General features: G+C 37.5%; 4 protein-coding genes and 1 long non-coding RNA gene across 10 annotated transcripts; 2 read left to right on the forward strand and 3 right to left on the reverse strand.

Moving 5' to 3' along the window:
• Positions 1-6940: 6940 nt before the first annotated feature.
• C8H15orf48 (chromosome 8 C15orf48 homolog) lies at positions 6941-10859 on the reverse strand. Its single transcript, XM_065688729.1, has 5 exons — positions 10719-10859; positions 10570-10630; positions 10182-10270; positions 9374-9434; positions 6941-8695 (listed from the first exon to the last, which is right to left on the reverse strand). Exons 1-5 carry the CDS (start codon positions 10784-10786, stop codon positions 8627-8629), a joined length of 348 nt encoding a protein of 115 aa, XP_065544801.1. The 5' UTR covers positions 10787-10859; the 3' UTR covers positions 6941-8626.
• Positions 10860-11963: 1104 nt separating this feature from the next.
• On the reverse strand, positions 11964-21407 carry AFG2B (AFG2 AAA ATPase homolog B). 3 transcript variants are annotated; one of them, XM_065688457.1, is made up of 8 exons: positions 20193-21407; positions 18786-18971; positions 17311-17469; positions 15738-15947; positions 15116-15343; positions 14372-14506; positions 13585-13710; positions 11964-12899 (listed from the first exon to the last, which is right to left on the reverse strand). In XM_065688457.1, exons 1-8 carry the CDS (start codon positions 21267-21269, stop codon positions 12747-12749), a joined length of 2274 nt encoding a protein of 757 aa, XP_065544529.1. In that variant the 5' UTR covers positions 21270-21407; the 3' UTR covers positions 11964-12746. The 3 variants fall into 3 exon arrangements, with proteins under 3 accessions (XP_065544529.1, XP_065544530.1, XP_065544531.1); XM_065688458.1 differs by lacking the exon at positions 18786-18971; XM_065688459.1 differs by lacking the exons at positions 11964-12899; positions 13585-13710 and having other exon boundaries at positions 14403-14502.
• Positions 21408-21570: 163 nt separating this feature from the next.
• On the forward strand, positions 21571-52256 carry LOC136018848 (uncharacterized). Its single transcript, XR_010614611.1, has 7 exons — positions 21571-21824; positions 23120-23203; positions 29989-30056; positions 42378-42455; positions 47571-47670; positions 50056-50128; positions 52208-52256. It is a non-coding gene; the product is annotated as an uncharacterized LOC136018848 (long non-coding RNA).
• A 10318-nt stretch (positions 52257-62574) lies between these two features.
• LOC136018981 (uncharacterized) lies at positions 62575-83265 on the forward strand. The gene is made up of 5 exons (XM_065688696.1): positions 62575-62630; positions 63490-63600; positions 65308-65438; positions 79585-79808; positions 82724-83265. The coding sequence occupies exons 1-5, from the start codon at positions 62575-62577 to the stop codon at positions 82919-82921; spliced, it is 720 nt and encodes a 239-aa protein (XP_065544768.1). The 3' UTR covers positions 82922-83265.
• A 32644-nt stretch (positions 83266-115909) lies between these two features.
• Positions 115910-124852, reverse strand: DTWD1 (DTW domain containing 1). Of its 4 annotated transcripts, XM_065688229.1 has the most exons (6): positions 124774-124850; positions 124285-124422; positions 122197-122583; positions 121001-121144; positions 119524-119791; positions 115910-116831 (listed from the first exon to the last, which is right to left on the reverse strand). In XM_065688229.1, the coding sequence occupies exons 3-6, from the start codon at positions 122470-122472 to the stop codon at positions 116602-116604; spliced, it is 918 nt and encodes a 305-aa protein (XP_065544301.1). In that variant the 5' UTR covers positions 122473-122583; positions 124285-124422; positions 124774-124850; the 3' UTR covers positions 115910-116601. The 4 variants fall into 4 exon arrangements, with proteins under 4 accessions (XP_065544301.1, XP_065544302.1, XP_065544303.1 ...); XM_065688230.1 differs by lacking the exon at positions 124285-124422 and having other exon boundaries at positions 124774-124852; XM_065688231.1 differs by lacking the exon at positions 124774-124850 and having other exon boundaries at positions 122326-122583; positions 124285-124750.
• Positions 124853-132383: the final 7531 nt, after the last annotated feature.

Below are 132383 nucleotides of genomic sequence, written 5' to 3' on the forward strand. Positions count from 1 at the left end.
ACAACCTGCTTGGACTTGCCATGGAACAAAGGCCAAGTCATATAACAAAAAATTTAGAAGAAAGTAACTCTCTGCATATCAAAAGTTAAAGGGCCATGTGTAGTAAGCTGTAAATGAAGATATGTTTTAGATACACTCACTTGTGGATAGCTATGCAGGACATCACATTGTGTTCGATCTTGTAAAGCAGTAGATTGTTCCACACAGGCTTACTACATTTGAAGTTGTTCTGGGTGAAGGACTGACAAAAGAGGTAGTCTCTATTTTTAGCTGTCAGAGCTAGAAAGAAGCAGCTCACAGATGAGGAGTAATAACAAAATTAAATCTTACTAAGATGCCCACCAACTGCTATGGCTAAATAAGGGAATTCATACTGCAGTATTACTATTTTTTTTCTTTAAGAGTTCATACTTTCCTGACAACACAAGGTGTGTTTGTGTACAAAAAAGAAGGAGGGAAGCAAACAGATAAAACCATGTCGCATGGGTACTGCAGATAGCAACTGAGAAAGATCAGACTCCAAGATGTGACCATGAAGCCAACTACAGAGCATACTAATATTTCTGGACCAAATTGTGGTGGTCACAAAGGAAGTCAATACCAGTTTTATTTACAGACTTTTGTACAGTTCAACTAGGATGTCTGACGACTGGTTTCACAATAATTTTACTCTTAAGCAAGGTATGTTTTACCCACCTTGCCTATGCCACACACATTCCCTGCTGATGTTAAGGGAAAAAAAAGCCAACCAATTAAACAGCAAACAGCCCCACCACAAACAAAAAAAGAAAAAAAAAAGATTGGAGCATTGCCCCATCTCCCTTCTTTGTTGGGTTGCCATATTTTCTTTTATCTGTTCAGTGAAGAAGGAAAATGTCCAGGAGGTAAAAAGAGGTATGGTACATCTGGGGTACAGGCAAACACACTGCGAGGATTTCTAAAAACAGATAGGAAGGTCAAACACTTTGGTTCTCTATCAAGTGAATCCAACTATAACTTCAGTGGCAATTTTGTTTATTTAAAGCACATATCTGCAGAGGATGGATACCTTTGTCCTTTACACCTATCAAGAAGTGATACACTCAGCACGTACCTCAAACAGAAACTTCCATGTATTACCCTGCTTTGCATGTTACAAAAGCTTCCTTTTTGAACTAATACACATACAGGAACTTGAGCAAAGACGTGCCTGATTCCTGAATGCTTGCATTTCTCTCAAGAGAAAGAATTCTCAAAAACCATGTACTAGTACATACCACTAGTATGTAGTGGTACACAACCACTGCAAGTTTTATTACATTAATTCCATGCCTCCATGAAATCAGTATAAAAACATTCCCATAACTTCAGACTCATTTTCTTTTACATCTACTTTGTATTACATATAACATTAAAATTATAGCTAAGTTTGGCAATGAGGCTATGAACAGAACTGCAGGGTCATTATGACTAGGATCTTGCTGTATATTTCTGCTTTTGGGAACAAGTCCTTAAGCCAAATTCTGTCTTCTGACCATAGCATGTTTCATTCAAAGCACTTTGCGGGAGCAAAAATAAACACAGCAAAGGCAGCATAAAGCTCATGTATTTAATACTGCTAACAGCATTGGCAGCATAAAGCTAACAGTCAAAAAATATTCTGGCTTTACTGAATTATAAAAGAAGTCATATGGCAAGAGAGAGAGATGCTTCATTAAGTGAAACATTAGCTTTAATAGAAAAAATAGCTCTCTCTTTGTTTTGATGTAGTGAATTAGTGACTTATTACAAGTAGATGACTCCACTTTTCTTTGGCAAACTGATAAGATTTTTCTGTTACTACCAGGAACTATAACTAATCTGGATTTTCTGCATTCACTTCCTTGTTTGTGCAGCAGCATGAAATCTCATAAAGGATGGTGCTAATTAGTTACCTGCCTAGTGCAAATACATTTATTTCAATTAAAGAAATTACACACAACAGGAAATCAAGAGTGAAAAAGTTTTGCTGAAGCTGAAAGCTTAAACATATTTATTTACACTTAAGAAGTTTTTCAAACTTGTGTGGCTTTCTGACCTCTCAACTCATCTGTTTGCATGCATCGGTACCCCATTTGCCCTCTATATATCATACATGTATCACTGCTGAAATAAACTGCATCTGTTAATGCATCACATTCACTCCACATAAATTAGGCAATTAAAAATCCACATATTCTACAAGGCTGAAGCAGGAAGACAAAGCAGCCTAGCTTTTCACAGACACTGTGCTGTTAACAATCCATGTAACTATCTAGCAGGGCTGAGGTGCACATCCCTCGCTTACACCTCATAACGCACATCAGTCCTTTGTGAAGATGAAACATAGCTCTGTGTAAAAGGCCAATGAGCCCACAAGTCACTAGCAGTGCACATCTGGTCTACCAGAACAGACTGGTATTTGGCATGAGAATACAGAAGAGTAAAATGATAGAAACAGCTTGAACCAGTGTTCCAGAGAACAGCTGTAACCATGAAGGGGGATGGCAGACACCTCTGCTTTGTGAATGCATCACCTATATATTCCTTTAGACAATGCTGCCTGGATTGCTACAGAACCCTGCCTGGTCCCAACAGTCTGTTTTTGGTGCTGTATCTCACCGACTTTTCCTCCCAAGGCCTTAAATCCTCAATTTGCCACTGTCTGGTAACAACAGTGTCTGTGCAGAATTCCCACTCACTTCACCAAGGAATTCTGCTTTAAAATCAATTGCTGTGATGAAGTCACAAGCTTAAGACCTATGATCTCCTGCCCCTCCTTCAGCAACACTGGGGTCAGTGAAGTCGGCAAGTCTGCCTGAATGAGGGCTAAGTCAGTTTGAGCCTTAAAGAAATTAAATTTTCCAATTCACTCAAAAAGAAAGATAAAACACACAGATGAAAAAGCTTTTTCACAGCCACTGCCTGGACTGCCACTATCACAGACTGCAAGGTTACAGGAATCACAGAGATTTTCAGTGTTTAGGATTAAAAACTGCCAGGCCACTTCAAACTTGGAGTTACAAAACATGAACAAGTTATTTTGCCATGTTCTGGTAAGGAAACAACCAGATGAATCAACTTTCAGTAACAGAACAGACCTTACTGAAAACATGATGTATTTTGAAAGAAGTGGGTAAAGAACAGTATCCCCTAATATTATTATCATTGACATGACCTTTATTTTTCTGCAGTAGTATAATTAAGCCATAGCTTTCAGTGGAATGGACCCTGTTAACAATTCTTAAGAAAAACTGCAAATGTTTTTATGCAAGTCTGTTGAAAGCCAATGCATGCTTATCTAGATAACCTGAATTTCTATTTAATATTTGTCAAAATTGAAAGACAATTCTTAAGCATTTACTGTTATCTATGAATATACTGAAAACCTACAGACTTCTGCTTTAAGAGTTCACAGCCTTACTACACAACCTTACTGTTATTAGTAAGGCTCCTCTTTCAATAAAAGACAGCACTATGGTGCATTTATTACAGTATCGTCAGCATAAAAAAAGCAAAGCAGAACAGGGGAGAGGGAGAAAGAAGGAAACATTACAAGCAGGACCCTCTTTGCTTAACTCTGAATTTACATCACCAGCCTAACTTTATTCTGATCTACCCACTTTACATATTTAACTTTCTAGAACACAGTGCAGGTGTGCTAAGAAATAACAGTAGAAATAAATTAGGCCAAGAAAATTTTAAGGTTTGCTGATGTGTTAGTTTAAGTGGGCAAGACACAAAGAGATACTTGGCAAGAACAGATGTGTCAGCAAATGAAAGAAGGAAGGAGTGTCAGTAGAAAACAGGGAGAAGGGTGAGAGAGATGGAAAGCAAGTAATACCAGAAGCTAGTATAGTCCTGATCAGATGTTTCAAGTTGAAGAGTGTGATTTTTCTGCTGCCTGACAGCTGGTAAAACTGGAAGTACATTTATCTGAAGTTTAACAGACATGCACAAACACTTCTTAAACCTTACAGAAACAAAGTCACAAAGATGACTAGCTTTACCTGAGAAGCGTTGCATCACGAAGTTCGTATTCGTGCACAACGCCGTGTTATCCATGGTCAGAGCTTGACCAAGAACAGCTGAATGGTGCTGTCACCAGGATGGTTTCTCACCCACCAAGCCCAGCTCCAAGGCACAGCACCACACATGTAAGATGCACCACAGCCCACAGCACCCATGCAATGCACTGGGACAAGCCTTTCAAGTCTTAGATGCAGAGAAAACCAAAACCAAACCAAACCAAACCTTCTGTGCACACTCCCATTACCAGCTGATGAGGGTTTTTCAAAATTAATGCTCTAGACTGGCAACATCAGCCAATATATGGCCTATATCCTGACATCCAAATTATTTGTAGGGCTCACCTTTCCCATACAGCTCCACAACAACTAAAGCTATGCCATCCCTGACACCTGAGCTACAGTTCCCTTACAACTCCCTCATTTGCCACACAGACAGATCCTCACCGGGCACGCTGCTGATCTAGGCAGCACACCGCCACAGAAAGGGAGCTCAGCTCCCCCTGCCACACACCTGGAAACAGGACCCTGACACAAAACCCGGAGTGGGAGGCGTGCTTTGCTCGTACCTGATCTCTTGGTGAGAGACCTCCTCCCCGCTGCAGCGACCAGCGCTGCTGCCGGCTCGCAGGCTTCAGGCGGATCCCACGGGAGCCCTCGCAGCAATGCCCGCGGGGCTGGCTCGCCCCCCTCGGCTGCCGGGACGTGCAGGAACCGCCTCACCGCGCTCCTCTGCGGCGGCCCGGGGGGAAATGGAACCTTGCGCCAAAGCAAGCCCCCTCCTGCCCCGCGGCGGCCCGGCCGCCTCGCGCTCCCTCCCCGCCGCGGTGAGGCTCGGGGCGCTGACGGGACCGGGGCGCCCATCCCGCCCTTTTCACTCATCATGGCTCAATTTGCCACAGGCCCCGGCCTGCCCGTCCTGTATGAGGGGCCCTGGGGAGCCCTGCAGGGCAGCTCTGGGCAGAATGCACAGGTAACAAGGTTATCTAAAAGTAAAAGCTAATTACACCCCAATACTTCGGTCATTAAGTCAAGGTACAGCATAAATAGGTTTGGTAAAGCCTCCATGAAGTGTGTGGTAAAGGTGTGTGATCCTCAATCAGGGTGAGGCCCATAGGAGACTGGCTGTGTGGACTGCATGTCCACTCACTGTGGATGTCCTCTGCAGGGTGCAGTTAGCGGTAGTGGGTGTTTTACTATTGGCAATAGCTTTCAGCAAACACTCTGCCCACTCTCTATTCACATCAGGACCTGAAGGCCAGCAGTTAGTCCATCTGTAGTGCCCGGAGTTCGCTTCATTGCTAACACCTTTTTATTTCCATTTTAGTCACAGCTTTAGGTGATCTCGTTACCTTGTGTGCTCCCTGTATGGCAGGGATGTGCTGTACAGCAAGGACTATGGACAGAGAACTAAAACTGTTGAATAGCATGGCCATGTTTGTTTAATCTGAAAGCTTTTCTGGGAGATGTCCAACACCAAATATTGGTCAGATGCAATGAATCATTCCCATTACTTGTGTTTGTTTTCTACAGCTAGTCCTAAGACAACAACCCTCTGCACTGAGACAGATGACAACCACAGGATGAACAATTTCCTTTAATGACTGCATCAGGCCCCTCTGTAAGTTACTATTTTCAACAGAAACCACACGCCCCAATGAAATAACTAGTCAGTTGAGTACTATACTAATAGCAACCTGCAGCAGCAAAATGCAGTGGGTAGGGGGCATCAGACAGAAAAATGCTGACACCAGGGCTATTGTACGTAAAGAAAACCAAATGGGAAACAACACAGCTCTTGGCTAACTGTGACAACACAAGTTCTGTGGTTCAGGCCTTTAAGTACTATTTTAAGAACAAAAAAAAAAAGTTATTTATTAATAATTACATGTATACTGCAGAAAGCAACCTTCTGTTCTTCCAGAAAGCTGTTTACAAGTATACTGCTTTAATGCAATTGGCTTTTGAAAAGCATGACCATAGATTCTAATGATATATTTCTAATGGCAATTAGAATCACTCAACAAACACTTCTAATGGTTTCTAATCTATATTTGACAAATGTAACAAGCCAGTAAGCACTTTAGCTTTGTAATTCATATAAAGTTGGAAGTTGTATAGTTCCATGGAAAAGTACTAAAGAGGGTGCGCAAAGATAGTGATTGTTTAAAAACCAAAACAAAATGAAGAACAAAATGGAGCAGGAGGGAAAATAGAACAGTTTGGAGAGAAGTAAAAAAGTTGTTAAACAATTTCAGCGGCCTCTAAATTGTCCATGGAATAAAAAGTCAGGGGTTGGAGTAACACATGACATGGAAATCTTATTGTTCTCATAAAAGCTCATAAAATTCAGCCAGTTAAGTCTTTAATGTCTTAACTGATGTTAGTAGAATAAGGAAATAATTTGTATATTGCTTTATAGTTTTATGTTGAATAGTTGAGGGAGGAGATACAGTAATTGCTCTTAGCTTGCTCTACTTAAAAAACACTCATTTATGCAGGAGCAAGATTATTTGCAGGAGTCCAAGAACAAATAAAATTGTCCCGAGAACAATTCATTTGTTCAGCATTTTATAATCCTTTTGAAGAGCATGAAAATATTTTGATTTCTCACATTATGTGAAAACTCTCCCCACAAATCTATACTAACAAAAAAAGCAACTAGTAACACAAAACATTCCACTACCTTAGGACAGATGAGGGAAGCAACACCCATAACCCATAGCAATCATGCTGCTTAATGCTGTAATGGAGGACACCACTGAAAAGTACTTGAGTAAAAAAAAACCCAAAAAACAAAAAACCAAAAAACAAACAAACAAAAAAAGGCAAAAAAACACCCTCAAACCCTAACACACTTATTTCCCTAATGCTGACAGATACTTGGTCACAGTACATACAGACCATACAAGTAGTTTACTGAAGAACAAGCTATTTTAATTCATTAATCAATTCAGAACACACTTTTTGTTTTGATACAATCCAACAGAAATACAGAATAACTTACAGAAAATACTTAAAAATATTTCTATTAAAATACTTGAACTTGTATTCTTCTGAGCCCTGGATTCCTGTGGTTATATGCTGTCCAATCATCTTGTAATATCATTCCTTAAAACGAAAGCTATGAATGTATTCGGAAGTCTTGTAGTTCCTCTTACTCTAAAGCATAAGACACTGCTGAGTCATCCTTACTTGATATTTACGCTGCATCTGCACACAAGTATGGGATAACTTTTTTTTTTCCTCAGCATCAATAAATCTTAAGTAAACTTAAAGCTCCTGAAGTCAAACCACCTTAAAATTCAGGAGACAGCTTTACTAAGCTAAGTTGTCTACGCTGCACCAGAGTAACCTAAAGCACTTCCTTATTACTCACAGGGACTTTTTCCAGTTAGCAGTTGTTTCACTTTTGCTTTCTTCCCCACAGAAAGGAACATGCATTCTGAACACCTGTTGTTAAAGAAACTGTAGTATATTGTGAAACTGCTTGGAAGGGGACACATACAGAAAATATCCACAAAAGGACTGTTGTACCATTGGATATATGTATTGCCTCATTAATGTACTGGGGGTCTGCCCCATGACATTCCTACCCTGGCCAACCCCTAAGAAAACACAGAGTCTTAAAGCAGAACTGGCTCTTCACAGAGCCATTCCTAACTTAATCTGTTATTTTCTCTTTGTTAAAGCAGATGTCCCCAATAGCATATATCTAGAAATGCTTAAAAGTATTGTTAATGGTGCAGCTCATTTAAGCTTCCACATGAAACACCTTGCACAAGAAGAATTAACATTATGTAATTAATTTTGGATAATGCTCATTTCCAAACTCTAGTAACTTTTTCTAAATTGAAACATGAACAGTATTTAAATACAACAGAAATTACCTCATTTCCAGTTCCCTTTTACTCATGCTTAATTCTGATGTTCTAATCCTATAATCTCAAATACACCATAAATAACCTACTGGACTCCTCAATGAATTAAGATGAGTGCATGTATAAGTTTTAATATTAGCAGTCAAACATCAGTTTTGACTTTAACAGTCATCACATCTAACACAGAAAACAAACGCTAATATACTTTATGACCACATACGTTGCCATACAAAGACATCCTCTGGCTATGATGACTATTTGGTCAGTATAAAGCATTGAAATACAGCATAGAGTGGGAGCAGATCAGGAATCCCAATTTAGAAGGGCTTTTGGGTAATCTCCATTTATCAAATTTTCATGGAATGTTGTAAAGATGTAATTTTAAAATATATTTAAAATATATACAACATTAATGTTTTTGAGAAAACCAATATTCCACACAAAGTGTGAAGGCTTTTCCAGCTATAATTAACATCTGAATAGTCAACATTTGACATCAATGCCCACAGAAAATCAATTATTTGAGACAGATTTTTGGACTGCATGTTGCATGCCAGCTTCTAAAGAGATATGGAACTCCTCATCCAGATTCCAAAAAAATGTGGGGAGCCCCTAAAAATGTAGCAGAAGCATTTCCGCACACTGATTTCAGTAGTCAAGTTTGTGCAGAAGTGGTTCCACTAGATTCATAGGGTACCTTTTTGAGGCAACAGAAACTTGTTACTTCGTAAGCTTTTTGACACTTTCCAGCTCTTCTATAGGTTTCCATTTCTGACGGACTGTTAATAGCTGCAAGAAATTAACAGGAAAATATCAGTGAAATTAGCAAAATCCCCTCATATCATGCATCAACTTATCCACAAAGGATTTCTAGTAGCTTTACATTTTCACTTCAGAAGCAAACAAAAATGGCAGCTAATGACCTATTTAATAATCTGTTGAACAAAATCACTTGGATATTAAATAACTGATAATTAAAACAGTTTTATTTTTCTTTTTCCTAGATGCTATTCTAAAATAAGATTTTTTCCTTCAGGCTGCAGTACTCAAAACATTCTTAGGCAATTTTGTAATTCAGTAACAAGGCATTAATGATCATTTCCTCTATATTCTGAATTTCCATTGTTATCAATGGAATTGAGTAAATGGATATTGCAGGGAGCAGGTGCAGGATATGAACCAGAAGTACACCATAAATTCATGATCAGACCTAGAATGTAACAGCTTTATCCCCTTTATTAAGTAATACAGGGAAGATAATTTATGTGAAGTAATAAATTAAGCAGTTAGTGCTACTTTTAAATAGACACACATCAGCTTAGCATTTGTATTGTTCTTCAGGTTTTCTAATTATTTTTTTTAATTTTATATATTATTATATTTTGCTAGATTTTCCACATTTAAAAAATACTCATTGTGTTGAAAATGTATGTTATTTGCATTGACTATATTATTTGTACAAATTACCTTCTGAGGCTTGGTAGCATCAACAGTTTCCCATGGTTCTGGATTGCTACTCTTGTTAATGCTTTAAGAGAAGATAAAGCAAAACAGGTATTATGTTTTAGGGTGTAATCTTGCATATATGTTTCCTATAAGAGCTGTCTACTGTCAGTAGAACTCTTAATGTAAGTAAATAGTTCCCTGAAACACAAGTTTACAGCTTTGGGCATTTATATTTTAATATAAATAATGTCTTGCTTTATTTGTGGCTTCCAAATCACCAAACAAGCCAACATTGTTCAAGTAGGTATTATCATAAGGGAAGCAAGCTGAAAAATCAAAACTGAACAAGGACACAAAAGACAAAGGGGATTCTTACCCTGGCAGGCAAAATACCTATTCCTATCACTTTGAATATAGAAGTTCCCAAAAGAGTATAGGAGTTAGCTCCAATTATTAGCCAAGTCATTACAATATTAAATTATTCTAAGTTCATATTGTCAAACATTCTTCATATACAAGCCAACAGCCTGGTTGCAACGTATGTGCATGCCATCCAACTATCCTGATTAGTGGAAATTCTTTATAAGCACATTTAAAAGCTATTACAACTAAAGCAAATAATATAATTATTAAATCTAGTTATGAAATAATTCAGAATATGCTTTAAATTAATGAAATTCTTCAGTATTTACAATCTGCAGTATCTTAATTGTTATTAGGAGTCTGGAACATCCATATGGCACTTTTTTGGTACAAAACATGATGGTCAAACACCTCTGTTGAACAAAAGAAGGTTAGGGTGAACTCCAAGCAGTAAGTTTTTGCTTACATCACATCAGATTTGCAGAATAGGGAATAGATGGAAAAAGAGAATGCCCCAATAGCTGCGAAGGATATTATTCCAGCCAGGGGAATGAGCTGAAAGACACAAAACAGAGACAAAAGTTGAACTAGTGTCCTGCCTATGGAGCCATGAGTAAGGGGAGTGAGGGCTCCAAGCAGTGAGATGGGATTAGCTCTTCAGGTGTGCGAGCTGCACATTACCGCTCACACACTTCAGCTCCAGGGCATGACTCGCAACCCGCGTACCTCCCTTGCCATCCCCAGCTCCTCTATAAACCGCTGATTATTAAATGCCAACCCGTGTGCCTGCTGGAGCCAGCTGCATTCCCCAGCCAAGAGGGTTATCTCAGAACCAACGCCTATGACAAACTTACTTCTGTTTTTGTTTTGATTATGTGGAAGAAGCTCGTTTTCATTATCGCGGCAGCCGCGGACCTGTAACAAACGGCTCTCCGTTACGGCGCCCCGGGACGGGACCCCCTGCCTGCGGTACCCGAGGGAGAAGGCACGACGCCTCCGTTACCTGGCAGGCACACGGGGAGCGGCAGCGCTGCCGAAAGGCTCAACGCTGGCGAGCCCTGCGCTCCGCATTATATACGCGCAGCCCCGCCGCTGAGCGCGGCCCGTACTCCAGGTCACGTAGGCGGGACAACGCCCGCCGCGCAGCACCCCGCAGGCAGGGCGCCCCCCAACGGCCGGAGCGAGCAGCGCCGCCCCGCGGCGTGCCAGTCCTCCACGGGGAACTGCGGAGTGGACTCGTTTTCTCCAGCAGCGCCTCCGCTCCCTGCTGTGGCACTACTGAACTTTGCTTCTCCATTCGTCCTTCATCTTCGTGTTTGTCTCTTTATCCAGGCAGCTGCCTAAAGAACAAGGTATCGAGGCAAAAGCACAGGCAAGGCGCGTTCAGTGGCCAGGAGACTGATGTCCGTTTTCCTGCAAGGGCAGCTCCAGCCAGGCCCAGGCCACAGCCACTCTATTGTGTTACGCAGCTCCTACCTTCCCAGTGCCCCTGGCTGAGAACTCCCACTAGGGGCAGGCTGGAGGTGCGTGGTGCCTGCAGACAACTCCTGTAAACCAGCTTCTCCCTTTCCCTCTTGCCCACTGTAAAGCATTAAAACGAAGGAGAGGTTTCCCTTACTGCATACTCTGGCTGGCTCCCCATAGCAAGAAAGGAACACAGTAGGCACAATTTGTTCCACTGGTCCTTCTAGGCAGTGAGTACAGAAGTTAGGCATGAGCATGCCTGAAAGACAGAAGCTGACAGCAGTTTGCTGTCCTCACAACATTCAGGTCTGTCTATTCTAAAGCAACACTAAAAAAAAACCTTGAAAGCAAACCAGAGAGCTACCTTGAACGTTTTCATACTTTATCTCCAGCATTGCTGTGAAGAAACCTTTGGGTGTCTGGAAAGCTCATTGGCACTGGCCTAATTGTTACCAGCAATAAAGCAGCAGGATGGTCCCGCCTCAGAAAATGGTGATCAAAGCCACCAAGCTGTAGGACAGTCATTTATATCTGAACCCTTTCCTAAGTTACAATGCCTACTCCCCCTTTTGCCCCCCACAGTCACTAACTGCCTTGGAACTTCCTTTTGTGATCCATCTCACTGTAAACTGTCCTGTAGCATGGCGCCCATGTTTTGAGAAGGAAATACTCGTTAATGACTTAAGAACCTCAGCTGAAATAAGCAATTATCTTTGACAGTGGAGTTGTTCACCAACAGTTTCATAGGGAAAAGGAAAAAAGTATTTAAAAGCTTCCTACCTGGTAAGTTAAAATGCATACTTTTATACATACAATGACAATTTCTCTTGATATATCTACTTATTTTAGAAGATGACCTATAAAAATGTATTGACAAAGAATGATTGGGTGAGGAAAAGAATTCTGCAGAAAGAGTTTTAAAGCAAGCTTCCTTCTCTGAAGAATTATAGCTTAATTACAGACTTAGTAACTCAGACTGCTTACTCAATCCAACTGTTAGTATAGAGATCAGTAACTGAGCTAAAATTATTCCTCAAAACCCAGACTCTAAACCTACAACAAGGTATTAAGCACTGACAGCCTTTTCACCATCACTATGTTTTGGAACCTGCTTGTCAGAAAGTAAGTCTGTAGATACGCACATATAAAACACCTGACATTTTCCACAGTGTGGGACTTCTTCCTATTTAACAGTCAGAAAGCTTCTCTCATTCTCCTTTAGGAACTTCACAACATATTTTAAATTCAGTATTATTATGCCAGTGTTTGTACTGAGAACTAGGAAATCTACAGTAGCAGTAAGCTGTTCCACAGTGCTTTATCTAAGAATCTTATTATTTGTTTCTACATGGAAACCTAGCCAAATGAAACAAGATTTTCATTTATTCTCCATTACCAAAATCACTGATTTTTTTTCAAGTGAAATTTTACACACTGAAAACTACAGTACAAAAATAAAGGTACAAAAAAAAAAAAAGTACAGTATTAAAAAGCAGGAAAGATGTAAGCCACTGCAAAATCTTTGTGACGTATTTAAGAACACCTATGCTATATCCTCCTTTTTGTTTCAGGAGGCTAATTTTAAAGTATAGATTTTCTCATAAAATTCCAAGTCTTTCATGTTTAAGGATGGTTTTACAGTCCTCAATGACTTTACAAAATGCTCATGTTTTACAGCAGTCACTTCAAGTCCATTCTCTTGCAGCGCCAACAAAGCAGCCTTTAAAAGAAAAAAAAAGGAACAACTTAAAATGCTTATCATGTTTTAACTGGCAAAGAAATTATTGTAAATAGTCTAAAATATTTTACACCAAACAAAATTTCAGGTAAAGCATCTGAAAGCAGCATCATATAGTTTATGGTTATTGAACAATAGATACAACATCAAATAAAATCACTGCAACTCTTACATTAACTTTGTCTGGATTAGACAATATCTTAGATAACTTAAGTTACCGGATTTTCCTCCCAGTCTTTTGTCTTTTATGCAACTCATCTCAAATACTTACAAGATTTATCTTCTCTTTTTTTTTTTCTCTCTAGCCTTGACAGCATGTACTCATTTCAGTTAAAAATGCTAAAGTTGCTTGCTGTACACAGATTACAATTCATTTAGGTGCAAGTCTGGATTACAAAGGGCCATGTAACACAAAGGGTGGTACAAGTCCTTAACTTCTAGTAAATTATCACAGAAAGCTTTTATTCTTATTTGGCTTTTTTATTTAAAGAATTAGCCCTTATTAGGTTCTTCAGCTTTATTCCTTCTCTTTGTATTTTCATTACAAACTGAAAGAATCCATATATAGATGGCTTGGTAACATCTATGAGCTAGCTCTCTTTTTTCATTGAAAGGTTTACTTTGCAGTTTATGTCAACAGATTCATGCAACCACAAATATTTCTTACCTCCTTGCACAGATTTTCAATATCAGCTCCAGAGAAGAGGTCTGTTAGAACTGCCACGTCTTGTAACGACACATCAGTTTCTAATGGAATTTTTTCTGTGCAGATTTTCAAAATGGAAAGCCTTCCCTGTAGGATGGTGCATTTTATACAACAAAACCAAACAAAGAATTAATTGTTCTCCAAAGCAGTACCAAATTAGAAATTAGAACTAATGAAAATCAAGAAGAGTACCAAAACTACTTAAGTTTTGGTGGAAGAACGAATAAAATGCTATTAATGGAGATAACCATAACCGTAAGAGTATTATCTCACATATTAAAGTCTGCTATTCGTGATTACCCATTACTTCATGAATAACCAATACTTTAGACTAAGGAGTACATATTTGGTCTGCTTTGGCTCAACATGTTTTTGGTGAAGTTCACAAGAAGTAGCTACACTACTTTTGGGGACAGGCCAAAAGAATGATTTGAAGCAAGGACAGACAACTTGTTCTGGTACTTTATAAACTGCAGCTTGATTTTGTAAATACAGAATTCTACCAGATTTTGTCTGTTTTCTGTATGTGACAGTATAGCTACATACACCATGTCAAATATTACTGGTGTTTAAATCATAAATGCGATTATTCCTCTTTAAGATTCTTCATTGTACCTGAAGTTTACTGAATCATCCATCAGTTGTTAAATGTATTTATTACAGGAATATGTCCCCATTTGCTCTTAAGAGTGTGCTGGCAATCAATACCTCTCCATTTAAATCCAAGTATGGCTTTGCAATACATCACCTTCAGATCCGGAGGTGGAATATAGATGACCTTGTCTAGCCTTCCAGGACGCAGTAAGGCATCATCCAACATATCTGGTCTATTAGTTGCAGCAACTACCATGAAATCCTTGTTCAAACTTTCATGAAACTCTAGCTAAGAGATGATATAAACACATTAGTGCAAAACGGTTAAGATAACTAGTATCTTTAGGTAATATCTAACTACTAACGAGGAAACGGGAAGGACAAAAAGATGATATATCTTTACATGCAGTAACTTTCCTTTCAGTATTAGTATTTTATTTTTCTTCAGGTAAAAAACTGCCTTGGTGCGGGCCAGATTAAGTGACAAGGAAGAAATGTATGTTTGGGTTTTGTATAAATTGTGTATGAGAAAGCACTGCAAATAAAGCAGGGGTAAAAGGTAAGTCCAGGAAGGAACCTGTATAATAGTAAAAATAACACAATCTAAAAAATAACCTTACTGTCAAGCAAGAGGATTTTTGTGATAGAAGATGAAGACCAACTAGTAATGCTCTTTAGCCTGTGTATTTTATTCAAAGTCACATTGAAGAACAGTGTATGTAAAAAGTTATCAGTCTATATACAGTATGTTTTAGAAGTTATGACAGAATAAAAGAGTATCTTGCATATTCTTAAGCTTGAAGTTTAAGGTGAAGAAGTGTGAGTGAACAGCTAAAATTTTTGGAACAACTGGACAGCATTTATCATCCTTCCTATACAGAAAAGGGAATATAAATACCTTTCTTTCCTCATCACTTTGTTCTTGACATTGACCCTCAAGCTGCAGTTTGCTTCCTCTTCTTTCTGTGACTTTCAGCCCAATACCATCCAACTCATTGAGAAGAACGGAAAGAACCCGCTCTGAGACACCATGGCTAGTTTTGCAGTGTGACCGAGATCCCAAGATAGAGTCAATCTCATCTAGGAATATTATTGCTGGAGCACTTGCTCTTGCTTGGCGAAACACCTTTTTTAAAAATATTAATAAAGTAAAACATCAGTACATACATTCTGTCAGGTAAGGAGAAAACACCTATTTACACATACTCTGTATTTCACTTAAATTTAAAGATACACTCAAAGATTCACAGGAGCTGTTCTGGCTTACATTTACTATAGGCAAGGTCTTACTTACATTCTTAAATGAACTGAAAACAAAAGGGTAGAAATACATTAAAAGTTTAAAGCTTGTATAATTTTAGGGCTAGATTCTCAGTTTATATACAACTGTATCTGAAAGCTATCTTATTTAATAATCAGATGAGAGCTTTAACTATCATCTTTTCAGTAACAAAATTTAGACAATCACAAAAATCAAGCAAAAAATAACCTTCAGGCCTTATACAAATTAAAAACTGTACCTGAGACAAAATCTTCTCTGAATCTCCAACATAAGGAGAGAAGAGGTCAGCACCACTTACAGAGAGAAAGGAACAGTGACAACTTGTGGCCAGAGCCTTCACCAACGTGGTTTTGGCACACCCCGATGGCCCATAGAGAAGAATACCCTTTGGATGAGACAGGCCCATCCTAGCAAATGCTTGAGGAAATTTCATAGGCCACTCAACACTCTGTCAATACATAAAATGTGATGACATTCTTAGTAACAGAACTAGAATTCATAGGCAATCAATAACACTGCAGAGCATATTATTACCTTCCCTTGGTAGAAACATTAATTTGAAATCAAAGAATACTAGCTTGGTCTTTCTTCCTATAGTGCTCCCTTCTTAAAGTGTCCTCTCAAACAGAACAAAATGCAATTCTTGAGAGATGAGAGACAAAAGTTGTCTCTGGCTACACATTCAGGAATGGCCAAGTTCTCTGGATGCAAGTCAAGTGTTTTTCAGCTACTCAAAACCATGCTTATTTTCCCATGATACTACAGTTGGGAGTGACACCTTGTTAGAAGAGTTCTAACAAACGCTGCAATATCTTAATGAAGTATAAAAATATAAAAAAATGTTTTAAAATAAATGGTCTGGGCAATCCTAAGCACAAATACAGGCTAAGCAGAGAATGGACTGAGAGCAGTCTTGAGGAGGAGCTGGGGGCGTCGGTTGACAAGCAGCTCAACATGAGTGCGTGCTCGCAGCCCAGAAACTGGGTTGCATCAAAAGGAGTGTGACCAGCAGGTGAAGGGAGGTGATTCTCCCTTTCTACTCCACTCTTGTGAGACCTCTCCTGGTTTCCAGTCTCCTGGAGTACTGTGTTCAGCTCTGGGGCCCCCAGCACAAAGAAGGACATGGATCTGCTTGAGCGAGTCCAGAGGAGACCTTGAGATGCTCTGAGAGCTGGAGCACCTCTCCTATGAAAACAGGCTGAGAGAGTTAGACTTGTTCAGCCTGAAGATGAAAAGGCTCCGGGGAGATCTTATAACAGCCTTCCAATACCTAAATGGGGCCTGCAAGGAATCTGGTGAGGGACTTCTTACAAGAGCATGCAGGGATAGGACAAGAGGGAATGGTTTTAAACTAAAAGAGAGATTTAGTTTAGATATTAGGAAGAGGTTGTATATTAGGCCAGGTTGGATAAAGCCCTGGGTGGTATGGTTTAGTGTGAGATGTAACTAGATGATCTTAAAGGTCCTTTCCAACCCTAACTATTCTATGATTCTATATTCTTTACTGTGAGGGTGGTGAGGCACTGGAACAGGTTGCCCAGGGAAGTTATGGCTGCCTCAACCCCAGATGCGTTCAAGGCCAGTTTGGACAGGGCTTTGAGCAACGTCGTTTAGTGCATGGTGTCCCTGCCCATAGCAGGGGACTGGAACTAGATGATATTTAAGGTCCCTTCCAACCCAAATAATTCTGTGATTCTATGAAATACAAAATGTAGTAAAGTAATTTGAAAGAGAATTCATTTCCATCATGTAGCATACAGAACACCTTGGAGGACATGGCTATTAGAAACTAGTTGGATTTGTCTTATTACCTGTTTTAACTTTAATTTCACATCTTCAAGACCACCAATTTGCTCCCAAGTGACAGGTTTACACTCTGTTAGTCCAATTGCACTTCGAAAAGAGGATGGCTGAGTTTTTTTAAAAGCTTCCTGGAAATCTGCCATGTTAATCACGGTTTTCGCTGAATCCTGAAAAAATACAGATAAAGCATATTAACAATATTTTTACACAGTAACTTACAATGCTACATTAGTATGCAAAATACTTCACAAAAAGTCAAATGCAACTAATGAAACAACAAATTCTCACCCTAACAAGCTTAAGCACTGCAGACACAAACCTGTAATACAAAGTAGTCTCTTTAGTGGCAAGTTTTTACACAGGAAAAAAAAATAAGTTAACAGAAATTAATGGTTTAGAAAAAACTACTGTTCCCTGAATTATAGCTCCATTAGACAGTGATCTGCTAAGTCAAGTGGTTGCTAGTTTCAGGGTTACTATATACCTAATCCTAGACTGTCTTGAATACAAACAAAAATGTTCTAACATCCATTTTTACCACAGAAAGTAAGGCATTATCTCAAATAGGCTATAAAATACCATTATGAAACAACAGATGCAGTAACAGAACTAAGAAGCATTTTACAAAAGTGCTTCCAGTTCTCAAGGCAAACAGGCCACCTACTTACTATTTTCATTTGTACATCTACATCTTTTGGGGATAGCAGGCTCAAATTATTTTATTATTTTCAGTATTTGTAAGGCATCTGGAGGAGATGCAACTTTTAGAGATACGATGCTCTCTTTTTTCCTATCCCTGAGTGAAGACAGGGATAGGAAAATTCTCTGTACAGATCCTCTGTAGATTCTCTGACTCTGGTAATTCTGCAAATATCATGTTAAATTTCCACCAAGCCATTCCACATAAAAAACCTACATATCTGTGGTGTATTTCAGTTCTTGTAAGAGTCAGATTAAATAACAAGAGTATTAAGGACTTGATATAGATATGGAATTGAAGAATTGCTAAGAAATTAAATTTTTGCACACTGGGCAGCTGTCTACCTTGTGTCTACAACAATGTTATACCTGGCTCTACAACACAAATGATAACAGATATTATCACTAGCAGTTATATTTATGCGTCAACCTAACTGTAATTTGCAGTTATTATTAAGTAGAACTCTAAGTCACCAACAGCTTCAAAAGACAGCTTTGGTGGACATTATCATTCAGTTTGCCAAAGACTAAAATTTCTGCATAATCCTAAAAAGGTAAGGATAAAAATTTCAGCAAAGCTTTTCAACCAGAAAGGAGAAAGTGGTATTTTCAGGTGACAGCTGAAAGGACCAGCATATTTGCGTTTATAAGACAGCTGGTATTTTCAGTATTTTAATTTGTGAGTTTTTCAACTTGCTGAGCTTTCCAAGTAAGGCCAAGTATTAATGGGGAAAAGCTAGTACAGGTATTAATGACATTCTTCTTGACTAATATGCAACCATACCAAAGAGCTGTGGAACACAGCTTGCATAGCTGCTTCTCTGCAGAGTGCTGTAAGGTCAGCTCCAACATACCCAGTTGTCATTTCTGCCAGTTTAACCAAATCAACATCTGTAGAAATTGGCATATCAGATGTAAGCAACTGCAGGATGGATCTTCTTTGTGTAAGTGTTGGGGTCCCAATAACAACCTAAATCAAATACGGCAAACACATACTTTAAATAGGTATTTTGCTGTATTCCTCTTATTTTCTAGACATAGGCAAGCAGCTTGGTCTCTGCTCTACACTGCTTACTTATGATTTATACATACTTACATTGCAACTAAAAGAGTTTTATAGGAAACATTACCAGCACTATACAAATGACAAATACTTAAAATACTCTTCATTTACACTTATTTTCCGTGTGAACAGTGTTTGCATAAACAGTTCTTCATAAGACACTGTCAGCTGATGCATATCAAGTCCTAATTTAAGGCAATTTTATTGTAAATTGTAACACCGAAATAACTTTCCTTTCAACATAAGAACTGGATTAGATTAAGAAAAAAAAAAATCAATTAGACAAACATTCATACATTAAAACCCTGGTAAAATACCACCATAAAATATGTCTCAAGAACTCAAGAATGAAAATTATACTTGTGAAAGCATTAAAGAACTTCACTAAACCGGATGAGCCAGGAGTGCGAGCAAAACAAACAACACAAGCAAAAGTACTGTGCATTGTGTAACTGCAAGTGTTCTTTCTTCTTTAGAGTATTAGGCTAGAAGTTTTCCAGAGTAGACCAAGCCTCTGTTACTGAAACCTGAATAGACTTTTTGACACAATCATAGAATAGTTAGGGTTGGAAAGGACCTCAAGATCATCCAGTTCCAACCCCCCTGCCATAGGCAGGGACACCTCACACTAAACCATCCCACCCAAGGCTTCATCCAGCCTGGCCTTGAACTCTGCCAGGGATGGAGCACTCGCAACCCCTCTGGGCAACCGATTCCAGTGACACAATGTGTTACTAGTTCTCTGTCATGATAAACTTTAAAGGAGAGACGTACAAATCTTAAATTTTTCTTATTTAAATCCCAGATTAAAGTCTGTAATGCTAAGCATCTGTAAGCAAAAGGAAACCCTCAAGAAGGGGTTCACGACTTCATCAGGAAGAAACATAAAGGCTCCCCTTATCCATTTCCAAGTATTTGGAACTCCCAGCCTCAGTAAAATGTGCTTCCTACCTTACTCAAGCTGCAGTAAACTAAACGAACAGGACCTATCTCAAGCCTGTAGAATTCCACTATGAAATCTGACCAGCAAACATGAAAAAATTTTAAAAATTACTTAATTAACTTGCCCCTGCACAACCTCAAAAAGGAAAAAAGAAAAGGAGCCTATGAATCACAGGGCTTGCTTACCTCTCTGTCAAATCTCCCAGGTCTTCTCAGTGCAGGGTCTAAGGCATTGGGCCTGTTTGTTGCTGCTGTAATGACTATTTTACTCTCACTACCAACACCATCCAGCAGTGTTAGTAACTGAGCAACAATACGATCTTCAGGAGCATTGTTTGACCCTCCTCGCTTTGGGCATAAAGAATCAATTTCATCAATAAACAGGATGGTTGGGCCTTCATATGCCATTTCTCTGGCCTTTTCAAAGACTCTTCGTAAATTCTCTTCACTTTCTCCCGGTCTTGAACCATAGACAGCTAGGCCACTGGTGCACAACAGATACGCACCCAGTTCTTTGGCTACTGCCTTTACCACAAGGGTCTTCCCTACACCCGGGGGCCCTATTAATAGCACCCCATTAGGGACAGAAAGCCCTAGCTTCTTAAACGTCTTTGGAAAGCGGAAAGGCAGATCAATAATTTCTTTCAAAGACTTTCCCACATCATCTAGTCCTGCAACCGAAGTTTCTGCAGTGCCTTCTGATAAATGTCTGTACCATTCATAAGTGATCACCTCCTTAATCTTTACACTTGTCTGGGGGGTTATCAATCCAGCTTCACCCACCGAAGAGTCTACAGACAGTATTTCAATACACACGACAGGATTTTCGAGATTTGGGGCAACAGTAACAACATAATGAAGTGAAACATAAATATTTCTTAGCAGTTCTCTGACTGTCTCCTGCAACACTGCTCTGGGAGTCGACTTTTTCAGAGCAGCACTCTTAAGGACCACTCTCACAGTTGCCTTTGTTAGCCGGCGGTACGCTAGGAGCTGCAGCTGGCCCAAACTCAGCGTAAGACCCGTCACGTCCCTTGCCGTTACACCGGCGGTGCTGCAGGTCAGATCAACCTGCAGGTACCCGTCCACCAAGTCGTGCCTGGGCCACACCGTGCACAAGCAGCAGCCCCTAGGAAGGGAGATCCTCAGCGGGGCGCCGATCCTGGCTCCCAGGAAGGCCAGCGTGGAAGGTCCTACCCTACACCTCTGCGTGCCTTCGTCTCCCGGGTCCAGGAGGAGCAGCTTTAAGGCTGCCCGCTCCATCGAGGGCTGGCACGCTGCTCCCTCCGCGAGCCCGTCCAGCTCCTTTCTCACCCCGCCGCGCGTCGCCGCGGGCCTCACGCTCCGCCAGTACCAGACGGCCGCGACCTCCCTCTCACCCCCACCCGCCGCTCGCCGCTCGCCGCTCACCGCCCGAGCAGAAGCCGGAGCCGAAACCGCTCCCGCGTAAGAACCGCGCCGCACTGACAGGAAGCCACGGCGCAGCCTGCGCATGCGCAGCAGCGGAGCACGCGCACTGCGGGGGAATACGCACGGCGAGGCGGCGCTACCCGTTAGGCTGCCCCCTCCGGCGCTGCGGAGGGCGGTTGTGGTTGAGGGGCTGTGGGGCGGCTGCCCGTGAGGTGAATGCTGTTTGCTAGTGACGGGCTGCCAGCTGCAGGTCTGCTCTCGGCTTCTTATAACCTCTTGCCATAGGCGAAATGATTGACGCCCTCCTCATTGCCACTCCGCTTGTTCTCCGCAGCTGCCCTTGGTGGGGCTCACTTGTCTCCCTTATTTCGCCTCCCTCCTCTTGGGTTGGCCTTTCCCATGTCCCAGGTTAGTGCTTCTCTTGGAGTTGGGCAGCCCCATTTTCACCAGCGTTTGGGGTTGAGTTGTAGGTACCTGTTAAGAAAAATAGTGAGGAGCCGTACAGCTGACTTGAAAAACTGCTGATAGAATTAATTAAGACACATATTTATTCATCAATTGCTAAAAATGTAATAGGGTGCTTTTCTGACAAATGCTTAGAGTTTAAGAAAAATTAATTGTATAACTTTTAGGTCCACCACCTTCTTAAACTGTGCCGTGAGTTGGGTAATACTTTTAATAAAATCCTTCCTGGAGATCAGTCAGCATTATGGGATACAAGAGAAAATTGTGATCTATAAAATTTAGCATATGTGTGGTTCTATCCTAGCAAGTGGCTTTGTTGTAGGTTAAGTTACATATCCTTCCTTTGAGACCACATACATACAAGAGTTGCGATCTCAGGTACATGACACTGGTCAGGTGCAGGTATGTTCACAGAAAACAGAGGGCGGTTTAAAGCGATGGCTACCAACTGTCCAGCTCGCATTTTGAAGGCCCCTGGAAGGGGGGCGTAACAAAATCTTATTGATGGTGTCCTGCTTAATCACATTTCTGACTGAATCAAGGGCTGTACACAAAATATTTTAATATGCCATAGGAACAAAAGCAGGCAGTGGTAAGAGAGGTGGTTCGGCTGAAAAAAAATCAAATTACGAGTAGGAACTCATAAGAAGGGTGTAGGGCTGAGCAGTGTGAAAACCAGAAAGCTGCCTCCTTATGCCTAATTATGTGCAAAAGGCTCTATGTTATATTTCCTTTCAATTCATGGCCAGATTTTCTCCTTTCAGTGTTTGTTTTCTGTTCCTTTTCTCCTGGATAGCTACTTAATGTTTCTTTTCATAGCATGTGTTCATACTGTGCATATATGCAAATGATCATTTGGAATATGCAGACTTACTAAGTATTTAGTATGGGACAGACTAATGTTTGTCCAAAGAAAGTACAGATAAAAGATTATGAGGAGCTTTCATTCCAAGAAGGAGAATGTATTTTCAAGCCAATGTCTTATAAAAACATTCTCTTGTTTTATTTCTTTCCGTCAAAGGTTCTCATAAACACGAGTGCCCTCGAGTACATACTCGATTAAACAAAACACATGCTCTGTTTAAAATGGTAGATCTGTGTTTCAGAGTTCCAGAGTGGAAGTGGTAGACCCTCTGCTTGGTATTAAAGAGTTGTGTTTAGGAAAGAAAAGTATGGAAAAGTGCATATGTGAAACGAGCTCCATGGTTTATGCTGTATATACTTGTTCTTTTTAACAGACTTATTGTAACATCTGGAAAATCTGTTTTATTATGAGAAGGAAAACACCTGCAAGTCTAATCTTGAGTGACAAAGAATTCCAGGTAACAGCTGTTAGAATTATTGATTTCAGTTTCTGTTGATTTTAGTAAGGACAAGTTTAGAGCTTCCTATTAATTTTTTTTTAAAGACAAATGCATGGAAGAGGTGCTTTGTGGTAATTCATTAATTTTTCCAATTTAAAATTTACTTTTATACTGATTTGCATAAATATAATTGGGTAAGTACGGCAACCTATCCAGTTTTCCTTCCTGCCCTCTGTTTATCATCATTATGTAATCCTTGTACTTCTTTATAATGAAAAAAGCATCATTATGGCAAAGATGATGAGCTAAGTTAACTGGCAGTAAATTGTGATTTTGTGCATTGCACAGCCATGCGAATGCTTGTGTCAGTGCAAAGAATGGCTTGAAATGGGTGGTTGGGAGGGGAGGGTCACAGCCAAAAGAGGTCACAGTTCCAGCTTGTGTTGTCGCATTGATTGTGGAAATGCAGGTGATGGTTTAGGGGAAAAACAAGACAAAGCCACCAGCCTGCTTGTCAAGTATCTACCAATAATAATTTTTAAAATATGAATGGGTGCTTGTTTTAGAAAAATATGAAATGGGAATGAAGTAGTAATTCATGATTCACAGTAGTCTTACATAAGAACAGTTGATTTGACAGTGTTGACGTATGCTGCTAATATTTTTGGTTTTATTCTAGTTACCTGTGAGTTACTAAGTGTAAAAGATACATCTAACAATAACACTCTTGGTGTCCAACATAAAAATTACACATCTGAACACATCTCAGTGATTTTTTTAACTTAAACTTCTTTGATTTTTAACTGTAGTATATTGTTGTAATACTGAATATTTTACTTTAGGACAGTGATAGTTCAGTTCTTTTTTGTATAATGAAGTGGGGCCCAAAACCCACTAAAGCGACTTTTTGAAAGTGTGCAGGATTGACTTTTTTGGCGCAAACTGTGGAATCAAGACCTTATTTGTATATTTTAATGGAAAACTTCGCTGAGTGACATTGCTCTGCTTTGGAATGCATAGCTTTTCATAATCATGCTCCTGAATAATTTACAGACCCCAAAATAACAGCAACAAAGTAGCAAAAAGGTATTCCACCAAGAATCTAGTTTAAACTGTCAAAAAAATAAGAATGTTTTAAACAATTTTCTTACTATTCACTAGATGGCAGCTGATCTTCAAGAATGGTTATATTTCTTCTTTCAGATCTGATAATTTGAGGGGAGTAGCCATCAGGCTTTGGATAAATCAAATATTAATTTCTAATATGAAACTGAAAAACCTGCGCAGTGAATGTTCAGATAGTTCTCTGCTTCACTGCTGTTTCATGTTGGGTTAGTTGCTGTTTATTTCTGGGGAAGAATGTTACTTTATTCTTTGCTTTCATATTTAGTGGGCCAGATTAACTTCTTTTTAAGGAGAACGTACAATAATAGTATTCTAAAAATAAAGAATAATATTTCTGTTTTATATATAAATTTTTTTTTGTAGAATAAAATAATGTGAAAAATTCCCAATTGTTGCAATTTACAAAATCAAAACAACAGTCTTGTTACAATAATTCCCTGTATACAAAATGAGGAAGATATTAAGCTGATTATATAAGTTTGACCATAGTATCAGAACGGAAATTTCTATTTTAAATGGACAAATTATCAGTCTTTAGCATAATCCTTTTAATGGTAAATGGATTTGAAAATGTGCTGTGATTGTGAATCAGATAAAGATAGCTTAAAGTGAGTAGATGCCATGTATATCCTTTAAGGCAGAACCTTAGTATTTGTGGAAGTTGTGTGACTAAGTCTAAATGCTGGATTATACGTATGCTAAATATTATACATTTCAGACACCAGGCTCTGTTACAACAGAACTTCATAAATAAATTGTAAAGACGTGCTTAGAAAAGGAGTGGAAAGAACTTTTGTATGTCTGCATGTCTTTATGGGAGGGCCACCCTCAATGTGTTTACTTAATTTTCTAGTGAATATCCAGTCTTGTATCTTTGTACGGAAAAAGTTCCCATTGTAGTTAGCAGGAAATTTGGATGTGTGAGGCATGTGAGGTTAGGCTCTGCATTTCTCAAAGAAGAGTGCGGAAAATCTCTGCTGCCAGAAAGCTATTGTGAAGTTACTGCACCTTTGGTAACATTCTTGCTGCATCTCTGCAGGAAGTTACTGCTGTCACTGAAGAAGCACCAGAAAAAGCAAAGTGTGCTCGCACCTGAAGTCTTCCAGTGAAAGTCAGTTGTGTTTGCGTAGGTTGTCAAGGAAATGATTTTATGCTAAGACAATAACATTTACTTGGGAGAGACTTGGGGCCCCACTGCACATTGCACACTCTTGACAGTTCTTTAGGGTGGTAGCCTTTCCAAGAGAGGAGAAATAAACAGCATCAGGTAATTTAAGAAGACACATTTATCAATTTGTCAGTATTTGTCTTTAGCATCTTTTTATTACTGCTTAGGGATGCTTGGTTATCTGTTTCAACATAATATATATAATCCAGTGGGTCACTAGATCTTATTTTGGATATGGAATAGTGAGATCCTTGTGTGGTATTCAATATAGGAATGAGAGGAGACTCTGGAAAATTACAGAAGGACCATGCAAGACTGAGGGACTTAGCAATAAAATGGCAGATGAAATTCATTATACATAAATGAGGACTGATGCACAAAGAGAAGAGCAATCAGAGGGAAGGGTCCCTTTTATAGCATCAAGATAAATGATTCTCTGAAAATGTCAGCTCAGTGCTTGATGTGCAAAAAACAAATAAAATGTTAGCATTAACTAAAAAAGGAGCAGAAAACGGAACAAAAACCATCTCAGTCCCACTGTGTAAATTTGGGGCTCACCTCTACATTAGATATTTTGGGTACTGAAATCTGTAGTAGAACTGGGACAGGTTCAGAGATAGCAGCAAGAATAATCAAAAGCCTGAAACGGCTTCAGAGCAAGAAATGACTAAAAGTAGACTGTGTCTCCTCAATACAAAAAGAAAACTTTGAGGTGGCTATGGAAGGGATATACGAAGTGGTAATTTGGATGAGAAAGGCCTGTTCTAAGGGTCTATTTCAATGCCAGAACTAGTGATGCTAGTCAGACCTCCCTTCAAAACAAAGAGATAATCCATCACGTGATGAGTACTGCATCTGTAGAACTTCACTGAAGGATGCTGTGAATGTGATAGTGTATGTATGTGTGAGGGAAGACCGGTCACGTGCTTAGAAAAGGACGCTGATCATGAGAGTGCTCAGGATTGAGGATGTCTGTGTGAGAAGAGAGCGCAGAGGGGATTGCTGAAGAGCCACGTTCCCATTGGTGTCAGGAACTTCTGCAAGCTGAAATCGTTGGAAACCAGGACTGTCTGAGAGAGGAAGTGTCCCACACACTTACTCTGTCTGTGACCACTGTTCTCAGTTTTGTCATTTTAAAAGCACATTCTTAAAACATCACTCGTTGTTTTTTAAATGCTGCAGAGTTTGATAAAAATGATTGGTTTCAGGCATACAAAATGTTAGGTACCTGCTTTGTGCTCACATTTTTCCCTCTTAGAAAATCCAGCATAGCAGTTATGCAATTAGTGTAGAGTTTACATAGAATGCTCTTGCAGCTTTCTAGGAATTTTCCCAAATGCATTCAAGGAATTCCCATGTGGTATCTAGGAATTTCCCTTGCCCTTTTAGAGAATTTTAAAGAATTTTCCTTAGGCTTGGTAGGAATTTTCCTATCAAGTTTTCCTTCCTTGCTTTTTAGGGATTTCTGCCAGTGCTTTCTAGGAATGTTCTATTTTCTCTTGTGTTTTCTAGGGATTTTCTGAGTGTATCCTAGGAATTTGCCTGGTGACCTGGCATGTTCCCCATGCCTTCTAGGAATTTTCCAGGTGCATCCCCTCTGTGCTTTCTAGAAAATCTTTTTAGAATAATAATTTCTAGGAATTCTCTCTGTGCTTTGTAGGAACATTCCTACATTCTAGGAATCCATGCAGAATCATCTAAGGATTCTCCTCAATCCATCTGGAACCCTTGCCATGCCTGCTTTGAAGAGCTGGTTGAGCAGGAGCAAAACCTAGAGTACTTGGGTACGAAGCCAGTTGTTCAGTACATCTTTCCCGCCCATTTAGCTTGGAAAATGTTTCACACTGCTTTTTAGACTTTGCTTCCTCCATGCCACAGTTCTATGTTATTTTTTCTCTCTCTTCTTTCTCCTTGTTCAGATAGATAAATTTTCTTTTTTCCTTTTTCAGGTTTTCTGATAGGTCATATTGTTGTCTTCAGAAAAACTCTAGCACTTCTTCACACATTCACGGAGTATTCATGTCAGGCTGATTTTAGAGCAGTATATATGTCACTTAGTCTTAACTTGAAAACTTCAGATTGTGTAATTTACAATTTTTATAAATAGATCAGTAAAAGACATTAATTTGTAAGCAAATATTTGTAATATAGCGATAGCACGAAGACTAAGTACTGAATCAGAAGGCAATTAAATTAATTGAGATTTAGTTGTACGTGAAACACCTGTGTTACCCTAGCTAGCATCACCTGCACTCAGAGTACTTGCTTTGATGAATCCACTAGTCAGTAAACCTTTGGCTCCTGATAATTGTTTTTTATAATCGGGTTCCATGCTGTAAGGAAAACAATGTTTTGTCCTATTTGAAGTATTTTTATGAAAGTTCTTCTTCTTTGGAGACAGTAGAATTAGATAAATGCATTAGCAATGAATCCAATTGTGTTGGCATGGGAAACAATCTGCTTAATTAGGAAGGGAAGCTCAGTGGTTAATGGTGTTAAAAAGACTTAGGTGGGTTTAGTTTTGTTTATTTCTGTTTCTTTTGTTTTTGTTCCTAAAACCTGTCATGGCTCAGAATGCACTGACGGGCCTTAATAACCCTGAGGAGGCTCACCTGGGGCCTCCATCCACACCTCTGCCCGTAAGAGTGGCACTCTATTTAACATCAGGCCTGGGCATTTACTCAGTGATGACTTCTGTTTTACTGTAAGTGTGTATTTCTTCAGAGCTAGTTGTGGTATAGCTATGGATCTTGTTGTATGGGACTGATTTTCTGGCTTGCCTGTGGATGTGGACTCTTAGCTGTTTTTCCTGGGCTTGAGTTTATTGGGTTCTCTGGGCTTAGGGTTGTGAGCTGTGCTTTGCCAGCCTTGATACCAAGTTTGGCTACTGATGAGGAAAGTATAATTGATCTGTTTAGAATCAGTGAGCTGTTGGATTGGCTTTAGCTAATCATAGTATATGAGAGCCTCAATGTGTATCTTCCTCCTCATCCCTCCTCCCCCCCTTTTTTTCTGTTTTTATTTATTCCTTTTTCTAATAGCTCAGCTCTTTTCAGCATGTTGAATAGGTGAATAACAGTTCTGTTTTGTGGTGATGTGTGAAGTTTAAAAGTATAACAAAAAAAATTAAGTTTCTTACAGAAGAGTATTTAATTCAAAATTCTATCTCAGAAGTGAGAAATCTTCCAGAGGAGGGCCACAAATATGGCCATATGGATAGAGTACCTCTCCTATAAAGACAAGTAGAGAGAGCTGGGCTTGTTTAGCCTGGAGAAGAGAAGGCTCCAGGGAGACCTTAGAGCAGCCCTCAAGTATGTAGAGGGGTTAGTGGAGTTTCTCTTCCAACATGTCAGAGGGACTTTTTACAAGGGCATGTGGTAACAGGTAGGGGGGAATGGCTTTAACCTGAAAGAGGCTAGATTTAGATTAGGTGTTACGAAGAAATTCTTTACTGCAGGGGTGATGAGACATTGGCACAGGTTGCCCAGAGAAGCTGTGGCTGCCTCATTCCTGGTAGTGTTCAAGGCCAAATTGGACAGGGCTTGGAGCAACCTGCTCTAGTGGAAAGTGTCCCTGCCTGTGGGAGGGGGTTGGAACTGAATGAGCTTTAAGGTCCCTTCCAACCCAAACCATTCTGTGAATGTTTGAACTGTAATAGTAACAGTGAGCTCTTTCAATATTTTGGCTGCATACTTGGGGAAAGGTAGCCTCTTCAATACTACTTACGTATTATTTTTGTAGTATTTGTCAGAGAAACAACTTTGGACAGAAAAGGAGTGGTAGTTTCTGCTTGAAAGTAATTGGTATAACTTAGAGAATGGGATGCAGAATATTTTATTCAATTTTTTTAAATAAGGAAAAAGACGCTCTAAACAATGCTTGTTATTAAAGGTTGTTATTACTATTTTTGGAGATGCACTCAAACTTGTATGCTTTTCCTAATGTACAATGTCCTTACAAAGCATTTTGATATTGTCATAGCAATTCTTTAGTGTTTTATTTATGCTTTTATACAAAAGTTTAGGAAAAGTACAAGAAACAAAGCATTAATGTAAAAATTATTTTCTTGGAAGGGAGTGTTACTGTGTGAGGGGCATAATCCCTGAATAGAACTGTTCTTTACAGATTCTTTATTTGAAATACTTTATTATGCTTTTGGCCTGTACAAGTTCTGGTACTGGGGCAAGTTCTGTGCTTGTGTGTAACCGTGTTTTTTAGCTTTTGAATCTGACTGCAAGCGAAGTTCTAAGAAATTGTTTCTGCTACACTTTTAAGTTATCTGTTGCCAAATAGTTAATTTATAATAAATTTTAGCAACATCAGAGCATCAATTTAATAATATTAAAGTGATGATTACATGTCCCAACAACATAGGTCAGTTTCACTTATAGTTTCTTGTGTCTGAAGTGTTTTTAAGAATATATTTCATTGTCTGGAATTCTGAAACAGAAAGGTGCTCTACTCCATTGCTCAGTAAATTTTCTAAAGTGTCTGTTTTTTACTTTTGCAGGTTGTCAGGGTCTCCTTCTGTGAAAACTAACTTGATGCAATAATACTTTATAGAGAAGAAATTTTTAGGTAAGCTCCTTCTCATGAGTGATTTCCGTAAAGTGATCGAATACTGTGTCTCCTTTTTTAATTACTTGATGGTTAAGTTAAACTTATTGCTGATATATATTTGCATTAAAAATGGTTAAGATGGTTTCTTTTATAAAACAATATGCTAGCTGAAAATGCTAACATGGACAGTTTAATGATCACTGTATCACAAAAATGTACTGCTGGAAAAATAGTTATTCTCGCATTGCCTGGAAATTTAGCTAAAATTACTTCCTTCATTCTTGTCTTGGTGGTTCGTACAGGAACATATTAAAACATAGGTTAGGATGGTCCTAAACTGAATAGGATTAAGCAGAACTTTCTTTGTATGCTTTCCACTTTGCTTATAAAAGGAGGGTAAGGTTTCTAGGAGCGGTAATACTGTGATTTAGTTTCATACATTTATTTTTTTTTTGTATTAAGTATGCTTTGTCACAAGCATGGCTAGTTAAAGGTAGTGAAATTAATGCACAGCTTGCAGTAGCCTATTGTAGAAGGAATTGAAAATTTGAATTTGCCAAGATGGCATTGCTGCTGTGTATACTTGTCATGGAAATGAGGCCACAGTTGCTCACCCCAGGAAGCGAATTAAGCAGGTTGCTTAGAAATAAAGTAACTACCCCTCCAAAAGGAAAACTAAACCCAAAGAAAACAACAAAAACCCCAAATCCAACCTGGCAGGCTAATGTGGGAGGTATATGAGCATCTTTAACTTCCTTCAACAGCTGAGGTCTTGTCATTGCCCAAGAAATGTTGATCACGTTGGAAAATCTGACTTCAACTTAGTACTAGTAATTTGATACAGCTATACCACATGCAGTGTAAATCTTGAATTCCCTTAAACTATTGTGTTCTGAACGGAGTACAATGTATTTGGTTTTTTTCTGCTATACCAGTTGTCTTTCAGGCATCAAATACACTACAGTATTAATAGAAGTCGTCTGTCTTCCTTAAGAGGAACAAATAACTTTCAAAGTAGAAAGCGACCAAGACAACAAAGAAAGGTCAGGAATCTTGGAATAAGTAGTATAAAGAAGGAAAGATAGTATGAGGGGAAAAAGGAGTTCTTTGAACAAAAACCTGCAAATTTGTCCTTAGTGATGCATTTACGGGAGCATGAATGATTCTACAGATATTACTGGGTTGGCATATATCAGGAAAATTGTGTATGTTTTATCCACATTTAAGAACATTGTGCTTTAGCTGGAGAAAAAGCTGCTGTTAGGAGCAATTGTCTTTGAGTAGTATAATAGTTTTACTCTTTGCCTTTGGGAAGAGTCTTATGCCTTCAGCATTCCCCTTTGCTAAAACAAAGATCTCAGAACATAGTCATGGCTAAATATCAACATTTTTTCCCTTGTCATCATCCTTTAAAATTAGGTTAATTATCCTAGGTTTGTTTGAGTTTTCACTTCTGTGTCTGTATTTTTCAAGCTGCTTTATTTCCATTTACTGCTGTTTCAAAATTTTTAATGCTCTGAAATGAGTTGAGTCACCTTTCCTACTTCCCATTCCAACCTTTGGTTACTGAGCTTACTGATGTGAGCCAGTTACAACTTAGAGAGGACTTGGGAATGATTCCAGCATTGTCAGAAGGGTTCCATAGCTCAGAAATTAGTACAATGCAAAATATTTCAAAGAATTAGATACTCTTAAAACACACTGACTTAACTGCCAGCACTTGAATGTCATCCAAGTTCTGTAATGAAAGAAGACCATAGGAAGAGTTTTCAATGGCTGACTTCACTTGGCTTCTGCTAGGCCTGACTATGGAAGTTGGGAGATCTATTGTTTTTAATTTTTTTTTTTTTTAAAAAAACAAGATGAGGTTCAAGATTCACACAAAAATAAGTCATATTTCCAGATTTCTGGGTGACAGTTGAGTAGATTGTGCCTGAATGGGAAGTGGTTAAATTATTGCTCATGCTGCTCCATCTTCAATGTCTTTGCTTCATTTGTAGTTTTAGTACTTGCATCCAGCTCTGTAGGTGAAGGTATATTTACATTTCCTTGAGGAAAGTGTTTGCTTTTTTGCTTTCAAGTTAGATGCCAAATAGCGGTGGTATTCATCTTTGCATTTGCTTTTCTTACTGAAGCTGTTGGAATCTCTGCTGGATGTGTTTCCTTAGTGTTTCATGTGGGCATTATTGCTGCTCCATCACAATATACTTGATGTAAATGTTTTAAAGCTTGAATAATGGCAGATGCCAAAATAATAAATTTTACTTAATTCAACTACTGTGAGCTTATATGAAGTGGTTCATTATGGTGATGATTCCCAGGTATTCACTGAGATGCATAGACCCATTATTGTCCAAATACCAGAAATGGCTTCAAGTGTAAGATACCAAACTGAATAACCCAAACATCAGGATATTCTGCCTGTAGTTTTGAGTTGATCCAAAACAAGACATAACTTGAAAAATCCAGCCTCAGATCTTGATGTCTAAAGTTAGGATTTGAATACTCCTATGAAGTCACAACATTGTTGTCTTGTCTAATAGGATTCCTCTTTTTCAAAAATAAATCAACATTCTCAATAGTTATAAACTTGGTATGTTTTTGCTTGTTTGGGCTCCAAGGGGCTGAATCTGTGTCTGGGATACAATCTACAAAGCATGTTAAACTGAAAATTGAAAATTGTGGTTTATAACTTTCCTACTGTTTAATGTACCACTCTGGGGACATGCTGCAGTATGTTCAAATAGTTGTATAGTCTCCCTGGGTGAGACTTGAGAAAGTACTGTTTTATGTGTTGTTCAAACAGTGCTGCAGAAAATGGTGAACCAGGTGAAGTGGTGTCTGTATACTGCACTTCTAAAAGTTGATTTAAATTGTCAGTATCTTGATGAAAATTGGTCATGTTTGGTTTCTCAGGGTGGGTACTACATTTGTCTTTAATGTAATTCTGTTTTGATGAAAGCATCTATTGTTTGCTGTACCGATTCTTTCTTTATAGTCTTCAGGGATTTGACAATAGAATTTTTTGAAATATCATTACATCTAGCAAAAGTCAGCTAGTTTACACAAGCTTGGTTGCTTAGAAGCAGTCTGATATCAGTATTTGTTTGAAAAAAGGATAGAACTGTAATTAAGTGGCGAGCTGGCAGTACCTGAGGAATAAAATTCCCAGTTTTCTTTGTTAGAATTTTCCTGTGCAAACTGAGAGGGCTGGGCAGATACTTCCTTAAACACAGTCATAAATAAAAAGTCCAGGTGCACTGGTCTGTTTTTCAAAATACAGCAATTAGCTAGACATCACTTGTGGCTAGAGCTGCATATTGCTTAGATGCACTTTTTTACTCACAAATAAGTTTTTCTTTCCTGAATGCAGGAGTCTGTCGTTTAGAAGTTGGTGTTCATGCCGCCTACAATGAGTATATAAGGGACAGAACTTTTAGATATTCTGGAGGCCACACAAGGAATTCTTACTACTTAATAATATCCTTCAAGAAACTTGGCCAGCCCTGTCTAATAGCAATCATTTGATTTTATGAGCAGCCTACTCTTGTCTTGATTTTAGGGTAGGAGCAGGTACTTAAGTGTCTTACTGTAACCTTAAACAGAAAGGTAGCAGTGGATGGGCCTTGGACAAATCTAGTCCAGTCTAACCTAGGTTCAGCCTAGGTTTCATTCCTTTCATAGTGAGTTAATGTCATTATAGTATTGTGAATACAATGGTACCTTTTTCCTTTAAAATGGCATTCTCTTATCTGTGTCCATAGTGCTGTAGTTCTGTCAGCTTTAAGTATATAGTACAATGTACAGAATGCAGTAAACAAAGCACCTTGTTTATTTCCATTATTATTATTATACTGTTGCTTTAAAACAGTATCTAGAGCATGAAATAGACCTTTCAAACTTAAAATAGTGGTATTACATATAATTATTGTAACATCTTCTGTAATATTCTTGGTTATTATTGAATTTCTAGATGTTGCATCAGTAGTAGATGTAACCAAATGCTTACGTGCATCATTTAGCAATGGCTAATACTCTTTAGAAGAGTACCAAGTCTGCAGGTTCTTAGTACACGGGTATGTTGCTTAAAATCAGTTCCCTGTGCTTTTAGCTAGTGCTGTGGATGCTGAATTGAATTTCTTGCCTACCAAATACTTGGAAACAGATGTTTAGGTTTGTAAATCAACATTATCACTACATTTGGAATAACCTGAAATCTGCATGTGTGTTTTTCTCTGGCCTTAGAGAGAGTAAATGTGAACTTGCAGACATTTCAAAGAAGTAAGGAGTTACTACCTGCATTAATGTTTTAGAGATGTTAATGACTGTAAAGGATCAACTATGCAATTACCTGGAGTTTAAATCAGCTTTAAGGTGTTACTGAGGCCACCCTGTTCTTTTGTAAGTACTGCAGCAGTGTTGTATTTTGAGAAATTGCTGCCAGAATCTCTTTTTTCCGAACAAAGAAGTGTTCCTTTTGTCTGGTAACTTTCCTGATGGAAGAATTACAAACGCATCCTGTCTGTAATGAGATTAACTTAGTGCTATGATGCAGAGATCATAATTAGACTTTGATCTTAAGTTAAATAGCTTATTTTTTTTTAAGTAACTAAGCAACATTCTACTGATAATACCAGTTTTGAGATCTTACCTTGTACTTTAAAGGTGCTTTAGGGAGTTGCCTAACTATAGCTGTACAGAAAATGGTTTGATTCAGATAACTACGTTGTTCTGAAGTTTCAGCTTAATCGCAGAGTGGTTTTGGTTAGAAGGGACCTTGAGGATCATCTAGTTCCAACCCCCCCTCTCATGTGTAGAGACCCTTCCACTAGACCAGGTTGCTCAAAGCCCCGTCCAACCTGGCCTTGAACACAGTCAAGGATGAGGCAGCCACAGCTCCTCTGGGCTCTGGCAGGTGAAACCTCTGCCAATGTTTCACCACCCTCACAGTGCAGAATTTCTTCCTAATGTCTAATCTAAATCTGCCCTCTTTCAGCTTAGAGCTATTGCCCTTTTCCTGTCACTGTATGTATTATATAACCACTATGTATTGAAGTAAGAATAGACTTAGGAGAACTGAAAATGGAAAGGCTGGAAGTATTTGCAATAGGCATACTTTTTTCCTCAGATGTTTAGGTCTCTAACTTCTTATGCAGTTAATACTCCCATTGAAGTAAAGGTTGGCAGTGATAATGGGGACAGCCTGTGGTTTGGTTAGCACCCCCCAAAAACCCCAAACAGCAGAGAAGGGGGCTGATTTTTGTATTTCAACCTATCAAGCTAACATAATCAGTTTACGCCTGTCTTTTTACATCGCCCAAATTGCTGTTGCAACAAAAGCATCGTGAACATCAGTAGCCTGAAGGAAATGTTGCCTTTCCAGAATCTCTCCCAAAGGGGGTTCCTGTCAAATATAGTTTTGATAGTAATTGAAAATGATGATTAAAGTTTGTGTAAGATTAAAGTGCATAATTAAAAAGTAATAAAGCCACTTGTCAAGTAGAATCTTGCTAATGGTAAACAGCTGTTTGTTATTGTGGTGAACTATGGTCTCTGAAGCAACATCAGTGAAATAATTAACCTATTGAGGTTAGTGGAGCTGCATTCAGTCCGGTAGATCTGATTATGACTTAAAATATTCTTGTTGAATTTGGTTAGCAGAGTATGAATTTATTCCTTTCTGGGATGCAGTTAGTTAAAACTTGTAGTTCTTCATTTCATGAAGGTGTAGCATTAAAAGTAGAACTATTAAAATTGTCAAAGCATTAATAAAATATTATCTTTGCTATCCATACCTGTTCTTAAATACAACAGGTTCTTTACTTAGGAAATTCTTGGCAATCTCTGCCTTTCAAAGAAAGACTCTACATCTAAATCTAAAAGGAATCTTCTCCCCCATCACTGCAGGGAATTCTACAAAATTGGAGCTTCTGAGATAAATAACCGCTACATTAAACTTAGCATTCAGGAGAACCAGTTTAGAGTCCAGAGTGATAATCTGGTGAAGCAAGTTGGTATAACCACACATGACTGAGAACACTGTTAATAATTTTTAGTCAAGATGTCCATAAGGAATCCTTAAAGCATGTTAGCTCATGTAAATAATGACTAGAAAGTTATACTCATAAGACATAAGTGATTGAAAAGATTGAATGACTGTTGATTAAATGGATCTGAGGATTAGGTGTTTTCTAAGATCAGTTCTTTTACTCTAAATGTTCTAAGATCTGGTCTTGAACAAATCTTTTCATAAAACTAAAGATTCTGTTCCATTCTTTCAGGAAATGAAAGATCTCAGTAGAACCACTTTTCCTTAAGACATAAAATGGATGTGCTTTACCCACTAAATGCTTTGCTTCTTCACTTTTTTTTCAAAGCTGTTTGAAGTTGTGATACTAGTATTGTGATTTTTGTTTTCACTTGAAAAAGCCAGAGATCAGTGCCATACCTCTTCAAAGTTCTAAATTCACTTCATTGAATTCCGAAGCTTGTACAAATCTGTTGTAAGAATGCCTGTCCGAAGTACATGCCTATGTTTTACTACTTCACAGGTTTAGTATAGAGTGAGTCTCCTAGCTTTAAATTCCCTTATAATTCTTAATGATTGGTTGAAAAAAATACACCTCTGAAACGGAACATATTTTAGTAATTGAAACAATTTTTGATGTTCTTTGTATTATGCATTGCATTATGTGAGGCTAATGTAAAACAGATCTTTACTCACGTCATTTTCTATAAAAATATCTTACAATGGAAATTAGAAAGCAGTGTTAAAAAATGCCAACTATAGTTGAATTCTAGAAATGACAAAGGAAAGACATCCTTGTGAAAATGCTTGGCCAAATAGCATGATTTAGCAGCTAAGAGCCAGACACGTTCAAGCCTTCTGAACCAAGAGTACATAGATTCCAGAGCATTAACCTTGGGGATGTGCTGGTGCCTCACCAGGGAAGTGTAACATGTTCAGGGTTTCTGTGTCTCATTTCCTGTTCACAATGACAGCTTGGATGATCCTTTTGTACCTTGTAACAGATACTTTTGCAAGAATTGGAAAAGAACAAATCTGAGATCAACTTTGTTTGTCTTCATATGCACTGTAAAAGGATCTGTGAATAACTTGGGTTTTTTATTTTTGTAGCTTAATCTTGAAAGAACTTTATCCTCCCTACTGTAATTACATTTTTACAATAATGTGTAATAGAATAGTATGATAAGTGAAAGGTACATTCTAAAAGGATATGGAAAGTTGTTTTATTCTTGGGTATCTCACCTCTTCTTACAAATCAGAATTTGTAGCTGTTGTAGCAGTTAAGCTAAAGTTATCTTTTAAAAAGTTAAACAGAATTCAAATGATCCACAGAGTGTGCCTTTTTGTGTGGGCAAGTGAACCTGTGTGGCTTGTGCTACGCTTGACAATTCTTTCAGCATACTTGCACTGCACCTGCCTTGCAATGACATCTGCTGGGAAAAGCAGGAAGGCTTTGTTGTAATTACAGCAGTTTGGAATGAGAGTTAATCTCAGTTAAAGAGTGTAAGTATCCTTTTTTCCAAGCATGTGCATTTCCTCATGCAAAACCCTGGTGCTGCTGCGAAGACGTAGGTAGTACAGAGCATCCCAATACTTAAAAAATGAAGCTCAAATAAGTTAGAAATGCAGTTGTTTCTTTCTTAGCTACAGCCAGAGATATTATTGAAATATAAAGGAACAATTACAAAATACCCATAATATTGAACTTAACGACTTAAAATATTTTAGCTGTCATACTGATGCATGCTGTGAAAAATACTGATTTCTTTCTTCCAGTTTTACAGCTGATACAACTCCTTTTTTTTTCTGAAATGTATTTTTATTGTATTTTTCGTTCTGAACAAAATTTTATGTGTGTTTTGTATCTGTCAGTTAATACAGTAGATTTAAACAAATGAAGATAAATATTTGTGTTCTGCATATATAGGTATTCAAAGGTAGTTTAAAGATGACTGATTCTTTCTGGTATGCAGGAGTACTTTTGCCAAGTTGACACTGGAAAGATTTGAGAAGTAGGGAAAAATGTTGGTGATGTAGAGAAGAAACTGCATTTTCTTATAGGAGAATTTCAGAAGTGAAAAACGGCATGTTTGGTAGTCAGGCAATGCATGGAGATGGAGGCGGGACAAGAAGTTACGGGTGTTCCCTGTCCTAAAGTAGCCAAATGAAATGAAAGTGGTATTATAAATGTATAAAAAGAATACTTTAAAAATGAGGTGTCATGGAAGATAATACTTTTTTCAATAATGTTATGAAGTAACATTATGAAAATACTTTGAACATGCATTCTGTTACTCAAGGATATCAGAACTTTGCAGATTTTTAAAATCAGCTAATGAGAGATGAGCAGTGTATTTATGGGTGGTAACTAAGAGCTGTAGGTTTGGATTATTCAGTAGCTCAGGGCAGCCGTGTGCTAGTTGAGTGATATAACCACATTTTGAGAGCTTCACTTGGGCTGCTGGAGGCCTCATGTGGGTGAGGAAACACCAATTGGCCATGTTTGCGTTTTGTGATTGTAATGGAGCTTTCTGGATAAACAGATAAATCATTTGTTCCTTTTTTTAAGAAATGTTTGAAACATAGAAGATGTAGTGTAAACAAACTCAAACTAGTTTGAATCTTAGACAAAATATGTACAAGTAGCAGGCTGGCTGTGGCAGATAGAGCTTAGTAGGGTGCATGCAATTAAACCCAGAAACAGTTACCTTCTCTGTTTGTATCCTTGTGGGCAGTGTAGATGCACAGGAATTCCATGAGAAACATTTTTGTCTCCAAAGCCACAACTTAATTGAAAAGTTTATTGTTCATTATAGAAATTCAGCTATTACAGCTACCTAAACAGGGCGCTCAGTGCCTACTGCATAAACATTATATTGGCTCAGAAGACACTAATGCGGTGTACTTGATACAAAACTAAAATAAGCTCTCTCTCTCAACTGCGGTGCTATCAGAGTGCTACACAGTCATTAATGTATTTATCTCACATTATGTGGCTCACCGTCAGCTTTGTGTGACTAACGTGATTGCTTCAATGCAAAACGTAAGTACTTGAATTAAATACAATGTAGACTTCCCTTGGAACCTTTCAATGTACATAGAATCATAGAATAGTTAGGGTTGGAAAGGACCTAGAGATCATCTAGTTCCAACTCCCCTGCCATAGGCAGGGACACCTCATACTAAACCATCCTACCCAAGGCTTCATCCAACCTGGCCTTGAGCACTGCCAGTGATGGAGCACTCACAACCTCCCTGGGCAACCCATTCCAGTGTCTCAACACCCCAACAGGAAAGAACTTCTTCCTTATATCCAATCTAAACTTCCCCTGTTTGAGTTTTAACCCGTTACCCCTTGTCCTGTCACTACAGTCCCTGATGAAGAGTCCCTCCCCAGCATCCCTATAGGCCCCCTTCAGGTACTGGAAGGCTGCTATGAGGTCTCCCTGCAGCCTTCTCTTCTCCAGGCTGAACAGCCCCAACTTCCTCAGCCTGTCTTCATATGGGAGGTGCTCCAGTCCCCTGATCATCCTCGTGGCCCTCCTCTGGACTTGTTCCAGCAGTTCCATGTCCTTTTTATGTTGAGGACACCAGAACTGCACACAATACTCCAGGTGAGGTCTCACAAGAGCAGAGTAGAGGGGCAGGATCACCTCCTTCGACCTGCTGGTCACGCTGCTTTTGATGCATCCCAGGATACGGTTGGCTTTCTGGGCTGCGAGCGCACACTGCTGGCCCACGTTCATTTTCTCATCGACCAGCACCCCCAAGTCCTTCTCTGCAGGGCCGCTCTGAATCTCTACATGGTGGGGTGCCATGGGTAAGTGGAAGCAGCAGCATTGTTTTTCATGCAGGAGGCAGGAAAAATATACACGTTGGAATACTCAAGTTGGTTATGTCTTTGGTATCCATGGAGAGGCTGTTTAAGTGTCACTAAATAACTGCAAATAACAAACATAATGAAAGAACTTGTTTTCTGAGCTGACAGCCCCAAGGCTAGATTCTGAAAGAATCCTGCAGTATTGCTGATCTCCTCACTGTTGTCAAGTTTCCAGTTCAAGGCTTTGCTTGATGTCACTATCTAATAACCGTGAGCAAACACTATTTTTGAATTATGTCAAAGACAAACTTTCTGATACCACATACAAATTGTGGGGAATATCAGCCCTTGATTATGAAGGGAGACGTTTGAATGAAAAAGCAGTACATTAATTTTCTTTGTATGGTTTATTTAAAGAAGACATCCGATTTAAAAAGCTAGGTTGCTTTCCAGTTTGTTGATGTGTAACAGTCACGTAGAAAATTTGACAAAAATAGACCACTTTGTATGGGGGGAAAAAGCTTGTATTAGCAAATGGTTTCTCAAAAATAAATTATGGGTACCGGCTTCAAGAAAGACTTAAAAATGTAATGGCTGTTTGATGTTGGGCTGAGACTATTTTTTTTATACAGCATAGGTATCAACAATGTGTGTTAGAAATGGTAAGAAGGAGCATACTGTAGCCAAAGAGTTCAAACCCAGGAATATAAGACAAGGTTCTTCAAACTTTTACTTGGAGCAGTATATATATTCAGAAAATTGGCTTATAGCCTGAATAGTTGCAGGATTCAGCCCTTTAACCTGTAACTGGGCTGCTTGACCCATGGAAAAATGCTTCTGAGAAATGTCAAAATGTTTTTAAGTGATAGCAGCAAACTCTTGGGCTAAAACTTGATAATCATCTGGTTAATTTCCTGTGTATTTAAACCAAGCTAGGTGAAAATGCATAGAAATTCTTCTTGAAATATGTAACTTTTACAGGATGAAATTGTGTTCCACTTAAGAAAAAGGTAGCTGCTGCTAATGTCAAGACTTCCTATTTTTTCTTATGTAGTGCTATGCTAAGAAAATACTATCCCAAGCTGTTTGTAGCTTCTTATTGTAGCTCATCGTCTTGATTATGACATCTCATCATATGTAGAAATCCATGCAGTAGAGGTACTTTAACTCAGGCATTTCAGTGTGCTCTAAAGGAGGAATTCTTAGAAGCTGCTCAGCAGGCTTCTTGAAAGATAACATGTCATGGGTCCTTTTTCAACTGTCCTTGATTCCTGGTGGCTTGTGTGTGATAATGAGTATTTGTGCTCTCTGAAAGATCTAAAAGTAAACAAAAGCACTGATATTAGCTGTCATGCTTGTGTATTTATATATACATTTTTAAATAGAGGAAATGAAAACCCATGGGATTATAGCCCTCCACATTATGTATTATTAAGTTCATAGTCAGCAAACCATTTATTCTTTAGGTTGGATACAAAAATAAAATAACACATCCCATCTTACGTGATACCTAAGGAGCCCGTGCATAAACAAACCCTGGAACTTGTGCTTTTGTCTTGCTGTGTTTTAAGTGAAATGATGTATCCAAAGATAATTCATGGAAGTCTTAAATGTATACTGGTGAGTAGAATTTGAAACTGCTTTTTAGATGACCCAGTTGCTGAAGCAGACTAAAATTTGGCCTCTTAGTTACATGATAGTATCTGTTGTACGGCCAAAGCAGATGGACTGCTTGATGCTCAGCATCTTTTTTTCCCTGTCCTCTCTGATGTCTTGCCCTTAATCTTGCAACACTTGTACACCACATGGACTGGACAAGGCATCCATCAATGCAGTCAGTTATAGGCAGATAAGTAAGATCAATTTTTTTGCTTATAAACAGATGCTTGGAGTTCTCATTAAAATCTTCTCTTAAAATGTCTTTGCACAGTACACCATATTAAAATCATACTGCTGTTATTACTGACATATGTAAGTCCACACACAGCGTGATAATGAAAAGCACTCCAGTCACTTGAATTTATGCTGTCATAATTACAATTATCCTTTGCATCACACAAGTGAAATTTGAATAAATAGGATCCTTACTGAGAAGAACATTATAGACAGTTTCTATTCTTGTATTTTCTTTCTGTGAGTGTTCCTTAAACATCTCTAACATATTTGGCCAAAATGGCAACATATTTGCTTTTTCATTAGCAACAGATTCTGTTATTAAATAGTTTGAAAACTGGATAATACAGAGCTTAGATCCACTGTCCTTTTATAGTAAACGATGTGGGTAGTTCTCAATCTTCAAAAGCAATTCTATATGTGAATATATTTGAATATCTGCTTATATGCATTAAAACTGTAAGTGCATCTGCCCAGGCATTCAAGATCCCATTCATTTGGAGTTCTCTTTTCACATTCTTATAATGAGGCTGTACTCCTGATGCCAGTTATTCTCCTTGGCTGGGACTTTCCTGATAAGTTTTTCTTTCAAACACAGAAATGTAGTGTTAAGAAGCTGATGGGTCTTCAATCAGTCTGTAATCTCTTAAGATGCTCAGCTCATCTCTAGAACAAGGTATGTTTCCAGTTGTGAAGACAGTTAAAATGTATTTTTAGATTTTGTCTTAATTCTGTTAACACGGTTGCTATGTAAACAGAAGCAGAACTTCGTAATTTGATTTCATATCTGTTAAAAAATACTGTAGTTTTTGTTATTGTCCTACAAAACTTAAACATTAGAAAACTGAGGCATTGACAAGTGTTTTATAATGGAAAATGACCATGTAGCAGTGGCCTTCGTATCCAGCAAAGATGATAGAATGTAGGGCCCTGAAACTTTCTCGGTATAAGCAAGAGTCATTGCACAGACCCAATTAGCTGTTACAATTGAGCAGGTAAGACCTTAACTTCTACCCAAACCTTATATCTGCAGTAGTTCACTTCTCTTCAGTTGAAGAGATTACATTTTATTTTATGACAAAAGATTCAGTTTATATTGGCTCTTGACTCTTTTACGCAACAGGATACAAAAAACCTCCTTTAAAAGTGAGCGTTGTGGATTTGATGCTGAGTAGTTTGTCATTCATAGCTCAGTCATTGGAGGGACCCCCTTTCTTGTAAGTGTTCACAGTGAGAGAAGAAATTCATCTATTTCTTTGGACTTCCCCCTCTGAAAGACATCCAGTCTTTGCTGATGGAAGGGTACTATTTGGAGGTATACATGTCTTTCACATCTAGTGTGAGCAAATTTTAGTCTATCTATGCACAATGTTATTGGACATGGTCACTTATGTGGTATGGATATAAAGTTGCTGATGATCATATGTGGATTACTTTTGTTTCTCATCATCAGTTTGGTATCTATCCCAGGTTTATGATCTTTTTTGTTCAGGCTTTTTCCTCTTGTGAGGAATGAGTTAACATGTCTGTATGTTTGAAAGCTGAACTGTTGCTTGGCTGTTACAATGACCAGAGATTCTTACAGGAGTTATCTAAGTTGTCCTGTCTGGATTTTGAACCAGTTTATACTTGGCAGTGTGTTGCTATTGCCCTGCTAGTGAAGGTGTCTGATTCAGAAAGACAGAGCCAATGCAGAATTGCTGATGTTTTACACTGCTAGCTCTTCAGTGTCTCAGCAAACACCGTGTGTAATGCCAAGAAGATAACTAATCATGGGCATATGTAAGTAGTGGCTCAGTTTAGAATCATCGGATCATAGAATAGTTAGGGTTGGAGATGACGTTAAGGTCATCTAGTTCCAACCCCCCTGTCATGGGCAGGGACATCTCCCACTAAACCATGTTGCCCAAGGCTCTGTCCAACCTGGCCTTGAACACCGCCAGGGATGGAGCACAATTAAAATGCAAAATGTTGATTTTTGGCTTCACAGAAAGGGGATAAAGCTGATTTTCAGGATTCTGTTTCTCAGTCATCTTTGATTTTAACTCAAGATAGTTTAGAGAGTTTTAGTTTTACAATTACCTAGAAAAATTACTAAACATTGGTGAAACTTTGTTCTCTCCTTGGAGAACTAAGATACTTTTTGAGGTTATCGATTTCAGTTCATTTGGACATAATATTTCATATGAAATGTCTAGAATTAGTATGAGAGTCGTGTGCTGCAGGACTGTTCTGACAATCAGGCACCCTCAACACTAATGGTCTTAGTCTTTGCTTAATTTAATGATTGACTCAAAATCTATAAGACTATAATCTTATCTGATCAGAATACAACCAAGTAAATAAAGTTGTGTCACTGGTAATACCGAAGAAAACCTGTGTGCATTTTTTGCAGCTGAAGAGCCTGCTGGACGTCATGTGCATTTGCATCATAATGGCAGAGATACACAGAAATAGTTTTGTATTTGGAAAAGTGGTTCAGCAGTTTCTGTTCATGTTGAGGATTTACCTAAAATAATTCTGACAATGTGGGTGTTATTTCTTGGATGCCAGTCGTAGTCCATGTGTACAACCATTTAAGGATAAAAGTGGAACTTAGTAATTACAGGAGTCCTTCAAGGTTGTTACGTGTGTATGCTTCACTTTTTGTCCTTCCAGAGTCTTTCAGAATCTTTCTCAAATGTTTTTGCTTGGAAATTTTGCTTTGGAGACAGACCTGAGGTGATGCCTGGTTCGCTTCATCCAAATATGCTCAACATGGGGAAAGAATTCACCTAACTAACTGGGCATAGCATGTCTGTGAGAACCCCTGACTGGAGCAAGTGGTTCTGTTGTCATGACCTAAGTTTTTCTGTTGGGTAGAGTTCTTTGGTATTGTTGGTTTGTATTTTTGTGTGCGTTTCTTAATGCGTTTCGAACCCCTGAGAAACACTTTCAAATGAAGCAGATAATTTAGTATGGAAGTATTGCTTATGTGTTTTTTGGTGGACTGGACTAGAAACTGAATCCAGAGACGTATATTAAAACAGTTGTTGAAACAACAGTATATTGTGTCTATTTTTTTCTGTATGTAAATGGCAGAGGTGGATCCTACAAAAAAAGGTATTATGCCAAAAGGAAGGAAAGGCCATAGAAAAAATGCTGCTGTATTTACTTTCAGAATTTTGCACTGCAGGCTACCTGCGGAGGTTTAATATAGTTCAGATAAACAGATATAGTAGCAAATGCTTATTTTGACAGAGCAATTTTTCAGTGATGGATGTCACTTGTGGTGCATGTTGGCAATGTCTGGCATCATTGTGATACTTGAGGATCATCTCTGATCTGCAGGATCATCTCTACTGCACAGCTAACTTCCTGCTGACTATTTTTCCCAGTGTTTGCCTCACAGTGGAATATACAGTAGCTTAATAATAACTGTGGTTATTTTTCTTACAAACATCTTTTGTCAACCTCACAACATATCCATAAACAAAATCATTTTACAGGGTTATGAGCTTCTTGAGTTCTTTTCAGTGTTCACAGTAGCTTCCTTTGGGTTTGCCTAACAACCTTCATACTGGGGGCATATGTTGACTGAAGGGCTACTCTGATCTTTTTTTTCCTGTGTGTTTCTGTACTTTAGAAAACTTTAAACTACAAGTATTAAAAAAAAATAGGATTTTTTGTCATGGTTTTCTCTGTTTAGGAAACCTAAGATATAAAAGGTTTTTATTATGTTATAGCTTGTGAACAGATTTGCTAGCATTAAACTTTCTTTTTTTTTTCCTTGTTAAAATTAGCTTGTTTAACAACCATAGCATACTGAAAATTGTCACCTTTTATCACTTCAGATAAAAGCTTCTCTCCAAAAGAGAAGTATTGCTGACAGTTGCAAGTATATTTTTGTAATTACCTCCTATAGCTCTTTTGAGATGCTGAGTAATTTTATTTTACTATTATTTTCTCTTAAAACACAAATACTCAAAATACATGGCTCACTTTTCTGACTACAAAAGTATGCTCAAAAAAGAAAAGCTGAAGTAATGCCCTGTTGATCTCAAAGACAGAAACCTTGTAGAATGCCTGTTAAAGCGTATCTGGTATTAGAGAAATGATGGAAGGTGAGAGGGATTCAGTCTGGAAATGATTACTGAGCTGGCAAAGCTCAAACTGTGTTTTGAAGTATTATATTCCACTGCTATTTTTTAATTCCTCTGGATATTTTTTGTCTCAAAAATGACCATTTGCAGACCTTTTTAATGTTGCACTGTTGGCACTTGGTGCATGCAGAATAGGTTCTCTTGTACTAATACCATGTGCCAGTACTTCCCTGACTTGTCTTGTTTCAAACTAAATGGTTCAAGTTGTCCAGCTGCCTTTAAGTATTCCTGTTCTGCAAAAACCATTAAATTCCTTGCTTTTGCATTACTAGGACTGGAATGCCTGGTTACACCAGGCCTGTTTTGACTGGCATTTACATAGCACAGCATTTAATTTGACACAAGTTTTTTTGCATGGGTTGGAGTTTATTGCCCCATTTTTTCCCTATATGATTGTAGGGAAGGTTATGGCTTGGGGAAAGACAGAATCATTGTACAAATCTGCTTAGTACACAGGATGAAGTGTAAGGGGCAGATCTCCAGCTGAGGATCTGCTCATAGGAATATTGATGACATACAGACAACTTTGCTGATATTTTTGGATTCTCTTTGATCCAAATTCTTAGCTCATGAGACATCAACACTTATTTTTCATTTTCACGTCAACTGTTATGTTTTCACTCCAGCTCCCTGACAGCTTTAGACTGTCTGCTCATGATATAGGAGGAATGAAAAGAACAGCTTTATCATGAACAGAATATCGCTGGTACTGTCTCCTACTGCTTTTCCTGTTTCTTTTGGAATGGAGGACCTATTTTAATGGTTTGTAGGAGGCTGATGAGCCCCGGATAGCTTTGGGGAATTTTTAAAAACCACAGAAAATATGGCTTGTTGTGGAAAACTAGGATAAAACTGTTTTGTCTTAGGAAAGCGATGCTTTCTCGTGTGAATTTGGATCCTGCTCTCTTGCTATATTCGAGTAGGTTTGTTCAAAGCAATTGCAGGACTTCCATTTAGTATAGACCCAGATAAAGTTCAAGATGCAGTTCTAATTTTTTTACCTGAAAAGTTACTGTGCGTTCTTTTTGCTTTCTGGCCGTTTAGATACTGGAATGTTACATAAGCAATCATGAAGCTGAATTTTGCTTATTGCTACTTTTTAGTAGAATCTTGGCTGGAATGAACAGTAATGTCATTTGGTCTATAAACAGATGAAAGATTTAAGAATTGGGCTGCTGCATATATTTAATGTATACACAGCTATTTAAAAGTTATAAAACTGCTGGAATACATCAGGTGTTTGTTATAGAACTTTCAAGTTTAACTTACATAAACATATTCTCTATGTCCTGTGGACAGAAGTGCTTATAGTTGTGATTCTCTTCCATTTAGGAATGGAGCAGAATGACAAGAGTCTTGTGGATATAGTTACTATTCCAGGATTATAGCTACAAAGCAGTCGAAATATTATATGGTGCCAAATCAAGAACTTTGCCAAACTAATAAAGGAAAAAATTATTAGTTTTACTATGAACAAAAGTCTTTAATAATCATCGATCCCAGTGTTTAGATAGATTTCTAAAGGCTTCAGACTTCCTCCTTCTGTGCATGTGTAGCACATTTATGTATTTTTTAGTGTTTTAAAGGAACATAGTTTAAAATGGTACTTACTGAAAACCAGTATGCTTAGAAAGATTTTTGTTTTTCAGTGGGAGGAGGTGCAAAGATGCATTTGAAGCTTTGAAAATCATGCCAGATGATGGAAATGGAACTTCAGATTCTGTGAGGCGTATTTCTGCATAGCACAGGGTGGGTAAGCTAACCAGCCTGTGCAGGTCATCCCACTAATGTAACTTTACTGCTTCTAAATATGGGTCAGCGCATTAGTAGTTAAGATACGTCTATTTGGCACTGTACTGTACTGTCCCTTACCAAAAGTAATGGATGGCTTGTGTTGAGCTATGAATGTCTTATTCAAGAGCCTATTAATTTCCTGTGTGGAAAAAACCTCAAAGTATTTGCTGTTTCACATGTAGGAATACTGATTTTCTGTTTATTTAAACTGCTGTGTCTGACTCTAAAGCATCCACATAGACTAAGAATAGTGGTGAAGTGCTTTCCAGGCAGACTCTTCTGTGGAATTTTGTGTTATGAAGGGAAAAGAAGATGTTATGAAATAGGTTTCATAATAAACTTCAGACTTTGACTTTTTAGTGTTGAAGCTGCATATTGACTAACAGTTTCTGTAGTAAAAATAATTAATATATAAATATCTGCTTGGTGCCTGCCTTGCAGTTCTTTACTCATCCCTGCCAAACTCATTGAAAATATTAGGTGACTTCTGCAAAAGTGTGTGTAGATAAGAAGGAGCACAGAAATAGTGGTTCAGGCAACTGTGTATACATAATGTGCCTGAGTCCAGGCTTGCTTACTTCCAAATGAATATTTACAGCTTAAAAAAAAAGACTGCTTCCAATAATGCTAGGCACTTAACTTTGTCAGCTAAAGATACTAAAATATGGGAAGTACTATAGAATACTGTAATGAAGCATATTGTTAATGTTGGGTTTAGATATGCTTTGATATGTGAACTTATTTTGAAACAGATCATAGAATCATAGAATGGTTGGGTTGGAAAGGACCTTAACATCATCTACTTCCAAACCCCTGCCATGGGTACGGATGCTGCGTATTAGACCATGTTGCCCAAGGCTCTCTTCAAACCTGGACTTGAACACTGTCAGGGATGGAGCACTTGCCCCTTCCTTGGGCAACCTGTTCCAGTGCCTCACCACCCTCAAGCCACTGTAGTTTATTTTATACAACAGAGTTTATTGTATGTTTTTAATGTTATGATGTTATTTACTGAATGGCCAGACTGGTCTACTAGTACCTGGTTTTTGAAAAGTCTTTGGCTAGATTATTTAGAAATCCAAAGATAGGCTTTGTGAATAAGAATGATATGTTACTGTTTGCAAATCATATTCATGTGAAGCCAGACACTTTTCTTGGCTTAAGAGCTATATTTCTTGAGTAATAAAATAATTTCAATACCGGATATGGAACCACAACTTTGACTTCTCACTCCATTTCATAGCCTGTCAGAGATACCTGTTGCTAGCAACTAGATGGGGGTTTTAATAGTGCTTATTGGTTCCTTTTGAATGTTACCTAGCAGGTTTCAATGTGACTTGTTACTTTCAAGAAAGGCAGTCAGCAGTTCAGGATGTCTTCAGCCTGATGAACTGGGACAGGATTGTGCTTTATTTTTATCCTGAGCACAACCTGGTAGCCAAGCTTTTGTTGGGACTAATATTCTTTAATTGTTGATATCATACATACTAGATTAACGATAGATTGTCTAGGCGGTGTCACTTAGATATGAGTGAACTATGAAATACAGCATTTGTTTCGGGTATAAAACTGAAGACTGTGGATCTAGGATTCCATTTAGATTGCTAGTAAAGATAAAAACTTCCATCTTGATCAACTTCTATTTTGACCTAAGCTTTGGTCTGCACATTATCTGGAGAAATAATACTGAAGATAATTACATTTAATACAACAGTTTTCTTTAAAGATTATCCAAATGCATTAGTACACCTGTAAAACTAAATAAAATTAAGCTAAAGATGCTGCAACTAATGTACATTTCCCCACTTAAGATAAAGTACAGAAGACAGTAGAAATGGAAAAATAGTGTGTTCTGCCTGTAAATGAAAATGCTGCTATTGAACTCTTTCCAGAACAACATGTACTTGGATCAGTATTAAAGTATTAAATATTGTGTGTGTCTAAGCCAAATGACCTAGCACATTGATAATGCAGAGCATATTTCACAGTTACACAAATGCCTAAACTGTTTTTTCGGTCTATAAAACAAGTAAATTGGGATTTAAGCTAAAAGCAAAACAAACCTGTCTGCCTTAAATATTTTCGTTCTGAAATTGACTCCAGTAGCTCAGTACTGTTATATTACTGCTATTGAGAAGCACTCTGTTAACTCTTAATTATTTCAGTAAACAAGGTATGTGACATGTTCCTCTACTGGGCATTAAAGAACCCCTCAAAGCTGCATTATTACACCTACTATGCCTTTGGGAAGAATGTTAATAGGCTTACATTTTATTTCAGTTCTTGAAGTTAAAGTAATACTTATCAATGAATAGGTCTTTTTTTCCTTCATTATAACAGATGCCAATATAGAAGATCATTGCACATGCTGGCAACAGGAAATATTTTTCAAGGAAGTGAAAGAGCCTATTCTGTAATTTCTGCTTTCATTTATCTACATCTTTCACATTGCTTTGCTTGTTTTTATTTCCTTTGTCTGTCAGCCACTAGTTTTGCTCTGTACTCATGCATGCAGTAGTTTGTCAAAGACTGGTTTTGTCTATATGAATCACTGTGGAATCTTATTGGAAAAGTTAGGGACTTATGCCACCAATAAAAGAAAAAAAAAATTCATACCTGCCTTTTAAAGAAGGTTTGTTAATAAATGAGCACCCTGTCAACTTTAGTTAATAATCTTAGGCATAAATTTTGTGTTTTAATGCTAGGGTTCTTATACTACTGAAAGTTTAAATAATTATCTGTAACTTGAAACTTTATTAATTGTAAATGTTGTATATAGCTTACAGAACAAAAAATGGGTGAATATAAGAGTGTGTGCAGATATACATTAAATAGGTTAAAAAGACTGAATGTCTGCTTGCAGACCTCAGAAGAAATAGGAAACAAACCCTCCAGCTTTTGTTGTAGAGTCCCTTTGCATTTTGAAATATGACTGAAGCTCTGTCAATGTGTGATTGTTATACTTTAGCATCAAAGTTAAGGCAATATTTTTGTTCATCCTTTGTCCTCTTTTCTGTTGTATTATCTCCTAGTATTTTGTACAGGAAAAAGTGAAAACAAGACATCTTTAACTTGTAGGTAGGTGTAAAGTTTAGGAATGTCCCAAAGGTCTAGGTTACAGCCTTATGTTTGTTATACGTTGTATGTCTTCTCAAAACTGTTTTCTGGAATGTTTGGAGACCTTTCATGGTAACAATATTTATCAAAGTAATATTTATTACTCAAATTTGAAATGTTTTTAACTCTAGAGAAACTATTGCTTAATCATAAAACTGACCCTAGGCACTTGATACTTTGCCAATTTTTTCACAGAAGATTTGACACTTCTGGTATGTTCCAGACAACACAGTACTAATTTTAAATTAAAAACCAATTTTAAATATATGGAATGCATTATACTACCGTCCTCTGTAGTATAACTGAAAAATTATATCTCATAGAATCATAGAATAGTTGGGGTTGGAAGGGACCTTAAGATCATCTCACGTTGCATGATAAATATTTTATCGATTTTATGTGTAAATGATATGTATTTTGTTTGGGTAGGATCAAAACTTTTAGTCAGGAGATATCTGGATTGAAAGAACCATTGAATGCTCATACTGGTCTGTTACAGAAACTCAAGATGCCATGAATGTTTACATTACACATTCATACATGCCATGACCCTTAATATTAAAACCAGTCTAGCTGTGTTGGTACACCACTTCACCTCATGAACTTAGTTGTAATGAAAATCAAGTTTGCATTGAGTAGAGAATTGCTGTTTTAATACTCAGAGTGTTTAAGCAAGTTCTGCATGCACTGCTCTGTGGGATATTGATGCTTTCTAAATTTTTTTGAATAGCTTGGTTTGTTCTCGGAGGCCAGAGAATTCCTATCCTCCAGAGAACGCCTATTGTTCGGTTCTAACTTTAAAATGCTCCTAGTTCCATTTATGGCTTTTGCACCACTACTTTTTACACATTTTACATACATTTTGATAGATTATACATTTATAGTTTTTGCACCATGGGAAGTATTTGCTGGGCCCTCCTACAGTCTTCTCCAGATTGTCACAGGAGAACAGTGTGGCATACATGAGTTTTAAACTTCATTTGATGGATTATGGTAATGCATTACATGTTAATTATAAATATAAGGAGTTGATTTGACTCATCTACGCGAGTTAAAAAAAATATTTTACATGGTCATGAATACTTGGTAGCAAATACCGTCTTTCTAAGTGCTGTTGTTTCATTGTTTGGCATGCTTGTAGCTTGAATGAAACATCGTTTTCTTGTGTTTTAGTCCAAGTTTGATGTTAATGAGGCTGAATTTTGGGGGATGTCATGTCCTTTCTTGGAATATAGAAAAGGGTTTTTTAAGGCTCTGTTTATGCATTACATGGTGCTTATTTCTAAACTCATGCATGACTTCCCAAACAAGTTTTGTGGGAAGAATATTAAATTATTAGTCCCAAAACCATTTAACTTTGTTTCTTTGTTTTCAGGACTTACTAGGCACAGAGGATATGCTGGACAGCACAGAGGGTCTTTTTGTAATGGTATATTTACAAGCTTTTAATAAGGATGAAAATGAGCTTTATCTTGAATAAATCTCTTTCTTTGCCTACAAAAAGGGTCGTTCCGCCTAAGTAACTTACACAATTGTGAAATTCATGCAGATACTTTGAACACTGGGACAGATTTTTATATACACTGGGGCTCATGTATTTAGTTTCTCATTAGTATTTTATGGGCATTACAATTTTTCCAAGTAAGTATCTTTTGGCCTTGTTTCTGAATGAAAGTACAGTATATGTCATTTTGCGTTTAATACAGTGTTGCCTAGCAGTCTGATTTTTGACTGCTGCTGTGATCTGTTTTATGTAACTTATGGCAAGTTTACATATTTTCATGACTGTTAATACTAAATTTTATACTTGCAAAGGGTTTACAAGTCTTTTACAAGAACACATCCAACACCATGTAGTCATTTTGACAACTTGCCATGAAATCGAAAAGGAGAAAAATGAAATAACTTGTTCTTTTAGTACTTAATTCTCCTGATAGCAGCAGGACTGGAAGTGTATTTTTGTTTATCTTAATTTAAAACGGTTCATAAAAACCGAAAAACTGAAATTGAAGACTTCAAGCACAAATCCTTACTTTTAAAAAGGAAACCATAGGGTAGCCAAATTCAAGTGTTGATTTTAGCAAGGAGTTAGTTATAAATCTGACTACCCTGCATTGTCCCTTCCCTATTATCATCAGTTACTCTGGTGTTTTATGGTATTTTAAGTGACATGGGTGAGACTGGACAAACTATACATTGTGTTAATGTCATGTTCCATAACCTGCAACAGTTCATTGTTAGTACTTTGCTCTCCTATGATAAAGCTTAGCTTATGTAGAATGTCTTTAGGACTATAAATCAATAAAATAATTTAAAATAGTGAATAGCCTAGAGTAAAACAAGGTATGTTAGTCTCATAATACTTAAGAGGAACAGGGATGAAATTCAGGACTTTTACCTTGTAGTCAGCCTGAGGTAGCTGTGAGCAGACTCCATTATGTTTATTCTACTATACTTTAGTATCTTCTAGAGTTAAGATCTTAAATTATTTCTTTTCATATAATGCTGATGAATAAAATCTCAGACAAACAAAACAAGCACGGTATAACAGATTTATTTCTGTATATCAAATGGCAGTGTTGCTGAGGAGTCAGCTGCTTGGTCAACAACAGCTCCATGAAATGTTTAAAGACTTTTGGGTTTATTTGCTGTAATTTGCTAGTTTAAATTGAAACGTGAGAGAAATAGTGACAACAAGTTGAGCAGCACAGGCAAATAGCTAAATGATAGTTAAGGCAAGTAGATAAAAGCAGTATATTAATGTTACTCAACTCCAGTTTGTCTCCTTGCATTACTTTTTATGGTTGAAAAAAAAAAAAAAAGGAGATTCTTTCAAAGGGTTCTTCAGTGCACACAGGTAAAGCACCATCTCTGATTGTAGTTATCCAGAGAATTTTGTTGGTTGTGAAGAGGTGGAGTTTTTAAAGATAGGGACATTACAGGCCAATTTGGCCAGTCAGTGCAGATGTCTAAAATGGAATGGTGTAGATAAGAGCTGAAAGCCAAAGCTCTTAAGCTTGTCCTTTGTATTCAGATTTGACTGTGATAAATGTGGGATACATAGACAGCATGAATCAAATAGCTTAAATAATGAATTAAACTTAATTGGGTCATCTTCTTCATTTTTCTGAAATATTTACTTATGAATGGGTTAGTTCATGTGAATTATGTGTATAGTAATCTAAATATCAGCCTAGAGAAACTTTTATGATCAGCTTTAAAATGCTGAAAATAGTAATGAACAAAATAAGTAACCAGTGATGTACATATAATGCAAAGCGTATTGCTTATGATAGAGGATTTTTGTCTAAGTGAAAACAAGATCTGCCAAGAAAATAAATATTTGTGTGATATATTGCAGCCTGATGGGAGATATTAAATGACATATCTAGTAACAATTTTAATTTGAAAGAACTTATTTCTATCAAAATGAAATACATGCTGTTTGGGCGGGTGAAACCAAATGTGCTTTAGATCGTGTAACAGGCAATTACTGCACATTGCTAAACTTTGTAGCTTAATGCAATCTTATGTTAACCAGTGTAGTTCAGTTTTGACATTTTATATTGCACTTCACTGTTAACCTTCAGGGTATGTGAATTAAGGGGAAATGCTTTAATTTGGAACCAGTGACCAAACTTGGGGTATCTCTATATATGTGGGTGGCCTGTGATTTCACTCTCAGGTTCTGTTCCTGCAAGTTGTAGGTTGCCATCTTTGTTGTCACTGTAGAGGAATTGATTCCAGTTGGCTGCTACAAGTGTTTGCTTTTGTCTTGCATCACATGATGACCAAGATGCTCTTAATGGAATCTCTAGAACATCTTTCCATCTGCTGCACAGTACTGCATGTTTGCTGGTTTTTCCAAATTTGAGCATTGCCTAATTAGGACCATGGAAAAAATTAAACAAAAGTTTAGGGGAGAAAAAGTAATGGGACAGCTGAAAAGAATCACTGGCATTCCAATATACTCTTTAAATAAACACAAGCTGTGTTCCATGGTTAAACTTGCACTGTACTTGTCTTGAGCCTCAGTTTTCTGTCTGCGGTATACCGCCTTTAGCCAGAGGATCACTTCTATCTTTGCCAAAACATTTAGAGAAATAGTGTTCTATCATAATGCCACTGAAAATGTAGCCTGGCTTTATAGGTCAAGAAAATTAGGTGCTCAATAATAGGCAGAATAATAAAGTGGGTTTCTTTTTTTTTTTTTTTTCAGTTCTCCCCTCCTATTTTCTTGAAAATCTGAATATTTCACAATGAAAAAGTTTTAGGAAAATTTGATAGCAAGAACAGGTTTATTTTATTGTTTATAGCTTGAGCGATGTTTCTCTATAGGGGAAAAACAATTGTCAGGTGAATCTGGAACCTGAGCTCTGAAGACCAGTAAGATATGTTCCTTGCAATGTGTAATCTTCGTTTAAAAGCAAAGATACAGATCTTATTTGCTCTTTTTCTGTTTATTAGTCTTACTATCTGTGGACTTGGAGTTCTGTGTTTGTGGTGCATAAGGCTGCCTTACTTCTCAGAGCCAACCAATGCAAGGTTGAATACCAAGGAGGTATTCACATGAGTCAAACTTGGCACCTGATGTAATCAGCTAAAGCAAAGCTAGGAAGCCTCCTCAGTTTCCGCCTTAAGTCAGTGGAAATAGATTCTAAGATCCTTTTACAGGTGGTTCAGAGAAGTCTTGTGTCTGCTGGCTTCTCTTCAATGGCTGCAATTGGAGCTTAGAGAAGCTGCCTGACAAATTCAGGTGCTTAAAGTTTTAATGAATATTTCTTTTTCTTTTGTCTCATAGATGCTCAGCTTGTATGTTTATGAGCTCCCAACAGCATTAATATTAAAAATTGACTAATAGGTAATTTGATAACTACTTTTTATGAGCTTTTAAGATAACATAACAAAATTAATTACTGCAGAATAGTACACGAAGTATCAAGGCTTTTGTTCTGTGGGCACAATTTCTGGCTGAGCTATTTCACTAAATTCTAGTTGGTTATAAATCTTTATATCACTTAAGGCTCTGCTCTTCTTTTGCTCTTGTCAGTGATGCTGCGTGCTCATCTCCCAGCACAGAATATGAACATTGCTTTTGCCGATTATTAATGTACTCACTGTTTTATTCCATTATTTAAAACAATGTTGAAAACACTATTAAGACAAAACCTACAGATATAAGCAGCATGTACTGTGGTGCTGCTTGTCTTTGAAGTAGTCGGACTGCTTTGTGTTTCTACTCCAACAAGTTTAGATGTTCTGTCTTGGTTTTGTATCATCAAAGTCAACTGAAGGTAGGCTTTTATAAGCAGCTAAATATACTGACACAAAATTCAGGTGGACCATTTCAGTTCCTTTATTCATCTGGTTTGTTTTAGTTAAAAATAATGAAAAATTTGTATAATAACACCACTTGCGGAATGAGTAGTTTCATTGCTGTTGCTATAGCTCTTAACTATTGGCATAGTTTTCATTCCATCTAAGTGTTTCCCTTTTTTGGACTTCAGTCACCATTGATTTCAGAAGGTATTTTGGAAAAGTTGTTACATATGTAAGGGTCCAATTTTTATTGAAAATTCCTGTAGATAAACATATGTTTTTTTAAAATAAATAAATAAATAAATTAAAAACCCCAAAACCCCAACAAACTCATCCTTTCCATTGTGTTAATATATTATGGAGAAATGTTTAAGAACACTGTTTAATACATATTCATTAGCCTATAAAGATTTTCATTTACCTGCCACTTCGGCCTGTCTTTCTAGAGCTTTTGCTCTTGCTTTCTCTGATTTTTGAGCTTGATAGCAAAAGACTATTCCAAGGAAACAAGTGACAGTGATTCAAAAAACTGTCTAATCTCTGTCAAGAGGAAAAAAGGAAGAGGAATATAGGAAAAATTGGGTGGAAATACCCAAGAAAGAGGAAGAAAAGATGACTCCTGAAAGCGCAGGATTTGTAAAGAAACTAAGTCTGAGCCTTGTTATTTGATTTGAAAACGAACTATGTTTAAGGTAAGATTTAGTTCTTGGATTTGAGATTTTGGAAGGCTGAGGGTCATGCAAAGATTTGCTGTGAAATTATAGCCTAAAATATTGGTAACTTTGTGGACTGAGAAAGCTGGATCTGTAATGGAAACAGGACTTAAAGTTTCACTCCATGTTACGCATCCTTTTTCATACATAAAAATACACTTGGACTATTTCTGTGTAATGGCTATTTTTTATTGGTACGTACAATAAAACTGTAATTAGACCTGGGAGATCAAACAACCCTTTAAAAAAACACACACAAAAGCCCCAACAAAGATTACAGTTTTTAATTCTTGTATTTTTTCAGTTATTACTCCAGATGATCAGATAAAGCTTTATTGTAAAGGGGCAGATACAGTTGTATTTCAACAACTTCATCTGGCCAGTGGAGTATTCATGTCTTTTGGCATTTAACTGTCTTGGTGCAAGGACTTCTACTTGAGATACTAACTCAGGAGCTCCTTTTAATAGTCAACATATTCAGCTTAAATTAGAGGCTTAAAATTACTTAGTTTGAATATTCTTGGTGTAAATATAAACATAAATTTCCTAATTGGGAATAGAATGTTTTCTTGCTGTGAAGTTAGGTAAATGTTCGAAGTATTATGTGTCCCCAGAGCTTTAGGTAAATGTTCTAAGTATTATGTGTCCCCAGAGCTGATTAAGGAACTATATCCACTTAAATAATATGGGTTCTCAGGTCTTATGCTAGTATTTTAAGCGCTTAAAATATTTACTTTGTGCACGTAATCCCTATCTCAGAACTCCTAGCTTGAAATCAGTACAAGTGTATGAATGTGAATAGAAATTACCCAGTTACTTTAAAAAGTATGCACTCTGTGCGTGACTTCAGGCGTCTCTTCTAAGGTAACTTAAAGGAAAACTGAATAAAATTCTCCTTGCTTTCTCAAAGGATTCATGGTGTCTGTAAGTGTCCATGCGTAATACAAACCATTCGATGACTTTTAAAATGTCTGTGACATTACTAAACCATCATAACATATACTTAATATGGGTTACAAATGTAACTATTGTTTTCCTTTCTGTAATAGAGCTTTCTTGGTTTTCTCTTAATCTTTTCCAGAAGGCCAACATGTTTTATATGAAAGCAAAGCTGGAATCATAAGCATCTGATCTCTTTTACAGTACCTTAGATGCTAAAACCTTGAGTTTCTATACTTTGTAAGGTTAAGAGGGGGCTGTATGTGTGTGTGGCCAGGGTATAGCTGCCATCTAGATAAGGGAAAAACAGTGATGTGGTTGAAACTACAGTGTACTGTAAAGCCTGCACATGCTGCATTAGATGGTGATGGCTGTCAAGACTTGTCCCTTTAACCTCTGTCCACTTGCACCTGTGTCTGTCAGTCTCCTTTTCCTTTCTCTGTGTCTTCAGCTTTCCCTTTCTCCCACTTTTTCCCCCTACACTCCTACAAATGTTTTCCCAAGCAGGTATGGTTTTCCCTCAATAGTTCATGTATTCAGTTAAGAACTTTTCTTACATTGCAGTCCATCAATTTTGATGTTTACTTTTTTTTTCCCTTGTAATACCTTATACCAGAATATAGGGAATGATCAAGCTACATTGTTGTTGGTAAACCATATAACAGCTTGTTTTGTTGACATGTGTTTTAGGTGAAAAACATTTCCTGACATATTCTTGCACTTAACAATGAAACCATTCATGATCTTTGCACTTCAAAGGCATTTACAGAAATTGAGTTATAAATACTGCAGTATACTTTGCTTAATAAAAATGTCTTGTGCAGAAGAGTACAGTAAAAGTACAAGTTTTGAATCCCGTCCCATGCATAGTAATATCGATATTTAAGAATTAACATACCAGTGAACTTTTGAGTACAGTGGAAAGCCTTAGGACTTTCCCCAGTTCACTTTCAATGAGGATGGGTCTTTAGAATATCAGCGTGAAGGATGAAAACAATAGTCACATTTGTTTCTTAGTATATTTGGAAGTCTTGCAATTTGACATTAAAGTATATGTATCTATGTGTACTAGCCAACATTTACGTAATTATATCCTTATTTTCCTAAGTGTTAACTAAAGCTCAAAATGATCTTATTGCAAGGAAAACATAATTCACTTGGCTGTGAAGCAGTAATGTGGAATTGTTTTATATTGCAGGTTGTTCTGTCCTTACAAACATGTAATAAAATTTCTTGCAGTTCTAATACTTATGAATTTGGGCATCAGACTTATTTTGATGGCTTGATGAGATCTATATTGGAGTTCATCCTTTTCACTTACCTTCTAGTACCAGTTTCCTGGCTTTTTACAAGGATTATATAGTGATGACAAGGGGGAATGGCTTTAAGCTGAAAGAGGGGTAGATATTAAGAAAAAATCTTCGCTATGAGGGTTGTGAGACACATGAACAGGTTGCCCAGAGGAGTTCTGGGTGCCCCACCCTGACAGCATTGAAGGCCAGGCTGGGGCTTTGAGCAATCTCCTCTAGTGGAAGGTGTCCATGCCCGTGGCGGGGGGTTGGAACTGGAGCTTTAAGGTCCCTTCCAACCCAAACCATTCTGGGGGCTTCTGTCCTGGGAGCTTCTAGGATTACAGTCCTTTTCTTTATATAATATAGAGACCTGAATGCTAGTGATGTGTTTTACTTTGCCAAGTAACATGATGCAGTTTAGCAAATGATATATAAGAGAATTCAAAATTATTAGTTATCAATGCTACCATCAGATATTTTAATCCACTTGAATCGTACTACTTCTCTAAAGTTATGTCTAAACATACAAGTGAGCCTAACTTGCATTTCATTCCCCTTTGAAATTAACAACTTTCAAATAAAAATTGAAAGGGGGGAAAAAAAAGGCAAGATTCATCTGCACTAAATTTAAGAGCTGAATTAATAAACCCAGATTTCATCCTAGTTATTTCAGAAGAATAATTTAGGCAACTTTTATTACTGAAACTTAAAATGTTTAGAATAATTGAGGAGGGAGAGACTTTCTGGTGAATGAGTGGACAAATGACTTATGAGAAGGGTCTTACTACTTCCCTTCCCTATGTCATTTGCTGTGAAGCTTTTAGTAACGTCTGTGATAATTTCCACTCTTAGAGTTGCCACAAAGACTTTTTAATCACTGAAAGATCCATTTCATACCTATTATTAGTGAATGTATATCTTCCTTGGATGTGAAATCACTTAAATTCTGCTACAATATTCTCTTATTCAAGACTATGGATATATGTGAAAATTTTAAAAAGTAGTTTCTTCCTTTAGCTAATAACTTTTGTGCCACGTTTGTGTATCAAGGCATGCCTAACTTTTCACCTTCATACACAGAGGTCAGTTTATTTTCCTTTTAGCACCTTGTCGCTGCCTTTGCAGTGATTTTGAAGTGGGATCCACTTGCTACCTTTAGTCACACATTCATCCAGCAGGTGTCCTTCAAAGAGCAGAAGTTGGCCTTTCCCTGGGCAGCACTTAACCCTGGTCCTGGGCTCCAGTGCATGGTAGTCAGATTGCTGTCTAGTTTACCATATGGCATCATCATGCCTTGCAAATACATGCTAAATACTGTTTTTCAATGAAAAGTTTACAAGTTTCCTGCAAAAACCTGGATACAGTGGGAAAAGAAAAAAGCTCACCTCTGCTCATCAACATTTGTTTTAGGGTTCCTTGACTATTGCTGCTACTATCATTACTTCTGGCCCTGTTGACTGCTGCTATTACTGTTGATACTGCCTACTTTTATACAACCTTATTCTTTGAAGTGTTAACTAAGCAACCTTTTAAGAAACATACATAAAGTTTTGGAGTAAAGCATCAAGACATGATCTATGAAGTTTGGATCTACGTTGTGTTGTGGCTGGTTTTAGAATTTGGATATGCTGAGACTAGTTTCCTTTAAGTCTATGTTATAAAATTTAAGAATAAGCTAAGTAATTTCTAAAATAAAATAATAGATAGCTGTAACAATGTATTAATTATTCCAATACTAAAAGGCAAAGAAGAGAAAATAACAGGTATCAATTTCCTTTATTGAAGATCTCCCTTTCTGAGATATATAAGCAGTCTTACATGGGCCTTACTGCCATAATAGTCTAGAACTACTTGTTTGTGGAGTAGGTCAGTTAGCAGATACTGTGACAAAAATTCTTAAGTGTTATGCCATAGGAGTAAGACACTTAGAAAAAACTCAGCATATGCATAGGGAGTATTTTATATCTGTAACAGTGTCCCATCCAAGGAGGGCTAATTTGCAGCTGCGTTAGCATGGTTTTTTAGAACCACTTAACCTCTTTCCTTGCTGTTGATTGAATGAAAATTTCCTTTGGGGAAAAAGGAATCCAGTAGTGTCAGAAGGATGACAAATAAGCTCATGTAACTCGGCGCTTGTTCTGTTGTCCTTATTTCAACTTATATTGTTTTCCTTTGATATTCTATTTCTACTTGGAGCATTACAGTATATTCATACAGCAAACATCCTGGCAATGAGATTAACATTCAGTTCTAATAAATTTCTACTGAACATTATCTCAGCTCCAACTGAAACTTACATGAAACATTTACAAAGCAAAAACAGCGAAGAGATTCCAAGCAAAAATACGAAAATAAAAACTAAATTCAAAGTTAAAGGCGAATCATGTGTAGACAGACTCTCTTGTGACACTTCTAAGTCATTGTCAGGTGGTGGCCACATTCCTTTCTTAATCTCTTTTCTGGTTTTTTTTTTCCTTTAAACAAAGCAGAATACCTATAAGAGCTTTATGATTCTCAGCTACTCCATGGGACGAAGTGCAAAAGTCCAACCAGGTCTTAGTTTGGGACAAGTGTGTCACTAGTAGTTAATTAACCCCTTAGTAGTTAATGGTTATGGCCTGTTAAGTATGTTTATTACATTTTGCCCTTTCATTCCCACTCCAATTATATGTGTTCTGTTCCAGGAAATTCGGGTTTAGAGCGTTTGGAAAATAATTAGTATTCTGCATAGCTTTTCAAAATAAATTTTACAAAAGGGGGTCTTGTAGTCAGTGTTTCACACAATCTTATCCATCCTTAATTAAAATATCCTATTGCTGCTATCAAGTGCTTGTGTGGGAGTAGCAGCAGCACAGGACCAATGCCAATTAACTTGAAATACAAGTAGACAGATGTAGTGCAACTATTTTTTTCCCCATTTTGCTTAAAAGCACAACCTGAGCTGAAAATAATTACTACATCAAATTCATGTCATTAAGTTACCTCCAGTGGATTGTTTAAGTGTCAGCATTTTACAGGAATGCCGGAACAATTTGCTTTGATTAGAGAATCTGGTTCCTGTCATAAGGAAAGCTGTGTTCCTTTCATGTACTTCAGGCTTGAACTCTTGACCAAAAATTGAAGGTTTCTTATTTACTAATCTAATAGGGTTTCAAGCTTGCTTCATGAAGCTGTAGCTGCATTAGAAGGTAGTTAGCAGTTCTAGTCTCCACCTGTTTGTCTCGCAGTGTGACTCTGCAATACATGCTTCCCTCTTATTTCACTGCCGTATCCTGTGACTTGCTGCGCTCCAAAACTTCTGAGATCCCGACTTCTTCCTTTTAGAAGATTTTTTCATATTTTAACGTCACAATTTTCACAGTAAATTAAATGCTGTGATATATATATTCAGATGCTACAGTATTTATGTTCCTGGCCTCATTCCATATCTGGCTAGCTGCAGTATTAAATATAAACCCAAAAGAGAACCTTCTGAGGGTATGGCTGAACATTATGCAATGATAATTGCAAAAGTTAACAACGGATGTTCTTCCAAGTAATGAACCAGAGAAACACACATTCCTGTACTAAATGCCTGTTGAGATGATAGTTCAATTTAGTAAGTCCTTTTGTTTACTCCTTAATCTTCACAGTGTCAGCTGGAAAGCTGAATGTTTTTCTCGAGTAGCCAGTTTAGTGAGTTGGTTTCTTTTTAGCATTTTGTAGGTAAAAGTGAAATCAAACAATTGTGCAAGAAAATCTGTTTTATAATTGTGTGTGTTGAGATTATATATGCTATATATGTGTATATGCATATAAGAGGACGATTTATGATGATGAATAGGAATGAGGTTTTCTGCTAAATGCTTCAGTTGCTTAAAATTCCTTTGAATTTGCTACAAAAGAAGATACCCTACTTAAGTGCAAGGAATGACCAACATCATGTTGCCCTAAAATAGTTACAAAACTAGCTGATTTACCAGCAGTTTTTAGGCTCTTGCTGTTGAGGCTGATTTGGAGAATATTCTTGGAACTTCTCTGTATGTGTAAAACTGTGACTTGCTCTTGAGTCACTTTACAAAAAACATGAGTTTCAGAGTTGATTAGGAAACACAGGAAGGCAGTCACGTTGGCAGTAGGAGCTGGAGCTAATGACATCAGCATGATCAAAAGTAACGGGTAATTTAGTTTGAAATGTAAATAAAAATGATGGCTTATTAATGAATTTGTGTTTATAGCAGGCCCATTACTTAGACCTTTTTTATTTGAAGGATTGCTTTTCCTTTTATGGAAAAAATAAAAAGTCAGATCAACCCTTATGCCATTATTTGGTACTTGAAAGTAACTATGATAAATAAATTGGCTTGTGTGGGGTGAACTTTAACTAAGTAAGCCCAAATATCTGTCTAATCCAGGGTCTTATCTTTAGCAGTGACCAAGAGCAGACGTTCAGGAAAAAACGAAAGAACAGGGCAACCATTCAAAGCTGCTTGTGCAGCTTCCTTCACTCTGTGTCTCAGCAAGATGTAGGTTCTTTGTGTTTACTCATTCTTGATGTTTTTTGTCTTATAACTTTGGTCACCTTTCAAATATGTGGGAAATTATAGTTCTGCAATACCCTCCAGATGGTTATTATTTTCCTAAAATGTGAGGCTACTGTTACAAACATTTACATCGAACATAAGTAATGGAATATGACTGAAGAACAAGTTGGCTATATTTCTCAAACAGGGTACCCTATAGCTGTTACTATTAACTTCTTTGATGTTGTGTTTTGTGGGGTTTTTGTGTGTGTGTTTTTTGTTTCTTTGGGTTTTTGGGGTTCGATTTTCTTTTTTTTTTTTGTTTTTGTTTTTTTAATGACCCACTGGTTAGGTGTAGAATACAGCCCCTGTAGCAACTGCAAGTATGAATAGAATTCTTGTTCTCTGCCTGCCATCATGGACATCCTTTTCATTCAAGGCCTCTACTCAGTACCACATTGGATCCTCTTAGCTGGCAGCCTGAAAGCTCACCTTTTGTCCTGCTTTAAGAATTTTTGAGTAACAGGTGCTGCATCTTCTGCTGTTAGCTGAGCTATTTCTTTCATTGCCTAATTTTGGTTGTAGCTGGGTCTTTGGAATAAAAGTAATCCAAGTCTGTTGCACAAATTGTTAAGTCACCCACCCTGAGCTGGACTACCAAATGCTGGACCTGATATAACTCCCACTGTATTACTGCTCAGAGGCTCCAGGAGCTTCAGAACTCAGTGGAGGATATCCATATTCGGGTCACATTTAATTGCATGCAGGCATCTCAGAATTAATGTTTTGAGAAAGTACAAAACTATTGTATTAAACACCATGCTTTCATAGCCTGTAAAATTTCTGAACTGATTGATGTTCCTATTGAGAATGTAGCGTGGCAGGATCAGGACATCAGACAGTAATAAGCAAATGAAATGTTTAATACTGAAGTTAATATAGGTAACTGCTCTGTTTAGTTTACTGTCAGATACTTGGAAGTTCCTTTTTACGGTACAATAGCTATGTGAGACTACACAGTAAACACATAACGTTCTAGTTAATTGATGAGCAGTCTTCAAATGATACAAGTTGACTTCATGATGAATAATGGCCTGGGTCGCTTGCTTAGATTGTTTCATCTTGCTGCTATTAGCTTTGCACTGTAAATTTGTCAGAACTTCAAATTCCCACAATATACTGTTGAAGCAGGAAAAATAGCAGAATAGGATGACACAAAATGTTCACAAAATTGGTTGTTATGTAACAGGTGTATTTTAAGTTTTGCTGTTGTTATCTAAACCTGTAAAGGTTATAGTTAGTATTAAGTTGCCTTTGTTCATCTGTTTTGGTGTGAAGAGCTGGGAAATGGTCTTCCAGAAGCAAGAGCAAAAAGGGGAAGAATTAAAGGGGACATGAAAGGAGAAAGAAGAGGAACTGTGAATTACATAAAAAATATCAACAAAATTAATTTACACACGTTGCTGCTTTTGCTTCTGGGATTGGAGGGACTGTATGAGTGAGCAGTGAAAGCAAGTGTTCATGTGAGACCATTTGTTTTTTGATGAACACTTTTGGCTCCTATTTCAAATTTCCTGTAGTCTAGGATAATGTTTTCCGTTGACAGTAATTATATCTATTGTCTGAAACTGTCTATGTGGTAGCTTAATAAGCTGACATATGTTTTTCAGCTATTCAGTGGAAGTAGGTTTCCTCTGTCTTTTCTTGCAGGTGCACACATAGCAGTTGGCACCATTGGCCAGGAAGTAATGGCAGCTGTTTTGGCCGGGGACTGTTTGCCCAGTTCAGATACCTCCAGAGGCTCTCGCAGATTGATGGCAGTCTTACTTGTTTGAGAACGTGTAAGTTCTTGTGTTATTTCTTCTATAAAGACATTGCATTCACACTGCTGCATTTCAGGTTTGTCTTCTGTGGCTTCTCTACTTAGGTCTGTTTCTATTTTATATGTTTGTAAATGAACAAAGCACTAACTTGTACTCTAGATACCTGAAAGTAGAAGTATTGAAAGTCAGAAGAATGAATTAGGCAATCTAAATACTTCAATGCAATTGTTTTGGGAGTTAAAATGAAATAATTATTGTTTCTTTTTTTGTTTTGAAAACATGAATGTGTACCAGTTGCTACACTTAATGATGCCCTTCATTTTCCAAATTGAAGATATACCGGTTTTATATGATAGACACTTCTGCCTTAGAAGGAAGAGAGAAGCCATATGTTTTGATTGATTGATTGATGGCTTGGCTTGGCGAGCGAAGATTTGGGAAGGGGTTTACCCACGCTTATTACAAGCACAATGACTAAGGGCAATGTGGGATAGGCAAATCTGGTTGGAAAAAATGCTGCTTAGGCATTCAGGCTGTTTCTGAATAGGACTGTCATCTCCTGGGACAATCTTGAGCGGCCAATGTCCTGAACCACCCGTATGGAAGGCTGGATCTGCAGCTTCCTTGTCATCTGCCATTTTGTGTCTCGCCTGTCGCTACAGGGCTTTGCAAGTGTGAGTAAACCCTTCCAGCCTGTGTAATGGATTTTTTAGGTGAGGCACACCATGCGCGGAACTGGCCCCACCCTTAATACCTGAGGTTTATCTGCCAGGGCCTAGCTAGCTAGGACGGTGACAGCAAAGTCCTCAGGTCGTAGGTTTTTTTGTAAGAGTGTCCTTCTCTTAGATGGAAGACCTAACACAGTTAGACGAGCTCCATCTGCTTGGGTTTGAAGTTAGGAGTTTTCCTTCCCCTGTGAGGATGGCTTGTCTTTGCTAATGAAGATTTGGGAAGGGCTTTACCTACGCATTCTGAGCAAGACTGTCATCTCCTGGGTCAGCCTTGAGCGACTGGTGTCGCAACAGCACAACATCAAATGTCTAGGTGGGATTCTGACTTGGAGGCATTCAGTCATAACCCCGCAGATGGTAGCCTCGTGCCAGTGGCTCCTTGGCCAAGTGCACACACCAGGGGTCTGAACCTGCGGTTCCTCTTGTACTGAGGAGGTTTGTCTGTGTGGTTGTAAGGAGTGTGTAGATAGCCAAGACGAAACAACTGCCCCTAACTAGACTGCATCCACTACATCTGCAGTAGATGTCTAGTAAGCAATTTTACTAAGGTGAAGAGCTATTTTGGAATTTCATGCTTTTTTTTAGACACAACACAGATTTCTTTTTTTTTTTTCATAATGTTGTAAGCATTTTTCTTCACAAAAGATTAAGTTGGTGATCTAAGAAATATTGAAGGGAGACAAAGAGTGGAGGCCTTGCAGGCTAAACATCATGTTTTAAAAATCAGTAATATGTTGGACTGAGATAGCTTTATAGGAGGCTGTATTTGGAGATGTTTAATCAGAGTCCTAAATGTCTCCTGAACATTTGAAATGTGTTTTAAGAGAATGAAGACTTAACCTGTTTCCAGATTTCTTCACTTAGTGACATTATATGTCCAAAAGAAAAAAAAAAAGGTTTTAAATCAATATTTAAGAAATTAAGAAAACAACCTACTCTTTCAATTCGTATGGTAGTTTCAACAGACTAAAAAAACAGGGTGTTTGATCTCTCTTGTAAATTCTTTGTTGCTCAGAATCTTCCACTTCTCTATTTGAGCTTTTACTAGACCTTGAAAATACAAGTCAGAACAATGACTTCCTTGTCAGAAGCATCTTCCCGAGTGTCCAAAAGCAAACAACTAAAGAGTATAAAACTGGGATGAACATATAATGTTATTTTCTCATGTTAATTTTTTTTGCTTCCAAGAATCGGAAGCTGAAGGACTTTCTGAACCAAAGGCAGTGCTTTGTTTACCAAGTGTAACGGCTTTTGTTTTCAAGCATTTACTACTTATAGCATAGTATTCTACAACTTATAAATCCTTTCCCCATTGTACTTGTTTTCTACTTTAATGCCCATTTGTAATTGCTACTGAATTCATCATGATTTTATAGAGGTCTTTTCTCTATACTCACCTCTTTTCCCACTGAAATGTCGTAGTGTACTTACTTAGTGTCTGATAAATGAAATGGTGTTTGGAACATCCTCCTTTGAGACACTGAAAAGTAGGGAATGAGTAGGTAGCTTTGGTTATTAAGGTGAGCTGGTCTAGCAGGTAGGAAGAATAAAAACCAGAAGTTTTCCCTGTATCATGGAAGCATAGCTTTGAGGGTTTTTTTCTGTCTATGTGTAACTCCTGAATTCACATGGAGGGATTGGGGAAAAATTTGAACTGCAGCTGTGATGTGTGTTCCAAAAGCTATACAGAGGTAAATTTAGAAGAGGAAACCACTTCTGATGCTACTGGCATGGTTCCAGAAAAGAGAGAATCAAGGATTATGTGAAAGCATGAATAATTGTGAAAATATGTTAATGTTCTGAGCCTGAGGAGGTAACCTTTCTATGTCTGTAGAAGGGGATGTTTTTCAACAATTGCAGCAATTAAACATTTGATTACAATTTCTAGAATCACACAGTATTGCAAAGCTGTAGGTGAACGCAAGAACAACCAGTATGCTTCACATAAGTTTTTTTTGCTGTTTCAGCTCACCTTTGCAAGGGTAGTACACACATTCTTATTTTTTGTGTGTGTGGGTGGTGGGTTTTTAGGTTTTTTGTTTGGTTTGGGGATTTTTTTGGTGTTTTTCTCAGAAGGGCTTAGAAAAAAAAAAAAGGCAACCCCTACACCCCCTTAAATTTTGTGTCCGTGATTTTGTGATTGTGTCTGAGGCTTTTTTTGTCCAGTTTGATTCAAGCTTGAAGTTTGATTCAAATTTGGTTAAAATTTGAAGAGATTTTCAGACTTGTTTTGGCTACCTGCCTTTTTTTATGAATTTTTCATATTCTTATTAAAGAGCTGTGCTTGTTGAGCTAGGGAAAAAGACATAAATGTTTGCAGAAAATGAAAGAGCTTTGAATTTAGGCTAAAGATACAGATTCAGATTTAGACTTTAGAAGTGCTATGGGTATTTTGCTACATGCTTATGTAGAAAATGGAAGTATGTAGAATAAAACTAAAGCAAATGTTTAGCATGTAATCAAGTTAACTGCCAGTACACTAAAAGTTCTTCAGCCTAGTTACAAAAAAATCTAGCACTTAAGCTTTTGTATTCAAGAGGCTGGCACGTACATGTCATGCTCAGGTAATTGCTACTTTACACTGCTTGATTACTGTTGGTTTGTGAATTTGTGCTTCATTCTGATGCAACCCAAATTTCCTGGTAGGTGGGCTGTTGTTCACATGACATTTTCTGAAATATAATCCAGTGATGTGAGCATCTGGAAGTTGTTCTTCTGTCTGGCTGAGTGATACTAAATACTGATCTTGGGGTAACTGAGGCTAATAGTGCAGTAGTGTCACTTGCGTAACATTCAATGATAGAATGTTCCTTTTGCCTTTTTTTTTTCCCTGATCTCATTTCAAATGTGCTTATTTCCTGCTTTAGGAGTATGTAGTATAAATTCTCCTATGTAATGAACTTCTTCTTTAATACTTCTTTATTAATTACTAGGAATAACTTGTATGGTAAGTATAAAATCTCCTTCTATGACTTGCATACAGGAATAGTGCAGTGCAGTATTCCTTCTTATGCTCTGATATGCCTGTTTCAAAAAACAAGCCTGACTGTAACCTTTGTAAAGAAGCAAGTAAAATAAGGCATTAATCACAAAACTTTTCAGCTTGGTTTGTGAGGAGATCTGTATCAGCTTTCCTGCATTACATGAGCAGACACTAGGATAAGTTTCCAGAATTGCTACAAAATGCAGACTCTAACTTTGGAAAAGTGTTGCAAATTAAAACATTTCTGGACTTTGAATCCATGACAGCCTGCAGTGTATGTTTGTATATTTTAAGTATTTGAGGCCAGCAGATATGTTGCTACATCAGCTTTGGGGACTTGGGGAATTAGTTTTATGTCTTTGATTCAGACTGTTTCATATCACACAGTTAGCCTAAGCTAGGACTCATTTTGGAGACTTATAGATAATTGTGCTAGACAAGGCTCCTCAATATCCAGTCCAGTGAGAGAGAGGCCTACCTGAATGACTACCTAAATGGGGTCGCTGAATACACTGAGAATTTTGTGAGCTGTATTGCTAGGAAATGATTGTAGCTTCAGATTTCTCTGAAGATCTGGGCAAAAGGTGAAGTTTCTGCTTGTTGAGGATCTTCTTTTACACTTAATTCAGCTGTGGCCTTGTTTTCTCTAGTGGATCTAGGTATTCTTCTTGCTTCATTGCTTAAGATGTAGCCAATTTGTCCAATGGTTGTAAGAGGATGACTTGAATGGAGGGTGGCAATACCACATAGCTGAACCCTGAGCAACACAACTCCATGGATAGTAAGACTTTTACTAAATAATCTTCTCTTTTGACCCTGTCACTTTCAGATTGTATGTATACTTAAAGCCTTTTCTTATGCAGAGAAATGCTTAATGAATATTTTATTTCTCCTAATTATTCCATTTTATGTTATCAGTACTATAAGATGATAAACCACTAAATCCTTAGATATTTTTTACTGTCTGTTATGAAAGCTCATATACGCTGTTGTTTTCTCTTATTCCAAGAAACTACCACTGGAAATCTTTAAAAGGGTTTTGTTGTACTATTTTTTTTTTTTGCGTCATCTGTCATCCTTTCCAATGTATCACCCTCTTCAACATCATCTATAGTTTGCTGCCTGTACTAGATATGGAGTTATTTGACCAGGTAGACTTCTACTGAATGTTTAAAACACAAATAGTAATTTGACAATAGCAACACTGTGACAAGTGTTACAGTTGTCTCAGCATCAGGTGACAAGCCTTTGAAGAGTCTGCTTAAGAACTGCGATTCCTGATTGCTTTGACTGTACATGCCATAGCTTAATCAATGAATTACTTAGGAGCTGAGGATTTATGGATAATGTTTTTTGCTGACAATGTAACTTTCTTGCCCTGATTCTTATCCTGAGGATGTGAAGAGTGCATATAGTATAGAAATTCCTGGAAGTTTTTTTGGTGGCAGAATAATATGTAGGAGACATAGAAGGGGAAAGACAGCCCTATCTGCTAGTGCTAAACACAATCAAGAGCAAATAATAGTTAAGGATATTTTCTCTTTGTTTATAATTATAGACATATGCTAATAACATCAAGCTCAATAAGATCTGCTTGTGCTTTTTCTTATCAACAGGGCTATGGGAAATACAACATCTGGAAGGAATATGTACATCAGTAACTTATATTTGTCAGTGAATTAATAATTTAGTTAGGGGAACAACAGGCAATAATTTTAGTAGTGACAGAAATCTGAAACTTTGAGTTTAGCAAGGAAAACATGTTTTCTTTCAACCATGTATTTCCTAAATTTATTGCTGTATCTTTACGTTTTTTGCTATTTTTGACTGCACTGTGCTCAACATTACTGTTTGCAAAAGACTAGGATCAGGTGATTAACAATCTGCATTTTTGGGGCAGTATGCAGTAGTACTGTGAACAGGAAGGTTATTCCAGAGGCCATACCAGTTTAAAATTTTCATCAAAATTAATACGACTATCAGGAAAGAATTCAAGCATTTGTTAATTTTTCTGTTAAATTATGCATTTGCTTATTAATTGCCTACTTCTAAAATAGCTTTCCAAAACAAATTCATTTTTTTGAGTGAAGCAGCTGCTCAGGATTAATGTTATGTCAAAGTTTCAGGCTCCAGGAAGCAGACAGATGAGTAAAGCTCAACCTCAAATGTCAAATGAGCTTTTTGTTTTTACAACAGGAATCTTTCACAAGTGACTGAAACGGCTCTGTTGGGTTAGGTAAGAAGAAAACCAAGGACTTGAATATTATACCACTTTACCAGTGGCTTCTTTCTAAAAAGGTAACTGTCTTATCGTAATGACAGATAGACATTAACTGAATAGGAACTAGTTGCAGTTTATTACAATAGCAAGAATTGCTCGTTATCTGCATTGTATGCTGAGCACCTTTTTTTAACACTTAATCTGGCTCTTTCAGAGTCAGTTTAATTTTCTTACTTGAGGCTGCCATATGCAAGGGACATGCAAGCAATCCATTTGACAGCAAAGTAACAGATCTAATGTATCTGTCCTGAGGTTTTATATTACTGCCTGTTAATGAATTATTTGGGACTTATACATTATCCATTGGATTTTTTTTTGATTTTTTTTTTTTAAAGTTGGTTACCACAAATGACCAAAATATCTGTAAACTGAAAACCAAGATAACAGTCAGAACAAATTTGCTATGGGGAAATTGTATCTAGTTAGTCTGCTAGAGCATTAGTAAGCCCTGTGGCTAGAGGAGAAGCTCTTTGACACATTTCTTAACTTTATGTATTAACTGTTTTGAGGCAGAAGGTGATGTAAGTTGTCTTGAGTCCTTTCAAGTCCTAAGATTTCATTAAAACAATTCTAATTTATTTACTTATTGATCTTATTGGTTGACATTTGGTTTCTATCTTGAGTGTGATTTTGTTGGAAAAGTTGTCTCATATGGAAACGTTTGGTTCTTACGTATCTTGGGCCAAGAAACACCTGTAGGGGTGATGATTTATAAGCAGCTTAGCTCACCAGGTCAGGGAAAGTACATTTAAATTAGAGTGGTGTATATACGTATACATACATATGCGTACTATATCAATGTACTCCTGAATAAGATCTGGGGTGCCTGCTAAAATGAAATAAAGATGAACTGTCATGTTTTTCACTGCTTCCAGAAGGTAAAATATTTACATCAAAAGATGGAAGTAGTGTAAATAAACTGAGAATGAGGAAAAAAGCATATTACTTTTAGAAATATGGAGAGAAAGTACAGCTTTTTGATGTATTATCATTCCTAATCCTATAATCTCGCTCTATCTCAAACTGCTTGTGGGTGTCAAGATTTAGCATTTATAAATGCAAGTAAATTGTTTTAAACATAATTATAACCTGTGTCATTTGCGCACTGTATCACATACTGGCTTGGGAGGTAATTAATCCCATGCACTATTTTGTCATTTTGTTATTAAATTTCTCCATTGAATTAGTAATGGGTAAGAAAGTAAGTTCATATTTTTTGGTTTAGTGTAGATGCTTTATTCCAACACCAACAGGTACGCTACGAAATCTGTGTACTTAATTTGTACATGGAGTCTGTATACTTAGAATATTTTGAAAGGCCAAGTTACTTGAGGAACAAAAAACCCCAAGCTTTCTACAGTTAATTCTCATAAAATACATCAGTGACAACTCAGAAGTTGGGTTTATACAATCATATACAGGATGTGGTGATGTTGTAATGAGGTATTTTTCATTTGTCTTGGGAAAATCTGAGAACAAGTCTTACCCAATGTACAAATTACCTTTTAACACCCCACTCCACACCCCACAACCCCCAAAGAAAACCCCAATGCTCCCCAGACTCAAAACTTAGCTGTTTTTTACTTCATAGGCAAAGAGTTCCACTTCCTGTGAAGCAGATTGATTTCAGTAGACTTCATTTTATGTGGCTGAGTAATGTTCTGTAAGGGTGAGTCTTAAGCATTTTCCCCCAGAATCATTCTATTCATGTGGTTTTGGTAGTCCTTATGGAGAGATACTGTTCTTTCGAGAAATTACTTTCACAATAGTGTTGATGTCCTCATAGGTTTTGGGGTTTTTTTAATTTTTTGTTTGTTTTTTTTTTTGGGGTGTGGGAGCTTTGAGGAGCACTGCTGATCTACAGACTTTTCTTAACCAAGGAATCATAGAATGATTAGAATGAATCTTTAGAGATCTTTTAGTTCAAACCTCTGCCATGGGCAGGAACATCTTTCAGTAGATAAGGTTACTTAAAGCCCCATCCAGTTTGGCCTTGAACACTTCCAATGATGGGGCAGCCACAGCTTCTCTGGGCAACCTATTCTAGGGTCTCACCACCCTCATTGTAAAAATTTTTTCCTTATAACCAATCTACATCTTACCCCGTTCAGTTTAGAACTGTTGCTTGTCCTGTCACTACAGGCCCAGGTAGAAAGTCTCTCTCCATCTTTCTGAGAAGCACCCTTAAGTATTGAAATATGATGGAAAATGGCTTGGCAACTCCATCAGCCAATTCCCTCAGGACACCATGATGCGCTTTACAGGGTAGGATAGACTTGTTTATGTCATAAAACTGTTAACAGAATGAATTGAGATGCATGGTCATTCATGTAGTTGTATATAGAACAAAAATTTTAGAGGATATCCTTTCTCTCTCAGCCTGTCTTCATCAGTGCCATCTTCTTGCGTTCCTTTTGGTTTCATGCAGTGTCTTTCAGTATCTATAAATAGGAACGATAATAGATGTACTGTGCTTGAAATTTTTTAAGTAAAAAAAACCAACCCCACAACCTCTCCCACAGATCTACCCGTGATAGCAGGGATTTACATTATGATGAATATTTACATTATGCTGAACAATTTATAGCTACCGGGCTGCTTTTTCCCAGTGGTCTTGAGACTGATTTATCTGTATCTAATTCTTGGTGTCTGAAGTGACTAGAACCTGCTTTGTACACCAGCAATAATGCAAGCTGCCTTTAAGACTTGTGTTTGTGGTTCCAGAAGATCATATCTGGGGGATGGACTAGATGATGGGGGTTGGACTAGATGATCTTTTGAGGTCTCTTCCAACCCTTGGGATTCTGTGATTCTGTGTGATATTAAGGTATGTTGAACTGAAATAAGGAGTGACACCATTTTGTTGATGTAATGCAGATAAGGAGAGGATAAGAGCATAAATGTCTCTCTGTTTTTCAAATGTCACAATACTTCCTGAGGAATAATTTATCTCCTAAGTTAAAACCATTTGGCCACTGTAATAGTTATATCTGGGACACAATTCTGTGCCTAAAAAGCCTGTGATTAGAAGTCTTCTACAGTGATATTACACTAGCTTTTGACATGCTTTTTTCAATCACATTATTTACTCCCTGGCTAAAGCTTTCTCTGCTTTGCCTCGTCATCACTGATATTGTGATAACTTTCCCTGCACCATGAACTGAATTATTGGGTATTTCTCAACTACAAATGCATCTCTACAAAGTTCCAAGGAATGATTTTTGTAATTGAACTCTGTTTCCAGTTTACTTAACTTTGCTTACATTATCTGGTTAGGCAATCATTGTCTGGAACATAATAAAATAATCTAAATTAGTGTTCTTGTAAGAATAAACTAAGCAATCATTAATATGCTATTGCTTCCTTAGGGACATTCTTTGAACATTTCAATGAAAAAGTTGAGAAAACAAAAAGAGAAATCAATAGAAAAAGGAAATAATGTACTATAAAGGAGTATTTGAACAGTATATTCTTTCAAAATGCTTAAGACCCTTAAAGAATTAAATGTAAAAACTAAAAGACTTCCTATGGCAGGAAGCCTGTAAGGCAAAAGTGTAACAAATCATGTGAGGAATATTGCATAAGTGCAGTTCCTGTTCTTAAAATCAAATGAGCTAGACCTTTACAAAATTGTGGTATTAAGGGTGTGTGCTTTTGTCTATGCATATTTGAGGGTGTACAATGTTTTTATTCAGTCTGCTGTAGACTTAAACTAGATTAACCTACCAAATGGACTACAAGCAGTGTAATAGGCTTTTTTTTTTTTTTTTCTGCTATCAGTAGTAGACTTCTGAAAAAGTAAATATGCAAACAGTGTGCCTGCAATAAGGCTTGCTTGTGCAGATAGACACTGCTAACTGGTCTGGAGCTAGCTACTTTAAAGCTAATTGTGTGAGCAGCTTAACTTCTGATTCAGAAAGCAGATTTCTGAATATTGTTCATGTTTCTCATGTTAATTTCTGTTCCTAAATGAGGCCTTTAAATCTCTCACTATACACATAATGATAACCCCACCCCCAACCAGATTAAAAAAACTCTAATAGCAAGAGGTATGCTAACCCTTCTCTAAAGCAGAGTGCAAAAAGCATTTCATACTATTAATGCTGCTATATTTAGAGTAGTCTTCACAGATGCAGTCATGGTTGAAAAGATTGTGCTTTCTCTTGCTGGATATACTACCTGTATGCAAATGAGTTAAATGTTCTGTGCCTCACTATATATTCTGTCAGAAGGGAGGAACTACGATGCATGCATCATAGAATTAATCTATGTGGAATGAAATAAAACTAGTGTTGTTTTTACTAGCAGAATGAATGTAAATGGAGAAAGCAAAATCTATTAAAAGCAAATGTCCCAAGTTCAGCAGTATATTAAATTATATGGGAGGTCAGCTACATATAAGAGATAACTAAAGAAAATTTTAAAATTAACAAAAGGCACAAATGATTTTCAGTAACTTACAATTATCTGTCTTTTCTGTCCTAATGGAAGGACATAACACTTGTGTATACAGCAAAGACACATACCAAATGAATTTTCTGACCTGCAGAAAGGAGCATGATTGCAACTGATCTTCTACATGTATACTGGCTCATAGTCTGAATGAGGCTCTAAATTTACGTTAGGGCATGATTGTTCAAAACTGTTTACATTAATAGTAAGTCCCGGGAACATGAAATTCAGAACTATGCCTGTGGTTTTGCTCATGGCACCTAAGAAATATAATAAATTAATGTACTTCATATGCATTCCAGTTAAAACTATAAATTATCTGAATTCTTCAAATGCAGTAGTTATTATATTCCTGTATACAGTAGTATATATTCCTGTAGTTATTTCTGCTGTACCAACAGAGGACATAAATTTACCCTATGAAAAAATCAATTATCTTAGGCAAGCATTCTAAATTCAAGTTATTTTCTATAAGCTCATTCATTGTTTTACTGTCTATAGTCTCTTATACATAGTAATACACAATGTACCTTGGACTGTTCTGTAATGTGCTCAAAGAGGGTTATGCCTGAAACAAATATGCTTTGCAAGTGAAGGGACTATATTCATGGGAGCTCATGCAGCTCCAGATTTGTGACAGGACTGTGTTTCGTTAGCATGAATTTGAAATGAATCACCACCTTAGCAAATGAAATTAAGAGATATGTAAGAGAAAGGAGTAACACTCAGCTCCAGATCCCATTCTAGCTTGATTACAGCCTGGCTTTAGGATTAGAACTGTTTATTTTTTTTGTTGCTGGTTCATGGCGCTGAAGTATTTTTTTTCCATGTGGGGGACAGTTACAGTAGGAAGCTTTGAGATGTATAAAAGTTTAGGCTGAGAAAACAGTGGCCATTTTACCAGAGGAGAGAAGTATGAGTCTGAACATATCTGTTTCACGGGATTGCTCTGCCAGTTTTCAGAGAAATCTGGATCCTGCCGACTCTAGGGCTGCCAGAACTCTTACTACTTTTGCATATATAGAGATAATAAAAAGATAGATTGCTTTTTCTTTTCCCTGAGGGTGGCTATGGGAAAACTCGCATTAACAGAAATAGCAAGTTCAGAATGCTTTTTATCAATGTGGTCTATACTGCACAAACTATTACTTTAAGGTAATAGTCATAGTTGCTTGCATGATACTGAAACAGTGATAGGCCATGCAAAAGACCTGCGGATTCAGCCTTTTCAAATTTGGTATGTAAATGGTAATACTATATAAATGAAAATACCATTTCCAATATAAAACTTGAATCTAAATCTTGAAGACCAGATGCTGGTCTGTAGTGCTGTCATAACATCAAAGAATGGAAGTTGATATAGATGATTTACAGAATTGACTGCAGATTGAAGGCTAGTGCTGAAAACCAGTTCTTCCTATATTGTACAACCAGTTTGCAAGCTATTAGAATGTTCTAATGGATAAAATAAAAAAAAAAAAAGAGAACAGCATTTTGGTTTGACTTTAGAAGAATCTGGGATCCAAGAATTACTGTGGGTTAAATCTTTTGTTTCTTATATTTGTATAATTCCATTAGCCATATGGGGTAGAACAGAATATAGGTTAAGCATTTCCAGAACCCATTTTTGCTTCTTCTTTGGATTACTTAGATCTTGCATCAGAGGTATTCTGTGCTTATTTCCTTCCTTCCTTGAGTAAATGGACAGGGATTAGAGAGAGATTTGCTTGACTTTACCTGCTACTCATTAACCAAGCAGCTCAGATACTGCAAGTGCATTGTATATAGTAATTGCTGGTAGTGATGAATTAATGTCTTCCTCCCAAAAGACAGGGAAGAGCTATTAATTTGGGGAGTGTATCTGAGGCATATTTTCTTTAACGGAACCAGTTGTGTATTTTCCCAGGGTTGTAACAAAAACCTCCTATTTTCTGTAGCACTTCATGCATAAAGGTTTTACTTTTTAAGAAGAAGTGTTTCCTTTTAGCTTTTGTTATCTTAATGGTCTGAAAATATCATGCACACATGTGCAGGATGGAACTGAGATTTTTCCAGTGAACTCATTATGACACTTTGTAGAATTATAAATACTGGCAGTTATTCCTTAGTGTCAATTAAAGTTCTTATAGTTATTCCCAGCCTTGCTCTAATGGCATGTGTATATCTTTTAAGCAAAATGTGCTCCATACTAAATGGCTTTGTTTAGAGTGTTTCTAATAGAAATGTCCCTGCCACATGCATCTGCTGGTCTGTGTAATCTCTTGTAGAATGTTTTCTGGCATTGAACTGACAGTGTATGCTTAAGCAAGCTTGCTTTAGTTTTTTGCATCTCTGCTAGTAATTAATGTATAGCTTGGGGTATCCTCAATTAATTATGGGGAAAACCAAGTTTTAATGAGATGTATACCATCAGGCATTTGACTGTGGGTAATAGGTAAGAAAAATGTTATTTGCAGAAAAACTTGTGTGAAATGATGTGGGTATGGGTGTGGTGAAACATTTAATCCCCTTTCTTAATTGGTCTATTTTGGGGCTAAATATCAGGCCTACAAGATGTTTGTTGAGAACCCTTCTGTTGATTTGGACAGGAACAATACTTGGATAAAACTGATTCATCTTCTAAGGCATCTCTCTGGTTCTCTGTGCATACTACTTTGACAGCATCAGTTTTTGATGTATTCTGGAGGACTGAGCCATAACTGTAAATTTCAATAGTTTAGGGAATCAGTATGTACCCCTTCTATCCTTTAAACTCTGTTTTGAAAGCACAGGCAGAATTTGGGTGACAATGTAGTCCTTGAATCACTGCTCAGCATAGGGGGGAGTGTAATGCTTAGAAATCCAGTTTCCCTGAAGTCAGTGAAAATCTTCCAGTGCCTGCGGAGGATAGCAAGCTAGGAAAACAATAATCTAGGACTTCATAGTTGTGTGGATTGTAATATTTAGTATGCATGTGTGTGTACAATCAGACATGTAAATATTTTTGTTTATTTTTATATATATATGTAAAAATGTTTACATGCATATATGTGCTAAGGGGGAAGAGAGATGTTCCTTATTCTGCTTCACAAAATGACTTTCATTTCTTTGTTAACAAAACACAGTTTATTCACACACAAGCCAGGAAAAACAAAGTGTCCTTTCCTCATCCTGCACTTTGTTATTGGTTTTCCCACCTCATGTGTGAGTGGAATTGAGGTTGTCACCTCATTGTGGTCAGTTCCACACCTTTTTTCAGGGTAAACAGCATGCAAACTTGTATAAGCAGCATCTGAGCCAAGGCCATTTTTATAAACCAAACTTTAATTTGTTATTGTTTTGGCATCTATGAATGTGTGTGTGAGACCATGTGGGCTGGCTGTGGAAGACGTACTATAAAAACTAACAGTGGAATGTTCATCTGGAGATGTTCTGTTATTTATGAAAACTTGGGGCCCAATCCTGCCACCTTCTCTCACGCTAAACATCCCACTAAGGTCAGCCAGTGATTATATTTCTTTAAGGATGACTTATGTGCATAAAACTTCACTGGATTTGATGTATAGATGGAATTCTCAAACTTTGTAAGAGAATTAGATAAACTGTGTCTGCTGACATCCGCTGGATGTTGAAATGCAATTTGTGCCTTCGGAATTGAAAACTAAACTGGTATGAACTGAGGGAGAAGAAGGAGGAGTGAAGTTTTTACATTTAGTTGTGTCTTTTTTTATTTTATAGGTGTTCACTATAAGGAACTGGTTAGAGGAATTAAAAAGAAATGTCAATGTGAGAAACAAGTTCCAGACCCTCCCACTGGTTTTCACTCCTTGTTAAAAGAAAGATTCAAAGTGCAAGTGCAACGTAAAGCTGACAAAGAAGCGAAGTCATTTGAACAATGCAAACAAGCTCGAGCAGTAATTAATGTTGTGAAAAATACATTTGGTTCAGATACTGTTTTAAATGTAAGTTTCACATTTGATATGAATAATGTTACCCTGTTTCTTCTGAAGAACTAAAGTTTCTTTTCATATTTGTACCAAATTAGTTGAACTGCCTGTATGACATCATTCAGCGAGCAGATGTTACTTCATATATTTGCAGTAAAGGAATGGATATTTTTTATGCCAGTGCTGCAGGCGTCTATTACATTTCTTTTGCGTTAGAGATCTTGTTTTATGTATATCCCAGATGATTCTGTTAGTGATCTCAGCTTGTGTAACCTTTAGCCAGGTAAGTTACCTGCCAAACTGGTAGAATTCTGATCACTGAATGCAAGTTAGTTTAGTCTACTTCCATTTTTTTTATTGCTGGTCCTAAAGCCTCAATCTTATGCCAGGGTCTGTTACATCTGTACTTAGTATAGGGAACATATTTAGAGCATAGTGGAGGACTGCATGAGGGATATGATTCCATGTAATTATTTAAAGCTGAATCTTAAATTAGACTTAATACTAGCCTATACTACTATTATTAATATGTTTAATTAAATAAGCATGATATGTTTTTTGTATCCAATCTTAAATGAGGATCTAGGAGTGCATGCAGCAGCTTTGCCCAAGAAAAATGCAGTGCTTGTCAGCCTTGTCTACCCAGCTCAGAACCCAGTCCTCCTGCCAAACTTACTGAATGCAAAGCTACAGTTCTAGTAACAGATTAAGTTACTCAAGGATTTGATGTCCTTAGCATGATGGCCAACATCTGAAGAGCACTGCAGGTAATATCATTAGTGCACTACTGTTAGTCTTGCATCCCAGATCATACTGGATTGTTTGTTTGTCCTGCTGTGGGCTTTTCCACACAGGCAGAGTTATCTCAGAAGGGAAGCTAGAGCAATGCTGGCAATTTCCAGAACCTGCTTTCCAGATGGGCACTGGGTGAGGAGGAGCCGGCTGAAATATTGCCTAGATGAAGCAAAACCTGAGCTAGCAAATGATGGTTTTCCTTACCTGGCACAACCCAAAGGAAGGAGTGAAAAACCTGAATTGAGCTAAACTGTCTCAAGTAAATGTGATCTTCAATTTAGAATCTAGAGCAATTTGAGCTTTAGGAATACTCCCATTTTTTTTGGCTTCAGCTTTCACAAGCAGACCTAAAGAAATAGTTTTGACCACGTTTCTAAAAGGTTCATTTTTTTTTAGGGCTCATGTACCATGGTGGGTGTTGTTTTGGGTTTTTTTTTTTGTGCTTTAGCATCACTCTTTTTGTAAAATACATTATACATGCCCTTTCTAAGAACAATAGCTATTATAGGTATAAAACAAAACTAATTTTAGTAAATCCATTGAGACATATGGTAAGAAATTCCATTGACAGCATGATAAATGTGTCTTATACTTGGCATAGCTTTAACATACCACTTTTTATTATTTTTCCATTATTATCTTTCACATAACTAAGAATGTAATATAAGATAGCTTGCCAAGGAAAGTGTGAACTGCTCATGACATGTGAACAGGATTGTCTTCAGGTTGGAGTGTAACCTCTAATACTGTCTCTGAAGATGCTGTGGTTATTTTGAGGCCTGGCCCTGGGCACAGTTAGATTTGGGTAAAAGAATCTGTTATTCTTCCTAAACTTGCAGCCTCTCACAACTGAAGGTGCAAAATACTCCCTGCTAGTTTTGAACTCTGATTCCCCACAGAGTATCACATTGCATTAGTGGCCAAACAGTGAAGACCAGTTGTCATTCAGTATAAGACACATTTTGAAACAATTCAGATTTGGAACTGATTTCAAAGCCATTTAGATTTCTATAAGGAACTCATTAGAAAACCCCCACATATAACTAGTTTAAATACTGAATCAATTATTTATGTACATAGGCTACATATTGAAATGGTTTAAAATTTGAATCAGTTGATCTCAAGCAGAATCAATTTGGTAAAGATATCAAACACATATAGGTGCTTCATTGAACAAAGCATTTTCCCTGCCACTTGCTGCCTTGCCACTGATATTTTGTTCAGACATCATCTGAAAACAGTTTTTCATATCACTACTTATGATAGCGTGCTCTGGAGGTAGAGAGTGAATGTGGTACTCTGTTTTCCATGTCATGCATAACATGCTGTAGCAAAGTAATTTTATGCCTTTCTTTTCTGCTCTCTGTATATCCAAAAACATTAAGTGCTCTTTCATAGCAAGAAGGATGTTTGGGCCCATCCCTGGGCCACTTCTGTTTAGCTTTTAATGTCCCATATGCAGAAGAGAAACCATTCTTTCCTGGGATATTTATTTCTGCAAAACCTGTCCAGGACTCAAATATCTAAGGAAGTGTCTTGAAAATCAGTAAACAGTAAGCTTAGTGTTTAGTATTAAATTGTACAAAATCTATATTTTTATGCAAGACTCCATTTAAATCTTTACTAATCGTAAGAATAAAGTACAGCTGGTCTGATGGACTCATGCTAATCCTTATAATAGTATGTCTAACAAAACAGCAGTGGGACATGTAGGGAGTTAAGCTGAATCAAACAATAAGTAGTTGTTTTTCTTTGAATCTGAACAATTCAAACAAAACTTCATGTTGCTTTAAAGAAGACTTACTTAGCAAAAAGACTTGGCACTTACTGCAATTTATAGAGCAGAATTTTTTCCTCCCTTCTTTTCCTCACTAGAGGTGAACACTAAGCTGCTGTTGTGAAGGGAGAGAACTTGTTCACTCTGATACCTCTGTTCTCATGCTGTTGCTCCTTGGGGTGCCGTGTAAGTGCTTTGAGGTCACATTAGCTTTCACCCAAATGCTGCCTCAACTCCACTATAACTGTTCATCCTGTGAATTTTTATGCACTGTACCATGTATATGCAGGCTTTGATTTACAAAGGAGAGAAATTAATTCCTTTCACTGATACTCTGTTTCCTCTTTTACTATCACAGTGCTGTCACCACTGGTTTCCAATGAAGTTCATTCAGCTGCCACCATTTTTCTCTATCCTCAGCCTCACATCCTACACTGAAGGAGCTGGAACTATATTGGGATGCTGTTTTAAGACTCTAGAAGCCAAGAAGAGTCAGGATTATTTTCTTGTGGTTTTAAGTTTTCTGATGTCAAGGTTTCTCACATCGTCCCAGTAAGGAACCTCATTCTGGTTCTGATAGAACCAGCTCTAAACAAATGGTGACATTGGCATCTTTTCAAGTACCATCTCTCTGTTTGGCAGGCTTAGCACAATGATGCAAAGCAGTTGTCTGTGACCCCTTTTCCTGGATGTAAAGAGGTTGCTTTATTATGTATCCTTCCTGTTTCAGCCCTCCACATTTTCAGGAAATCATCTACCAGTATTTTTTCTCCTCTTAGAATAATACTGACCCAGTAGAGTCGTCCATCTCCAAGTAATTCTTATTGCCATACCTTCTGAATCAATACTGTCTATGGATCTTTAAATATATCAAATACCAAATAAATACTGGTATTCACATTTTGCCATATCTTCCCTTCTGGCAGTGAGCATGTGTAGGATGAGTTAACTGATCAGTATGGTGGGAGCAAGTGAAAACTAAAGTGAGAACCCCTGTTTATGATTTAAAAAAAAAAAAAAAAGGAAAGGGGTGGGATGGGGTGTGTGTTCTGCTACTGCTTGAGTCCTTCCAGACCTTTTTACTAGTCTCACTTGCAAAATATAAATTATCAGGGTCTTTTATGTCTTTGAGAGAAAACAAAGAAGTGGCTGATGAACAAAACCTTACAGAAGTAAGCAGTTAATTTCAGTATGATCTGAATTAATGTCTGGCTAATATACAGAGTTGGAGATGAGCAAACTATTCATTAACAAACATTATAAAATAGGAAAAAAATAAGCTTATGGCCTTGTTACTCCCTCAATAGTGAAGAATCCACAAAATAGGATTCAGTAATGATTACTAAAGAAAGAAAAGAGAACAAAAAACTCATATGCTGGTATTTGGAGAGCTTTGATGTGGCATTTTCATTCCCTGGTGTTTTCAAACCAGACTTTTTCAGTCAGACTAAACTGAAGCATATTTTACAAGCCAGAAATTATCTTTTCACTTTCTGTTCATATTTGACAATGAAAAAAGCAAGGCAATACAAGCTGATGAGTAGTAAGGTGTGTTGATGGAGACAGACTGGGAGTTCATTGACAGCAAATGGGGATTAGCAATTATTTTTTTATTTTCCACAGAAAAGTGATGTTATTTCAGTGCCATCAGGGGTAACAGCATGGAGAGATACAAAACTTTTAACTGTATCACATCTGTGCTGAAGAACAAAGTAAAACTTCCAAAGAACTAGTAAATATCTGCGCCTCTATGCAAATAATAACCTAAATGACAAGCTTTCTTGTGATGTGTATAACCTTCCCATGTCTCTAGGGATACAGAACAAGATGTTGTCCTGTACCTGTATAAAAAAAAAAAAAAAAAAAAAAAAGATGGTCTGCTTTTCTTTCCAGCTTGGTCCAGTTTTTAATCTGGTTTCGGTAAGGTTTGAATTGTATCAGATACAGAGAAAGGCCTTCATCCACAGCGTAAGTTTGGTTCAGTGGTTTTGCTCCTTCGTTTGTATATCTGTAAGGGTATTATGACTATGACCTCACAGTTCAAATTGCCTTTAATAGGAAACATTTTCTACTTAACTTTTCCAAAGCCAAGTTATGTTTATGATGGGGATTATGCGTGGTGTTTGCAATTGAAGGAGATGGGACCTCATGACCTAGATTGGGCCCTTTAGTTGCATCTTTTTATCTTCTTAAAAGGGGTATCCTTCACTTTTGCATAAGGAGATGAAGCTAAATGAATAACTTCATTTAGTCAGCCACAGTGAAGTTAAGGGGCAAAAAACTACAAGCCATGATAATGTCAGCAGTCAATATTGTTTCTCTTTGCAGAACCATAAACAAAATCATGAAACTAGTCTCTAAAAGGTCTTGATGACAGCTCTGGTAAATTTAAGCAATCTGGCTACAAAGATGAATGGTATTTTCCTGTTGCACATTCTCTCTCTCTGAAGCTATTTAAATCTAATTAACCTAGTGTCAAACTCTCTGATTTCTCTCCAGTGTTCTAACACAGGCCCCTAAACAATGTTGATTTTTTTTTTTTTTTTTTATTTTTTAAATACAAACTTCTCTTGAAATACTTGTTTTTAACATTTATCCTTTTATTTGTCAGTGTACCAAAATATTACCTCAGGATTGAATGGTTATGACAGTGAAGCAGATGGTACCCACAGAAGAAAAACAGTTTTTTGACTAATACAGAAAGCATGTGTATACAATGACTGTCTTGCCCTGGCTTGACTTGGTATTAGCAATTCCCGTTTTTGTTAGTCTTTCATTTCCTTCTACTGGGTGAAATTTCATTTCAGTGAAGCCAGTAGAAATTTTACCTTGCCTTCAGTAAGCAAAAAATGAGGTGGTTGGTGACAGCCACCATGGCTTCATTTAAGGGTAAATCATGCCTGATCAATTTTGTGGCCATCTATGACAGGGCTACAGAACTGATGGATGGGGCAGAGCAGTTGATATCATCTACATGGACTTGTGCAAAGCGTTTGACACTGTCCCACATGACATCCTTGTCTCTAAACTGGAGAGACATGGATTTGATGGATTGACCACCTGGTGGATAAGGAGTTGGCTGGATAGTGGCACACAGAGTTGTAGTCAACGCCTCAGTGTCCATGTGGAGACCGGTGACAAGTGGTGTCCTTCAGGGGTCGGTGTTGGGAATGATCCTGTTCAACATCTTTGTTGAAGACATGGACAGTGGGATTGATGCACCCTCAGCAGTTTTGCTGATGACACCAATCTGTGTGGTGCAGTGTACATGCTGGAGAGAAGGAATGGGATCCAGAGGGACCTTTACACGCTTGAGAGGTGGGCCAATGCCAACCTTATGAAGTTCAACAAAGCAAAGTACAAGGGCCAGGGGCACTTCCAGGCACAGCTACAGGTTGCGTGGAAAAGCGATTCAGAGCAGCCTTGTGAAGAAGCATGTTGGGGGTGTTGGACAGTGAGAAACTGAACATGAGCCAGCAGTGTGTGCTTACAGCCCAGAAACCGACCGTATCCTGGGCTGCATCAAAATGAGCATGGCCATGAAGCTGAAGGTGATCCTGCCCCTCTGCTCTTATGAGATGCAGCTTGGAGTACTGTGTACAGTTCTGGTGTTCCCAGCAGAAGAAGTACATGGAGCTGCTGGAGTAAGTCTAGAGGAGAGCCATGAGGATGATAAAGGGGCTCAAGTACCTCCCATACAGATTGAGAAAACTGTGGCTGTTCAGCCTGGAGAAGAGAAGGCTGCCTTCCAGTATCTGAAGGGGGCCTACAGGGATGCAGGAGAGGGACCCTTCATCAGGGTGTAATGACAGGATGAGGACTAAGAGTTCAAACTTAAACAGGAGAGATTTAAGTTTGCTATAAGGAAGATATTATTTAGTATGAGAGCGATGGCTGCCCATCCCTAGCACTGTTCAAGTCCAGGTTGGACAGAGCCTTGAGCAACCTAATCTAGTGTGAAGCATCCCTGCCTATGGCAGGGGGGTTGGAACTAGATCATCTTAAGGTCTGTTCCAATTGTAACCGCTCTGTGATTCTAAACTATCACTCACCATTAGCTACAGAATACTGATTTTTATAGAATATAAGAATTCCCAGAATGATTGCCTATCTTAACCCTGCAGTACTTACAGTGGACCAGCTTCTTTGTCATCTCTATCCAAGAAATCAAGAGAGTTGCATTGGATGCCCCCTGCTTCAGCATTTAGATCACTGATATTAGATTGGTTTTATATTTTGTTACCCTTCTAGGATAAAGAGGATTCTACTCGCATGCCCAGTTTAATTTTATTTTAAGCTTTGAAAGAAGGAGGAAAAGGTTTTAAGAAGACTGAAGGTAGAAAAAGGTTTTCAGTTGCTCAGTTTTGATAAGCAAAATCTTGAAATGGCTTGGACTTTAGGCCAAAAAAAATAAAGCATTGAGAAATCCAGTTAACTGTCCTGAAAAGCGTTCTTTGACAAAATCAGCCAACAACAGCAACCCCCCATCCCCAAATTACTGCAGACCTGAAGGTCTTCTGAAGAAATCAGTAATTCTTAATTCCCTAATAACTAAAAAAACACCCAAACCAAACAACAACAAAGCAAACAGACAAAACCACCCACCAAGAGCATTCTCCCCCTTTTCTCCCTCAACTATTAGATGTTTCTAACAAAAAAGCTTGCTCTAACAAAGATATATTCTACTGTGGTCCATATTGCTACAAAATGTTAACACAAGACAGCATTTTGGTGTGTATTTTTGGGCCACCTCTTGTTCTCTGAACAAAGAACAATAAATTAAGAAGCTTTTTGAACAATAGCTTATTGGGAGAGATAAATTGTAAAAGCTTATGCAGCACGTAACTGCGAATGCAACTTATGTTTCAAACAGATTTCCTTTTGAAGGAAACTGAAAGATTTGCCCTGTTTTTCCAGTTCACGTAAAGTTTATATAATCATCAACTCATTACTTTAGCAAGGGAACCTGTGCTGTAAATTCCTGGAATAGCTATGAGCAGTCCTGTGCACTGTCCACATTCTATGCAAGAGGGATGACACTTAAGTATAGGTATGTCAGCTGAGCCACAGAATTAAATAACTCAAATATTGCAGTTGTAAGAAGCACTTTATGCTGTGAGTCAGCATCTTTGGTATGCATTCTTTTCCTAGCATTTGTCTTCCATCAAACATTTAGTTTTCAAGCCACTGGTATAAACTGGAATGACATTTGAATGTACTGTTTCAAAATTTATTGCTTTAAGATGTCCATTATGCTATTGTTATGTGGCTTCTATTAATTATCTTATTAATTTGGCTTGTGTATTTGTCTGAAGGTTTTGGCTCTGCTTCTGTAATTTGTAAACTGACATCTGAACTCTAGGGAGTATGATATTTCAATGCATATTTTTGGGATGGATGCTTGAATACTTTGTCAACGGAGGGTGCCACTACCTCCCTATAATGTTATCTGGTTACATGTTATAGGTCCAGATCAGTGGTGCTGGCTATTTTGGCAATGATTTTGCAGGTTAGATAACAGCAGCAGGACAAGTGTCTCCTCTGAAGATACAGTTGCTACAACTGATGTTTACAGAGAAGTGCATACTAGAAAGCTGGACTACTAGTGTGATAAGGCAGTTAAGCTCTCCCACGTGACACTTCTAAGAGATAACTAACAGTGCTTGATTTCTTGTGATTGTTTTTGGGTTTGCTGGATCACAGTGGCTTTAGGCATGTGTGCTGCCTTGTAGGAGCTGATTTAACTGCATTTGAGCATCTCTGAAGGCAGGTTTCTGGATCAGAACCTCTTAAGACTTCCCCAAGTGGTCAGGATTGGACTGCTCACAGGATGGTCCCCAAAAGACGTACTAGATCTGCTTTTGCTTGGCAGGACACCAACATCAAGGACTCCTGTTTGTTCTCACCTGTCTAAAATCCAGTGCAGCCAAGGGTAACTGAAGTTTGTAGGTGAATGTATTATGTCTTAGTTTTGCCTTGGGCTTCTCATCTCTTTTTGGCAAATGCTTGATCGATTGCAATTATTTTAAGCATAAAATATACATTAAATCACATCATGCCTCAGAAGGACACTATTTTATTTTTTTAAGGATCTTAAAACAGTCTTTTTTTCATTCTGAACTGCCTTCTGATACTAGTTTCAGTATACCTGTCAGAATTCATCCTGAGAAGAGCTGTATTAAAGGAAAGATTTGCATAGCTGGGCAAATAGGGTTAGCATCCTTTGTTATTGAAGTCCAAGTTAAGTCCAATATCCTGTGGAACAGAAAAAAGTGGCTCTAGTCATGTTTTCTTTAACTTAATTCTTCCTAACTTATTTCTATCTTATTTTCTACATATGGCACCTTTCATACAGATGACCACCTGCTCCTGCAGCCTAAACCAGCTGTTTAACTATGCTGCATTGTTGAGATAAGATTTTTCCTTTACTTCCCTGAAGTACTTAGTTTTTAGCCTCTGATGCTCTTTAAAGTTAAAGTGCTTTTGAAGATAAGGCATATTGCAGACACAGTATGTGATGAAATAAGTGAACATAGAATGCGCATCACTATCTGTTTGATCTCTCAAGATGCTGATAATTGGTGGTGGCATAGCTGGGCTGGCTGCAGGGATGGGAGTTATGCTCTGGGGATTTGATACCAGGTAGAGTAAGAAAATATGGCCTAGAGTCTGGAACACTGCTTAGTGCTTTATGATATACTCTGGTCAGAGTTCTTCTCTGCTTGCACTGAAGGATATCCTTCAAAAGCCATCTGCCAGGTTTCTCTGTCACAGGAAAAAGAGTTACAACTTGCAGAATTCTTACTTTATTGCTAATTAACACAAACTTCAAATTACTGATATGAGTATTCAGGAAAAGAGAACATATTTAAAAAACACTTAAATATTCTTTATTCTTACTTCGGGGGCCCAGCTTAAGGCAAACATCATCATCCTTGCACCTTCCTAGTCTCAACTTTCCTCATTTTTCCTGCATGTTACACTTAGTCCATCCGAATTCCTTTGAGTGTGGGGTTGTGTTCACTTGTGTCTCACCCACCCCTCATGGCTGCTCCTACCCCAGCATTGGGTCACCCCTGAGTGCATGTCCTCAGGTATGGACTTCCTTTTGGTATAGAACACCTGCCTCAAAGAATGTCTCATCAGATGCTTGTCTCCTCAACACTCCATGTGTCTATGCGTGTCTTCACAACTCTTACCGTAGCATATACTTAGATGTGTGAGGAAAGTTTGCCATGTGATGCTCTGGCAGCTTTTGGGGTGTGTGAGGGTGTTTGTATGGGTTTCAGAGCCAGCAGGAACTGAACAGCACAGGACAGTTAATGGCCATATTTTGCTCAGGTCACCTCTGCAGCCCCTGCTACCAAACCTCACAATTTATGCCCACTAGAGTGCTCACACATGAGCTGATGAGGCACTCACATGTGTACTAACTGGGTGTTCTTGGATAAATTAATTGTGTGTCTAAGGGATCAGCAATTCTTCTTACTTAAGAAGGCAGTTTTTTCCCGGTGAAGTTACTAAATGTGTTAGAAACAGTGTCAATGAGCAGCAACTATCTAGTAAAACTTAAGTTTTTCTTTAGTAAAATAAACAGCCAGGTAAGTATTTTCACATGTATGAAACTAATTTTAATCATCAGTTATTTTTGGAATTTGTTTGAAATAAAAAATATAAAGCTGATAAATAAGGTAGCACAACCTGGTTTGCTTACTGCTTATGAAAAACTGAATCTTGTCCCTTTTTTTAACAAATCTAGTTATGAGAGTCTGTTAACTGCTATTGTCTTGCTTCTGCTAACATTGCAATGGTTGTTTTTTATACAAACAGAAAAAAAATTATAATCCTATATCTGTCTTCTCCATTATTTCTGCTTAGGACAGCTTAAATCTCTTGGAGCAGAACCTCTAGAAGGAGGTAACTGCTTGAAGAGGAAGGGGTGTTGGAGGCCAGGCAAAGGACATGTCAAGAGAATATATTGAAGCAAACCTGGTAGTATTTGCCAAAGTGTAAAGTGATGGTATTGATACTAGTACAGCTCTTATTCCAGGTAAGATATTGCTTATAACTATTGGAGAACTTAAACATATGTCCCTGTTAGTATAACCTGCTTAGTGAAATATGCATGTATCTGGGTATGCATGTATCTGGGTATGTGCTAAAAACTAGTAATGAGTAAAGGCTTCAGGATTAGGCTTTTTTTTTAATTTCAGTTTAATTCAATGGTTTAGAGTATTTCCTTCTCTTTCCTAGTAGTGTTCAGTTCAGACTTAATGTGATTAATATTTTACATTTACTTCTGAAAGCACCTATGTGTATTGCATGTTTTCCCATTTACTCTCTTTAGTAAGAATTATAAAATTTGTTTGGTTTGCTTTCTTATATATGAAACTGGGGAGAAAGCTCTAATTCTTATCACTAAGTATATGATGGACTCAATGAAAGAATAATCAGTAATTATAGATGTGAGGCTGGAAGTGAAGTGACTCATCCTGTAGAACCTTACATTTGTAAGGTGTGTAGATTATACAGTGTTTCTCTAACAAATTAAAAAGTGATAGATATTATAGTAATGAAGACTGCCTTTCCTTGAAACCACTGCCAGTCTGTCATGGAATTGTTACCAATGTGTTGTGGGGTAATAAAATCTTTCACAAGTAATGAAACCACAAACTAGAATATTATCCAGACACCATTCTGTCATTGAATGTTTTATGCGTTGTGACTTTTCTAAGAATGGTAACATTTTTACAATGATACCCATAAATGCTCTTATAGTCATCCCTAGAGCTTTATTAAAAAGGATTTCAAGTGTCCAATTCCAAATATAGAAAAAGAGAAAAATAAATTTAGAGATTTAATTTCAATATTAGTGTTCTGTGTTGCTGTTGTACAATATGAATGGTAGATATTACCAGGTTGCCATTAAAACAATTAACATTTTTAGATGAAGGCTAAGCTCAGGTGTGAGATGGAAAAGTCACACAGTGTATGAAGATAAGATGATATAAAGGTGCAATTACATGTCTACTGCCAGAGCATATATTAGAGTATTGTCTAAAGAGTTGAAGTTTTACCAGTTATTTTGTGGTGTGTTTGGGGTTTTTGTTTGTTCTTGTTTGGGTGTTTTGGTTTTTTTCAGAATAGTGTAGTCCTAAGTGGCGTTACACACAAGTAGATGAGGGACCATTTTTAAAATGCATGAAGATGTAATCAATCTTAACTTTTTAGTTCGTTGTTTTCTCAGGGGTCACATTTCCAACTTACATCTTTAGTTACAAGGATAGTTTTCGAACGCAAGATTATTTTCATGTAATGAACTGGTTCTAGCAGTTAAAACTCAATGTCAGACATCATAAAAACTGGTATCAATCATTTGTAGACTTGCTGGCCTATGCTGCTCCTCTAGGAGGGCCTAGCTTTGTTTCTTTATTTTTATCTCCAGGTATGTGCTAAATTAATTGTCCAAATTACTCTCAATTTGTAATGTTGGAGCTTGAATAAAGATATAGTACAGTCTGCATAATTCCCAACTGTACATTTAGCAGAGCTGAGAAGAAATTTGCTATCCTCATCTTAACAGGAAACAGGAAAATTCCAGTTACGCTTTTTTTTTCTGTGAAAAATATTTCTGCTGATTTTCTGTGGAAACTATTAACTGAAATACTTAGATTTTATTTAGATCTTGCAAATTTAAATACTTCCTATATTGAATTGTTTCCAAGTATTCTGGTCTCACGTCACATATAATCAACCATTTGGGTTGCCTCTTGTCATGTGTGCTGTCTGGACTGCATGTCCCATGTTGCCCTATGCTTGGTGTAGCAGTGGGCTTTTAGGCACACAGAAAACTTGAACATATGCCATGGGCCTCAAAGGTATGTTCAATCTATTGATTTTTAAATACCCAGCTTGCATAGTGAAAAACTTACCTAAATTGTGAGAGTCCTGTAGTGCAAAAACACTTCAAATACTCATGTGTGAGAGAAATCCTCTATGCAACTGCTATTCCCTACCTTACTCTCTTCAGTAATAACTATAATGCTGCATTTCCCCTACTCTTTCTAGTAGTGTAATTTGTTTTTCTTTGTAAAGATCATTATTCACAACAATTAAAAATGCTATCATTTGTTTTTGGGAATTTACCTGAGGAGAAGTCTTTCATCAGGATCAATCTGGGAAGTGGGCTATAAAGGAATATCAGAATTCACTGCTATTCCTTGCAGCCTTCACTGTCCTCCAGATAGTAGATACATGCATTGGCTTCTTCTTGAAAGCTAGCTGAAACGAACAGTCCTGCTCAAAGTAATTTCGTTTACCTTGTATTGACTTCTGTGGCTCCCATATTTGACTATCATGACATGACTTACTCCAGGATGTGTACTGAAGTCGATGTGTGGCTGCATATGGGGTGAACTGGCAACTGCAATGTCCAGATGGCTATCCTGGAATGATGCAATGAAAGAAAGAAAGAAAGAAACAATAACTTAAGAGTACAGTGTTCAAGATCAGAATTCAGTGCAACTTGTTTTCAGAACATGGCATTAGAATTTTCTTGTGGGTTTTTTTGATGCTCTGCCTTCATAATAATCTGAAGGGATGTTAAAGAAACATGATCTTTATCCATATGTATTCACAAAGAATTCAAGTTTTGAAGGTATCTGTATCTTCTTCCTCGGGATTGACTGGAGTGCAATTGATCTGTGAAACACATTGTGCAATGTGATTCTTATCAGACAATCATGAGGTGTTTTCGAATTTGAAGAAGCAGTGGATTTCTTATTCTCAAAAATAAGCACCATATGGTTTGTAACCAGTTCCCTGACTGGCCTCCCAGCTCATTTAGTCTCTGGCTTCCTGACAAAACTGCTGACTCTCTTTGGTCATGCATCAGAGAAAGCTATTAGTTTTAAACAGAATCCTTAACTTGTAAAAGAAAGCTTTAGTAACTCATGTCTGCAGTAATATGCAAATTTGATTTACTAGCATGTATAAAACAGGCTTCAGATCTGTGGAGAACATGTGAAAAGTTTCCAATACGTGAAGGCTTTGACAACTATTTCTTTTCTTTCTCATCAGGGTGTGGTGAACACTGGTTACAAACACTTGCCAAATAGAATGGCTACTCAAGCCAGTAGCCTTTATTCCAGTAACATCTTGAAATTATTAAAGCTGTTTCTCCCAAGAAAGAAAGAATATTTTCACTTTGAACAACAGGATGATTTAGATTATGGGGCTATTGATCATGTCATTAAAGGAATTTTGGTAATAAAGGTGAGTTTCAACACCACTTAATTTTTTTATAAAAACATATAAATTGTGTTGTATTGAAAGCTATGATTGTTAGTTTAGTCGTTCCAAGGAAACATTAACATTCAATGTCTACATAATAATGTGTGAGAGTTTTTTGCATCTTTCAAGCACGAAAATATGGGGCAAAAAGAGATTTATAGAATGTTTGATCTGTAAAATTACTGTTGTACTGTAAACTTGTGTTTTTAAAGAATGTGTTACTAAGAATCAGCTTACCTTCTGGGCTACTGAATTGCGACTTAAGCAATATGACTTCAAGTGCAAGATAGTTTAGGGACTCAAATCCGTATGCGTTGAACTAAAGTGCTGACAAGTAGGCATAGGTGAGCTCAAAAGGACTTCAAGAAGTGCAAGTCCTTCCAATCCCAAATGGTTTGACAACACTTAGTATGCCTTTGTGCCAAGGTCAGGAGTGGAACAAGCAGGAATTTATCCTCAAAATATGAAATGTACTTCAACCCTGATACGACATCATTAGGCTATATCTTGCATAGTCTCTGTTGTAATAGCAGTAGCTCTCATATCTTCTTACATCCTTTGGCTCTTTATTCTGGGAAGAGAAAAGGAACTAGGTATGCAGTTAAATCAGGAGATTTGTGAGAACTGATATTACCTGTACGTTGGCTGCAGTTTTCTTTATGCAAGATGTTTCTTGAGATAGGCTGATTTTTTTTATTTTTATTTTTTTCAATGAAGTTTATTTTGGGTGTAGTAAAGAGGAAGGCTTTATTTCTGTAGTCATGGTGAGTTGGAGATTGACAGGAATCCATATTTGCCTGCAGGTAGCATTAAACCAAAGTACAGTCATGCTAAACATTTAAATATTGGCAGACTGGAATTATTGTTTCCTAAGAAAGTATTTGTAAAGAGAAGCATATACGTGTTCTGCTTTTAAGGAATGTAGTCTAGGATTTAGGTAGGTTTTCTTGTTAAACATTTGTTTTCTGGGCTTTGTGTGTTTCTGTGTGGTTTTGATTTTGAGGGAGAGTACTTTTGTTGGGTTTTTTTCCTCTCTCCAGTATTAGGTGTATTACATACGAAATGTATCAGGCCAAATTTGGTGCAGTAAAAACACAAAGATGTTTTTTCCAGCTGACTGATTTCAGTGGTTAGTGCTATTTTACAGACAAAGGGTTTTCATAACCAGTATGAGGTAAAGACCAAATCCCATTCTGTCTGCTCATGTGAGTAATCCCACTAGTTTCAGAAGGACAAACGAGTAACCATGACAGAACTTTTTCTGAAGGGTACCTCCGTAACATAATGAAGGGTAAGATACAATAGGAATTCATCCTAATTGTTTTTTGCTGCAACAGGAGGTGTAAAGTGTTATTTCAATAACCTTTCCCAAGTACAGTATCCCTTTCTATTAAAAAAAAGGCACAAGAATAGGAAGAGGCATACTCTTACAATCTAGGAAAATTGTTGACACAACTGAAATTTATATAAAAGGTACAATGGAATTAACTTATACATATTTCTTCTTGCCAGTTTGGCATTTAAATGATGAGCAATGCTAGGAATAATTATGTAAAAATAAAATGAGATCCTGAAAGGTAGTGTGGATTAACCCTGAAAAGCAGCAGGTGGTGGGAAATCAGGGTTTCTAACATCATGTTCCTTTCCAAATGAAGAAAAGGCTAAAATTTAAACTTTTCAGGATCTTTGATGAATCACTGTATACCTTTTGTTACCAAGAAACTTCTTCTGATATTAATTTTGTGTGAAATAAAGAGCCAGCCTATAGGTTAGGGACCCAATCCAGGGCCAATTAAAATTAACATAGACTGTTCTCAAAAGCTTTTGGATCAGGGCCTGTATATACTGCAGAACTCCAGATGTCATTATCTGTGTTGAAATATATGTAGGAAATGGAAAATGAATCATATAGCAAGGTTTTGATTATGTTGAATCAGATTTTTCTCATAAACAAGATTGTTGCAGTCTTTGTGTTAAATGTCTTTAAAAATAATGACAGGATAAAAAAGAATAATGCAAATAGTACAGTGAAGGATACATGCAGCACACCTTTTCAAGGGTTCACTACCTTCAAAGCTCCTGTTCAAGGTAAATGAGTAACAATAGAAATATCTATGAGCTCAAAGCGATTTTTGGTGGCACAGAAAGTTTTCTTCCTTCTTAGAGGAATTAAAAAAAAAGAAGTAAATCTGCTTCACTTAACAAACCATTCCATAACCAAGCTTTGTACAGCATCTGAAAGACCTTTCTTACTGCCTCCTCCCAGGGTCATGGACTTAAAATGTTTTGTCCAAAGTATCATCCTTGTTTGAAGATCTGTTTTCTTTGATTAATATTGGGCAATTTGCATGAAAGTTTTAATTTTTTTATTAAAATCCTCCTAAAATGATAATTCAATTGAAAATTAAATTCATGTGATCTCCAAGATTGAGATTGTGATGTTTCTACCCTGAGCTTTGTCTTCATCTGAGAAATTTGTACAATGATTTGCTCAGTAAATATACTTGGGTATATTTAACAAAACATTGTGCAAGTGATGACAAAATATGTCTCTAAAATATTATATTATCTTGGATTAATTAAATGATCTAGTCTTTTCCTAAAGAGGGAAAAACATTTCCTTAAACCACCAACACATATGGTCAAAGAAACTAGTACTGGGAGCAATAATATTTTCTCCCAAGGAAGTATTGTTGAACTCTTTGTGTGGTCTTGCATCTTTTAACAATGTTCAGATGCTACACTGTGGTCTGTATTCCTACTAAAGCAGTAAAGGTTGTGAAAAGTCATTGGGGAATTTGACATATTTATTTATTTTTATTTTATAAACTATTTATCCATATTTGCCCAATTGGAATATTTTTTAAAGAAATCTAGTTTGGCAGTCCCATATGCATCTGCTGGATCCTGGGGTCCCCAATTCATCCTCAGTTTGACAAAGATTCCATTATTCCAAAATTAGTTTTCTGGCAAAAACAATGTCTACAAGTTATGCATGTTTAAAGTCACGTGCAGGAAATGCCTTCTGCTGCCATGGGTGTCAGTGACATTTCAGTGGAAGTAGGGTTTGGGTTTGATGCCTTGTTTTATGATTAATAAAGAAAAGTGCTGGTTTATTCTTCTGAGTGCATACTCTTTTTTTCTTTATAGGTTTGGCATGTATTTTAGGACTGACTCTTGTTTATCCTAATCGTTCTTTTATTCAAATAGTGACCAGATTTGTTCTTGCTTGGAACAGTGGTTATTGCAGTACCCAGGAAGTCACACCTGGCCTCCATTTGCCTGTGATGCCAGAAATTGCATTTATTATTGCTGAGTGTACTGTTTGCTGCTTTTCTACGTTGTGTACTTCATTATGAGAGATTTTATTTCATTTTCATTAGGAGGGACTTACAAGAAATCAAAACAAGATTAATGACTTACCCAAAGTGAATTACAAATGAGATTACAATATAAGTTCCTGCCTCAAAACTTTTACTCCAGGCACTAAATAATACTGTTTTTGTATTACTTAGATCCATGATGTGTGTTCATACACAGAAATTTTACTGGCAACCAAAGTTGCCAAATAGTGATCACTGCTTGTAAATACAGGAATACTGACATACAAGCATCGACTTTGTTTATACCCATTGTCTCAACAATAAATATACATATTTCTGTGAGTGACAAAATGACCAAAGAAGAAAATGTTTAAGAGAATTAATGGGAATAGTGAGAAGACGTGATGAGAACTTTGATGTCATCTCAGGTATATCTGTCTATATTCTTTGCTTTTTCATCTGCATATGATCTGCATAATCTGCATAATACCCTTTTTGTCTGACAAATAGGATGTTTCCAAAAAAGGAGAATGCTTCTTCAGGTCATGAAACTACTAGGTTAAGTTTCCCAAAGATACACAAGTATCTTTGTTTGGGACACAAATAGCTAGGTTACTTTGCCTGATTGAGATACCACATGCCTTTGCCATGATATAGAAGAACAAAACTGCATGTGGGAATAATAATAGACTTATTTTACCTATAGCATACTTAGCTCTGAAGTTCAGTATGTCTAATGCTAGGTTTCTGGTACTAATCAGGTGTCAAAATCAGTAACCTGATTTATTTTATTTTTTAAAAAAAAGCATTAAACAGCTAGGACAGCCCTGAAGTCTCTTCTTGCTGACCGTGAAGGTGAAAAATAATTACGGACTTCTGGATCATAAGACTGACTATTCAGGTGTGGAAAACCTGTAACAAAAAATATTTCAGAGATGTGCATAGAAGAGAGGGATAGATCAATGTAAATTGATTCAAGAGGCTCACTGGAAATAGCCATAATCAAGACGCATTTTCATATTGTAGTCTGAACACTCTTACACTGAGACTACCCACCCATAGATAGGGTTTCCTGCTGGAAATCTCTCTTAGAATCATAGAATGGTTTGGGTTGGAAGGAACCTTCAAAGGTTGTCTAATCCAACCCCTCTGCAATGAGCAAGGGCATCTTCCACTAGGTCAAGTTTCTCAGAGCTCTGTCTGAATAAAAATTTTAACATTTTTGATATTTTGTTTTTAATCTTACAGGTGAAATTTAATTTCTGAACAGGTGATTTCTTAATTATGCAGAATGCTGGATATGTTCCAATGATCTACTCCAGAATATGATTATCTCTGCCATCTTCCTAAAGCAGCATTTAAAGGATGATATGGTACCCTACTATGCGATTTAAGATAACATTGAACAGGTTATTCAATGTTCAGCATTCTGCTGTTCAATAGTTAAGTAATTCAGAACTAGGAGGGTGGTCTGTGCTAGCAAACCTAGCCATACAAGCAAGCAAAGTGCCTAATCCTGCCTGAAATATTAAGGCTATGAACAGTGAGGAACAAGGGGTATGTGCAGAATCAGGCCCTGCAGGAAAACCATTCACTTATATGGGCAAGTATTTGCCACCCTTCTTCATTAGATCATGGAATTTGTTATCCCTGGGGCCAGGGAGACAATTTTATAGCCTTTTTGTTTTCTACTGTCCTTATTTGAGCATATTCCTTTGACTGTGCTATGTTTCATTCAAGAGAAAACAGCCTTTCATTGCCAGTTCCATAATGTTGAGTTAGTTACAAAGCAGCAACACATTCATCAAAGGATTTAATTCATTTGCAGAAGTACCAATCTGTATTTAGTTTAAAGTACATCAGGAGAGAGACAGTATTTACTTTTATCTGCTCTTTTTTTAATCTACTTCCAGATGCATGTGGTGTTCAAAACTTATTAAAACTGAGCAATTTCTTCCTAGGGGTAGATTCTAATTGGCAATTATCTTTAGTATAGGCAGAGAAAGGTGGTATTTTGCACTTAAAGAAGACAGATAAAGGACGTATATTTCAGCACTTAATCTGGAAGAAATATGGTGTTGGATTTCATTAATTCTTCAAAGTTTTTCCAACAGTGCCATTGCTGGAGAGAAATCTGATGCATGTCCTGGAACTTACTGTAAGATTACATGGCAGTCAATATACAAAGTAATAAAGGTTATTTTCCAAATGGTTATGTCACAGTTAGTTTTACGTTGGAACCCCATTCTTTGAAATGATATTGTACTGCCATACCAGAATAGCTCATATATATTAAAAGAATAAAATAAAACATTTCACTTTGTGCTATAATGCATGGAGGGAATAGATGAATAAAATCTTAAAAAGTAATAAATATTTAAGACTGACAGATCAGACTGAACTAGAAGCTGTAACAGGTATTTTCAGTTTATATCCTGCAAACAAATAAGGGAGCTTTCATTCTTACATTTAGATTTTGACCTGATTAATTGTGAGGACCAGGCTAATTAAACAAACACTGGATCAAAATTATATGCTGCACTGTTGCTTCTTAGAGGTAAGGTATAAAATTCACGTATGAATACTTGAGATGTGTGCTGGGAAGTTGGTGGTGTTGCTTCTTGCTGCTTGTTATGTTGCATCTTTTCCATAAGCCGTAGTACAAGCCACATCAATACTGTCGTGCAGCTAGTCTGTTTAACCCCAAGTCTTCTCAAGATATAGTATATATAAAAACTTGCTTCATCTCACCATTGTTAATGTCCTTATATGACAGTTTCCCTTCTGTCAGATTTATGTTTCTGGATTTAGACTTCTGAAAAGCCCATAAATATTTCTTGAGGATACCAGCCAACACATGGTCTTTGGCCTTTACAATGTTCCAAGAATGCTGAATGGCTATATTTGTCTGATAGTTATGATCTGAGCATCATGGATTTTTCTGATTCTTTTTGATCATACTTTCAACTCATTCAGTGATGCAGGTTAAAAGACAATTCATTATTTAAAGTTGTCACCATGTGCTCTTTAAATACCAAAGGAAGTCTGCATATTTACTAAATGAGGTCATGTAGGAATTTCAGAACATTCTTAATATCAAAACATCTAAAATCAAAATAAGAGAGAATGTGTACTTCATATTTAATTTGATAAAATGTATTGCTTTTGCCCATGAGGATTATAGTGTCTAAAACAGTTTTAAATTTGTCCAGTGCTGGACAAACCTAGGAAAGGTGTAATATCTTTCATCTTGAACTAATGTGATAAGTATTTTTCTTTTGATACAGAGGATTAAGAAATAAGCCTGAAAATAATAAAGAATAAGGTAGTAGTTGAGCCATTGTAGACTAATACTAGAAAACAATATGCCAGTGTTGATGGTAATTGAAAACATGTCCTCCAATGTATGTCAATGGATCCTGAAACTGAGCTGCTGGGATGCTAATAAATTTCATGGTCGCTTGGTGGATTGATGTCAAAGAAATACAGAAACCAGAAAATGTGGAGGGAGGAATGTGCAGGAACGTTACAATCAGAGATGGGTACTTGCATTAATAAACTGAGAAGAAATCTTTCCCATCTTTGAGATAAACTATTGCTTCTTCATCCTCCTTGAGATTTTAAAACCCTTCCAATGCCTTTGTATTCTTTTACAAAGAGTAAAGCTTTGTACAGCAATGATACATGTTCTTTTTTTTTTCCTTTGGTTTTGTTTTCAGATGATGTATTTTGGTTCAGTTGTGTGCTGTGCAGGAGTGCTGGCAGGGTTCTCTAGCCAAAACACCTCTGTGATTTGGTGATGCCCTTGGGGTGATTGGGGTGTCAGAGGTTTAGGAGCAAGCAGCAGTAGGAGCACCGAATCCTCACCAGAAGTGCTTGCACAGATGTCTTTGGTCATGGCTCTCGGTGGCATGATGTGTATGCGCACTTCTTATGCAGTGTTCAATTCACAGCATCCTTGTTAAGTGTAATTAATTAATTTACTACTCTTCGAGAGGATAGGAGAAGTTATAATGAAAGTATATAAACTTCCAAAGGTGGCACTCTTAACTAAAGGGGGAGACTTTAAGTTGGGGTGAAAGAAATATTGATAAAAAGCTTCAGTTTTGTCAAAGTCTAATGTTCTGAAATAAAAAAATTGGTGTTTCAAAAAGGACTTAGATGTTTTTTGGAACTTCCCATTTATTTTCTCGACTGAAACTATTTTTGTTATGAATCGATGAACTGCCACAGTTGATCTGAATTAGAATTTATCAATTTGAAGGAAAATAAATATTTTTAAAATTGCACGTAGTTTTAATGCTGCGTCTCTGAGGATTTTGTATCTGATGCTATGGAGGCCAACAGACATTCTCAAAGGTTGAGGCTGTAACTTGGTAAGAGAGAAGAGGGGAAGGTACTACTTCTTTGCCAGTTTGTCACTTAGATTGTAGCAGTCTTCTGATGTGTTCAGAGCCGTTTTGCCTGCCTTGGTTCTCTGTAGGCAAAATGTATTTGGAAACTCTGGCGGGTGCATCTGCACAACTTTCTCCCATATGTAAGAAACAGTGGCTTCAAAAGAGCTGTTCTGGCTCTGTTTCTTACAAGCTGTCATCCCAAAATGTTCTAGCAATGTATTTTTGGAAAAGACTTAAATTAGGTTAAAATTTCCTATAACTATTATATTTCTATTTAATTGTACTAAAAGGAAAACAGCATTAAAAAGTAAACAGCCCTTTCTTGCTCAATGGTCTGTTTATGCTTTGAGTATGAAACACAATGTAATATTTTGTTTTGGATCTAAATCATTTAATTTTGCAGGTCTTACCATTGCAAAATGAATTGAAATCTCTGACCTTCCTCAGCTTGTATCTGCATTTCACAGTCCAGTTGGTTTGGCAGCAACAGCTCTTATGTGTATTGCCAAGTATGTGATGGAATATCCACACCTTGATGTTTACCCTTCTGCCAAGGGTCTCAAAATTGTGGCATATCTGGCCACTGTATGGAGATGTAGCATTCAGTGCTGCTTTAGTGGCTTCTGGAAAACTGCTGGGTACTCTTTAGTCTGTCATATTCTATTAGGATGAACCACAGGCCTTGTTTTGCTTTCCTCAAAATACAGTTGAATCCTAGGAGGAGGTAACGGCTAATTCTCTTAGCTCCTTCGCAAGGGTAGGGAAGTAGCCTTATACAGCTTAGCTTAACAAATTTGGTAGAACTGGAACACAAGGAGGAGGAAGTTGGTGACTTCAACTTCTGTGTTGATTAGGAGAGAAGTTGACGTTGGTCTCAAGGATTTAGTTTGCTGGATTGGCTAGAGAGTGTTTGTTTAACTAAGAGTTTGACTTAGATTCTGTAGAGCATTACTCCTAAGATTCCTATGTGAACAACTAATGGCTAGAGGAATTGCAGTAAGATCTTTTAGGTCCCTATGTATCAATTATTTTCTATGGTGATGACATACAGCTATTGAAGCTTTATGTTATGAATAATTTGTCCTATTTTCTACTACAAAACAATCGTATATCAAACTATTTTTGTTTCCCCATAATTAATAGGCTGCAGTAGGAGTCACTCAGAATGATAGGGACTGACACACTTCCACTTCTGAGAATTCCTTTCAAAAAATTACTAAGTTCTTGTCTTGTATCCGCAATAAGCGGATCCTTCTTCTTCCAGCTAAACTAATTTCCAAGGAGCCCAGTATCTTTGATATTTTTATTGTGTGTCTGTGGTCTATCTTAAATTCCAGCACTTTAGCACTGAAGTATTTTAATGCTGAAGTCAGTACAGCATTAGGGCAGCCATGCTCACTTCCAGCTGAACATGGCACCATTTCTACTTGGGCACCATTAGTTGAATGCTGGCTTGATCACAGCATCTGTGGCTAGTATGATGATTGCTACATTGGATCTGGGCTGCACCCCTGCATTATTGTGTGATCTTGGTGTTACAGGACTCCCCTTGATAATGGTAATAGTACGAAGAGAGCAATTTTTGGACCTCTTCATTGCAAATAAATGTAAGGGTTTTGCACGCACATCCAGTGCTTGCTGAATGCTAGCCACAATGTAGCCTTGCACATTAGCTGAAAAATTTGGCATAAATTATGAGGAATCAACAAAGTACTCTGCAGAATGTTTATCTAGCCCTATAGAAATTCCGTAACAAGTCTGCAAGACCCTTCAGGATCCCACAAACCACACTGCAGAGATCCAAAACTTTTTAGCCAGCAGCAGTGCTGTAAAATAAGCTGTGGATGTTTATCTAGTCAGATGTATATGTAATCCTAGCCATGGCTGTAACTGTGGACTAGTTTTGGAAAGAATAAGGTCTTGTCCTGCAAAATAACAAATGATTTCAGCTCCTATTAAGGCTGTATAATCTTTCATCAAAAGTTCAAAAGGCATATCTGCTTACATGACCAAACCCAATAATGATCAAAGGTGACAATCTTCTGCTAACTGGGTGCTTGAATGAACTTTTATTAGCTTTTGTTTCACTTATTTAATACTTCAGGAATTATAATTTCTTGAAATACTAATTTATCTTTCTTCCCTTATGTGTTGTTTACTAAATTCCAGGGCCTGACACTGACAGCTGTAGGTGGAGCAAATATGCCTGTTACTAAAATACCAGTTACTCTGGCTGAACCCCTGTGTGCAGAACTTCTTGACAACAGTCTTGACAATTGTGGGTTTCTTGACTGGTTCCTCTGGATGGAGCTATTCTGTCATGTGCTGTGTGTGTGGTAAGGACATACCACTAGTTTGTCCCCTTTTTTGTGTGAAATAAAACCAGGGCGTCTACTTTGGAAACTTTCAGAAATAAATAAGATGTTGCAGGAGATTGGATGACTGGACTGGCTCCCTGACAATTTTGCTCATAATGGTAGTAAATAATGAAAAGTTACAACAACTGGATAGATGTCTGGTGGGTTTTCTAGAATTAGGGTTTGGCAATGAACTCCTTAAATGCCAAGAACAGCAAAGAAACCAGAGTATGTCTGGGTTGCATGATGTGGAGCTGTATAGAGATATCCAGCCAACTCAAAGATTGCAAGCAGTATGTATGTGCTTGGAGAGCTCAAGCAGTTCCACGTGGCACATCACTGAACAGTGTAAGCATGCTAGCAGTACAGTTGTGGATGGTCACAGGCATGGTGGACTGGGTATTGACTGGCACTCACATGTCAGCATGGGGATTCAATTGGCCTTGGGAGGGTTGATTCCTTCATATCAGAGCGGTGGTCTTGCACCCTAAGAGAACGTGCATAGCTTTGCCCAAGTTCTAGCTGTTCTGTGTATAAACAGTTCCTAGTACACCGAATGTGGCAGTTGAACTTTAAAAACAACTAGGAAAAGCAATAACAGCAATGTGATTTACTCATAAAACCAACAATGTAAGGTAATATTTTATAAAACACTGCATGGCTTTCACTGAAGGATCTCACCCAGCAACTGACTTTGAGGAAATGGGAAATGTTAAATGTGCTGTTTCATAACAAGCAAGACAGGAGATGTTATTTAAACAAAGAACATCTTTGTTTTGCTAGGGAAACATGTTAAGGTAGTTTAGGGAGAATACATAGTTTTAAAAGGGCTGGAAAACAATATTTTCTCAAAGGTGTATCTGAAAATCTGTTTGAAATATGTGATTTTTATGCCAAGTGGGATGCTGAGGCTTTTTTGTCTTAAAAAAAAAAGGAAAAGGACATGCAATACTGAACTGTTGAACCATTGCTGTATCAGCTTCACAGCTTGTTAAAGTAAACTTTAATGAGCTGAAGAATATGCAGTCTGCCTTCCCAAACAAACTACATGGGAACTAACAGCAAATGAACTATTTTGGTATTCTTTTCATGGATGTTTTGACCAGTATACTCATTTAATATGTCCACCTTTAGGCCACAATCAGATCTTTGCCAAGTGTCATTTTTGGGGGGGATATGTCACAGCATCTACAGAAGGAGGGAAATGTATGGAATTTTGGAACTTGCATTGAAACTGGATTAGACCAAGCTATTGAAATGATAAAGGAGACCAATTCTACTGTTATGCAGATGGGAGTTGACATTTGTGGTTCACTCCGTAGTAGACTTTTCAACTTACCTGGGGTCTTGCGTAACAAAAGAACATTTCACTGTTCTTTAACCATGCCAGACTCTTGTTTCCACTTAATTTGAATCTATCCAATTCATGCTTGTTATATAAATACTAAAATTGTCAAATACTTCTTCCCTCCTTATATGCGACCTGTGTCTCATCTGATGTTAGCAGTTATACCTGCCTGGGTTTTCCCATAAATACAGGCCTCTACAAACATGCCTAATCATCTCTGTTCCTGTCTATATGGTCTGCTTCCTTGGAAGCTGGAGTATCCTGAGCTTCCTGGAAGAGTACCAACTTTACCGTGAAATCCTAAGCCTGCCAAGTCAGTTACTTGCAGACTACCTGACTGCACACTATTAAAGCATGGCTGAGCCTCACCTTGACAAGTCTACTCTTCTGTCTTTGATGCCAGATTTTATCCTTGATTTTAAGTGTTTCAGGGCACAGATTTTGCTTTCTGGTCTGTTGCAGACTTGTGCTAAGTACTAACTGTTATTTTAGTGATGTACAAATATGCAAGAGACTTGGAAATATGCATTGTGGACACTCAAAAGCTAAGAAGGGATTGTAACAAACATTTGGTCACAAAACACAAGGCTTTATTTCTTCTTTCCTGTGCTTGCAGTGAAACCTTTTGTTCAGATGTATTTAAGAAGTGTAACATTTTTGTGACTTCGTGCCTGCTTGTCACCTGTTAAACCCATTTAATTCGGTGTCCTGGAGGTATGCAACATTAGTGAAAGCTGAATATTGATTGTGATGTAGTGATCTACAACCATAATTATAGTTCTGATGAAAAAAGCTGCTTAACTACAAGTGTCACACCTGATAACACAGCATAGCTATTGGCAGGACTATGCCATGTATGTAATGATGCAACACAGGGCACAGGCACAAGGGCTTATCAGGACCCTAGACCTAAAACTGCCCTGCTCTTTCTTTCATCATGTTTATGCCACTGGTCATATCCTAGAATTTTGAAGCTTTACTGTTGATGTATATTCCAGCTATGATGTCAGACTTGCTGTTTATGATTAGCCCTCAATGAGCCTCACTTTGTATCTGTGAACCCTGCTAGGAGTTTTTTTGTATTAAAAACTAATGAAGGTCTCTAGCACAGAGCTGAGGATACAGAGCATTTGGGTGCAAATCTTAGTTTACAACAAATAAACATGAGATGAAGTCACTTAAGTTAGTCCCTCGCTGTGTTAATTCTCATAAAATAAAAAATCTCTTGCTCTTCCTAAAAATGGGTAACCCAGCACTGCCGAGGTTTATGCAGGGTAACTCACTCAGATTCCTCTGAGAATGGCAAGCGTTGGCCAATGTTCATTTTCAGTTTGCAACAATAACCAAAAAGGTGGTGTCATGCTGTTTTGGGAGAGTTTAATTTCTGTAGGATAACTATAAATGGAAAATACTAACAGAGATCAGGAAACATTCAGTTTTCACACATCCCATCTACAGGACATCAGAGCCACTGAGTTGAAATATGTCCGCTAAATCATTCTTTCATTTTTCAAACAATCTGCAACAAATTGCGAGAAGTTACAGTGTTCTATGAATGCGTGTGAGCAGAAGATTATCGTTCCAAGTATGTAGGCAAAAATCCTTAAAGAAAACAGTTTTTATGCACTGATTGCCTGAAGCTATTGAGAACTTGCTATGTAGGTGGTTGGTATGTTTTGCATTCTGCTGGAAACTGAGGTGAGCCTAGGCCTTTTCTCCCCAGCTTGCGGGTGTTACAAGCACTGTATATGCCTACAGTTGTAATTAGGCAGACTTCTCCAGCTGACCCAAGAATACAGTTGGCTTCTTTGAGATGCAGCTGCATGAAGCCCTTAGCCAAATGGATGGGTCATCATGATGAGGGGCCTCTGAAAGGAGAGGGATATGGAAAAAGAGGAAGAGAACTGCCAAAGTGCCTCCCCCATCAAAGCAGGCTGCTGTACAGAGCAATGTTAAGTGCTGTTGTTTTTGTGTAGTCACATTAAAAAATCCAACCGAAAACACTCAAAGTCCTAGAAATTTGTTGTTAGTCAAGATGTTTATATACTCTTCCCCTGAAGATTAAAGAAATTATTTTTAAAAGGGTCAGAGACTTTATTTGCAGTAGAATACTGAATTCCAAATAGAATGCAGCAGTGTTAAAAGCACACACAGACAGACACACACACACTCATATCGGTGTTCAGAGTGTTAATGATTTGTGGTTTTAATTTTCACTTATTTTTTTCTGTATAGGTCCTAAGTTTGGAGTATGGCAAATCTTTCCTAATATATTCCATACTGCATAAGTAACAAAGGCCATAACAGCTGTGATCATTTCTCTGGAGATGCATATGATCTGTAGCATCAGGAAGAAAGGCAAAAAATGGCTCTATACTGCCTCTAGGCTTCCCTCTCCTGAGGTGGCCAGCTATTAAACCAGAGCCTGTGTAGGCCACTGACAGATAGGGATCTTTTAATTTCAACAGCACCTCTTCAGATTTTTGTATCAATCACCTTGCACTGGCTGTATTTCTTTTGCATAGAACTCTTCACTGCTTTATCTGTTTTAGAGCTCCTCTGCGTTTCTGGACCCAGCTTAACAGGTGGGAGTCAAATGAGATTATTTTGCTCCAAGAAAATATGCAGGTGATAGCTTGTGAAGGAAGATTTACAAGCTAAATAGAATATCGTGGGATCTGGAATTTACTACCTTTGAGAAGATTCCATCTCAAATCTTTTCAGCTGACAGTGTTAAAATGTTTCTCACTCACTGCCTATCCTATAAACTCAGTCTGGGAAGGTAAGCCGATGTACCTACCTTTCATAAATGACTGAAATAGTGGTAGCTTCATTGCTGTATTGAGGCTGATCTGCTTGCGTTGTTGTATCTGATAAATCTGTTGACATGACATTTCCATGTATTTTAGGAACTTAGAAGGGAAGACTAATATTTCTGTATTAGACTGCTTTTATTCCCCCTTTCTCGAATAGACCTATGGTTGGTTGTCTTTCACTTGGAGGCTGTTCTCCATGTAACAGTACACTAAATTCCTTTGGCTCATGCCTCTCAGTTACTTGGAGGCCTGTTGCAGAAGATATAAAAATCAGTTCTGGTACAGCCAGGACATCCTTGCCTTCTCTGGTTGCCAGGTTCCCGGGAGGCATAGCCAGCTCTGTTGTTAAAAAGGTTAACAGGAATGGGAGCTGGAATGGGATGCTGGTTTTAATAAGGACTCTAGGAGACTGAGCAGATGTACAGACCATTAAACTTGACTTTTCTGGGCAAACTGTGAGCAATGTTAAAAAAAAAAGAATGAAAATTGCTAGGCACATGGGTGTGTGTTTGGCAGATGAGTCACTGCTGCTTTTGCAGATGTCACATTTCATAAAGCTGTTAAAGGTTTCTTGAAGCAGTCACTGAGCATGACGATAAGGATGATTTACTCCATACTGCTGGTGTTACAGCTCTAAACTAAGCCCCATTTGTTTATCAGTAGTTTCTCTAGTAGTTTACCATTCACCAGCACTGACTAGAAGGAACTATTGACAATTTTTAGAGATATGTTCTACCATCTTAACCCAAGCTGTGCAATTGCTTGCTCTACTGCAAGGCTAATTCCTGGACCTACAATGGACTGTCTGTAAATAGAATGCTCCTTGCATGCAGCCATGGAACTGGAACTGAACCGAACAGAGATTGTAGATTTGGACTGTAAGTGAGTAGTGTTGAAATAAACTACGTGGTACAACATAGTGGGTGTCATCCTCAGATTCCACATATGTGCTTTATTTAGTGACCTCACAAGGGCCTTGCATAAGACTGCCTCTAAATTTTAGGAGTATTTATTTTCATGATATCTTACACAGAGAATGCACAAAACTTTTTTAATAGTTTTTGTTAGCACATGTAACTGCCAAGATTTGATTCTAGGTTTGAAGATCAACAGATGGACCTAATTTTTTTAATTCTGATGAAACAACAAATTGTCATCATTTATTGTATGCTTGATTAATGTGCTTTGGTGTTGTCTTGATAACTTGAAGCAGTGGCTTTTCCTTTCATAGTAACACATTTTGTAATATATTTCCTTTTTGTTTCAGATACAGACTTGGCTCGGGTCATTGGTGTAAATGACATAGTGAACTCAGCAGCAGAGGAAAATCCTGATTCTGTTATTGCTAGCATGCCAATATTGGAACTCTGGAAAGTCAAAAAGGTACTAAAACCCAATGGCAGAGATCAGTACAGTGTTACTTATGTTAATTTCTTGTAAGTGCCAACATGGAAACATCTAAACTGATGCTTCTAAAGATGAATACACATAGACACCTGTTTAATTGAAAATGGCCACTGCCTATAAAGAGGGTAGAACTTTGCAGGGGCCTGCAAAGAGGAATCCTGGCCATTTCCATAGGACCGTACATATGTCAAACAGCTACAGTATTGAACATTACCTTGCTTGAATCTACCATGTCAGTTTGCATGGACTTCAAAAGTTTCAAGATTTGTTTCTTACCCCATTATATTCCCCCCTCCCCAGTGGATTCTCCTTTTAAAATGAAAAAAAAAAAAAAAAACCAGGCTATGCCTATGTTAGAGATTATTCTGCATTTTAAGAGTTTGACAGTATAGTTTTGTTGGCAAATTCCCTGGCAGCTGCTTCAGGCATTGGTTTTAAACCAGTTCCCCAGATCAAGTCAGCCATGTTCAAGGAAAAGTTGAAGCCTTTGGCAATGTAAAGGTCTTTTGCCAACATAGTCATGACAAACAGAATGCAAGCATTTTTGTACTCTGAACTACATAGGTATGCAGATCGAAGCCAGTATTGTAACCACACTTAAATATGTTTTGAGGTTAAAAGAGGTAGTAAAGCAATCCAACTGTTTCAAGTACAGAGGTGCTTTACATGTTTCTGATGATCGAAGCTGTATCAAGTTACTTCCTTGTCTGCTGTAAATATAAAAAAAAAATCCCAAACAAATCAACCCCCAAAACCCAAACCAGGCTCTGCAGCATTGATAGGGCCCAAATGAAGCCTGTGAACAGAGAAAGTGAGATAGAATGTTTCAGCTGCATAGCCTAATCACTAGAAAATGCAGGTTCAGGTCAAATGGCATTCATGCTGCATTTGGCAAACAATTTAGTCATGAAACTGGAAGCCCCACCTCCCCCCGCCCAATTTTGGAAGAAATAAAACATTCATGATGTTTTTGAAATTTCTATGTAGCATTAAGTAGCAACCTTTGAAATTAAGTCTGTAGTTTCAGCTTGAGCAAACTTTTTTGCTGGAACCCAAAGTATTGTTCTTCTGTAGAAATGGCACTAAGGATAGGTTATATTTAGACTTAGAGAGTCTGATTCTGTTCAATTCATTAGCATCTGTCTCCAAAGCAAATAGTTCCAGGAATTGTACTATAGCAGACCTTTAGGCTGTGAGGGTGGCATTCAAGTTTGGTTTAAGACCCTCCAAAATTGAGTGCATCCTAGGAATGTTTTTTAGAATTCAGTTTTTAATAGAGTGGAAGCAAGGTTTTCCATATGGAAGCCAGCTTGACTCATGATGATGAAAGCCTCAAGAGTCATACATTTGTTCAAAAACCAGGACTGGTAGACATTAACAGATATAGACATTGATACGGGTAGAGATTATATGCAATCACTGTTAATAGCATGTCTGAAGATGATACTGAGACATAAAATGCCACAAAAAAATGAAGAGTTCCTATTATTTACCTCACAGACAACTTCTTTAATGAAAGTTACATGTTATTCCAGATCATATGCACAAAAAGGTATTCTTACAGAATAAAGGCCAGGTCTTACCTCACTTCGGTAGTACAGAAGGTATATTATAAAATTCACAGATTAATAGGTTTACATGCTGTTGTTTGCCAGAAAAATACCATGAAATAGAGCAAACACTAGCATAAACTGAGGAATTTATAAACTAATTACATATTATTAATAAAACCCCAGAACATCAGAGAAACACTGTCTCTGGTTTGGTTATTTTATTCTCTAGTAAATAATCAAAAGACAACAAAGAAACCATCATGTTGCATGATGTACAGTATGAATTTTCCGTCAAGGGTTGTATATGTGTATGTTCACTGTAGGTGTTCCTGCACACAATTACTTGGGGCAAATACATTTTCCTTTGTACCGGGGAGGCTGCGCTCTTGCTCCTTTCCCCCCTTCTCTGCTGAACTAATGGTGGAGCATGGTCCACAGTACTTCCTCTGTGCAGGTGAGTCAGAATTTCTGTGTAGTTCAACACGCTCTGGATTTTTCTTTGCAGTTTTACAATTTTAGTTGTTTTGGAATAATCTGTTTACCCCTTTGGCCTCTTTTGACATGCCCTGTTAAGCCTGGATAGATGGACAGACAGATGTGCTAAACTGTTTTAACAAATAATATTTTGGTGCTGCTTGGAGATGCAAAGAAAACATGATACTTTCAGACAGGAGCAGGGAACTACACTAGAATTATTAGCAACAATACTGGGAGTGGTGAAAAGGTATGAAATACTATTTGTTTTTTCCAGTGTATTGTTTGGAGTGATAATTAAAATATACATTTGGTCTGTACATATAACAGTTTAATCTTTAATTTTGTAAACTCTGATACCATGCTTTGATTTTCTTTGTATGTTCCCTAAGATAGAAACAGCACAGGAGAAAATCTTTGGCTTCTGTCCTAATGCACTTACCGCTAGGAGGAAGGTATATGTTACTGATACTTACACATATACATGTACTTCTGTACAGCTCTTCTAGCCCTATTGTTGGAAAATTTTACTATCAGAACTGTTGAAGTAATACTCAACCTTCAGATTTCATGCTGAGTTCAACTGGCTTATAGCTTCGTATGTAGAGATGTTAGCTGGAAATCAACTTTGTAGGTAAGGGAAGTGAAGCACACGATAGGGTGAGCAGGCCTTGGGTATACTGGTGTGGAGCATTCTCTTCTGTTCACTCTTCGGTGGTATGTTTCTAAACATCCTATTACAATACCAGTGGTCTGAAAAGTCAGCAGTAAGTGAGTTGATTTGAATGGGAGAACACCACCAGTAGTGCTGAAGTTATACAAAAATTCCCTTTTCCAGTGTCGTAGAACCCAGGACATCCAGTGAAGTGAAAATACAAAGTCTGTTTTGTGTTAGAGGAGTAGTTCCCACCTCTTGCTATGGGACTCATGAAATACTTGTATTTTTTTTTCTGGCAAGTACTGGTGAAGAAACCACACCATAATTTTAAAGTTTAATGTTATACATTACTTTCAAAATTCTACAGCGTCTGACTTCTCTTCAGAATCCATAAAATGGCAGCAATATCTTAACTTTCTCAACAGGCGTACAGGAAGAATGTAGTAAATTTTTCATATGAAGCCTTACTTTGAATGTTGGCATTACTATGTGTCACCAGTCCAAATCACCATTCTAACTTACAACAGCATTGGAATTTTACTCAAATAATGTGTCTCAAGACAAGGGATAACAGTTCAGGAACTATGTTGAGTTGTTCAGTACCTTGATGGGTGACTTCATAATCTGGTATCAAAGATCAGTAACTTACTGCCACATGATCTTTTCATCTTAGTGGGAAAGCTTTCCTGTTTTAACATTGCTGCATTCCCCATTAAGTTTTGTGTCACAAACCAAGTTTGAATTCAGCTGATGCTCAGCTTTTTGGAATTCTTTGAGACAAGTTAATGGTGTGTATTAATGGCATTATAGTAAATGATAGGAAACTAGTAGGAAGTTTTTCACACACACACATTCCCCCCTTATTTTGGTATTTTCAAAGACAGGTATAGGTGGAATAGATTTTTGTATCATGTAACATTTTCTGTAAGTATGCTATGACATAGTTTATGAATATAGACTGATTTTTAAAGCGTTCAGGCAAAATACTGAAAGTCAGTGAAAGAGAGAGAGAACAGATTGCTACGTTATTCTACAGTTGGGCCTGGAGGAACCTCTGTGGAAAAGCAGATGGACTCAAACTATTAAAAATAAATAAAAAAGGCAAGAAAAAGTAGCAAAGGATTTAAATCAGGTGAGATTACAAGTGCTTTGGAAGCTGCTTCTGTAGATTCCAAGTTGCCATCTCTTTTCAGTCTCAATATATCTTTACCCCACCCACGCACTGATATGACCCTCTATTCAAACCTAGGCTTGGAACATTTGTGCTACCTTCCAGGAAAGGAATTGGTTTTTGCAGCTCCCTCTTATTCCTTTTGAGAAAAGGATTAAATAGTGCCTCTGACCAAGCATACAGGCATGCTGAAGTGAAGCCACTTCATGCTCCTGGCCAAACAAAGAACAAAAATACCCACAATAAGCAAAAGCAGATGGCTTCAGTGGCAGGAAATGAATGAGCCAGACTGCAGGTAAAATAGTTCTCTGAGCACACTGCAGAGCTTTGTAATGACAGGTTCTTTGTTATCTGGGGCCTCCCCACAGGAGGCCAGATGTCTTCTGTTGTGAAAGGAGATAGATAGAGATGCTCTTCCTTTTCCTCCCCCTTTAACTTATGGCTGTTTAAGTTACTGCTAATGGAAGTAGAAGCCTGTTTACCCCCTTGCTCTCTGATGTTTTTGGAAACAGAAGAGATAGTTAGTGCAGGGGTATTTTGATACGAAAGAGAAGGCCCAGAACTGGCCTTTACCTCCCCATGACCTTCATTTTAAAGAACAGCGAGGTCAGTGCTGCTAATTGCACTTGAAAGGATTAACCACTTGATCGCTTTCATTTGGTGGAACAAAATTATTCTTCAATCTCAAAGCTGGAAGAATGTATCAGCAGTTTTGAGACATTTTCAGTGTGAGGTGGAGGACTTGGCTGGTTTGGCTGCTTATACCAATACTGAAATTAAATAGAGGCTTTAAAACACTTTTACATATGGGAGAGGAGGGAGAACTACATCTGCTCAGAGCAGATCTGTAGCAGAAGTGACAATAACCTCCTTCCCGCCCTCATGAAAGGTTATCAGAGGAATATCAAGAGACCATAATTAATGACAGGTATTAGATGTGCCTCTGTCACTTGTGTAAGAATGATTCTTGTATTACACCGCAGTTGCACTGGAAGAAGAAGAATCTGAACGCAATTCCGGGACACAGTGTTCCAGATTTACAGTCTTTTCTGTACGTTGATTTCACCTGAGAATTAAGACTAATTTACTTTTGGAATAGATTCTTAATTCCCATTGTTCAAATAAAGTGAGAGACACAAAACTTAAATTTGGAAACCATTCTTAACCTTGTGAAACTATTTTCCAAAAGTAACAAAGAACAGCTTATATAAGCTTTTATCTGACCTCTGCTTCTTAAATAAAAAAACATGTTTTCAGGGAAATGTGTCTTGGAAGTAACTCCCCCTCCTCCCCAGATTTTTCTCTCTGGTTCTTGTAAAATGTTAGGTCAGTGGGTTCATTTTATTTTTGTTTGTTTAAAGTGGGTGAAAGTTTCCTTCTCAAGCTATTGTACTTGTGTGACTTAAAAAAAAATATTACAACAATCTTTGTTTAAGAAATACAAGAACAGATGGAAATGTCAAAAGACTATCAAAATTCATACCAAAGGAAATAGCGTTAATCATTGTAGAAAGCTAAAATAGCCTCTCAATAGCAATAAGAACCAAATGAATAAGAAACGTGTTGCTTCAATAACACTGAGACATGACTGATTTTTCTCATTGCCTGGCACATGAACTCAATATATATGTATATTTAAAAATGATGTTTCTCATTCTGACTTCGAGCCTGTGTTTCTCATGATGCTGTTACAGTTCCCGCACATTTCACATGCATTTATGTAACTTAACTAGCATTTCTTTTTGTAAATGGAATTGTGTTTTGGTTGTCCTCTGAAATGCATTTTTATATGCATTCGTGAAGATAGGTATGACTTGCAGAAAGTGTATTTGTATGTTCTGTTTTAAGCAATTAAAGACTCCTAGAGTAGCATGGGTTGGAAGGGACATTATTCAAAGGTCATCTAGTTCAACCCCCCTGCAATAAGCATGGATATCTTCAACTAGATCAAGCTGCCCAATTGTTAATATTGCAATATTAACTTTGATTTCAGTATCTTGAAGCATTAAAAAATCTCCTACAAATCTGTTGTTTGAGCCTGTATATATCTGTGTCAGCATAAGATTTTCTGGCGGTATTTTTCAAGGCATTGTTTCTATGATCACCAGGGTGTGACAGGGCCCTCCTGGGCTATAGTTGGTAAGTTAGGCCAATTTTTTGAGGAAAATATGGAACAAACTTCAAATTTCTTGTTTTAAAAATTATCTATTATAATTTTTCTGTGTCACTTTGACAAGATTTAGTGTTTTCTTAAGTAACGTGCTTCTGAGAATATTCATAAATATTTATCTATCATACATTGTACCTCTAATGAAACATTCTTTTTTCTGTCTTAAGACGGTAATTTTTACCAACTTGATTTTTTTCTGGCAGAACATCCTAGCATGATACAAATACATTTGTATAACTGCTTGTAAAGATACAGCTTAGGACTACTACCTCTGCCAGCATCAGCTGCATGGTATAGCTTGGCAAAGTCACGCTTCTATAATTACATTCATATGTGATGACTCTGCCAGCAGTGCTACATATACCATCAAAACTTTCATCAGCATCAGACAAAGTCTTATTTAGCTGTTCAAATTTGCACTATTACTGCAAAAGAAAAACACAGCAGTTGGATAGTCTGCCTAAATTATGGATGTCTTGTCGGAATTGTTGTGGTCAGAACAAGTATCTTCCCTATATTTTGTCTCTGCAAATTAATTTGTCTTGAGTCCTGCAAAAATATGTTTCCAGACAAAAGTATGTGGTGTCTATAAAATTTTACTGGTTTTGATATGCCACTGTGACATTTAAGTTAATGTTACACAAAATGATAGTAATGAAAAAATTACCCAAGAAGTATATAAATGGTACTACAGAAATCATACACTATATAATATTTCAAGAGAGCATTCTTTTCTATTACTAGGACAATTTTCCAGAATTAGTCTCGAAAATACATAATTTATATCCTAGTAACTTAATGTGATCTTTCATTTTGTATTGGCACACCCCCAGTTAAATACCATCCTAACAATTTCACTCAGTTTTTCATGTCATGAAAGTGAAGTCAGTTTTACTGCATAAAACACAATGAAAACACCTGAAATAAAGTATTAATAACAATAAAAAGCTAGCATGCTAATTCCTTTTCACAGTTAAGAGACATGAATCCTTATGGCAAGAGGGGCCAAGTCCTCTTCTCCCCACCTCAGGAAATAATCTGTGATGACACAACACTTAGCAAAGCCTGACTGTTTTCAAAGGAGTAATTCTTATCAGACTGCTCATCAGAATAGTTCTAGAACCTCAAGTGTACAGGACATAAAATCTGCAGCTTATTTTCAGACAAACACTTAACCATTATTAAGAGTACAGTCTATTTCCAGATTACATTTGTGCAGTTTATCATAGAAGAAACCAAATATAGTGTAACTTACCTACAGACAGACATCTTACTCTCTTCCTGCACAACACTTGGCATTTTTAATCAATGTGTACATAAATGAAAAGAAAAAAAGCAGATTATCATATTGTCCTTTGTAGTTCTCTTTCAAAATCTCCTGATGATAGTCTACAAGGAAATAATAAATTGCTTCTATTGTGGAAAGGTATGTATCTGGCTTCCCCTTCTGATGACGCCAAAAGCAAGTTTTCCTTGTCTTCAACTCAATTTGCAGCAACCCTGTCAAGAAAAAAAGATGACATAGATTAGACAAAGTGGATTGGTGGATGGGATGCCGAACAAGTTTTAAGTTTTGTTTTATGACTTTGCTGCTAGCCTGCTCAATGCCTGCACGCATGTAACTTCTCTTCCAGTACCTCAATTTCTTTTCTGTAAAATGGAGGCAGTAATTTTATTTTCCTTTGTGTACCACTTTGAAATTTGATGCGAAGGTGCTGTAAATGTTAGCTTATAGTCCTCATCTGCAATTAAATTTGTAGGTTAATCCTCCATTCATACAGCTTCGTATCTATTCAGATGGGAAGAGTGAAAACCACATGTACAAAGTCTCATCAGTGTTCATGAAATGATTAATAAACTTCATTGCTTGCAAAGCTAATAGCTTTCAGTGGAAAACAGAATGCCTCAGGTTTGCTGAACTGAGGAATATTTTCTAAGAGCTAGACACTTCTCATTTGTTTAAGTAACTGAAATCTCACAGGGACTACTCAGGAGTAAGTGTAAGAGAATCTGGTCATTAATTTTATTAGAAACTAAAAGCATTCCCACTTGAGATGAAGAATGAAATTTGGTCTCTGTATGGCACATGGAAATCTTTTATCTACTGTAGTCTCTTTAACTGTTTTATTATTCTGATGAATTTTAAATGTCTGTCTTGTTTTTTATGTTCCTTAAGAAGCACAAACTTAAAATCACCTTAATGTGTAATCACTTTGTAAACAGGCTGGACAGCTGCATTATAAAAAACAGTTTATACACCCATCAAGGTGTATACCAGCATCAGCTTGTAAAATTATTTCTTTCTGAAATGTTAAAATCAGATACTAAGTGTGTGTCATGCGATGGTTTAGTAAAAGTAATAGTATAAGTAACTATGGTTTTAGGATTGCTTGGAAGTTACAAAGAAGTTTCAGTAAGATCCAAATTAAGGAGTGCAAACTGGCCTATAGCCCAGCACTTGTAATTCTATACTTTTTACCTTCAAACTACATTTAATTCTTTCTAGTGTAATTGCAAGATGGATTTAGTTGTTTCCTTTGCAGTTAGGAATGTATGATATCTTGCATAAAAGAAATCTCTCCAACAGCATTTAGGAAAAAAGAAACAACTGAACAGGAGATTCCATCACTGAATTTAAATGTTATTGTTGGCATTTTGGAACTAAAAATTCAAAGTAACATAGGCTAATTATTACCTCTAATAATGCTTACATAAGAAGCCTAAACAGTAATAGGAAACTTCATGTTTCCCCAAAGAGGTTTCAATACTTGAATTCTCAGACCTAACCAAAGTGAAATCTTCATCAAATTCAGCAATGCTCCCACCTTAACAGCAGCGAGCTTAATTTAGGGGATGATTCCTCCAATGTAAACTCCCACCTATTTGTGTTTTGAATACGAACAACAGTCCATTGAAGGCAAGACTGCTGACACTGCTGAGCTTACTACAAATGCAGGATCAGTTCATTTCAAACACAGAATTTTAGGATTTTTCTTCTAACAACAACAACAAAATAATCAAAGGACATTAAGGGTTACAGTTTTACTGAGCATGTTTCCATCATCTGTACTGTATCTATACCATATATAGCCAAAGGCAATGCTTTATTACAAATACTGATCATTCATATCAAAGCTTACAGTATTAGGAAGATATTTGGTAACAGGATTTTAATTAGCCAATACTAACGTGGGGTTCTTTAATAAGCTGACTAGACAGCAAAGCAACATTCATCCTGCATCTAAGCCTGTGAAATTCTTTGTAGAGTCCAGTGGAAAGTGGTCCCTATCAAGCAGGGTTTATGTATTACATACAAACTTCATAGCCTGCCTCCCAGCTAAGTGCACCTTTTTTCACTAATGAAAGTAATTTCAAACTCCTACGTATTTCAAACTCCTGGCTCTTGCTAAATTGTTTTATCTTTTGTGGTTTTATTTAGAATACTTAAATGTAAACTCCTTGTAATGAACCTAAGACAAAAATCCTTTGCAGAATTACAAGTTATAGCTTTCAGCAATGGGAGGGTGTGGAGGGCAAGCAGGCATTCCTTTTTTGTCTGGAAAATGATGAGGTCTTTGAAATTACCATGGAACAAAGAACTCTACTAGAAAAAGTAACCAAGCCACGCATAACAGGGCTTTCAGCAACCTGGTCTAGTGGAAGGTGTTGGGTTGGGGGGTTGGAACAAGGGATCTTTAAGGTTCCTTTCAACACAAACCATTCTATAACATGCTTGTGCCCTAGATCCCTCATTCACCTTCTAGTGGCCTGCCTGCCCCTAATGTGTATAGAAGTGCTTCCTGTGTCTCCTGAAAAAGCAGATAGCCATCTGCAAAGGAAATCTTTCTGGCTTCCTTCAGAGGCCATTCAAACTACTGTTCTATTGTCTAAGATGACAGCTTCCATTCTGTAAGACTGCGGAAACTTGTTTCAATGGAGAAGTGGGAAAATCAGTGTAAATGCTTTCTTAATACTAGTCTTACCATTGCGTGAAACAAATTATAGGACACAAAAAATAACTTAGTCTTTGGCTACAGCACTGAAATAGGCTGTTGAAGCTCTCACATATATTCAGATACAAGGTTAGGCATATGCTTATCATACTCAGGTCTGTTAGAGATGTATACTTCCCTTAATTGTTTCTGTAGCAAAACCATCTCAGTATCAACGTTTTTTTTTCTTTTTTTTTTACCTTGAAGTCGTTCATCAGTTATTATTTTGTTAGTTTGATTCCAGGTACTGTCAATAAATATTATTTTCTTCAGTCTAGTGCCTTCATTCCCATTGGTTGAGATGCATTCATTTAGATCTTCTTTAGGTTCTAGTTTTGCTTGCTTAAGAAATGGTTCTCTGGAACAGTCATTATCGTTAACACAAGTGCCTTTCTTAGCATACTTTTGGAGATGGAAAGCAATATCTTTTACTGAAACTGAATTGGGGCCAGGAAATATAAGTGCTATCTAAACAAAGAAAAAGAAATGTGAATGTTAACAAAATCTAATAAAACACCAGGAATTGTTTCATTAAAGAACAGAGATTTTCTATCCCTGTCCACAAACATTTAAGTCAGGACAAGATGAAAAAGTATCTCATAAAAAATATTCTATTGTCTAAAAGGATAAAAGACTATGTTAAAACAATGAATACTTGCTAGAGATCTTTGAATATCACCTCCATGCTTCTACTACCAATTCTAATACTTTGTAAATAACAATTTTTTCAGCCTAGATAATGGTGTCAGCCCCGAGAAAATTCAAATTTCACTTGTCATTGCCATGTATGGGGCAGGAAGTCCATAAAAAATAGTTTCACATTTTATTCAGGAGTCTTGGATAAGAAGAAAAAATCTCTCCTGCCCTTGTGTCTATTGCAGGTCTGACAAGTATCTTGTATGAAAAAGACCAGTGATGGCTTTAGTGTTTTTTTCCATTGCTTACTGCAGCATTCAAAATCTGTGACTTGGAAAGGCTGGACAATACAAAGTTATTGTGGTATCTTCCCTGTTCCTCATTCTGCCTTTTTTTCAGCTTCCTGCCTCTTTGCCACCTCTGCTTTCCTTGAAGAAAATAACGTGTCTATGAGATACGTATCTTCTTCATGTAGTCAAACATGATAATTACATCAAATGTGTAAATTTCAGATTAATCACACCATTTAAATGAGCATATAAATCCAAGTCCATAGTTCACATTTTTCAGGCTCTGTCCTGACTCTGAAGTAGGCATTTTAGGTTTTCTCTGAAATAGGGAACGTTAAAAATTTCAAAGAAGTTTAAATACTGCAGCTGCTGAATAGGGTGATCACAACAACTAACTGCTATTTAACTTGCTCTAAGTTAAATACTTGAATACTTTCATGTATCTGTGAAAATATGTTTGGGCAAAATATTTTTTATGGTACACAGTGAACCAAACTATGTTATCTGAGGTGGCAAGTACAGGACATTCAAGGTGGTTAAGTAGTACTATGGTTTTTATAAGCTTTGTAGGACACTCCATAAGCACTGTGTATTTTGAGAGACTGCAAGGTAAGAGTGGACTGGATTAACAGAACAGTGCTTCCCTCCCACTCCTTCCCAGCAGAGTGCAGTACCACTACAGGAGGAAGTTCAGAAGATTCCTCTGCATCTCACCAGCACAAACCCCAGATATCTATATGGAATTTCTTACTTCATGTCTTTTTTCTTCATATTCTGGAATGCAGGGGTATTTATATATGGTAACATCATCGGGTGCCAGGAGCTTAGCATGCACAGCAGTGCTTTTGCCATCTGTTTCATTTGGGTGTTTAATGATGTCAATCTTCAAAGGTAACTACAGTAAAAAAGAAAAGAAATAAGCAATTATTTATGACCATATATGCAGGTACAAAATTTTATGCAAGATCCAGCAGAAATCCCTATGGACATGTAATTAAGAAATATTTGACAATTTTTGACAATGTTTTTGTTTTAAGAGGTTTAGAACTAAACCAGAGACAAGTGACATGAAGCACCTGTTACATTCAGTTCATCTAAATACTTGAGCAAGCAATTAATGTAATTTGGAATGCTGCAGCACTAGTGGGATAAAACACTTAGGAATAGTATCTCTAAGGTAAATAGTATGCAGTCTTGATTTGATCAATGTAATGGTTGTAAATATGAATGCTTATCTGTATTAGATATTCACCTCATTGTAAAAATGGCTGTTTCAATGAAAATGCACTTAAATACACTAGGTCAAATTTCCGAAGTACTCTTAAAATATGTATTTTCATGATGCATTCAGACTACAGAGCGTCTTCGAAATGCATTTTAGTTCCTAGGTGATTCTGCAAAATGTCAGTCCTCTGATGATTTATCCAAGTACTTTAGCTGAAAGGCATTAGGCTTTTTAGTCTTTGTTTAACAGTGTTATCTGAATTATACAACCACGACATTTAGGAGTGCCTTTTAGCTCACATTTCCATTTTATGTAAAATTTCTATGGACAGAAATGATGGACAAATCATTTTTTGTTCCCGATGTGCTCTGTTCTGGCCAGAGTTCTTAGATGCTGAAGAATGAAGGTAAGAACACTGTACAGAAATTTTAAGAACTAAGTGAAAACAACCATTTGCACAAGAAGGTGAGTGATTCAGCATACCTTCCCATCCAGCAGATACGTAAATGAGGATTGGAACAATGTCAGTGTTTGTACACATAATTCCTCACGTAATAACAAGAATTTTACCTAACTATAGCTTATAGCTGTACTTAACAGCTGTGTTCAAGATGAAAATCCATAATGAATTAATCAGAAATGAAACGTCCACAGACTGTTCTCCATCCCTAGTAACTAAAAGGCACAAGAATATTATAAAAAAATCTGTACGAAATATTAACCTTCACAGTTGGAATTTCTTTGGTAGGGACAGTTTCAACAGGAACAAAGCATGTATAACAATAAAACATCCTTGAGCTACTGCATCGAGGACATTTTGATCTCCCACTCTTCTTTGCCTTTTCAAGTACCTCCTGTGATGCGAGCTGTAGTTGTTGCAGTGGGTTATCTTGAAACGATGATGGAGCCTGCAATTCTACACTTTCCAAACATTCAGAATTTCTTTTTGGTTCTTGAGAGTTTTCTTCATTTACCAGTGTAGGTGAATTTAAAGACATGGTTAGATGAAACAGACAGTATGTTGCTGCTGTTAAATAAAATCTAATATATTGTGAAATAATTTATTATGATCCAATTTAGCAAAAATTACTCATTAAAGAAGGTATTTCCTGTAACAGAAAGAAAAACAAAATCATCTGATTCAGTTGTTACAGCACAAGAACTCCAAAGAGATTTCAGGACAGTATGAGATAAATGGCTAGAAAGAACTTGAGATCTGTATCCTTAATGCACATATGTGCACATTCATCATTTCACTGACGCAAATTCTCCCACTCATTGTGTGCAGAACTACTTTTTTCCTTTGGTAGGATCACTGTCTAAAAGCTTGTGAAAACACTGGTAGACACCATTTACCTGGATGAACAGTCCCATTAGTCTTCAGCATGACTACTGACAATGAATTAAATGTCTACAGGATAGAAATTTGTAAGAGGTAATTGCACAAAATCAGATTTCTATCCTGAATTTTACTGTGTGTGGGCAAATCTAACTACCTGAATGAAATCCCTGATGACAGAACTTTGTGAGATAAATGAAATCTTCCAGGAGCAAGGTTTGAGGCTGGAAAATTAGTCTTAAAGAGCTAAAACACTGCTTTGGTGCTCCATATACCAGGCAGTAAGTGCTGATCCAGTCTAGGCTCATTCTGCAACTTCGTATTTATTAACATTTTTTATTTCAGGCTTTCTGCAGGACAGATGTTGTCTCACCCTTTGCAGCTGGCGTAAAATTTTCACTGTGTACTCTCAGTAATGTTTTGGAAACCTGACTCTATGCCCATACCCGATCCAGCCAGAATTAGCGCTGCTGTGTGCAGAAGCTCACAGGCACAGTTTTAGCGGAACCCTTCTGACTAGATCACTCTCTGGTCTTAAAAGCAGCTCCCAGGCAGGAGCCTGCGCAGCCTGCAGTAGTTATAAACTGCCTTTTGCACTCTGTGCTGCATCACTTGAAATGAAAGAAGTCATTCTCAGTATTTACTTTCAGCTAATTTAGGTTTACTTTTTCATGTCAGGGATCACACTTGTGAAATGATGTAACAAACCAGTCATGTTTTACAAAAACAAACAAACAATGATTTCGGAGATGTGATCCAAAATTAAGTGTTTAAATAAAACCAAGTGTAATTTAATTGAGAAATAACCAAAACACGCTAACTTTCCAATAAAAAAATTAATCCCAGAAATATTGTTTTTTCTTGTAAAATTAAATACTCATGCATGATATGATACCTTCCTCTCCTCTGCTGCCAAGCTCTAACTTTTGAAAGGTCAGGGGTGTCCATTCAAATTAACATAAAATCTAATCTGCATACAAATTTTACAGTGCAACTTGCTTTCACGTATCTCTGAGATAAAGCAAATATGCCCTACATCTCATGTTTCCACACAGAGCAAAGACAGTGAGAGGCCCTGTAATCTGACATGCATTCCCAGCCTGATTCTTTTCCGTATGTCTTACGGCACCGTGTTCAGCTATGACACCCCAAAGCACCTTATTGATACTGATGAGATACGCTGCACTAACGGCACAAGAAAACTTTTGTAGTCTCAAAACAACAGCTGTTCACGGTTACAGCAGCGTATGTTCAGTTCACTTTTCAAAAGATGACAACAATGGAGTTTGCGATTTTAAGACTGTAAACATCTACACCTGATCTCCAAAACCCCGATAAACCACTGCCGCTGCACGGGACACCCTGCATTCCAACTGCAATCCTAAAGCAACTTAAAATCTCAGCCGGGACAAAGTGATTTTGCTTCAGGCCCATGAAGCGCCAGAAAACGCTCATCAGGGTGCTCACGCACCTCTCTGCTCGCTCCAGCTCGGCTAGGTCCGGTTGTTGGGTGCCAGCTTCTGCGGACGCCGCCCACGCCCTCAACAATGACCCAGGGGTTCCGACAACATACAGGACTGAGGCCTTCTGCAGCAAGGAAGCGGCGGAGCTGCATAAAGCAGGCAGTAGGAAATGCACCGGTACTCTGAAGAGCAGAGCCCTCCGCTGCTGGGATGTCTCCCGGAAACAACAAAGCAGTTCTGCCCCGGCACGCCTGCATGGCCATGGCCCTGTCCCCGTCACCCAGAGGCACCAAGGCCTTTGAGGGCCCAGCCGGAGGCAGTGGGGGCCGCCTCCCTCAGCGCAGAGAGCGGCCAGGCCGCCTCGGGCTCCCGCCCGCCTCTCGCGGGAAGCGGAGCTGCCTCCGCGGTGCGCACCCTCGGCTCTCCTCCCTGCCCTGGCCTCGCCGCCCTCGCGGTGGGCGGGGGAGCTCCGCACCCGCTCAGGCCCTGCTCCTCACCCGCTCCCTCGGGTCCGGCCCCTCCGCGGGCCCGCGCTCGCCGCAGAGGGCTCTGCAGCTCTTCCGCGGCCCTCGCAGGCCCCGGAACGAAAGTGTCGGGCTCCGCCGCCGCGGGAAGGAGGGGACCGGAAGAGCGGGCGCGGGGGAACGCTGCTCGGCGGGAGCAGTTGCTAGGGGCCCTTAGTGACAGCGCGTGCGGGACGGGAGGCAGCGCGTGCCGGCTGCGGCCGCTGAGGAGGCGCGTGGCGTGCCCACGCGACAGACAGGCAGGCAGACATTGACAGACAGACGGACATTGACAGACATTGACAGACATTGACAGACAGACGGACATTGACAGACATTGACAGACATTGACAGACATTGACAGACAGACATTGACAGACAGACGGACATTGACAGATATTGACAGACATTGACAGACATTGACAGACAGACATTGACAGGCTGCCTGACATTGACAGGCGGACTGACAGACATTGGCAGACAGACATTGACAGACAGACAGACCGACATTGACAGGCTGACTGACAGATAGACAAACTGACTGACTGACTGAGGGGCCCGAGGGCCCTTCTCCGCGGCGGGATGTCCTCCCCCGGCACGCCTCCGTGGCCAGCGGTCTGGCGACAGCTCGGGGTGACCCCGGTAGATGAAGGACATGCCGGAGCAGCCCGAGGCAGGGACTCCCTCCTTACGGGTCTGCTCTAGTATTGGGGTTTGTGCTTATTTGAGGGCATCTGCCCCCAGACCGTCTCTTTCACGTGTTGTGTGACAAAAATCTGAACAGATTGCACATCCCGTTACCTGCGGGGTTGAAATCCGCCCTGTTCCTCCCAGGTTTTCTCAGCCCATGTGAAATGTCTCCTCAGGCGTCTCCTCCCGGGCGGTGGCGGCACCCTGCGGGTCTGTCTGCCTTGTAGAAGCCCCTGGAACCCGCCGTGCTGGGATCTGAGGCTTTGCTTCAAGCCCTTGTTAACTCTGGGAAAGCTAGGTAGGATTTCTTTAGCTGTATTTTTTTTCCCGTACCTATTAGTATTCTTGCTGCATAGTTATGGCTGACTTCAAGAGCTGGAAGAATTGTGTTACTATATTCCTTTATTGTTTTACAGCTCTCCCTAAGTAGTGTGTGGGATCTTTTCTGCAGAATTCCTTGGCCTGCTTGAGGATGCTGCTGTACGGCAGCATTTACCCAATATTCAATGTTCGGTAACTCCATTTTTAGGTTGAAGTAACTAAACTAAACCAGTAATTTTGGTATAGAGAATATTTCTCTCAACTCAGTGAAGTCTGTGATATATTAGTTGTAATAGCCTTAGGGGGGAAAGTTGACATTGTAGGGAGACTTTATGCCAAACTTTGATCTCAATTACACCCCAAAACCTCACTGACTTCAGTGGTTTTACATTCGGGGCAGAGGATTTCTACCAGCATTCTGCTGTTGTTTGTTTTGTTTTGACTTGCTCAGTTTTTCATGCCAGCACTATGAAATACACTGTGGTAGTACAAAAAATGTTGACATTTCACCATAGTTTTTATCTCCTTACGCTGTGACAATGCATCTTGATGTAGTTATGTCAAAATAAAAAATGTTTATTGAACACAAAGAAGACTTTTATAATAGTTCCTAAATTCTTTCTTGCTGCATTTAATTACAGTAGGTTTTACTAAATGCACTTTGAATGATCTCTTTGGGTACTTCTTGTTTGGGAACAAGCAGCCTGCTCAATACTTAAAAGCAGGCTCTGAAATCTGAATTACTTCTTTGTATGCTTTTATTCTATACAGTTACTTGCACAAAAGCTGTGATATTAACAAAACTGATTTTAAGAATGGTTGCTGTATCATTTTTGCTTGAGGTTCTTAATTTCACAGGTGACTAAAATTATTACTCTTTTCAAACCGTTATTTCTCACACATGGTTTCTGCTCAGATATAACAGTGTAAAGTTTTCAGGTTTTAATTATACTGAACTTGGAAGATATCAGGTGATGGATTTCAGTGAGACTTTGGTTAATCTGCAACTCTGACATTCTTCCAACTTTGAAACCTTTATGTAAGAACAGTGCTGCTTTTTTTTTCAGTATATGTTTTAGAAGTACACAGATAATAATAATGTAAATGTTTTGTGTGGAGGTACTGAGAAGATGATGGAAGTTCTGCCTTTATGGTTAATGGTCCTTACATATTTTCCACATTTTTAGCAAGTTTCTTGGCATCTAAGAATGTGTGCTAGTATTCTGTTTGTTGGAAGAAATGACAGTGCACGTGCTCTATGTGTGCTGTTGTGATAACTTTGATTGTCAGGTTTAGTTATCTGAAGTTTAAATATTTGCTAATGTAGGTTATTTTAGGGTTTTCTGCTGCAAAAAATTCTTGCTATGTGTCTACAGGAAATGCAAGAGCCTCCTTTTACTTTTGAAGAATTCTTATGTTCTCAAGATTTGGTGAGTCCAACTGCTTATTACTTTAACTACCCATGCGTATGGTGAATTGAAGAAGCAGGAGGCAGGTCCTGAGCAAAGACATGTGAATGTAAATACTGAGAATTGAGTTTGAGCGTAGATTGTATTTCCCGGACCCTCAGGCACTGGAAACTAAGAGGTCTGTAGAAATGGCAAACCTTTAAGAGAGCAGCCTCTCTGTTAACGGCCTTTTTTTTCAAAGCTAACCCATGGAGGAAAATTTCTGTCTGTTGTACAGTGATTTTCTGCTGTTGTTAAAGTATGCTTGAGTGATGACACTGGAGCAAGCTGTGTTTAAAATATTTGGTCAGTCCACAGTATTACTAACATAACAGAAAGTCCTGAACCCTGAGGCAAAAAGCTCTCATGAGTATGAAAAGGGGAATAGCTCGTTTTGCTTTTTAATGAGTTGCTTTCTTTTCTTGTATTGATAAGGCTGCTGGGGAAATCTTTGAATATGTGTTTGTTTCTTAAAGAACTTGATATAATGTGGTTACCAATGGTTCATTGAAATTACATTCTTTTTAGAGGAAACAGAACTTTCCTTTTGACCTGCCTACATTATTTGCAAGTATTGATTCACTCAAAGCCTTTAACTACAGAGCTATGAGAAAAATTACTCTTTTGCTATGAACCAGAACTTCTTCTATCACAGGAACAAAGAAATAAAAAATGATAAAAAGAATTTCAGTGGACAGAACATTCCATAATAAGTTTTTTATATCTTTAAAACATACATTTTTAGGAGGAGCAATTTGACTTAAAAGTGGAGACATTTTCATTTGGCATCATGTCAAAACAAAATATTACTATGTTTTAATATTCTAATTTGTTTTAATATCTTTTTACCCTAAAATAAACATTTGTGTATTAATATTTTGCATTTAATTTAATTTTTTTTAAGAAACAAGTTGTCTTACTGCACTGCTATTAAGAAAGAACGTCATTGTCTTTCAGCTCTACTAGAGGGTTTAAGACCACATTGATTACTCTGTATTAACACTTAGTAAGTTATTTTCCAAAAGTGATGAGTTTGATGATTAACTTCAAATGACTACCCTTGGTTTCAACAATTTGCTCAAATATTTAAGCTGTTAGTTTAAATTCTTTGCTAGGTCAAGGAACAGAGTTTCCTCCTGTGTTTCCACTTCTGTTTTCAACAGATGGAAGGCGTTACTGTCCTTTCTGAGAACTTAAATTGCACATGATTTTATTTGTCTCTTTAGAAGCATAATAACTTTTTTTTTTTTCCTTGAGTTATCTCCTTCTCTGACTAAAAAGTTACAATCTTTTAAATTACTTGGTGTCTGCTCTAATGGGCCTCCCTTCCCTGTCCTGTTTCTGGTTTTCTGTCTTTTTGAGATGATGTAACCAGCTCTCAATGCAGCACATGGAAGAGGAGGAAATTGCAGTTGATGTTAACAATGTTGCCAAAGTTAGAGAGTCTGACAAGGTATATGTAAAATGCATTTATACCTTTATTACAATTCTTTTTGCAGAATAAAGTTCATTGCATTTGTATCATTTTCAGAAATAACTATTTTTTACCATGTACTGAGTGCCGAAGGGGTGGCCAAATTGTGTATCTCTCAGTGAGCCTTGTTCTAAAAAGATTATTCTTTCAGCACTATATGTGAATATCTGGATGAGTGTGTTTCATTGACTGTCAGTTCACACTCAGATTTGGAGAAGGGAATAAACACAAGTATCAGACTGGAGAAACCCACTGAAAAAATATTCTCATTATAATGTGGACCGGCGTATCTAGAGCAATATCTTGTGCCCTTGAACAGACAAACTGACAGGCATTGGCTCATGTAACTGTTATAGCTTTGCTTCAGTTTGCAAGTGCGAAGTGTCAAGTTTATAAATTAAACAATGCTGATAAACTGAAGTCCCGGTTCTGCCTGGGTTTTAGAAACATTTTGTTTCAAGCCTAAACAAAGTGCAAGCAAAAGGCTATGAAAACATGTTGTTCTACACAGATCTTGGTGTTATAAAGGAAAGATGAGATGTACTGTAAGACCAAAAAGGTGGTTTTTAAGCCTTCCAATCATTCCAGTGGTGCAGTAGAAGTATACTGCTGCATGTATGTTGTGTTAAGTTTTATGCACATACACATTTAATTGTAGATCTAGACATATAGAAAGTCTGCCTGATTACAGCTTGTAGCCAGTAAAATCATCAATCCAACCTCTGTTTCTAGCTAAACCTTGCTAATTTTTTTAAGACATTGCTTCTGAGCAAATTGGTGAAGAAGAAATTCTGACTCAGACAAGTGAGATGGGGAAAGCAGAGATATAGTACAGATTTTTATTTCTTTTAATGGATTAGACAATAAAGAGTAAATGTTCAAAGTTTTTTACTTGGATCCAGAAGTGGAATCCAGTAATTCTCTGAATGTTTGCTAGGGGGGAAGTTGGGCAATGTTGATGACACCAAAACAGTTTGAAAAAACTTTTTTCTTTGTATCTCCAAAGGTGTTTTGTAGTCACCAAAAGTCTCAGTTTTAGACCATTGCTCCTTATCTGAAGCATATTGACAGTTCATAGTATAAATTGTCTTAGATGAAAATATCGTTCCTAGCAGTGTGTGAAATAGCATTATTTATGAATTAAGTATTTAAACGTTTCTCATCTTGCCAGATACATAGTCGAGGAGTCAAAAGGTAGAAATATAGAGGTAAGGGATTTTTTACACTACATGTAAGCAAGTACACAGCATTTTCTTATAAGTGTGCTTTGAGTTGCAAGTCACATAAATAGCTCTGATACCAAAACAAAGGAAAAGTTTTGAGACCCACTCATTGAATAGCAGTTAATTTTTTCTAAGACTACGTGAATTCGATAATGGAAATTCCAAATACATCATAAATGCAACAAATCATGTTATTCATCTGGTGTATTATGGTCAAATCTTTGGAGCCTGTTGTCTAGGACTTTCCAGTGAGGTAGATGGGGGACTTGAAGGAGAACAAAATGGTTCTGGTAGTTTGGAATATCTTGATCCTGGTATTTCTTGGATGTTGGTTTGACTATTAAAGGCCAATTAAAGTTTCTATTGAAGTAAACACAGAGATATATAAAAATAAAAAATTCTTTGTTAGATTCTTTTGAAGCAGCTTGAAAAATTGGCATGGGTTTATTAACATTGTAATGAAAAAGTTTTGAGAAAGAAGAAACTCACAAGGACTTGGTAATGTTAAGTTTATGGTTAGGTTAGGTTGGACTTAATGATCTGAAAGGTTTTTTCCAACCTAAATGATTCTGTGATCCTATGAGAAATAAAACTTAACAAAGACTGAAGTGGTTATTTCATGTACTTTGACATACTCTTAAGGGTAATAAAAGAAAGGAACTGCTAAAGAAAGTATTTTTATAGAATGGGGTCACCAGCAAGTGAACACCTCTATTGTAGAATACTGTTTAAATTTTACTTTAGTTTAGTTTTCTTGTTGGAGCAGCTATTTAATGCAAAAGGAACATAATAATCAGCTAAGTTGCTAAATGATTTTATTTTCTTTTTAGAGTTGTTTTACCTGGTTTCAAGGTAAAACAACTTTCAGAATTACCAAGACATTTGGGAGCTCCAAAACTTTGGGATCTAGTTATAAAAGCTCAGGTTTTTTAAGTATGAGGTTTTTCTGCCTGTGAATTCAGTATTTTAAGTAACAGTTGAAAAAACAGGGCTGATTTTAGAGCCAAGCCTCTCCTGTCTTTATGATCTGCTTCAGGCATTGATCTCTGCTGCTGTGACTCATGGTAGCTTTCTCCTTGGGAAAGTCAGTTTGGGGCAGAGTCAGAATCCATGGCACCGTGAAAGGCCAAGATAAAGTATGTTAGATTTTTTTATGACTTCCACTTGAAGTGGAAATGTGTAAGCTTTTACTAATTTATATCTTTAAAATTTAAATCCTTAATGTACTAAGGTACAGATTAGATGGGTATACATAAGAGTATAAATTTGAACGTGAGTAAAAAGTAATTTATTTTAAGAACAAATTTAAATTCTCACTATAGAAATGTTTTAAAAATTTGGTAAGCAGCTATCCAAAAATCCTTCCTTAATTCTGTAGGATCAGTAGGATTGCATTGCTGCAGAACTACATAGGAATAAGAGGAACAGATTTCTAATAGTCGGGATAATAGTTATCACCAACATAAAACAATCACTACTTTGTTGCTAGTATCAAACACTCTGAAATCCTGACTTTTGATCCATTTTGCATATTAGGTTGTTACTAATAAAGGAAAGATTATTTTATTGCTTTTTCACAAATTAACCTATCATATAGTATTATACAGACTTTCACAATCTATGTTAAAACAGTGACTGATAGATTGAAGAATATTATAAATGTTATGTCATTTACTGCATTTTTCTGTGTGAATTTTGACTTCTTTTGGCTTAGAAATGAAGAAGACTGTTAATTCCTGTTACTTGTCCAAGTCCAAATACTGTCAAGCTGATAAAAACAAGTTGTGTAGAGTGAAGGACAGACATAAAATTCAGATAGTTGAACAGTCTAGATAAATTCTATGTCTAAATAGTGACCTGTTGATAGTACTTGCTGCAAAACGTGTGCACAAATGTAACGTTTTTGACATAAAGTGTTTATATACAAACAGAAGCCTGCTTTTGGAAGTTAACAGTGATTGATTTTTTCATAAACATAATGTCTTGGCACTTAGAGAATGGCTGTAGACCTTGCTAGTATTAGAGGATAGATGTGAGCTTTATTAATCAGTATATTAGCACACACATATCTGAATTTATGCTGATACCTTTTTCCCAATTTTTTCCCTTTGCAGCCTAACCAAGAAGATCAAGACCAATTGTTTGACAGAATTGCACGTTTTGTGGCACATTTTCTTCTTGTTCCCAGGGATGCTGAAGATACTTTTTTTCAGGTAATAGTAGGATAAGCATTTTCAGTGATGTATGGGTTAGATTCAGCTCATAAAAATATAATGATACCGAAAAGAAACTATTTTTAAGGTAATACGTAGGCTCTGGTCCAGTCCAATCATTGTCTTATTGCAGTGACTCTGTTCCGTAGTAGCTCTTTTAGCTGTGAAAGTATTTAACTATTGCAGAATTAGCCAGCAAGGATGTAATCATACCCAGAGACATAACTTATAATTG

Source organism: Lathamus discolor, chromosome 8 (genome assembly GCF_037157495.1).
Source record: "Lathamus discolor isolate bLatDis1 chromosome 8, bLatDis1.hap1, whole genome shotgun sequence".
NCBI lineage: Eukaryota > Metazoa > Chordata > Aves > Psittaciformes > Psittacidae > Lathamus > Lathamus discolor.

What these genes read in the sequence shown, in the direction of transcription:
- LOC136018981 (XM_065688696.1), top strand. Translation starts at nt 62,575, where the DNA reads ATGGCTGAACATTATGCAATGATAATTGCAAAAGTTAACAACGGATGT. An exon ending in ACTCTGTGTCTCAGCAAGAT is followed by an intron (nt 63,601 to 65,307) that starts GTAGGTTCTTTG and finishes CTTTTCTTGCAG; the next exon opens with GTGCACACATAGCAGTTGGC. An exon ending in TCTTACTTGTTTGAGAACGT is followed by an intron (nt 65,439 to 79,584) that starts GTAAGTTCTTGT and finishes TTTATTTTATAG; the next exon opens with GTGTTCACTATAAGGAACTG.
- DTWD1 (XM_065688230.1), bottom strand. Translation starts at nt 122,472, where the DNA reads ATGTCTTTAAATTCACCTACACTGGTAAATGAAGAAAACTCTCAAGAA. An exon ending in AAGAAATTCCAACTGTGAAG is followed by an intron (nt 121,145 to 122,196) that starts GTTAATATTTCG and finishes TTTTTACTGTAG; the next exon opens with TTACCTTTGAAGATTGACAT. An exon ending in ATGAAGAAAAAAGACATGAA is followed by an intron (nt 119,792 to 121,000) that starts GTAAGAAATTCC and finishes TTCTTTGTTTAG; the next exon opens with ATAGCACTTATATTTCCTGG.
- C8H15orf48 (XM_065688729.1), bottom strand. Translation starts at nt 10,786, where the DNA reads ATGCGGAGCGCAGGGCTCGCCAGCGTTGAGCCTTTCGGCAGCGCTGCC. An exon ending in TAATCAAAACAAAAACAGAA is followed by an intron (nt 10,271 to 10,569) that starts GTAAGTTTGTCA and finishes TGTGTCTTTCAG; the next exon opens with CTCATTCCCCTGGCTGGAAT. An exon ending in ATGCTACCAAGCCTCAGAAG is followed by an intron (nt 8,696 to 9,373) that starts GTAATTTGTACA and finishes AATTTCTTGCAG; the next exon opens with CTATTAACAGTCCGTCAGAA.
- AFG2B (XM_065688457.1), bottom strand. Translation starts at nt 21,269, where the DNA reads ATGGAGCGGGCAGCCTTAAAGCTGCTCCTCCTGGACCCGGGAGACGAA. An exon ending in TGAAATTAAAGTTAAAACAG is followed by an intron (nt 15,948 to 17,310) that starts GTAATAAGACAA and finishes ATGTATTGACAG; the next exon opens with AGTGTTGAGTGGCCTATGAA. An exon ending in TTGAAAATCTGTGCAAGGAG is followed by an intron (nt 12,900 to 13,584) that starts GTAAGAAATATT and finishes TTTCTTTTAAAG; the next exon opens with GCTGCTTTGTTGGCGCTGCA.